At 37.0% G+C, this 134,465-nt stretch overlaps 4 protein-coding genes across 4 annotated transcripts; 2 read left to right on the top strand and 2 right to left on the bottom strand.

Moving 5' to 3' along the window:
* Positions 1-22,763: 22,763 nt before the first annotated feature.
* tyw1 (tRNA-yW synthesizing protein 1 homolog (S. cerevisiae)) lies at positions 22,764-87,179 on the bottom strand. Its single transcript, XM_059514668.1, has 16 exons — positions 86,944-87,179; positions 86,425-86,555; positions 86,186-86,320; positions 85,468-85,569; positions 82,920-83,114; positions 82,561-82,839; positions 81,428-81,547; positions 72,512-72,644; positions 65,552-65,604; positions 65,304-65,422; positions 61,523-61,632; positions 55,948-56,125; positions 53,001-53,136; positions 44,445-44,555; positions 30,581-30,748; positions 22,764-23,901 (listed from the first exon to the last, which is right to left on the bottom strand). Exons 1-16 carry the CDS (start codon positions 87,002-87,004, stop codon positions 23,680-23,682), a joined length of 2,253 nt encoding a protein of 750 aa, XP_059370651.1. The 5' UTR covers positions 87,005-87,179; the 3' UTR covers positions 22,764-23,679.
* Positions 87,180-87,344: 165 nt separating this feature from the next.
* Positions 87,345-90,984, bottom strand: tmem120ab (transmembrane protein 120Ab). The gene is made up of 12 exons (XM_059514666.1): positions 90,916-90,984; positions 90,720-90,838; positions 90,507-90,623; positions 90,355-90,414; positions 89,880-89,975; positions 89,710-89,799; positions 89,479-89,544; positions 88,466-88,527; positions 88,262-88,354; positions 88,114-88,178; positions 87,900-87,968; positions 87,345-87,693 (listed from the first exon to the last, which is right to left on the bottom strand). Exons 1-12 carry the CDS (start codon positions 90,982-90,984, stop codon positions 87,583-87,585), a joined length of 1,017 nt encoding a protein of 338 aa, XP_059370649.1. The 3' UTR covers positions 87,345-87,582.
* A 1,320-nt stretch (positions 90,985-92,304) lies between these two features.
* LOC132108113 (lysophospholipase D GDPD1-like) lies at positions 92,305-98,028 on the top strand. Its single transcript, XM_059514667.1, has 10 exons — positions 92,305-92,791; positions 93,338-93,380; positions 93,745-93,880; positions 94,028-94,073; positions 94,799-94,920; positions 95,246-95,335; positions 95,424-95,557; positions 97,173-97,232; positions 97,471-97,522; positions 97,666-98,028. The coding sequence occupies exons 1-10, from the start codon at positions 92,644-92,646 to the stop codon at positions 97,795-97,797; spliced, it is 963 nt and encodes a 320-aa protein (XP_059370650.1). The 5' UTR covers positions 92,305-92,643; the 3' UTR covers positions 97,798-98,028.
* Positions 98,029-101,563: 3,535 nt separating this feature from the next.
* Positions 101,564-115,320, top strand: ypel2b (yippee-like 2b). Its single transcript, XM_059515155.1, has 5 exons — positions 101,564-101,809; positions 110,977-111,206; positions 111,429-111,472; positions 112,349-112,457; positions 114,571-115,320. Exons 2-5 carry the CDS (start codon positions 111,090-111,092, stop codon positions 114,658-114,660), a joined length of 360 nt encoding a protein of 119 aa, XP_059371138.1. The 5' UTR covers positions 101,564-101,809; positions 110,977-111,089; the 3' UTR covers positions 114,661-115,320.
* Positions 115,321-134,465: the final 19,145 nt, after the last annotated feature.

Here is a 134,465-nt window from a genome sequence, read left to right as displayed (position 1 = left end):
TCTAGAGGAAGTAATTGTCACCGAATATTTTTATTTATTTTTATATTTGTGAACCTGGCTGACGAAAGTAAGACATTGAAGCTCTCCACAGTTTAGTTCTAATCTAGTTCTTCACAGATTAGTTTGCTTGCTAGTATGTAAATAAACTCGGTCTCATTGATAAGATTCAAACTTTTTTTTTCTTCGTCAAACTGATCACATTATAGCCTGTAATGCTACTGTCATGATTGTCACTAGAACATGCCTCACTCATACTGCTATCACCGCTTGCCTGAGGCTGAGAATGTCCAGCACTAGAGTTATCTTGGTATGGTTTTATTGTGAAGATGTTAACGCACGGATTTCCGAAGTGAAGTGAAACAATGTTGACTGGGCATAGCGCTATATTTTTTCTGATATGTTTTTCTCCCTTCCAGGTGCGTGATTTCACATAGAGCAGCTGTTACTACACGGAGCCGTTGTTAACTGAGAAGATGCGCAAATAAACGCTGAAAATGAAGTGGATTTGCGCATCTTCTCAGTTAACATTGGCTCCGTGTAGTAACAGCTGCTCTATGTGAAATCACGCACCTGAGGGAATTTACCGCTAATTAGAGAACCGGCTTTACTGACGAGGCACACACACACACACACACACACACACATATCCACATGCTAAGAAACCATGTAAGAAAAATGTGCATTTGTAGAACTTCATTTTTATTTTATTTTTATTTTAATCATATGAAGGTGCCATTGGTAATCGGGAAGGTCAAGGAAGAGGGCCAACCCAGACACTTGGAAGGGTAACATCCAGAAAAGGAAAAGAATGAGGGGCCAATCTTATCTTGGACGGAAAAAAAATGAATTTGTCATCAAAGAAGAAAGAAAAATGGGCGGCCGGTGCCAATCTGTGTCCTGCAAGAAATCAAGCAAACTACACTGCTCTGAAATTGATGAAGGGAAGAGGGAGGAAATTTTCAAGTATTTTGGGGGGAAATTGGAATGGAAAGAGAGGAGAATGTATGTGAAAACATCGGTGGAGGTGAGTGATGTCAAGCGGCGCCGGACATACATGCCAAAATCTCCCGGACCGACCTTTCTCCCGAATTTCTCCCGATTTCCACCCGGACAACAATATTGCTACACCATCCGTCACTGGGCTCCGTTTTAGACCAAGGCTGTGTCCAAATTCAGGGTCTGCATCCTTCGGAGTACTCATTTGAAGGACGTTACGTCACAGCGCCGCGACGAAGGCTGTCCAAATTCGTAGGATCCTTCAAATGCGGCCCACAAATGCGTCCTCCTTTTCCCCGAATTGGAAGGATGGGTGTGGTGGATCCTTTCCCGTCCTACCTATCCCATAATTCTTTTCGGCAGAGCGTAATGGCAGACGAAGCGAGCGGTAGCGGAGTGGGAGAGGAATACGTTTTTTAAAAACTGGCTTTTCAAAAAAATATATTTTTTCAGTGGTTGTCTAGTTAGGCATTTTGTTTTAAAACATAAATGAAAATAGGCTATAATGGCGCACCTGGATATGACTGTCTTGTAGTCTGATATAAAAAAAAACTCTCCGACAACGAGCAAAGAAAGTATTTGATTTATTTAATTGCTTTATTTCTTCCAAAAGAATTAAAATGAGGAGAATAACTTTGTTTGTCCATTTTCCCGCTTCTTGCTTAGCGCTGTCACGGTTGCTAGGCGACAGGATATGAGCAACGGTTAAGGGAGGGAACTGAAAGAAGGGTAGGCTGTCCAAATTCACAAACACCGACTTCCAGGTTTTGCGGTCGTCGGAGGACCCCTCCTCCTTCAACCTCCTCCTTCAATCACGCCGCGTATCTCCCGCCCTGTGGAAGCATCTCGCCGGTCTCGTGAAGTTTCATCGAAGCTCAGCACTGGATAGCCGAATAACACTGTGAGGTAAAGTATCAGCAAACGTTTGTTTTTGACAACTGTTCTCAAGTTTATTATATATTCACAACTATTATTTATCGGTAAATGGTCTAGACGAAGTAATTGTCACCGAATATTTTTATTTATTTTTATATTTGTGAACCTGGCTGACGAAAGTAAGACATTGAAGCTCTCCACAGTTTAGTTCTAATCTAGTTCTTCACAGATTAGTTTCCTTGCTAGTATGTAAATAAACTCGGTCTCATTGATAAGATTCAAACTTTTTTTTTCTTCGTCAAACTGATCAAATTATAGCCTGTAATGCTACTGTCATGATTGTCACTAGAACATGCCTCACTCATACTGCTATCACCGCTTGCCTGAGGCTGAGAATGTCCAGCACTAGAGTTATCTTGCTATGGTTTTATTGTGAAGATGTTAACGCACGGATTTCCGAAGTGAAGTGAAACAATGTTGACTGGGCATAGCGCTATATTTTTTCTGATATGTTTTTCTCCCTTCCAGGTGCGTGATTTCACATAGAGCAGCTGTTACTACACGGAGCCGTTGTTAACTGAGAAGATGCGCAAATAAACGCTGAAAATGAAGTGGATTTGCGCATCTTCTCAGTTAACAATGGCTCCGTGTAGTAACAGCTGCTCTATGTGAAATCACGCACCTGAGGGAATTTACCGCTAATTAGAGAACCGGCTTTACTGACGAGACACACACACACACACACACATATCCACATGCTAAGAAACCATGTAAGAAAAATGTGCATTTGTAGAACTTCATTTTTATTTTATTTTTATTTTAATCATATGAAGGTGCCATTGGTAATCGGGAAGGTCAAGGAAGAGGGCCAACCCAGACACTTGGAAGGGTAACATCCAGAAAAGGAAAAGAATGAGGGGCCAATCTTATCTTGGACGGAAAAAAAATGAATTTGTCATCAAAGAAGAAAGAAAAATGGGCGGCCGGTGCCAATCTGTGTCCTGCAAGAAATCAAGCAAACTACACTGCTCTGAAATTGATGAAGGGAAGAGGGAGGAAATTTTCAAGTATTTTTGGGGGAAATTGGAATGGAAAGAGAGGAGAATGTATGTGAAAACATCGGTGGAGGTGAGTGATGTCAAGCGGCGCCGGACATACATGCCAACCCTCCCTAATTTTCCGGGAGTCTCCCGAATTTCAAAGCCCCTCCCGAAAATCTCCCGGACCGACCTTTCTCCCGAATTTCTCCCGATTTCCACCCGGACAACAATATTGCTACACCATCCGTCACTGGGCTCCGTTTTAGACCAAGGCTGTGTCCAAATTCAGGGTCTGCATCCTTCGGAGTACTCATTTGAAGGACGTTACGTCACAGCGCCGCGACGAAGGCTGTCCAAATTCGTAGGATCCTTCAAATGCGGCCCACAAATACGTCCTCCTTTTCCCCGAATTGGAAGGATGGGTGTGGTGGATCCTTTCCCGTCCTACCTATCCCATAATTCTTTTCGGCAGAGCGTAATGGCGGACGAAGCGAGCGGTAGCTGAGTGGGAGAGGAATACGTTTTTTAAAAACTGGCTTTTCAAAAAAATATATTTTTTCAGTGGTTGTCTAGTTAGGCATTTTGTTTTAAAACATAAATGAAAATAGGCTATAATGGCGCACCTGGATATGACTGTCTTGTAGTCTGATATAAAAAAAAACTCTCCGACAACGAGCAAAGAAAGTATTTGATTTATTTAATTGCTTTATTTCTTCCAAAAGAATTAAAATGAGGAGAATAACTTTGTTTGTCCATTTTCCCGCTTCTTGCTTAGCGCTGTCACGGTTGCTAGGCGACAGGATATGAGCAACGGTTAAGGGAGGGAACTGAAAGAAGGGTAGGCTGTCCAAATTCACAAACACCGACTTCCAGGTTTTGCGGTCGTCGGAGGACCCCTCCTCCTTCAACCGGGTAGGAAGGATCCTAAGGAGGATGCAGACCCTGAATTTGGACACAGTGCAAACGCTTGCGCTCCCATGGCGTCTGTCGTTGCTATGCAACCAAACTGCGCTCTCCATGATGAGGACGAAGAAGTATCAGCAAAGGATTAATTGATTTCTAGCCTCACCTCGGCTCGCATTAGCTTTACTACTAGATATATTTATGGAGATGAGAAGGAAAAACCCGCCTGGAAAAAGTAGCGCACCACGTTGCTTCCATTATGAGCGTGCTCACCGCGGCCGCGCGCCTACGGTTGAAATAACGACCTTGAGCGCGAAAAAGATGCGATATGTGAACGGCCCCTAGAAGCAGACGTCTGAAATGAAAAGCAAGAACAGCTATCTATTTAGCTTTAGACTGTTAAATGAAAATTTAAAAATGAAATGTCATAATTATAATGTTTTGAGAGTTTACTTATGTAATTGTTGCATTAGGCTATGAATTAATAAATGTTTATTGATAAGATCTAGCTATTTCATATCACTTCATTTACAGCAGCTAACAAATTAGGGTCTAACCTCCTGAGGAGAGGCCTTAAGGAATTGAATTTGTCAAATAAATGAATTACATTTTTCTTTGCGTTTGTGTATGTGATATTATATATGACGACACATTGTTTGTGTATGTGATATATATGACGACACACAACCCCCCCCCCCCCCCCCCCCGGTCCTTTTTAATATCTCCCTAATTCTGAGGTCTCAAGGTTGGCAAGTATGGCGCCGGACAGAAGCGGTTCAATCTCGGAGGTTAGCATCTCTCTTGTTGTTTATATGTAGATGGTAAAAGGCTCAGAGTTTGTCAACGGATGTTCCTGTCTACACTTGGCATCAAGCAGTGGACTTTTTTAAAGTGGGTTGGGCAAAGAGGGGAAAGTCCTGAGAAGATGGCGAGAGTGAGTGTAAGGACAGAGGACCAGAACTTCCTAAGGACCTTCCTTCTGGATCTGCCAAAAGTTCCATCGCATTACTGCAGGTCCTCCTCATCAAAGATGTACCTGGAGCCTTTCTTCAAGTCCATCAGTCATCTCCACACACAGTATAAGCAATCATGTGCAGACCACAGCATCCAGCCTCTGTCACGGCAAGTATTCACTAACACCTTCAACGATTTAAATCTTTCTCTGTTCCATCCGAAGAAAGATCAGTGTGACACTTGCTGTGCCTTCAAAGCCGGGAACATCGAGGCTGCCGTGTGGGAGGAACACTGTGTTAAAAAGGACGATGCACGAGCAAAAAAGGTAAAGGACAAACAACTTGCAAACAACACCACCTTGGTTGAATGCATGGATCTGCAGGGCCTTCTCCTGTGCCCAAAGCTTCAAGCGTCTGCCCTGTACTACAAAATGAAGCTTGGTGTCCATAATTTTATCATCTACAATATGGCATCACATGAAGCAAAAAATTACCCTTGGCATGAGGGTGAAGTTGGGGTCTCTGCCAACGAGTTCGCCTCCTGAATTGTGGATTACCTTGAAGCACACCCCACTTACAATGAATTCATCCTTTGGAGTGACGGGTGTGGCTATCAAAACAGAAATCTGGTCCTGAGCAATGCCCTCTTAAAGTTTGCTACTGAGAAAAAGAAACGTGTGACACAGAAGTACCTTGAAAGAGGTCGCACACAAATGGAATGTGACTCTGTGCACAGTGTGATTGAGAGGAAGTTGAGAAACCGTGACATACATGTTCCAGCTGATTATGCTCCAGTTATTCGAGGAGCTCGTTCCAGTCCAAAACCATACGAGGTGAAGTATGTTGGTTACAGCTTTTTCCAAGACTTCAGCAAAGTCAACATCTGTAAGTCAGTCCGACCTGGTAGCAAAGTTGGAGATCCTACGGTGCATGACCTTCGAGCAGTCAGGTGTTTTGTTTTTTTTAACACTTTTTCACAAATACATGAAACATTAGCCATATCATATTAAAATATTTGGTTTCATAAATCTAAACATGCTTTTGGTTCCCTCTTATCTCTGTGACCTATGTCCCCCGACACCCTTCCCCCCTTCTTTTCTTTAATCTATATATTAGATACAATGTGGATGGGAGTATGGAGTTTAAATTACTACACTCTGACAACTGGCAACCCTTCACATCCCCATCCCTGAGGAAGATGTCTGTCATCGTGGCCCCACTCTATACATCCGAAGTTCAAGCACCTTCAAGAACTGAAACATGTTTTACCCAAGGACTTTCATCCATTTTACAATGCACTTGACCATGAATGATGCAATTTCACTACCTGGATGAATGGGCTATCCAGACTTACTGATTAATTTATTAATTAAATGTTCTATTTATTGTGTATTGTCATGTAATTGTTTATGTGCATGTTTTAAAATGACTTGGTCTTATTTATTGAAATTTTTGGAATTCCTATCAGCCAATTCTGACCGGAAAGATATGATTAAAATCTTGCATTAAAGGGATAGTTCACCCAAAAATGAAAATTCTGTCGTCATTTACTCACCCTCAAGTTGTTTCAAACCTGTATGTATTTCTTTTTTCTGAAAATAAAAGATATTTTAAAAATGTCTGTAACCAAACAGTTGACGGACCCCATTGACTTCCATAGTAATTTTTTTTCCTACTATGGAAGTTAGTGGGGTCCATCAACTGTTTGGTTACAGACATTTTTCAAAATATCATCTTTTGTGTTCAGCAGAAAAAAGAAATTCATACAGGTTTGAAACAACTTGAGGGTGAGTAAATTATGACAGAATTTTCATTTTTGGGTGAACTATCCCTTTAAGGCCTGTTGCTATTTTATAATTCCACCTGTAATGTCAGTATTGAGTCTGATTAGTTGGTATTGCTTGAATCACCTGAAGAATAAACATGAACTGGTAACTGGAGTTTACTGGAACTGCATTTTCATTTTCACTTTTCTTTTCTGCAATACATTGGCAAATAAACATAGCCGTGAGACAATGACTTTCCTTCATCGAGGTAAACGTTTCCCCCCTGACGCCAGACGTACGTCTAGGGGTGACAAAATTACGGTAGGACTGTGCAAACAAAGTATCTGTCTAGCATTACCATGTCAGTGTATTGATTCATTGTCCCTTCATAGTTTGCAAGAGACATTTAATAAATTTATAATTAATATTAAATAAACTAAGCGTATTTAATAAACTAAGACGTAGGCTATTTAATAAACTGAGCGTATTCATCTGTCAATATGAAACGCGACTTGGCCATTCTAATTAATGATCGGAAGAATGCGTATCGACCACCATTACTGTAAAATATGCACGTATGTCCATTTAAACTCAATTTTGGTCAAATGTGGATTATATCATTACACTGGCAAGAATATGGCTACATGTAAAGATGCCGTACCAAGTATGACAACGCTACATTCAACTGCTTTTGAAATACAGTGAAATTTCACTTCCTGAAAAGTAACCGTTTTGGACATACGTGAGTTTCATCGGGCAGCGACGTAATGCTTATCATTTGGTCCGCATCAGGAAGGGGGATGAATGGAAAACCGCTTTTAATACCCCTAGAGGGCACTTTGAATACTTGGTGATGCCGTTCGGGCTCTCCAGGTCGCCCGGGGTTTTCCAAGCACTCGTTAATGACGTGTTGAGAGATGTGGTAGATCAGTTTATATATGTTTACCTGGATGACATACTGATTTTTTCTTCATCTCTCCAGGAACACGTTCAACATGTCAGACGAGTACTCCAGAGGTTACTTGAGAATGGGCTTTTTGTCAAGGCGGAGAAATATGTATTCCATGCACGGTCTGTTCCTTTCCTAGGGTATATCGTCTCGTCCGAGGGAATACGTATGGACCCTGACAAAGTTAAGGCTGCGTTCGCTAACCTCAAGAACCGCTTCGTTTTCGGCTCCCATCCTTGTGGACCCTGATCCCACACGGCAGTTCGTGGTGGAGGTCGACTCATCAGAGGTGGGGGTAGGAGCAGTGTTGTCCCAACGTGCTGCTTCAAATGATAAGGTACATCCTTGCGCGTTTTTCTCTCATCGACTATCTCCTGCTGAACGTAATTATGACATTGGCAATAGAGAGTTGTTGGCCGTCAAATTAGCATTAGAAGAATGCCATCACTGGTTGGAAGGTTCAGGGGTTCATTTTATTGTTTGGACCGATCATAAGAATTTAGAGTACATTAGAACTGCCAAAAGACTCAATTCCAGGCAGGCTCGGTGGGCACTTTTTTTCGGTCGTTTTGAGTTTACTTTGTCGTACCACCCGGGTTCCAAAAATGTCAAACCCGACTCTTTATCATACCTTTTTGATCCCTCCGCCCGCCCGGTGACTCCTGAGTGTATTTTACCTGAGAGGTTAGTGGTCTCAGCACTTGTATGGGAGGTCGAGTTGAAGGTCAAGACGGCCTTTCAAGGGGTAACGCCTCCGTCCGGTTGTCCATCGAACCGTTTATTTGTGCCGGAGGAGTTAAGGTCCGAGGTTGTCCAGTGGGGTCATTGTTCTAATGTAGCTTGTCACCCAGGGATAAGTAGAACTAATGGGTTGGTTAGACAACAATTCTGGTGACGTATGGCTTGATCCATCTGAATATTTATGTAAGTAATAATAATTGATTAATAGACAGTGACAAGGGCAAGACACTTTAATTGTTTGAAATTTAAAAGAAATAAGGCATTGTTTGGCAATCCTGCAAACATTATGCGACTAATTATTCTGCTAACACATGAAAACTGTGATGACAATGCTGATTGGTGAATGACAACACAAGAACACACACAGTCTCAAGCCCTTCACTTGTGACATTCTGAGCTGTGACGTCAAAGAGAGCAGGAGAAATATAAGACCATTTCATGCTTTTAAGCATCGTACAAAAATATTTCACTGGTAAAAAATTCAACTCTAGTTTATAATAATATATGGGTTCATTTGGAATAGCCAATTAATGAGGAAAGATATTTTTAGAACGGAGAGTATATAGCAAATACATCTAAAAGCAGGGCCACTAAATATATTTGAACATTTATGGTGGTTACAGTCCTGTCTATATCTTAAATGTTATAAGCTATTAACTAATCATATTTATATGAATTGAATGATGATCAAACAAATATGAAATGCGCACCAGCCTCGTCACTCACAGCAATCAAAGAGTAATCAAAGACTTCAGTTCTGTACAGAGGCTTCAGGTTTCCAAGTCAAAGCCTGCTATATGAAGAAGTGTATCATTATTATTTTTATCAAATTTAGATTGAAACTATTGAAATTATTGTGGCTAAAGCAATCTTTCTTTTTCAAGGAGTAGTAAGCAGTGCCTGGACAGAACTGTAAAGGAGTGTGTGTGTGTGTGTGTGTGTGTGTGTGTGTGTGTGTGTGTGTGTGTGTGTGTGTATGTAATTTCAGTAAGAAGTAAAGCAATCAGCACAATATGCCCCCCCCCAGCCCTGTGAAAACTGACAAAGGAGCGAGCCTACTCATTCATCAAGGCACACAGGGATCATGTTTACCAGCGCGGATCATGATTCTGAGTCACAGACATGATAAAATGAATGGTCAGAATACGATGCTTTATAATGTTCATGCTCGAAAAACACTCTAATACAAAGTCAGATTTTTCATAAACCATAAAATCTGACTAGATTTAATAAATAACATCCAGTTTACAAGAAAAGATTAATTCACATTTTGCTTCGGGTTACGATATAACTGAAATAGCGACAGATATTTACTGTATTGTAAGCATCTGAATGACAACTTGTAGTTGATTATAAGAAAACGACAGGGTTTATGAGGACGAAATGATTGAAGAAGTCAGGCATACAGAGAGAAGTTTGTGATTTATTGACATCTTGATAAAAAATGATGGTTCGACAATTATGGTTATTAAGAAAAAAGTTTGCTAAACGTGTGAATGAATCATTCACAATATGACCAATAACATGCATTTAGAAAATAATTTTCTAAACAGTGTTCACAAGCGCTTATATAAATGTAAAAACAAATGAAAGAATAAAAAATATAACTAAAATAATACAATACAAAGAGGAACAATAAAAGAAAAGAAAACAACTATTAAGAAAATAAATGAAAACAAAAGATAATCAAATATAAGAATAAATATATAAAACATGGCACAATCTCTTAAATTATATATTATAAATTATATATAAATTATATATTTTTTCTCATGTTTATTTGTCCATTGTCTGTTGTTAAAAAAATATTTTAAAAAAGTTCTTATTTATTATTTAACTTTAAAAAAACAACATATATTATAATTTAGTTAGACTAATGGGTTTAAAGGAATATTTCACAAGCTAGGACCACGCCACAAACAGACTAAGAAACTGGGGAAGAGTAGAAAGAGGATGAAGGGGTCGAGGGAATGGGATGAAGGGTAATACCTATCCTTTGCCGTTGATGTCTTCAGCGTTCGAGAGGTTACAGGGAGCATCCGTCTTCACAAAATTGGATTTACGTAACGCTTATCATTTGGTCCGCATCAGGAAGGGGGATGAGTGGAAAACCGCCTTTAACACCCCTAGAAGGCACTTTGAATATTTGGTGATGCCATTCGGGCTCTCCAACTCACCAGGGGTTTTCCAAGCACTCGTGAATGACGTGTTGAGAGACATGGTAGATCAGTTTATGTTTACCTGGATGACATACTGATTTTTTCTTCATCTCTCCAGGAACATGTGCAACACGTGGTCTTTTTGTCAAGGCGGAGAAATGCATATTCCATGCACAGTCTGTTCCCTTCCTAGGATACATCGTCTCATCTGAGGGAATACGTATGGATCCAAGGTTAAGGCTGTGATAGATTCAAGAGGGTCTGGCTGCAGACTTGCACTTGCACTCTCAGACTTGCATTCTCAGACTTGCACTCTCAGACACTTGCACTTCCACTAGTGACATCACTTGCAGTCTTTATTTTTTTATTTTGTTGGATTTTTTATTAATTCTTGTTTGAATTTCCCAACATTTTATAACAGTAGCCAGGTGGCGAAGACAAGAAAAAATAAACTAAATTACAATGTCACTTGCAATCGCTACTTGCACTCACCACTACCTGTGATGTCACTTGCAATCAACACATATCATGCGTGTTGCCAATTAAGACAAGAAGCTGTGGTGGTGAATAAACGATTAAAATTAAATTAGTACTATAACATACAGGGTCCTGCAAGAGAAAGACAAGACCGGCAAATCCGTGGCCAAAACACCAGAATATGAACACTTGCGCATAGTCTCTCGCTAAGCATTTTCCTCCTGTAGAAAAACATAAACACTTAACACGGCTTAATGTATTAAGATGCTATTAAAATATCAAATTAAATATAAAGTTCATTATTTTAATGAATATGTATATAGTATTTTCCTCACATACCGCAAAATGTGGCATAATGGACTAAACTCAATATGCATCTCTACATTATAATACGTTAATACGTCAACTCGTTTATATCACTGTCTTTTTCCTTTAAGCTACATTATGTGTTTTATTTATAATGATTTTCTATAGGAGGAAAACATTTAATGTACAATTTAACGCACTGCGTTCTGTACTCGTCTGCTTGCCTGTACGGAGTTGATCCTTTTAAAATCACTTAATGCATTTCATAATGCACATTCATATTTGCTGGTCTTCAACAACAAGACATATAGGCTAGGCCTACTGAATTGTCTTTATCATCTTAGTCTGTTATTAGGTCACATTAAGCGTTTTGCTGTATGGGAGGACAAAGTTTGCACATTGTGACGCATGTGTCATTCCTATTTTGCACCCGCGCAAAGCGCGCTTTTCCCTCCACAGAAGCACGTCGCTAAACTAGTGAAGGAACTTGCGCTCCCTGGGCGGTTCAGCGCAAAAAAGGAGGCGTGTTCCGGCGCAAACAATCCCTGGTGCTATTTTGCTGTTCCATTAAACAATTGCGCCACTGACCAGAAAAAACCTAGTCTAAAGTCAGTGGCGCGTTGCGCGTTGTTCATTATGCTATTTTAAGGGCGCATGCTTGACCATAATGTATAGCGTGCACAACGCGCATACACTTTGCTCATGCAATCTACACAGATGCAACAGTTATTTTTGCAAATCATAAATTGTTACAATAAAAAAATATTAACACATGAGATGACGGAAATCATTGTGGTGTGCCACGAAGATGTGAAAAAATAGGCATAAATCTAGCTTACAAATTATTCAGGCTAATTGTAGTAATTAAGGATCAGACCTGTTTGCCCAATATTTGCAAGACATACATGTATATAAGGACATCTGACAAATTGGTTTGTCCGTCAAGAACCAGGAAAAAAAATCGACTGAAAAACTGAAAAAACTGAAAGACTGAAAAAAAAGACTGTGAAATCACCTTTACCATAATGTAAGTACATCAAAAACCTTAGACTTCAACTTACCAGTTAAGTTGAGCTTGCTCATATTTTTTTTCTTTTGCACAGTGAGATGGAGTATGTCTTGGGACAACGAATTAGACGCCGGAGAGAGAGGGTATACCGGCCCAGATAGACCTATCTCTCCCTCAGTGAGGAGGAATGCATAAGAAAGCTACGCCTGACCCGACAGGCTGTGACAGACACCTGCCATCTCCTGGCAGATGAGTTGGGGACTGATGCACAATGTCCCTATGCCTTCCCCGTGGCAGTAAAGGTTACAGCGGCATTGCATTTCTGTTTAACCGACGCTATTTTGGGTGGGTTTCTCCCATCCCCATACAACACAACTTCTCTGTCTTTCACTGCTCTTACAAGAACATCAGCGCCTGGTAAATACGCCATAATTATAGCAATCGCGCTTTGACACTCGCGTTTCAGATCGTTAAAATAGGGCCCAAAGTATCTTAATACATTATGCTATATTAAGCGTTTGTTTTTTCTACAGGAGGAAAACGCTTAACGAAAGACTTGTGGCCACGGATTTGCCGGTCTTGCTTTTTTTCTTGCAGGACCCTGTACGTTATAGCACTAATTTAGTTTTAGTAAGTGTTTAATTTAGTAAGTGTCTGAGAGTGCAAGTCTGAGAAAGCAAGTCTGAGAGTGCAAGTCTGCAGCCAGACCCTTCTCAATAGATTGGCCAAGTCCAGATTCCCGTAAGGCCCTACAGCAGTTTCTGGGGTTCGCCAATTTTTATCAACGTTTCATTCGTAATTTCAGCCAACTAGTCTCACCTCTGACCGCCTTGACCTCCCCCAGTACTACGTTCAGGTGTTCTAATACAGCCGAAACTGTATTTTCCAACCTCAAGAGCTGCTTCATTTTGGCTCCCATCTTAATAGCCCCTGATCCCACACGTCAGTTCATGGTGGAGGTCGACGCATCAGAGGTGGGAGTAGGTGCAGTTCTTTCCCAACATGCTGCCTCAGACGACAAGATGCATCCATGCGCGTTTTTTTCTCATCGTTTATCTCTTGCGGAACGTAATTATGACATTGGTAACAGAGAATTGTTGGCAGTCAAATTAGCATTGGAGGAGTGGCCTCACTGGTTGGAGGGGTCGGGGGTACCTTTCATCGTTTGGACCAATCATAAGAACTTATAATACATTAGAACTGCCAAAAGACTCAATTCCAGGTAGGCTCAGTGGGCACTTTTTTTTCGATCATTTAGATTTTTCTCTATCGTACCGCCCGGGTTCCAAAAACGTCAAACCCGGTTCTTTGTCACGTCTTTTTGATCCTACCGAAAGCCCGGTGACTCCCGAGTGCATTTTACCTGAGAGTATAGTCGTCTCAACACTCGTATGGGAGGTCGAATCGTATCGAAGGTCAAGACGGCCTTAGAAGGGTTAACTCCTCCGCCCAGGTGCCCACCGAATCAGTTGTTTGTGCCGGAGGAGTTACGGTCCGACGTTATTCAGTGGGGTCACTGCTCTAATGTAGCTTGTCATCCAGGGATAAGTTGCACTGAGGGCTTACTAAAGCAACGATTCTGCTGGCCACAACGTTCACGATTTTTTTTTGGCTTGCTCAGTTTGCGCCAGTGGCAAGTCATCTAACCGACCTCCGGATGGGCTTCTTCAACGCTGTCTGTCCCTTCGAGACCCTGGTCCCACATCGCACTAGATTTTGTTACCGCCCTCTAATGGCATGACAGTCGTTTTGACTGTAGTGGACCGATTCTCGAAGGTGTCACATTTCATTCCCTTGCCCAAATTACCTTCAGCCAAGGAGACAGCGGTCACTGTTATTGATCACGTCTTTTGGTTACATGGCCTCCCGGCAGACGTGGTTTCTTTTGGAAAGAGTTTTGTAAATTGTTAGGAGCGACGGTTAGTCTGTCTTCGGGTTATCACCCTCAGAGCAACGATCAGTCTGAGCGAGCCAACCAGGATTTAGAGAGAACGTTTTGATGTTTAGTCTCCAAGAATCCTTCTTCCTGGAGCCAACAACTCTCTATGGTTGAGTACGCTCATAACTCGTTACCAGTGTCAGCCATGGGCCTCTCTCCGTTTCAGTGTAGCATAGGTTACCATCCACCTGTTTTTCCTAGTCTGGAATCTGAAGTCGCGGTCCCCTCCGCTCACGCGTTTGTCCAGCGGTGCCACTGCACCTGGACCAGAGCCCGCGAGACTCTGCTCCAGGTGAGGGAGCGCACTAAGGCCAAGGCCAAATGCCACCGGTCGAAGCCTCCCATATACGTCGTGGGTCAAAAAGTGTGGCTTTCTACTAACAACATTCCGCTCCGTTCCGTTTCTAATAAGTTAGCTCCCAAATTTATTGGCCCGTTTCCTGTCACCAAGATCATTAATCCGGTGACAGTCCGCCTCAAACTACCTCCGGCGTACAGGAGGATTCATCCCGCCTTCCATGTATCCAAAATCAAGCCCGTGTTTTGTTCACGCATTAATCTGCCCACCCCGGTTCCCCCACCGCCGCGACTCATAGATGGGGAGCCCACCTATTTGGTTAATCGCATTCTGGACTCGAAACAGAGGGGACGAGGATTCCAGTACTTGGTGGACTGGGAGGGTTACGGTCTGGAGGAGAGGAGTTGGGTACCTGCTAGGGACATACTGGGTCACTCCCTGATTGATGAATACAATCGACAGGTAGGCCCGTCTGGGAACTCCAGGAGGCGTTCCTAGAGGCGAGGGTACTGTCACGGTTGGTAAACCATGATCTCGGGTTTTGCACTATGTGGGTGGAGTCGTGTATGTTTTGCGTCAGCACTGATTGTTTCATGTGGGCGTCTCCACTAATTGTTCATTTTCACCAGCTGCCACTCATTACCCTTCCCTATATATTGCCCTGTCTGGCGTCTTGTGTTTGTCAGAGCGTTGTTAGTCATTCTCAGTGTTTCTCATGTTCTACCGTTTTTGTGTTTGTTATTCTCGTGGTTGGATTGTCCTGTCTCTGGAACCCCGCCCACTCCATCTCATCCCCGGACCTCATCACTCACCTTCACACTCTTCCCCCGCAGTTCCTGTGTCACACTCTCCTGCTGCCAATGCACCATCGCACCTCGGATCACCTGTGAGCGCTGCCTCTTCCTGGACTTCGCACTTCCCGTCAAGATTCCCAGTATCACCTGTCTTCGTGCTTATTGTTTGTGTGTTTCATTAAATATTCAAAAACTCGCACTTGCTTCCTCCAACTTCTTACCCAATCGTTACAAGTCATTGACTTCCATATATGTTTTTACATTCTATGGATTTCAATGGCTACCGGCAACTGTTTGCTTCCAAACATTCTTCAAAATGTTTTCTTTTGTGCTCATCAGAAGAAAGAAACTCATACAGTTTATGAGTTTATCCCTTTAATATGTCACAAGCAAGCAGAGATTCTTCGTTTTTTCTGTTTTTTTTTTTTAGATGGAACCTTTATTTTGAAGCTCAAGAAACACCATATATGGTCATCTACAGAGAACTAACACAAATGGGCATGCAACAATCAATTAGTACAGATACATTTTCCTGTCCATTGATTGTTCAAAAGATTTCTAAACTCACACGCTCCTTTTCACATTGAACATCGTGAGCATGTTATGACCCATCACATCGGACCACATAACTAACAAAACTCAATCTCGCGCTCACGGCACACTCGGTGATATAATGATGTGATAATTAAAATCCCCCTCATTTCTCTGCCTGAGTGTCCTCTAAATTCTTCCACCAGCTGACTCACAAACACAGGGGCTGAATCAGACTCGCATACACTTTGTGGAGCATGCTGGGATTTTTCTCTAGACACCAGTCACAGGGGGACAGGATAAACTGACCTCAAAGTTAAGCTCAAAAGAAACCTGACAACCGGCTGATATTGATGACACTTTAAAAACGCACTTTCTCCAAAGTGAAGCTTAAACTTTAGCGATATCATAATCTTAAATGGAGAGAACATTTTTAATACCAGATTACCTGTCATATTACGCCGCTGAATCGGGAAACTGCAACTGAAGGAAGTTTATTGGTGGTGAAAAATGACTTCGGTTATGAAATAAGGAAATTATAATGTTATTCCTGTCATGCCGGCGGGGAAGATTTACTGAAGCATTAGTCGCTCCAAACACACTTCCTTTTTACCTGTCTCTGGAAATGTAGTAACTGCAGAGTGATGAGAAGCTTTTTATCCGGTTTAACGCTCTTCCCAATTTTGCTTCACAAAGTGAGTCTGTGTCAGAGTGTGTGAAAGAAACGAAAAGCGATTCATTCATTCTCATTAGCCTAAGTAGAGCAACCTGCTATGCTCCAGCAAGCGCCCAAACCCAGCCAAAAAAGTAGTTTGATTATAATTGTTTTAGACAGCAGTGACCAATCATTATTTTTTCCCCAAAAAATGTGAATGCCAGAGGAACATGAACGTGAAATTTTCTCATTATTATTGAATCACCTGATTTTCTTTTTAAGATCAAATAATTTTTTTGTATTGCGCTTTTCACCACATACATTGTTTCAGAGCAGCTTTATAGAAAATCATGACGTTACTGTTCATAATATCTTAATATCTCCATGCTTTAGTAGCATTTAGCAGAATGGGGCAATAATACAAATTAAGTAGTACTGCCAAATGATTACTCGTATCCAAAATAAAATCATGTAGTTTACATAGTATATGTGTGTGCTGTGTAGCCTATAATTAGGCTATGTATATATAAATACACACACATGCATGCATGTATTTAAGAAAAAAAGTTACATTTATATATTACATATATTTTTATATATAATATCATTTATATGAATATAAATATATACATGTTAATATTTTCAAAATATATGCTGTGTGTGTATTTACAGTATATACAATATACACACTACAAATATTATCTAAACAAAAGCTTATATTTTGGAAGCAATGAATCATTTGACAGCAATAAAAATTAAACGTAAAATAAATATTTTATGTGAGTATACTGTATGTATGTGGATAAAGCTGGAAATAGTTATGTATCCTTTAGAGCAGTCAATCAAGCAGTTGATATTTGCGAAATACTAAATATAGCTTTACGTGAGTATACTGTATGCAAAAGTTGTATATACTATATTATTTTTTTACTTTTTATATAGAACTGTGCCATAATATAGCAAGGAACACAATAGGAGATATTTTGAAGAGTGTTCATGCTGCTGTTTCCATACAATGAAATTGAATGGCAACCAAAAATCATAATTTTCATTTTTGAATGAGCTATCCCTTTAAATGTATCAGTACTGACCCAGTTCCTCATACTGTTCATGCACAACCACCCAAAACTCATGACAGCACAGCTGAATCCAACACTTGAAACGATGCAAAGTTAATACCTTGCAAAATTAAAGGCAACCAGGTGGAACATGCAGTGTTTTCACAAGTCAAGTCTGAAGTACGGATGGAATACGGCGTGTGTTGGGCTGAAGAGAAGATAAATGACACACCGGTGTGTCTCTGAGCTCTCCATTACACACTGGTTAATAGCTAGCGCTCTGCTCACTGGGGCTTTACTGTCTCTCACAGTGTGTGTCAACACGTGTTAAAGACACACTGCATCTTTGTTAAAACAAAGCCATCTTAACAGAATAACCCCAAAAACTGAGTAAGGGATGGGAGAAGCATCAAGGCCAATATTCCCTGACATTGATAGCAGTGGCATTGATACCTTTTTATTAAAAACAAAGGTTTTGATTTAAATAGGTAAATTGTTTATTATTTGAATTTAACAAATTCAACTACAAGATCATTAACAAAAATTCAGGCTGATATTGGTGCAAGAATTGGAAGATTTTATTCAGGACAGGCTGTGTGTGAGTCAGCTACACGGACAGAGACCCTGTGGTGCATGAGGACACATTTATGTGTGACACTGTGTCAGCTGGCATCAAGCTGTCCCTCTCTGCCCTAAGAGTAGCTACATTTCCAAATGCTAGCGTACTCAGAGGTTCCTAAAGAAATGCTTTTGTTATTATTTACTCACTTTTTCTGTCTTGTTCTTCTGTGGAGTACAAAAGGAGAAACACTGAAGTCTGGTCAATCTTTTAAGGGCCACAAAAGCACTATAAAAAGAGAAATATACTCCACATGACCCTATGAATCTATATTCCAAGTGCTCTCAAATCATACAATAGATCTGAGTGAATAACAGACCCAAGTTTCTTACTGATAATCCCCGCCTCAAGTGAGCAGTTAACTCGAGAATCGCTGTGACCGTAGTAAGGTGAACGGTTCCTTTTAAGGATTCCAAGGGCATGTGAAAAGACGCCAATCTTCACACAAGGTCTGTAATCAACATCAAACTTCACAATCTCTGTCTCGGCAAATCTTGAAAAAAGGAATGAAACCATAAGCAACTTCAAACATTAAGCACTGCTTCAGTTAACCAGAGGTTAGCAGGTTCATTCTGGATATTTTATTATATTCATGTATTTAAGCTGAAGTACTTCAAAGAATGTATTTTTTTTGTTTTTTTTTTTGTTTGTTTTTTTAACCCTGCATTGCTAAAGAACCATGTCTTAATATCCATGTCAAGTCAAAACAAACAAAAAAAAGTAAGTAAACAGAACAAAACAAAACAAAATAGAACAAAACAAAAACCAAACAAAACAAAATAGAACAAAACAAAAAAACAAACAGAACAGAACAAAACAAAACAAAAAAAACCAGAAAAGAATACTGCCGAACAAAACAATAAACTGTAGTACCAAAATAGTTTAGATTTAGTTATAAGACTGCTCCTGTTTATGCGGTTTCACGACTAAGCGCTGTGAGCTGGCCTTGTGCCTGCAGGCCATTTTTTACAGTGTGCACATGCAGTGATGTTTTATAAATCCTTAGTGATTCACATATATTATTAGCCAACTTTCACCAGTCAGGACCCCTGTGATGGCAAGAAGACCAGAAGTTGCCATATAATTAACCTACTGTACGGGCCAGTAATGGATCCCCGACACCCATTCACATATTCACTAGGCATTTAGTTTATGGGCATTAAGGTGGATTATGTGCAATATGTGGAATACATTGTGACTTACTTTGTGTGGTAAATATATTAAGTTGATTTTTAACTAAAATGCCAATCTTTCAGCAAAGAAACATTCATATGCCAGACAAAACTGTGTTTCTTGCAGCTGTGAAGTTAATTAACTCACATCAGTTTATAAGGGAATTAGTAGAGATGATCCTCCTATCATTATTGATGTTGCTCTTACGGGACAGTTCACTCACATATGAAAATTACCCCATGATTTACACACCCCCAAGCCATACTAGGTGTAACATGACTTTCTTCTTTCAGATGAATACAATCGGTCCTGGGTCTTTCCAAGCTTTAAGCAAGAGATTTTGAAGACCAAAAATGTTCATCCATCCATCATGAAGAATATTCCATACAGCTCCAGGAGGTTAATAAAGGCCTCCTTTGGATGCAGTTTTTTTGGGCTTCAAAATCTCAACCCCCATTGACTGCCATTATAAAGCTTGGCAGAGCCAGGACATTTTTTATATAACTAAGGTTGTATTCATCTGAAAGAAGAAAGCCATATGCACCTAGGATGGTTTAAAGGTGAGTAAATCATAATTTATATCTTTGGGCAAGCTGTCCCTTTAAAATCAGCACTTATGAAGATGACTTTAATATTCTGTAAGAAAGCGAACAGAAGTATATTCTTTTAGGGTCTCCACTTTGCATTGCAGAGCAAATCTGTAGTAGGTGAGAACTGTTGCTGTCATTTTAAGCAACTTCCTTTTTGGCAGAGGACAGCTCAGTTTGGCTCCAGCTCCAGCAAAATCTGTCTGTTTGACAAGAAGCCCAGAGAGCTTTGTGCATCTCAGCCACAAAACAGAGCTGCCATTGGCTCCTGACCACCTCTGTTGTTAAGGCAGTGGGTTAGTGTTGGAGGTAGAGAAGCAGCAGTGATGGCCGTGATTCTGCCAAGTAGGACATGTTCCTGGATCAGCATCTTTTGTTGGTCCTGGAACAACATACCTGTCAAACAGTCCAATCCCTAGACCCAACCATTAACTATCACTACTGCACACTACAAGACAAGCTTGTCTAGTCAACGAAATTAATGATGCCAATGGTGTGTAACCATGTTAAAAAATGTTTTCTTTTTTAGTTTGTTCAGGGTTTTCTTTTTTTTTTTTTTTTTAGATAATTTAACATGCTGTTGGAGAAAATATTATGACTGTTAAAAAAAATCAGGAATGCGCTAAACATTTAAAATGCTGTCAGAACAGACAAATGAAAGCATAGACTAAAGGACTTCACAACATCATAGTTGTGATATTACATAGTTAAATGATGAGCCAATTAGACAAAATTTCTTTCCCATATTCAAGGAAAAAGGCAAAGGACAAGGATTGACTAAAACAAGTAAAAAGCCTTTTTAAAAACACTACTTTGTATTATTTTATCTTTTAAATGTTGGACTATTCTTGGACCAAAAAGGTTTAGATTGTTGAAGTGCAAGACATTTAGTGTGCACGTCTGTGAGACAATCAAAGCTGTGGCACATCCTATGAAACAATGCTCCAATGCTAATGCAAAATGTTGAAATCTGATGAAAGTACCACAAAGCCCTTGAATTTGTGTCTCAGATCTTTCATGTGCCTTTGAGCTGTCAGTCAATCCACTTATGACAACACATCAAAACACAATGTCAGCTTAAGGCCATCGTCACTGCTCTTGCTAGTAAAAATAAGCCTACTGTCCATATATATATATATACAGTATATACAGTATATATATATATATATATGTATATATATAAATTTTCTACCCTTATGCAAAGAGATTCTTAAAAACGTTCAGTGGACAGCAGGACTGGAGGCTTAAAATAGAAGCGGAGACAGAGGTAATGGGACTGGAGGCTCATGCTGTTTCAGTACAGCTTGTCTCTTATCCCTCACTCTGTGAAACCCATTCAAGGGACTGAGGTTTAGGGTGGCATATCCGAGAGAACTCATGACGGGGAAATCCATTAGTAACTGAGGCTGAGATAGACACTGTGAGAAATTAAATGTATGTTTAGGCACATCAGAAAGAACATGTACTTGAATAATTCCAAATTCCACCATATACAATTTGACCATCTGCAAAGACCCAGCCCATACTTACTGTTGCTGTGCCTGTCAAGTCATGGTGCTCTCACGCCACACGTCCTCATGCAGTTTAAAATACATTGCGGATCAAAGAAGAATGTCATGACTTGTGACAGTTCACTGAAGCTCAAGCGGCATGCGAACCGATCGTTTTTTCATATTTAGAGTAAATAACTGGTAAAGTTACTTCCTAGTTAATCGTTTAGTGCATGTATGCAGTAGGCCTAGCCTGCATTTAAAAACTGAGGTGCCGCTAGTTGCAGTTTTGTTTTAACGGTTTATGTTTTATAACGCTAATAAAAAAATATACCCAATGTTTGGTGTGTGGTGCTTTGGTTTAGCATCGGTTACTTCATATTTAAATGCAATCATGTTTAAAATCTGTTATTCTGGATGTTAACGAACGAATATTTAGTCTGAGTGCCTATTTGTGTACATTTTTCATGAGCTCTGAGATAAAGTCTGTGGGAGTGGACAATCATTGCGGGTGCGGGCCGGAGTGGAACACACAGGTTGCGGGTGCGGGTTTAAGGAAACAGTCCCACGCAGGGCTCTAGTATACGGTACATGTATACTGAAAAGTATGTATACTAAACCTAAAAAGCACTTCCAACATAGGACAATATAAAACAAATTTAAACATGGGACATTACCTGATGTACAGTAAGAAGGGGTGACACTCCATGAACTTGACTTTTACACAAAAATTTACACATTTTCATGGCAGATCTCATGAACTACAAAAAGTGTATTTGGGTAGTGAATTCCATTCGGGTGGCTAAATTGACTGAAATGCACGAGCAAGACAGTGTGTCACATTAGCCTAGATCAGCACGGCACCTTTTCACAGCAGTGTCAAATTGCTTTTATGTCACTTGTCACAGACCATTACACATCTCTCTGTTTCTGTTATGTTAACAACAACTAGAAGACAAGGCACTTTAAAGGCTGTGGTTTAAACATTCCGATAAATCCAGTGAACTTACAGCTGTAAGTGCTCTCAGTGGACACCAACTTTTGCTAACTTCAACGTCAGAATCCAGAGACAGGAGAAGTCATTGTGAACTTAAAGAATAGGATTGCAGCTATTGTTAGCCATGCATTACATCAAAGTGTCATAAAAGTGTGGAGCTGAAAAAAAAAATACATGCACATTTATATAATGGAGCGATTTAATAAATGCAAATTAAGTAAGAATATCCCAATTTAACTTCAGATGAATGTAGCATTAACAGTTGACTCTTTACTTTTAACAGAGGGACAAAAAGCGGGAAACTCTGTCTGGTCTTAATATTACGCCTCTCATCCGTCACTCAAGACGGCTTCATTCAGTCACAGAGCTGTGAAACGGCTGTGACCTAGTTCACTCAGCATCAAGCACATTCCCATCTCATACAATGACATTCAAACTTCTGTAGAACACCATAAAGACAGCTTTAATAAGACGACGCCAAGAAAGCAGCTACAACAAAATTTCATTTAATTTCCAACGCACCTGCATGTGTATGAATAACAAATGCAGTTTGAAGATATCTTTTGGGGGTTTTCAAGGACAAATATCAGGTTCATAACTGCATTACAACATTTTGCAAAAAACTGAATTATAAAATAATACAAACAAAACCAAAAACCTGTAGTGACATTTGACTTGATGTAATCTGTCAACATTGTGAAGGGAGATAACCAAGACAAAAAACAAAAAGACAATGCAAAAGGTAAGAACTGCAATTTCACATTTCAATGTCTTGAGTGGTTGTTACAGAGATATTTACGGTGCAGTTCTGATTCCAAATAGCTTTCAGCTGTATCATGGGCCAATCCATTCAATGTCCCATCTGACTCAACTGCCCTCTAAACATCTAAAAGAAGGCACAAATCACAGTTTGAGGTGGCATGTTATTAACTTGGCTAACTATAGTGATATTTTTCTTTTGCAGTTCTTTCCTCTTGCGTGCTCTAAATTTAGGCCCTAAGGTGGTATGAGGAAATGAAGCCTTAAATTCAAGTCACTTGTTCTTCCGGTCTGTCCACTTTTCTTACCAGAGCTATTATATCCAGAGCTCAGAGTAAACAGGACTTGGGAATAAAATTATTTATTACTGTGATCGTAGCTAAAAACAGCAGCTAACATTTATTAGAACAACATGAGAGAATCTGCAAGTGTATGCTAACCAGAATTTCATCCCTAAGGTAAGTCTTGGATAGCAAACTGAGCATTGGCTAAAATAATAAAAAGAAAGGTCTTAATCTATGGGTGCAGTCAATCAGGTCATCTATTCCAGTCATTAAAAATACAAATTCCCCTACAGACTTAAACTAGGAAGGCAAAAGTAACATCAGCACCCTGAGATATCTTTAGTTTTATTCTTTCTCTGGAAGCGTGTGTCCGAGGGGTCAAATCCCCTCTCCCGGGCCCCAAAAATGGCCCAGCTTGGGGTCTTGGCCATATAGTCCATCGCTGAGAAGCTCTTGGTGCCCCCACTCTCCTCGTATTCCTGAACGAGCTCCTGGAAGCGTTCGTAATCAATCCACGTCCACCACTCCCCATCGACTTTAAACTGCAGACACACAGGAAAGAAAAGAGTTTAGAAAGATAGCAGGTGATAGACCACTGTGTTAAATAACACAAAAAACATACACACAGGTGAAGATTGGACTGAGGCTCCCTGCCTGACAGGTGTTCACTTTGACTAATGAGGTCTGATGGTGTTTTCCAAGCATGGAAATACACCGCTAATTGGGCAAAGCTCTGGTAATAGAGAACAATGCAGGTGCAAATCAGAGGACGAGGCCAAAGGAAATTGCTTTGGGAGAACAGAGTTCGTAGTCTTTAATGACACAGTCCCAAATGCCACCCTCAGTCCTTGAAGTCCTTTTTCAAGTTAATACTTGAAATGCCAGCACTCTTCCGAATCAAAATATCTCAAACGGGATACCCTACAATCTCCACAACAAGAGTAGAAGGGTGCAGGATCCACATTAGGAATGTCATTTTTGGTACAGCCAGTGATGTGCTAAAAGTATAACTCACAAAGTTACACATCGAGTTGAGATGCAGAACCTGTGTTCTCCATCCAGGCCTTTCGAGCAAACCTTGTGTTTCAATCAGTCTTACCCAATCTTGACTCTCAAAGCTTTGGTTCTGTGTCGGGGTGAAGGCACAGCTTAGTTCCGCTTGTTTTCCCACCCTATACGTTTAATCAATTTCCATCAGCACCTTTAAACCATTATCCGACACACAGGCGTAAAGAGTCCTAGTGGGGAGCTGCACTGATTACATTTCACACTGCACTGATGAGATGCTGTACTGTTATCCTTGTGCAGCATGGTGATGCAATCAGCTAAAGGTGTCAGGCTCCTGTTCCTCCTATCTCTCGACATGCTCTTTCTTTCCAAGACTTCCATGTTGCCACAAAATTGATTCAGCAGTAGTATATTTTGCTCTAAAGACATTGCTGAGGTGCCTGATTGTGTTGCTGGAGACTAGGGTCCAGGGAAGAGCACTGCAAAGTGAAAGTCAAGTCTTGAAAGTAAGAAAAACTTATGCTATTAAGTCAAGACTTGGAATAAGAAGTCTTAGCTGCTGCAAAGTTGTTGTTTGGACAGTTCCTGAAGAGCTCTGTCCAAGTTAACAAAGCTGTCAAGACTGGATCTGACCACCACTGGCTCTCTTGAAGACAACCACTGTCCAACTTGCTGAAAGCTGTCCGCTGCTTCAAAGACAATCTGGTCACGCCCACCACAGTTGAGAAGCAAACATACCTTCCCACTACTGAAAATGCCAAGACCACCACTTCTTCTTGGTGCAGTGCCAGGAATGTGATCTTTGTCCTTGTGTCATATTACCTCAGTTTAGCTTCTTACCTGAAGCTTCCTAGAGGTAGCCTCAAAAGCTTTCTCTGCAGTCAGTTTGTAAGGCCTTAAGCAGTTTGCACCCTCTGGGGAACCTTCTTACTCAGCTGCATGTTTTCATTACGGAGTAATTTGCTGAGGTGAATCACTCCATAGCCTCCTCACAGAAACTCAGCAGTCAGAAGATGAAGAATCCTATGGGTCCCAGCTCATCTCTCAGGGAAGGCCAAGCATACATCCCCAGGTGCTTTAAAGATCTCTTCCCCTCCTTGTCATTTTTACACACATGCAGTTTGGCTCAGTGTTCTCCTATAATACTCACATTAGGAAACAAGGTGTTTGGAAGTAACTAAAAATAGCATTGCTACTAGATTATTTACACCTGTAACAACTGAGCAATTCGACTGAGCAATAATCCAAATCACTCATCTCTCTTCCAAATTGTGTTGGGAAGTCCAGTTAATTTTCAAAAGCACTGTTCAATTTAATGAAAAAAAAAAAAAAAATTGGGTCATCCAGTGCCAAAGTCAATCGTTTTAAATGCTACACATTTATTTATGCATCACATTTATTAATGCAACAAAATCAATATTCGTTTAAGATTTGCTAAAAATTAATTACAAAATAAATAAAAAAAAGGTTGATAAGTGATATAATTAACAGAATAATCAATTTGCAGCTGTAACCTTAATCAATATCCAATTTGTTTGTGCCAGATAAATATCACAAAGGGTAGCTGAACTATAAATTATGAACTTCTAACTTGGCAAGCTTTAGTTTCAAACTAACTTCCTTAAGTAGAGTCCAAAATGGAGAAAGTAGACAGGAATACTAAACTTAAATGCCATGTAAGAGAGGTAAACTGGCAGCCCTTTTATTTTAGGAGTGCAAGACTATCCACATCTGCTATGCCAACAGATGACCATGCCATTGAGAAGAATGCACTTTAAGGCTTCATTCCTTTGTAAAATTGCTTCTGCACAGCTAACTGGGAGCACTAAACATAGGAAGTCACTATGCAAATGTGGGTTTTGGGACGCCACATCAACCCATACAGATTGCAGCCCCTCTTTCATTCCCTAAACACTATAAACATCCCCCAAAATTAATGATGGTCTTGTCTGTACGGTGTGCTGCGGGGCTTCTACAGTCTGGTGTATTTACTGAGAGACTATTGGGACTTTAAAGTTTAAATGGGTAATCTTGTTTACGAATTAATGAATGTTCATAGGGCCAGCTAAGGCTTTTTAAAAAATGCAATATGCTTCAAGGCTACATCTCTTCTTAGTGGTGCTGGCTAAGGCAAGCATGTCTATTACTATTGCTCATACTTGGGGCTGAAACTAAACTTGAAGTATTAAATTTAGGTGCACAACTTGCTCTGCACAGTTTGTTATGAACATGAATAACTAAACAGTTCTGCTTGCTGAATAGAAATGCGCTATTACTTTTCTAAATAAACAGGACGTTAGAAAGGGTGGAAAATATTTCAAAGACTTACATCGAAAGAGGGACCAGATTTATATATACTGACCAGAATATCACAGCACATTTAAGAAAATGAAGCTTCTTCTACTTATAAAACTCTTGATGGATTTAAATCCTTGTTTAACCCTGCTTTACATGCTTTAATTTCCTTCCTTCATCTAGCTCAGAACATGGAGAGATAGGGAGGGCTTTATGAGGATGCAGAGCTCTAACTTTATGAGAATATAAGCTGTCAGCTCCACACAGTGAAGAGCTATGAATTCATTCAGAGGGTCTTACCTTGTCAAGAACACCATGGATAAAGGGTGAACGTTTGCAACCCTGAAATAAGAAAAAAAGGAATGCGGCAGCTAAACAAAGTCAATGCTATGAAGTACTGTCGGTGGCCTTCCAAGGTCCTATGTGAAAAATGGCTTCTTATTACAGGAACAATGGGCCTTTTTAGCACCCTCGTGAGTCACAGCCGAGCCGAAAAGAAACTGAAAGTGAGTCCCTGTGCGGTTGGCGGCAATGTGGTGACGAATGAATTTTCATATCAAATTCAATGCCTTTTCATTTAGACGTCTGTCACAGGCAATGCAAAGAGAGCTCTTTAACATGCATAAAGCAGGGACAAAAACCTTGCAGAGGATGGCGAAGCAGCTCGATGTTTGTGTACTGGGGACTGGCTTCATCCATGTGTCATTTGAATTTCAGAAGCAAGACGGTATAACTGCTGAAGACTGCAAAGATGTCAGGGTCATCTGGATAAAATTGGGGTTTGCGTTTGAAGTTTTCACATTACACCCTAAAGCATATTCCTCAGTAAATCATGAGATGCAGCTCTGCCCATAAGGATTGACATCATGCATCTAACCATATATAATTGGTTCATAATAGCATGAGTAGCCTGAAGGGCTGTATAATCTGTGTCCAACAAACCACACCCCTGTGAAAAGTCCTTCATTAATATTTTGTTGCTGTTATTACTGTATTGGCACTCTTATCTTCAGAGGTCTCGCATCCAGCCTCCTAAGCTGCCCACCAACAAACCTCTTCGCCTTGTTTCCAAACACTTAAGGCAGTGGAGGACCGAGCACATTCTCATGCCTGTGTGGGTTTGAGTGGAGATTGCTCTGGGCACTCACAGTGACTACAACTCTCTAATACTGCAGCTCATTTACAGCCGTTGTGTTTATAGCTCTGCATGATGAGGCAAGAAATGAATGGAGGGGTTTTAAAGGATGCAAACCGGTGGACACATGCAGTTACAGTCCCTGCAGTCCCTTCCCTGTAAGGGAAGTCGTGGCCTAATGGTTAGAGAGTCGGACTCGCAATCGAGGGGTTGTGAGTTCGAGTCTCGGGCCGGCAGGAATTGTGGGTGGGGGGAGTGCATGTACAGTGCTCTCCCCACCTTCAATACCACGACTGAGGTGCCCTTGAGCAAGGCATCAAACCCCCAACTGCTCCCTGGGCGCCGCAGCATAAATGGCTGCCCACTGCTCCGGGTGTGTGTTCACAGTGTGTGTGTGTGTTCACTGCTCTGGGTGTGTGTATGTGCATTTTGGATGGGTTAAATGCAGAGCAAGAATTCTGAGTATGGGTCACCATACTTGGCTGAATGTCACATCATGTCACATCACTTATTGCATGTAAGAGTGCTCTCCATGTCTGAAGAGAATGGAATCTGAATGAATTAATGGTATATTTAGAAATCAAGTGAGGAACATGTTCAGCAAAAGGAAGTAAACAGCATGGAAATGTATTCCTGTGGCTCAGTGGTAGGGCACTGCATTAGCAGCGCAAAAGGTTGTGGGTTTATTTCCCAGGGAACACACATGCTGGTAAAAAAAAATTAAATTTATAGCCTGAATGCACTGTAAGTCGCTTTGGATAAAAGCGTCTGCTAAATATATAAATATAAATATATAAATGAGAGGACAAGAGAGATCTGCGGCAGTATTAGACATTTGTTACTGCAAGAAAAAAAAAAAGCTCAGGAGGGGTGTCAAAAATGATGTACAATTTGAATTGTTCCATAACAGGATTTCAAAGAACAATATGGAGTTAACTGGTTCAAATATGGAGTGAAAGATGTTTTCAGAGTCCAAAAAACAAAACAAAAAAGCTGATAAAATATGAAAAACATCTTAAAGCAATAGACCACCAGAAAATGAAAATTCTGTAATTTATTTATCCTCGTATAACACCAATGAAAGAAGATATTTTACCTTTTTATACCCTCAGAAAAGAAGATATTTTGATCAAATTTTTTGTTATTCTATATTATGAAAATCAATGGGGTCCAAAACTTTCAGACTCCAAAAAGGATTGTGTGACTCCTTGTATGAACGTCAAACCTCGCCTTAGTGGTCACACTTCATGACATTTGTTCACATGATCGCCGACGTTCACCTTGAGACTAAACAAAGGGCACCAATATGAGTGTGCACACCGACATGTTTGTTCATGTGCCTAGAGCTGCAGAAGTTACAGTAAAACACTACTTGGTAGCGCTCAAGCACAAAACAGTCTTGTGGAGGACACCTGATACCAAACAACGAAGAGGAAGTAAGTAGACCATGAAGATGCATAGAGGCAAGATGAATGTAGAGCTGCTGGTCTCTTTGGTGTCTGAACACAAAGGGCTATATGACAAATGTGACAGCAAGTACAAAAATCTCGATAAGAGAGTGTTATGGAGAGGAATTGTAGATCAAATAGAATTCGATGTGTACAGGGGTGTTTGTGTTTTTTTCATTAAGCGCCATCTAATGTAAGGGAGTGAATTTGCACATTTACTCGGCTCATCGGCAGTGAAAATTGCTTGGGTATGAACACAAAAGACGAGTCGAAAACCTTGGCGATAAGCATCCCGGTGTGTACGAGGCTTAAATCTATTAAACTAAAAAAACCATTTTCTATAAAAAAAAAAATAAAAATAAAAAATCTAAATCAACTTGGTTTAAAACATCGTCATGGGTATCAACAGAGTAAAAAAAAGACGAGTGTCCCATCCTGCATCATGAGTACATGACTCATTGGCAACGATTACTAAAAGAAAACGTACCCATATGTGATGAAGTCTGTAAATGAATGTGCATTTCGATCTGTCCATCATACAAAGTGGTTGTGTTGCTTCAAAAGTCAAACTGTACTGATTAATGTTTATACCATCTTAGCCATTTTATCGTTTAAAGATTTAGGACCCTATTGATTTTCATAATATGGACAAAAGCAACTAAAACATTATTCAGATTATCATACAGTTTGGAATGACATGAGAGTAAATGATGACGCTCTGCCAGTCTGATAAGGTTTAAGCTGGTCTCCCAGAACCGCAGAACCCCTCTAAAACCAGCAAACAACACCTCAAAGACTGCTTTCAGATGTTTTATACAGTGAAAGCACACAAGGCTTTATGTCTCTTAGTAAATGAAATACCCTATTATGTATTCACCATAGAATCACATGCAGAAATGTATGGTACTTGATTTCAGAATACAAACAGCAAATTATAAAAGGATATTGAAGCACCATATAACACATAAATATGGTTTTTTGTTTGTGAGAGAAGAGTGCTGGTAAGGGCTCACTGCCCACGCAAACCATTAGAGAAGCTGTCACAAGAAACGAATGTAAAACAAGAGTAGCTGTAAGAATGACTAGGGCGGTGTCAGGAGACACATAAAATGCAGGAAGGAAGGTTTAACCCTTCACCTGAATGGCAGTTTAATGCAAGTGCCCATATCAACACTTTTTCAATGACATTTAAAGAAATGGCAGCAGTATCTTTATTTGTAACAGCTTTAAGTGGTTTAAGTCAGAAAAAGGAAATTACAGTATGAGCTCCGTTTCTACAAAACGCAGTGCAGGAGTAAAACTGCAGCTATGAACAGCATGTCTGTTCAGGGTTACCTTGTGGTGCGCAAGTAACAGACAGTTGGAGTGCTCGTGTTCGCAGGCAATTTCATAGTCTGGGAGCAGGTTGGCAAGCTGCTGCACGAAGTAGATGACCTCCTCGTGCCAGGGTACGTTGGCCATTGTCAGGCTACTGGCTGAGCTCTCACCACAGTACGTCACTCCCTAGAGGACAAGAGGGACAAAACTGTAAAATGGGACATTTAAATTGTCTAAGTCACAAACACAGCATGATAAAATCTCATCATAAAAGTATCAACATAAAACAGACACAGTTCTAATTGGGTTCGTCTTATTGGATAGGTATGTAAGCCCGTCTCGGCCTCGGAATAAAAAATAAAAATAAAATTGCGACTATCTCACAATTCTGACTTTTCTCGCAATTGCGTGTTTACATCTATCAATTATTTTTTTCTCAGAATTGCATAATTAAGTTAGTATTGTGTGATATAAGCTTGCAATTAAAAAATTCGCAATTCTGACTCTTATTGCTTTTTTTTTTGCACGTTTATATCTCGCAAATCCGACTTTATAACACGCAAAAAAGTTAAGTTGTAATTGTGAGATATAAACTTGCAATTCTGAGAACACAGTCTCTTTCCCCCCTAGAATTGGACTTTATAATTCACAATTACGAGTTTATATCCCACAATTCTCACAAAACTCGCATTTGGTGAGCAAAAATCCATAATTTTTCTCTCAATTGTGAGTTTATATCACGCAATTCTGACTGTATAACTTGAAATTACAAGTTTATATCTCACACTTCTGAGAAAAGTCACAGTTGCAAGATGTAAACTCGCAATTGCGATAAAAACATCAGAATTGTGAGATAAAAACACAATTACCTTTTTTATTTTTATTCAGTGGGTGAAAACAGGCTTGCATAGATAGGCCACTTTCTTCTGTTGTAAAATATGAATACACATCCTGCCACCTCACAGTTTGTTAGTATCTTTAATTGTAGGGATTCACAATATATCTGTATGATAATGGTTTCTGAATAATAAATAAAAATAATTTAATAAATTTAATTTAAAAAAATTATATTTCAATAAATAATATTCATAAAGAACATATTGAAATTAGTGCTGTCAATCGATTAAAAACTTTGACTAGATTAATCACACATTTTTTCTGTGATTAATCGCAATTAATCGCAATAAAAAAAGAAATGTTTTTGTACGTTTTTTATATATTTTTTAATGTAATAATTTCACAGTTAAATTTAAATACTTGTTTAAATGGCATCTTTTTATGAATGAAGGCCAGTATTACTGATATTAATACAGCTACTGATTTTTTTTATTTATTTTTTTACATTTATTATTAGGCTTAAAAAATATAACAGTTTTTAATTTAAGTAAACTTAAAACAATGCTAACATAAACCCATAATAAATGTCATGTTTACTCCTGCCCTTCCCGTCTTAACAGTTAGGAAATATACAGAAATTTAATAAAGTTATCAAAGTTATATGCAGTCTGCACTGCATAAACTATAAATTAAATAGTTAATCCTTATTAAAGCTACAAAAGTTATTTAGTCAAGAGCAGCGAGTCATTTTCTCTGTTCCCTTTGTTCTTTAACTTTACTGACAGGAAGCTTTATTGGCTGCTGTCCCTTTAAGAGCAGACAGACACGCGGATCTCACCGTTTATATACTGTCTATGGATCTCGCCTCATTCTCTCACAACTCTTTTTGTTCATTTTAGACTTTATATAAATCATTTAAGATTGCTCTTATGAGGATAATCGACAAAACTGGCACTTTGAGATGTTTATTGTTAGTTCAAGCGCTTAAGAGAACTGGATTCTGGCGCCCTGTCTATGCATTGTGTGTGTGTGTGTGTGTGTACGTGTGTATGTGTCACATAAGGGCATTCACAGACAGCGCATTCTCTTTTGTCTTGCCGCGCTTGAAATGTTTAAAAGCATTTAAATGAATAAGAGCGTGATCATATAATGTAAAGCTATCCAACGGATGGCAGAAAATACGGATGCTGCGTTGATTGCGTTAAATATTTTGACACGTTAAACCAGACAAGAATTAATCGCATGCGTTAACGCGTTAACGTTGACAGCACTAATTGAAATAAATGATTTTTTTTTTTTTTTATATCAGCTAATAACCAATATTGTGCATATATACATAGCTGATTAATGATGCATGAAGACTGACTGTGAGATGCAGCTTATAAGAATGCAGTTATATGCCCCTAAAATTCTAGAGGGAAAAAGATGCCAATCTATGTGTTTGTGTCACAATGAGGTTTCTTTACTGAATAAATCTATGTTTTTAAAATAATCAAGTGAGCAAGTGATCCAGTGAGCCACCTTTGGCTCTGATGGTACTAATTTCCATTTAAAACCTAATAATCTCATAACACAATTCTAATTGCAGTGTAAATGCATTCATGTCACCTATGAATGGTATGTGTACACCCAATTGCCGCTTTAGTTTCTAAAAAATGTATGGCCACATTGTAGTCTAAAAAGTGTAATAAATTCTATATTGAATCAAAATACTTCTTTCTAAGCTACTTTCTTGTAATTTCAAATCAATACTTTTCTCATTTAACACAATAATGACTTTAAATGATCTTTTGGGTGGTCATTTCTCAGCTCAAATTGATGTGTGATTAATTTGCGATTTTGTGTAATAAGTAGTTTTAAGGATTACAATGCGTTCAGACAAAACAGTATAGAATTTTAACATTACCCAATTATCGGTTATTGGCCATAACATGGCAATATTGGACTTTTTTTATCATATTGGTGATGACGACATTTCATAAAAGCAATAAAATCATTGTAACACTCCCTCAAGCAGCTTTCATTTAAAATATTCACAATCACACTTTTCAGATAAAGCTTATACTGCCCTGACTATTTGAAAATTTTAGATTTAACTCTGCCTCACTGTACAAAAAGGGAGACAAAAACACTCAGAATCATATTGGCGAACACAGCCCAAAGACACGCTGGCACATGGAGGCTGATTTGGTTTTTCTATGGATGATGGAGACTGAGACAGCCAGATCATCTCATTCAACTCCTACACACATGCACATGACAGGACAGTGTTCACATCACACCTCACAGATGCTGCTGTGATCAGGACAATTCTAATTCAGTTTACATTAATGCAATTTCTGTCATCATGAACTCTGATGTCTGATTAGGTACTGAAACAAACTGGTGTCAAGTCAGGTTACATACTCCGTTTGAACCTTCACACATCACGAAAAGTAGTCATTAATAATTCTTGGCAACCGAGTAAGTGACACATCACCGCTGGATGAAAACCGGCCTCATTTGTGGTGTGGCCAGCATTAGTTCATGGGTCTGCTTGAGTGTAGGTGTAGCTGTGCTGCTGAAAAGGCATTACTCATCCTGTGATAGAGTAAAAACCCATTCGGTGAGGCTTTATCTTATTTCAGTCTTCATCACGCTGAGCTGTTATTACTCTATTACACCGGACAATCGATAGATGAACATCTTCATGCCACTGAGAGAATAAAAAATAAAAAAAAATGAAAGAGATATCAGATACATCATAACTGTAAACAGTGCACCAGTGGTTTAAATGGTCCCGAAACAAACACACGACGAGGTCAAATTAATGGAGATTAAAAGCAAATTAATTCTAAATAATGTGAATACTGAGTGCAAGAACTCATTAAATAATCACACAAGGCATCATAAGGGAATGATTAATACAGAATTTCCTGCAGCTCTCTTTTACCTGAAGCCAGTGGCTTACAATTATGAATAAATAAGTAATTGAAGATAGTCATATAACTGGAAATTTTTTAATAGTTTCTTTACTGATACAGATGATTTGTGCAACTGTCTGATAATTAATATCCAAAGCTGAATTTTAATTAGTTTAATTTCTGTATTTTGATATAATAATAATAATGCTAATAATAGTGGTAATAGTAATTATAAAATAATGTTTACTATTTTATTTCTTAATATTTATATACTTTTTCTTATTAGAATTACTATTAAATATATATATATATATAAATGTATATTATATATATAGAAATGTATATAATATATTGTAGTAATCATTAATATATAATTTTTTTTTTTGTATTATTTTGTAGTAATTATGTTATATATTATTATTACTATTTAAATTATATTTTGTAGTATTGTATTACATAGTTTATTTGCAATCAAGATGGTCAAAAATGTTTTCATATGTTTTGTCTAAATGTTAAGCTACACATTTCTCACTTTTAAAAAAAATATAAAAAGTTATTAAATATTTAAATAGAAATTATAAAGTTATAATTATCATAAAGAAAATTCATTAAATAAGTTACTTTGGTAATATTTTAAGTTAGTTTAATTCAATTTACAAAAAATTAAATAGGTTGTTCTTCATGTGTTTTAATGCACTATAGTCTTTTCAGGTATAAGGTATACAGGGATAAGCAGATAAGTATTATATTGCATTAAAGCCCCTTTCGCACTGCATGTTGGACCTGGAAAATTGCCGGAACATTGCCGGGTCGACTTCTGTGTGAACGCAAACTGATTCCGGGATGGGGAACTAGTAACATTGGCTCAGTCCTGGAACGAGCTCTGTGTGAACAAAAGCCAGAACTAATACCGTAAAGGGTGTCGTAGTGATTATGCATGTTATCGTGCTAATCTTTTACCGGGTGTTTTGAAGGCAGATCAGCGTTCGCGACAAAAAAATATGTGCAAACTGTAATGAAGCAGAGATCAGTTAGCTCCTCTCTATCTGCACTGAACCTGAGATCGTTCGCCAGTTTAAGTGAAAGTAAACGTGACTAGCATTTTCGACTCGTAAATTACACGTATAATCCTGATGTCACGTGTCATTACAGGACCTTTACGGATTGACCTTTACGCACATATTCCGGGTAATCACTGGCAGTGTGAACGCGCAAAATCTAGCGACCCAGAAATGATTGCTGGGACACATTACCCGTGTATTCTCCGGAATCGCAGTGTGAAAGGGGTTTAGGGCTCTATTACCGTCCCGACGTATCACATTCTTCTCGGATGATGGAAAGGACAGTGGAAATTAAAGGACGGGATTCTTGACTTCCTCATCTCAGTCTTGTGGGCCGTGGCTGATGTCCAAAGCTGATATTCCCAGTCTGGCACAGAATAAATGAGCCCAACTCTTATCTGGCTGCTCTGTAGCCATAGAGAATAATGATTACCTCCAGAAATGCCCTGATAAATCAATGGGGCGAGGAAAGTGAGGAGATTTCTCCGGCCTGTCTATGGCAACTAACAATGCTATAGATTTCCAGTCATAGACAAACAATCAGACTCTAATAAGCCAACCAAATGTTTAAACAAAGATAAAGGTGAATTGATAAAAGCACTGTGAAAAAGAACTTAATTGCATATGGGATTAAAGCAAAAGAAGTGGTACATAATAGAGCCATTAAAAAAAAAAAGAGTTAGGCAGTTTGATCTCATCGTGTCCTTAAACATCTAACATCTTGAGCAACTAAGGTGGAGATAATTTGGGAGCCCAGCTCAGGCTGTCCATCTTTGTCTCAGGTCTAACACCACTGAAATGCTCTAATTGTGCAGGAATAATGATTTGATCAATAACTCCCTAAAGAGGATGATTCCTCAGCACCGGATAGGAATATATATATATATATATACATATGACATATTTTCAGTTGTTTCACACTTTTTTGTTATGTATATACTTCCATATATAATTCCACATGTGTTAATTCATAGTTTTGATGCCTTCAGTGTGAATCTACAATTTTCATAGTCATGAAAATAAAGAAAACTCTTTGAATAAGAAGGTGTGTCCAAACCTTTGGTCTGTACTATATATCTATATATATATATATATATATTGCCATTTAAATGTAAATTTTTTTCACTTCTTTACACTTTTTCACTCCTATAACATTAATTTATATTGGAAATTCATGGAGCCCTGCACGACATGAAATAACATTACGCCACGTTAAGAATTCAAAAAAATTACTTCAATGTGGACACGATTTACTAAAACAAGAGAACAAATTAAGTTGTGGGAACAAATTCTTAATTTGCAAAAATTAACTAACTAAAACAAGGTAACAATTTATTAAAATGAGGGAATAAATGAATAAAACAAGGCAAATTATGAATAAAACAATGGAACAAAGTCTTAATACATTTTTGTCCACATGATGTACAGGGCTCTGTAAGTATTTAAAGGGACAATAAATAACTTTTTAGGTATTTTATTATCTAAAATCAATATTTTTATTCATAAATATGCCCTCAATGGTGTACAAATACCTATGCCAATGTTTAAACTAATCCTCGTAAATGAAGAATTTATTATCTTTATATACATGGGACGGGTAGGTCGACGGAGGCTTCCATGTAGTTCCGCCATCTTGCAAAACTATAATAGCAGAGAGGGACAAAAAGTACTAAGCCAACGCATTTCCACAACGCGTTTTCGGTCAGAGCCAGAAACGCAGGTGCAGAGCAGTGAGAGGCGCTTGAAACTGCACCGGCAAGTTTAAAAGTCTGGATTGCATTCTTATTATGGACCATACATATGCCGCGCCACAGGAGAAGAAAACATCGTCGCCAAAACAAAGTGCTATTAGAAGACATCCTGTCAAAGCTTTTTGGTACATATCGCCTACCGTAGATGCAACGCGCATTTGAAAAAGCGAGGCGCTGAAGAGCAAAATTAGTTTGAATGCAAAATACAATTTCACCACTAGATGGTAGTAATTCCTACTTACAGTACCTTTAATATTTATATATGTTTACATTTAGATTAGCTTTGCTGTAATATAACAAACAAAGTATTTTTGAACTCTAAAAACACTAATAATTTTATATATTACTGTTTTAATATATTACTGTTACATGCAATCTTTAGCAAATTTCTAAATTAATATTTTTTATACTGTATACTATAACATTGTGATACATAAATTTAGCACTTCAGCGTTTACAGTGGCTGATTTGAGTTTTATTATTTTATTTGTAATTTATTTATTTAGACAAAATATTTATTAATGAATTTTTAAAAAGTCATTGTGTTTTTGGTCTTATTGTGCATGATTTAATGCACATAGGGAAATAATAAAATTTAATAACTTTTTTTTTTTTTTTTAAACGCATGGTAATAGACAACAATGAAAAACATCTTTTGTCTGACAGAGTTAATCTCTCACATGGAGTGTGCAGCAGGTCTAGCAGATCCTGCAGGAATAAAATAAAGATGCACACACAAAGGTGTTGGTAAATGTGAAGAGGTAAGGGCAGATGTTGGACAATGTAATTACTGTGGGGCCAAACAGCTGGAGGGGGCTGAACACCTTCATAACTCACAGAAACATATCAAACTTGCTCGGCTACCACCAAACTTAATTATCCTCCGCATATATCACCACTCTGTTCCACGTCCATAAAAGTAGCCAAACGCACAAAACAATGCTGCCTCTGCTGGCGATTTGATGAATGGGTCACTGGTGTCCTTTAGAAGTAAATGAGATGTCAGGAAATTTGATGTCTAGCTACACATAAACCATGTCTCATTGCTAGGAGAAACGTTTTGTCTGGCTCTTGGCATGAATAAAGCATCATTTGTCTAATTAAAGGGACAAAAAAGTGCATTGTATAAAAAGGGTGACTTTTAAAAGCATGGCTAGTAAAAAGTCTTGTCTTTATGGTAGTTGGGTGAATGCTAATGTGTTAAATTCATGGGGCTCATGGGTTCAATTGCCAAGAAATACATGAACTGATAAAAGGTCTATTAATAATGCAATCCAGACGCATTATAAACAAAATCATCACTTTTAAAAAGAAAGCACTTTAACAGATTTATCTCAGCTTCACGCTTCCCATTTAGCAAAATGATTGACAAGCGGAAAAGTCTCGCATCAAAATCTTCTAATTTTACATGCATTATTTAATATATATTTTTTCAACTATTAAAATGTTTTACACAAATACAACCATTCAAAAGCTTGTGGTCGGTAAGAATTTCTTATGTTTTATACTCTTAATAGTGTACACACCAAAAGCTAATTTAATTATAGATCAGGTAGATTACATACAAAGTCAATGCAAAGATGCAAATACACACCAATTAGCAATTTGTCGGGGCGAACGCGAATTGGGCAACGTGACTGCTGCGAATACGATATATGCCTCAATCACGTCTTCCGCGCAAGCTAAATTTTTTTTACTTCAGTGGAAAATTTGCATGATGCATTAGAGCCCTGCACGGGCCTCAAATCTAGACCCGAGCCCGGCCCTGGCCCGAGACGCTCAGGCCCTAGCCCGACCCGTGTCCGACAGCTCATCAGAATTATCAGCCCGAGTCCGACACGAGCCTGTGTTTTTATTTATTTATTTATTTTATTACACAACAGAAGCCTGCCCTATTTGCAACAATTAAAAAAGGGTTCAGTTTTGTGTTATGTTTCTTTTCATTTCTTTATCAAGTTAATTTAGAAAAATGTTTGGAGCATTTTTTTAAAATGACGATTAACGTTAATCAGCCGAGCTGACAGCGAGTAGCCTAAAACATATTTAATCAATTAAGCCTCTCAAATTAACGCTAATACTTTACTTGGCTACAATAAAATCCATAGATATAAAACACTTCAAGCAGAACACACAGATAGTTAGTTTAATATATGTTTATTTATTAAACCACAGTGAGTAAAAAAAAAAAAAAAATTGAAATACTGAGGCAGGCTCGCAACAGCGCTCGCAAATGAAATGAGAAATAGCCTACAATCTAAACAAATTAAATTAATTAAAAACAAACTTGCAGGTTATCTTACCTCAAAAATGCACCACAGAACATGTCCATTCTTTTTTCCATTAGTTTCCAACAGTTAAACGAAAATAGAGTCCAGTCAAATGAAAAGTTAGAACAGTCTCTTACAGAGCATCGTGGAGAAAAAGAATAGCATCCAGAGGAAGGTTTTAACCCAGTCCTCCTCTATTCTATCACTCTTCCTGCTGCGCTGAAGACACGTTCGCTGCTGCTGCTGTCGGGACACTAAACACAGAGCGAGCCAGTCTTGACAGTCGCGGTAGCAGGGTCTCGTGCTGTTTCCACAATAGCAGCACATCTCGTCCATCACCTTCCATGTTGTGAATGCGGCGCATTTATTGCTGTACTTCATCGTCGTCATCCTCGTCCCGCTCCACAATGTTTTCAAACTCGGCCAGCGCTCTCTTCTTTCCTGCGTGGCCCGCAACGACAGGTGCAGACACAGAAATGCTCGCCGCTGCATGAATCATCATTTTATAATTATAGTTGGCCAACTAGGCTATGATTAATACATTAATTTAGAGGCCTATAATAGCTACTACTACAGTAAGTGGATATTAGTGAAGTATAATCGTGGGTCGCGCTGACGGAAAATAGTGCGTGCGTGCATGAGAGTGTCATGTCAGTATGTCAGTGTAATTATAACGGGTTGAATTATCAGATTATGAAAGTTATGAGGTTATGAAATGTCTAGGTTTGTTTTTCTATCGTCGACGTCAACTTCTCATTTTTTTTTATTCATATCTAAAAATATAAATGGAAGGATAACCCAAAAAAGGCCCGAGGCCCGGCCCGCATGTGAGCTATAACGTGAAAATTTGCCTGAAGCCCGGTCCTAGGGGCATAAATAAGTCGGGGCCCGTCGGGCTCGGGCTGAAATGCAGGGCTTTATGATGCATTGTCACGCAAGCCAATAAGCGAAGAGCTTCATTTTCAGAGTATCAGAAAATGGAGATGTTTTTATTCGCATGAGTGACAAAAAATATCCTGTGAGTAATCTAGAGCATTAACGCAATGCGAACATTCACTTCACTTTTGGTGCACACACAATGAGTCTCTGATAATCACCAAGACTGCATTTATTTATATGAAAAATTATATGATCAAATCACTGAAACTTGTTTTCACATTAATTTTACTGATAATAAGTTTTTTATATATATATATATATATATATATATATATATATATATATATATATATATATAATTCTTTTGCAATTTAACTTGCTTTTTTAAAAGTTGGTTTAATGTAATTTAGCTTGAAATGCCAAGTTCATTATACTTAATTTTAGACTTAAAAAAAGTTGACATTTTTTTTTTACAGTAAAGTAACATTCTAAAGTATTATTAGAATTTTTACATTTTAGTTTTATTTCTTAATGTTATCAATCTCAAAAAAAAAAGGGTATATTACTTAATATTTTTTGCTGAAACGTGATCATTCTGATGTAATGGATAAAAAGTTATTTAAAATACCATTTAGTTAAAAACTTTTGTAACTTTAAATGTCAAACTATTTTGCTTTAAAATCATGCAACACACATCACAAATTGGTCTGTAATTTAGAATCCATTACTGTTCCATTCTTAATTATTCTAGCTGTCAGCCAGCCAGACAATTTTACATAATAAAAATAACATTTTGCAGCCAAATGTTAAAGTTCGCAAAGCATAAAAATACATGTACATGTAATTAGGGATGTCCAGATCCGATCACGTGATCGGAAATCGGGCCCGATCGCGTGGTTTCAGACTCGATCGGAATCGGACGTTACCTCCCGATCAGGACTCGGATATATATATATATTCTCATTAATTTTTAACACATCTTTTGTTATGCGGTGGCACAGAGTTACACCCTTTTAACTGCACACAGAAACAGCGACGCGTGCGGCATGACATCACTTTGTTTTCAAGAGCTGGTGTGAATAAATATAGATTCAAACTCAAAGAAACATGATAGTTTGCGCATGACCTGATATTTCATTCGGACACAGGATACAGCGAGATGAACATCACAGAGCGCTAAACTCTCATGCAGTGTGTGTTTCATTCATACTCAAAGCCGGAGCGCGCTCTCGCGCTGATATCAGGAAATTCCTAATATGGACAAAAGCGTCCAGCTATGCTGTGGTGCTCACAGGAAAACAGAAACTTATGCAAACACGAAGACATTAATATACGATCACGACAATAAATTGTTCTTCAAGTCATCTCCAGCAGGTGATAAATAAAGTATGAACAATGCAGTGCTGATTGACATAGTATTTATTACAGTATAGAAACTATTCTGCATTATTATGTGATAAACAGTGTTTGTAGTATATAAACAAATCATTATTATTTGTAATTGTCCAGCATTTATAGATTTCTAAGCCAATTAAAAGCTAGAAATTAGAGAAAAAATAAAGTTGCCTATACTACCAGTCAGATGTTTTTGAACAGTAAGCTTGTTAAGGTATTTTTTTTTTTTTTTTTTTTTTTTTTTTTTTTTAGAAGTCCCTTCTATTCACCAAGCCTGCATTTATTTGATCCAAAGTACAGCAAAACATTAAGATTTTGAAATATTTTTACTAGTCTATTTAAAATAGCTGTTTTATATTTGAATATATTTCAAAATGTAATTTATTGAACATCGTGGATCTGTTTTTTCGCTCTTCTTTATTCTTTTTTTATGTATTATAGAAGTATCGGATCGGGACTCTGTATCGGCAGATACTCAAAATCAAATGACTCGGACTCGAGGACAAAAAAACCTGATCGGGACATCCCTACATGTAATATACAGTAATGATCTTATTTTAACACTTTCAATGGCTTCAGATCAGTTGACCATCCTTATTGTTGAGCCATTTTGCTGTTAAACCAGCAAAATGTTGTTTAAATTGGGCTGTCGAAAATAAGCAAATACTCTCAGACCTAGTATGTGAACAACCAGTTCAAGTTTGCATCAAACCACACCACAGCCATGAAGCTCAAATGTCAAAAAACACATTCGCCCCATTAACCCAAAACTGACGAACCATTAAAAGGTGAAAACAGGCTCAGAGATTCAGACAGCCTGCCTCTGTTTGGGTAAACTCAGCAATATTTTCCTCACGCTATTTCATGGCCTTCATTTTATCCCACAGAAGAAGGCGTAAATCCTTGCCTTCTGCGGTCTATCAAAGTGGGTGATTTTAGTTGCTAGGTAACAGCATGTCATAGTTGAAGTTGGCTTTACTCTGGAGTGGCTCTGCTTTGAATGTGAATGCGCTGAGGCGGGTTCCCTACGGGGCAGGTGCGCGCAGGTCACATGACTGGCTGTTGACTTGTAATGAGATTACGAGCAATTCTGCAAATCTCAATGCAGCAGACAACCCCCCCACCCCCACCTTCCATTAGAAAAGAAGCTGCTAATTTGAAGATAAGAGTCCAAGAGGGAAGAAATACATGAAAGAATTAATGCAAATTGCAGCTTTATGGAGAAAATGGGAGAAACAAAGATGAATACTTGAAAGATAGTTTTTCTACCTGGAGGAACAGGAAGAATGGCTTAGAGACTCACAAAACAATGTGTCTCTCATCAGAGAGGATTTCATGCCGTGGTGGTCTGTGATTCATCAGGTCACGAGTGAATCAGTTCAGATCAGTACAATTAAACCAGGACAGTGTAATTACACAGGTCAACAAACACCAGATGCATTAAGGCAAATAAAAGCTGGCTGAGATGAGGAGAGATTTAATCAGTTTAGTCAATTGTATTAATCTTGAAGACAGGTTGATTAAGTAGAATGAGGCTCTTATTTGCTGATTAAAAACTAGCATTTCATTAAAAAGCCATTAAAGTCACAAGTTGACTATTTAAATGCTACAGTCTTGGCATTTCACTGAGGACTGACTTGATCTTCATGGATCATTAGAGAAATGTAAACTGCATTCTGAACGCAATGACTTATGGCTCTTCATTTATTAAAATTAAAGAAGAAAGTTCAGCAGCAGACCTTCCTGACTGAAGTTTAAAAGAAAATACACAAAAACTTGTTTTATGTAAGTGATCCACATAAATTGTGCACTAAAAGAATTTGGTGGTGAAATGTTTTACTCAGAAATTGATAGTAAATTTCACAAACAAAAAAAATAATTTGAAAATTTGAAGAATCTCAGTTGCATACTCCAATAACTTTAGTTTTATTCAAAAACAAAAAATGTTTCGTGTATATTCAAAGTCAGTTCTTTTTTGCCTGAATAGCAGACTGAAATTTAAGGGACAATTACAGAACATATAACCGAAGTGTAAAAATAAATAAATAGATTTTAATACAAAAATACCTTTTTCTGAGTCAATGGGTCTAATTTTTATTACACAAAGCGGTCAAATGGAAGAACACTTAGGATCTAATGCACAAGTCATATTGATCACTTTTCTGATGCTTTAGTAATTGTATAGAAAAGAGAGACCAGCACATTTTTCAAAAATTCTCCTTTTGTCTTCTACAGAAAACAAAGGTTCAGAAACAACAAAAGTTAAGTAAATGACAATTTACATTTTTTAAATGAACCATTCATTTACCTGGCATAAAATAGTCTATTTAAGTGTCCAATTTTTTTTTTCTAAATTCAGTGAAAATAAACATTATGTAACCAATATTTCATAATAGAATGCAAATAAATTTTGAACGATACTTGATACAGCAATTCCAAAGGGATATTTTTAAAGTTTAATATCAGTTAATCCTTTTCCATTCAAACCGAAATTGTTGTGGCACAGGGCCTCAGTTACAGCATTTCATTAATAGCTCCCACTACAAGTTATCACATTTTATCTGAGCTCAAAATCAATCCTATCTTGAATCATTGGCTCTCAGTAAATGCATTAGGACGGAGAAAGAATTTAATGAGTCTGGTCATTATTGTTTTCCTGCGAAAAGGACTGGGTAGAAATTCTTGGGATTCCAGCAATAGCTTAATAAAGCTTCACCTGTTAAACCCAAAAAGGGTTCAGAGACCCTCATTAGAGGCTCATTCCTGAATCAGGCGGGTGAGAGGCATACCTTGACCTCGATGAAATCTGGCTGTCCAAGGGCGATGAGATCTGCGTAGGCCTTCAGCTCATCCACATTCCAGGCCTTCACCAGGGTCAGTCTGTACACTGTACGCTGTTGCTAGAGGAGGAAACACAAGGAGGGGCTGTCAAATTACTGCTTAATTAAACCAACGCACCCGAGCTTGAGAATATGAAATTATATCTGGAACTAGGGCTGGGCGATATATCGAATATTAGCGATAATATCGGAATAATTTTAACGACGATGTACAATTTGAATATATCGGGAATATAGTGAATAATTATTGAGAGAAATGTATTACCATAAACGTATGATATCCAAAAATTAATATTCAATATTAAAAACAATATCCAGCTGGGTTCCAACAAACATTGTGTGAATGTGAAGTAAACAGAATAAACCTCCGAAAGAATGGCATTTAGACATCTGTAAATAATAATCCTAATAAATATTATTATTATTAATGCATACTATTGACATACTATTAATTATTACTACTACAGTTTCTGTTAACAAAGGTACATTTTATATTTAATTTATTACTATTATTAAAATATTTATGTATATTATTGGCATTATTATTACTACTACTGTTTCTGTTAACAAGTAAAATATGTAATTTATTATTATTATTATAAAATCACTGAAATATTTATATTGAAATAATACATTATTATTATTATTATTATTATTATTATTATTATCAATAAATCCTTATAAAATGTTTTTATATATTATTGGCATTATTATTTTTATTACTTCTACTATTACATTGCATTTTTTGTACAATGACAACAAAGCCTTCTAATTCTAATTATTGTTAATAATAAAAGTATATTTTAATATTTAATACTTAATTTATTAATAATAATCATCATCATTATTTAAATTATATTACAATAATAAACATTTTAATAATAATAATTTTACCCATGCTTCTATACAAGTCTAAGTATGATGTGTTTAATGAAGCTCTTAAGATGTATAAGTGAATAAGTTAAAACTGAACATGAACATATAAACATTAATCCCACAAATCTGCCAACATTTAATGGTGACAGCCTAACGAAACCTGTAATGTACTGAAGGCATGAAGTAAACAGCACATCCCATGACTGACAAATAATTCAGAGACTAGAGTGGGATGTTCCATTTCCAGCTATTGCATCAATGTAACATCTTGCTGACGGTGCTTTATATGATTGACAAGAGAGTCAGGTGAACATGGAGAAAAGGAGCCAGACTTTTTAATAAGAGAGCTTCTTCAAACTTCAGCCCCCGGTGTCTGCCCTGGGGTCCCGGGTCCCACATCATTACCTCATGCGCCAATGTCCTGAGGAGAGGAAGCCCTCACAAAACACAGCAAGTGATAATGGACACTCATGCCTCCCATTCCTGTTATTGCACACTGTCAACCAAACTCTCCGGGTGTCAGTCTGACATTGCTCAGAATAACCATGTCTGTCTCTACAGGCCGAATGTCTTTGCACGGATGGTTGGTTTCTGTGGAAGTACAGATGTCAGCACTGTTCCTGATCCATGCTAACTAGGGGATTTGCAAGACAGGGAAGGACAAGGCCAATGAGAAAATTCCAACAGCTGGAGAGGATCTGGCCTTCACAAGTGCGCTCATGTATGGGACTGTGAACCAGAGAGAAGGAGAAGGATGAAAGAGACGGATAATTGGAGTGATGTGGCAGCAGGTTAAATCTGCCAAGAGAGCTTCATCTGCCCTACACCTGACGCAGAATCAGGCAGCAGGTCAACAGGGCCACATGCCGGACCAGAACAGTAGCATGCCAACATGCAAAGCTCTGTGCACTTCTTCACTTTACACTTTCACAATTAAGGCAAGCCACACTGTTATTATCTGCACTTCTGCGTTTGTCACTTCTCACCAGAGCTCACTAAACCTCATCCGTAGGAACCTAGAGTTGTCATGCCCATGTGCCCCCTTAGATTTTTGAGCCAAGTGGATTTTAAATGCAGCTTCCAAAAGTAAAATAAAAAAATAGCGGAATAATATTATTTATATTTCATACAATCATACTGGGATGATTAGAATGTGCAGTCACCAACTGCTAAATTCAAATCTGAGTTTGTGCTTTGGCTGGTGCTGAGCCAGAGATGCGTTTTTACAGTTTTTATTAAATTCACATTAAATACAAAGCCAGTCGTATTCAAAATATATTTAGAGCAGACTATTTTATATCACACATGATATAGTTAACATGTTTGGGAATATTTCTAATAAGAAGGGGGGGGGGGATTATAAAACATAAGCCTATAACAGTTATACTTATATATGGCTGCTGTGTGTAATGACAAGCATAATGACCAAAATCTTATATCACGATATACAGTAGTTATTTTTTGCTTCTAATAAGATTTTTAAGATATTAAAAACCTCAAAGTTTTTCATACTATATAATTTTCATCATTCTTGTTACTACTGTTAATGTCACAGAAAAACTAATATAAGCCTTTAAAAAAAAACTAATTAGCAAAAGGACAAAAAAAAAACTACATTAAGAAAAATAGGTTAAGAAATGCTACATATATTATTTTCATTAAATAACTAATGAAAAACTCTGCATAGTTTTCAGAGTGTAAATTAAATTTCTTCTTATTAAAGTTACAAAAGTGATTTAGCCAAGAGCAGTGATATTTCCAGTATCTCACCCACCCATCAACATGTGATGATGTGACTGAATAATTCACTCAGATTTGGACTACTAATCAAAGTGGCGCACTTTTTTAATATTCTGCTTAAATTAAATTCGCAACTTGTATGGAAACATCTAAAACCACTCAAAATACCCTAGCAACTATACAAAAATGCTGTGGCAACCATCCAAAAGACCATTGTATTTTCTTCCTTTTCTTCAAAAATAGTAATCTAGTTACACATTTGAAATTGCTGCACTTTATTAAACTAGGATCTATAAGAAAGAAAGTTCCTGTGACTTGGAAGCCAGAGCAGAGAATTTATTATAACCTTCTGAAGTTAGCAGAAGCAGGATGGAAATGCTAAGAAATGACAGCACAAAGTTATAAAATACATTGCAACTTTTCTGTCTGACCTCTGTTCGTCACTGTGCATGGTATTTTCAGCTTTGTAAAAGGTCCTAAAAGAGCAGGACTGTTTGCACACAAACAGTTCACTCCTGAAAAAAGAAGGTAGCAAATAATTATAGCATATCTTGTCATCTGTCATGTGCCAGATTTGTAAAATTTTCTAAAAAACAAGGGTCCTGAGCAATGCATTTCAACACGAACAGCACTTATCGAGCCTTAGAGCAAGAGATCCCAAGGACACACTTAATATGGAGGGATGGGTTCTGTCTGTGTGCACTTAACTAAACCCTACACCACTCAACCATACAGAAACCTCAGTCTCCAATTTGTAGAGACATAGAATACCTGAGCCGAAATCCAATGGATTATCTTCATTCTTAAATATTCATTCATTCATTCATTCTTAAATCTTAAATATTTAAATGCAGCAACTTGTTTGCATTTCAGTGTTGAGATGCCTGAACACAGTATAGCACCTTGAGTCAGATTTTAGTTACTATTCTCAAGCAAATTGATCCAGAAAGACTAACTTTTATTTATAAAAAATATTTTTAGACTTTTTATGAGCCCAATCAAGCCGAGGCCTACCCAAACAGACTGAAACAAAAAGACTGTTTTTGAGGTTTGTTTTAAGTCAATATGAAATCAAATTTGACTTCATTTACTATTTTAAAGGGTATGATGCTGGTAATTACCGTATTTTCCGGACTATAAGTCACACTTTTCTTCAAAGTTTAGCTGGTCCTGCGACTTATAGTCAGGTGCGACTTATTTATCAAAATTAATTTGACATGAACCGAGAGAAATTAACTAAGAGAAAACATTACCGTCTACAGCCACGAGAGGGCGCTCTATGCTGCTCGGTGCTCCTGTAGACTCTCACTGAAATCATAGAGCGCCCTCTCGCGGCTGTAGACGGTAATGTTTTCTCTTGGTTCTTGGTTCTAAAGAAATGCGACTTATAGTCCAGTGCGACTTATATATGTTTTTTTCCTCATCGTGACGCATTTTTGGACTGATGCGACTTGAAAGCCGATCCGGCGATCCCCATGTAAAGTTGATGTATTTCCTCAGCGACCAGCACGGATCAGCTCCAGGCATGACGAAGCGAATATCGTCCTCTTTTGGAAAGCCAAACAAAGTAGTTTTGCTTTCACAGTGAAACACACAGCGTCTATATGACATGTAGGCGGCAGCAACAACAATACTACAACGAGAATAAAAGGTACGCCTTCTTTCTTTGCGTGAACATCTGGACGCCGTTATTCAAATCTTCCCACATAATGACATAGATGTAGGGGCGTGTTAGAACGAGCCGTTTCAGGAGGTTGTGGACGAGTCTTAACTTTTATAAAGAATATCTCTTTGGATTTGAGACTTTAGTCTTTGCAACTTTATAGATCTTCTTTATGCACCAAGAGCGTGAAACACTTCAAAGTAGGGATGTCAATGATAAATCGATGACCGATTAATTGTTAATAAGAGATGCAATAGATTAAAGCTATCGATGGTTGGTTAACCGATTTAATGCTGGGATGCGTGTGGCTCATGCGCAAAACACGTGCGAGCGGCTGTGAGTGACGGTGACCTTATATAAATGCATCATCATTCATTCATAATGTACAAATTAGGCTTTTAATGCGATTTAAAATTTAAAAGTACATTAAAATAGAAACAACACAAAGTTCTTACATGGAAAGCAATAGATATGTAGTAACTAAGTCATTTAACCAGATAATTATTTCATATCGTGCACTTTACAGGGCTGCGGGACACAGGACAGATAGGTTATTCATTCCTACAACTTGTTAATTCGTTCCTAAGAATTATTAATTTGTGGCAACTGTTCCACATGTTTCATTATTTTTTTCCTTAAATAACCCATGATTTAACTGAATTGAGGGAACAAAATTATAAATCGAACAAATTCTTAATTCATGAAAAATGGGATTTAAAGAAAATGCATAGTCTATGTAAGTAATAGGCCTTAAATAAAAATAACAGTTTGTTTTCATAAAAAAAGCTAAATATATCTGACTTAAGATAACAAATTAAAAATAGAAGTGTGGCGCGGTGCTCCATAAACAAGTTAACGGAAAGGAAAGGATGACAACGCAAATTCTGTTTGTTTGCTTTATTTTACAAGATTTTACAAACTAAACCCCCTTTAATGCAGGTGAGAAAGGTTTTATTTTTATTTTTATTTTTTGAGTGGCATTTGCACATCCTGTCATACCATTGACAGCTTGCAGCTGCAATAGACGCATTTTTCAGCATTAAGGTTAACGGTTAATCGATGAATTGATCCTTAATTTAAACAACGAAAATTGACATCCCTACTCCAAAGAGAAAGGAAGAAATGAAATCGCATCATATGACCCCTTTAATAAATAATGTCTTACAGAACACATCGGGTATGTAATTCCAAACAAAAAAAGTTAAATCTTCAGTCCAATATATTCACAATACAATTTTGTGTTAACATATCTGGACACTAATGAGCCCATAAAGCCGGTTTTATTGACTCCCAGCATTCAGGGGTCCCATTCAGTACCTTTACAAGTCGAATAGCTTCTCTCTGAATCCTTGTTAAACGCTGCTGCCTTACACCTCTGTATGTGTGTTTCTGAGAGATGAAACAATTCCCATGTGCAATAATTTCATCTCTTTACTTTATGGTACACAATCTCTAATAAGGTACTTTGACACACTTTTGTACTAAAGCAATGGTTTATTCTCCCAACTTGGAGAAACATGAGGTCCTTTTTTATGAAAAAAAAAAAAAAGTAAAACCTGTGACGATGCCACCTGCTATTACACACTATCCACAGTTTATTAATGTATTGGAGAAAATGTCATCTGTGATCTACATAATGTGTCCAATAAACAATCACGCACAATAAAAGGCACCCATATTTTGAAAATAAAAACGTTCTTGTTTTTGCTCAAAAACATCATTACTATTCCCTGCTCTGCTGCAAAGCAGTACATTGAGATGAAACGGTACGAACTTCAAATAGAAAGGAAAAAACAAGAAAAGTGTCAGAGACCATATGCAAAAACGTTCAATCCAGTGTCTCCCTATGGATTCTACCTAAAACTTAATTACCCAGAGTCAGAGCCCTTCAACTGAAGCACAACAAGCATTTTTCTTCCCTACTCAAACTCTCCTCTTATTTCTTTTTTTAATTTTGTTTCTTCCTCATCAAGAATCCATTGGAATTTATATATATGTCACAAGAGGACATTAGAACACCTATAAATTGGTGAAGATTATCAGTAGATTTTTGAAATAAAAATTTTGATGTTGGTAGACTTGCACCGAACAACCTCATTTAAATTCAACACCCGATGGTGTATAAATGGATTCCTGCCCATTTTGTGAAAGTGTCTGAGACGGGTTATTGGTGTTATACGTTCCCTGCAACTGGTTTTATGGCAAAGCGCCTTTTCAATGTCATGAAGTCACACAGGAGAACATATATCTCAGGCAGTGCACTTTCAAGGTAACTGCTAATAAAAGTAAGAGATATTTAAAAGCTCCTATATTAAGTTCCTAAAGCTAGTTTATCAAGAACAGGTTTGAGTTTTGTACAGTGAACAGAAATGACATTAAAAATAAACAACTTAATGAATGTAAACACTAAACAGTGTATAATAAATACAGATTGTTGGCCAATATCTGAGAACCAATTAAGAAGAATGTGCACTAACAGCAAAATTAATGAGAAATTAAGGTTGTTGTTACAAGGGGAAAAAATGGAATAGAACTGCTATGGTGATGAATGTTGAGAATAAAACATCCATTAATGGTTTTGTATTTATACTTGCGTCTTATTTATCTCTGACAAATAGATGTCAGAAACAAATGCTTCACAATTAAATCTTTCAAATGCGAGAGTGATGAATAAGCCTCAGTACAGAAAATGGTAGACAAATTGCACAAGGAATCAGTGTCAGTCTAGACAGGTGAAGTTCAAGTGATGGAGGCACAGCAGGTGTCAGCCACATGAAATTCTCTCTTTTGTCTCACAAAGCCAGACTTTCACCATCTGTATAAAGTCTGGTAACACTGCAACTTATTCTGGTCACATAACGCCCACTGAAACAGGAATGGCCTGTTTGAATGACATACTTTTCGTCGCTTTGGATAAAAGCACTATACTGAATGCCTAAAAATCTTGCTGCCTACAGTGCCATCTTGCTCTATTCAGCTAGAAAACGACACTGCAGGTGATCTCAACTCATTAGAAAACAGAAGAGCACTTTTTATTCTTGTATCTTCCTTTTTATGACTCATATATGCACATATGTACAGCCAGACACACACACACACACACACACAGAGAGAGAGAGAGAGAGTGAGCAGTCTGTTCAATGGCAAATGCAGGGAAGTCATTACACAAGTTTAGCACACAGGCACAGTGAATCATCTCTGAATGATAGCACTTAAAATCATTAAGCAGTAATGCCAAGGCCTCCAGTGTAACAAACTGCCTTTGTCATCTCAGCATGCTGAACCCAGAGTAAGAGCCGTTGATGGACAGCACCTACGCATCTACCTCATCAAGCTAGCATTTTTAACAGAACTTGGCTGAAAAACGCATTAAAACTGAAGGCGTTTATTCAACACCTTCTTTTGATGTTAAAAAAAATTACATTGTTACAGGCCGACGCACACTATTATTCCAATAAATCAAAGGATTTGGGTTAAGATGAAATCAATCATGGAGCTTTGCAGTCATGATGTTTGGAATTAACATAATCGATAGCAGGGATTTCCAGAGTTTTTTGTACAGGCCTGATATGAATTACAGACAAAATAATGAGTGAAGAGAAGCGAGAAGAACAGCTTTCGGCAATTAAGTAATAATATTTAGGGCCAGCAACAATTTAATTTTACATGCAGTAACGCACAACAGAACTATTAACCTTGAAAAACACTTAATAAATGTTGACTTTAGCGATTGTGTATCACAGACTCTTTGGTCTTCATTTCACGGCCTGTGCAGAGACACAATGATTATTATTAAAGTAAATTATCAGGAAATTATTATTCTGGAAGTGAACTAATCCTTTAAGAGCAATGGTGTTGATGTCCAAGTTCAAGCTGATTCATTAGGATCCACTATTTAAAGCTCATAAGCAACATACAGGGTTACTCAGGGTCTTGTACTCTTGATAATTGTGGTTCTGTTTGCGTTTCTTGCTAAGCAAACTGTTGACAACAGTTGGTGCTAAAAAGGACTCAGCTTCTTTCAGAGTAATACTGCAAACGCAGCCTTATATGTCTAGAACAACAGTCTCACTACCAAGATCAGAAATTTAGTTTTTTCCCCATCTAAATGTGATTTTCATGTGTATCAATGTGTGACTATGAAGTCAGTGATATGACAGTATTACATGCTCTTCTACCAGAGTCAAAATTCTTGTTTTATCTGAATTAAGGCACATTGGACCTACCTTTTCACCAAGTGCTCTGAGACAGTCCAAGAAGCGCTGCCAGAAGTCTTTGAAGAGGGGACGGTCAATTTTCTTCAGACTGTCCTTGGTGCTGGCATCAACACTGACGTAAAGTTGTGTAACAGGCACAAGACTCCTTTAGACAGAGAAAAAGAGTTGGAGGGAGAATTAAATTATTATTGTATTAAAAAAGTCTTGCTTTTTAACATATTAACAAAACTTTGGAGTTTTGGAGCGAATATCGGAGTGCAGTTAAGCATCAGGATCTAAATCTTTTTCGGTCAGCCAAAACAAGAGGCTCTATTGTATTGTATTCTTTGTTGCACAACACAACACTTTGAGTACAACACAAAGCAGCACGCAACTGAGTTTTTGAGATGAAAACTGGAGTTAAGCCAGTAGTAGGAAATGTGTACTGTACATTCAGACAATGACAACAACTGCCAGAGCTACATTAGCCAAATAAGACTCAATTGCTCAGTACAACTCTGGAACTGCTACTGCCTACAGTACCTGTATCAGCCTATCATCATTTTAGTAAAGACATGGTATTACTAATCAAGGGATGTCAGTGCTGGCCACTATGCAGTAAAGTAAGGTATCTGAGTGATAAGTGATGTGCAGAATCTTCTTTGTGGTTTCCCTGTGGGCAAGTTGGACAAGTCGATACTGTCACTGGTTTTTAAAACAGACAAGATAACATGCTGACCCAGTGTTTCCTTCAAACATTGGAGTCATCTTTAAAACATCTTAAAAAGAGTGGATTTATAGTCATTCACAAAAATCACAACAGGCAGATGATAACATCCACGTATTCGGATTCTTAGCTATTTTTGTACTCCTAGATCTCAGCAAGGCTTTTGACAGTCTGCCACGATATTTTCCATATATTAGCATTTAGCATCACTGATACTGCTCTCCTCTGGTTAATATCCAACATCAATGAAAGGCATTAATTTCTACTGAACAAAATCAAGTCCTGCTTCCATTGCTTATGGTGTCCACCAGAGCTCAGTTCTGGGCCCTTTCCTTTTTTAATTTACATAAATAATTTGATGGCATGTATTAAAATACCATTGCTATGCCAATGAAATGCAAATCGGTATCCGCTGAAAGGTCTGGACAGGGTTTCCTCTTACAATATACTTGTATCCATGATGTTAAAAGTGTCCATGGCTAACTTTCCAAAACTCAATCTAGAAAAAGTCAAAGTTGTTTTATCTCACTCAAATCTGTTTAGATGTTTTATAAAAGCCCTCATCCATTAGACTGATTTTTGACTTCATCCTCAGCTTTAAGTCACACATTAATCTTGTCAAATGTCTTTTCTTCACCTCCTTGCATCACAATATCTTCATTATAATAATAGATTTTATTTGAAACACACTTTTCATTCACAGAATCTCAAAGTGCTAAAATAGACTAACAAAATCTAAAAACAACCACAGAATCTAAAATATCACAATCACTAAACATAATATCTCAGCAATTGTATGCTTTCATTACTCGTTTCAACTTCTTTCCTGCTCCTGCCAATTTATTAAAAGTTCCCAGGTTTAGACTGCCCTCCTTGGGTCCTTCACACCTTAAAACACAATTAAACTCATAAGTTTACTCAGGATTATTAAAATGTGACCAGTTTGTCCTATTTTTGTGGTACTTTTATCCAGATTTTTTTTTATTCTTACCTAGCATCTTTTTTCACATGATTTACAGTTGTTAAGCATTATTCATTATGAAGAATCCATAAATTAGAGAAAAGTGCTAAGCCAAAAAAAAAATATAACACAAAAATACTGTAAATAATTTTGCATAATTCTTCTCTAAAATCTAAGAGTGAATGTTTTTAGAACTTTTATTACTTTGCTGAAAATGAACAAATGGATGAAAATGGACGAATAGAAGTGCTCTCTTGCCCTGCACATTCATTTCTGTCTACACTATGTTAAACATTAATGCACATAAATAAAACTATAAAAGAAAATGCTATTTAAATAATATGCCATAACACAAGCTCTTTACATAAGGCAATCAAAAATGAAATAAGTCTCTGCATCATTGGTTATTTTGAGTTGTTAGTGTGAGGTTGTGCCAGTGTACCATTTCTTCTTTTCCTTCTGAAAAGAACGCAATAAAACATTAGCATACTGATATGAGTAAAGCAGCAGGTCCAGGATCTCATTATAACAGCATATAAGAAAGCAGGGAAGGCTCATTGCCGGGACACTCAGTGAATATAATTTTTTGCCTCGGTTGGTTTGCTTATCACGCAGAAAAGGCCTGCTTTAGCAGAGAAGCGTGACGAAGCTTGCAGCTACGAGATAAACAACGATTGGCAAGTGTTTCTCACTTCCTCAGCACACTGCCAACATGATATCCGAGCAGTTGAGGTGACGTCCACTCAACCTCAGATAACCTGCCTGATCTGTGAGAGGATTCATTGTGCAGCAGTCTGGAGAATGAGGTGAGGATGCATTTTGCATTAAGCTTGGGAACAGAAAGAGAGATAGCTAAAAGCTTTTTGGCTGCTCCTGAAAACTCATGAATTTAGCACATTCTGGTGGAATTGAAGGAGCTGGGAGTCGAAGGAGCTGTGATTTGCAATTCAGAGCCTGATTATGGCTTATCAGTCCAGTTACAGCCGGAGTGGGACTTCAAAGACTGAGGGAAAACTTCAAACTGGAGGATGTTCAGCAGTTAGAACTACTGCAGATATACAGAGAACAAATGCATGCAAAAAACGGTTTTGTCTGTAGGCACCAGATCAGAATCACTGTATGATACATGACAAGATACATAACAAAAGTTGAATTATCATAGACATTGATGGGAATGTGTGCCCATATTATTAGCATTAGTGGATGACCAACAAGTGTTTTTCAGTAGCTGATTCAGTATTTAGTCCCCAAGCTGGATAATTCCTATACCTAAAGGTTTTAAATCCCACCTGATCTCCTCAGGGAACTGGGCGTTAGTGACGAGGAAGCTGGATATGTTCTGCTGATGAAGGAGTCGAAGGAATGAGTTGATCTCAGGATACATGATAGGTTCACCCACCAGAGACAGAGCACAGTGCTTCACAGTGAGGCCCTCTTCAAAGCGCTCGGGACGCACTCCTGGAACACCTGTTATGTAATAACACACACCAAATGGATAAAAAGTGGTCAGTTGTCATTTAGTCATTTGTTAAAGCTAAAGAGTGTAGTTTCTTCACAACTAAGACCACAAGCAGAACTGCAAAGATACATTTTTCAAATCTGTCATTGGCCATACGAGCAGATAATAATTTAATAATAAGTTAAAACAAACACTTCTTCCAGTGAGACGCGCAGCGAGATGGTCGCTTTACACTGAGCTCCTGCCAAAAGCCCTTTGACTGGTGGCTTAACTGCTTGTTTCCTGCAATAAGGTCGTTCATATAATATATTGGATAGTTTTGAAACTAATATCGTGAAATGGCGTCAAAGAAAAGTGCAAAACAAGACGCGGGCAAGCGATTCAAAGCTAGCCTTAGCTCAGGAACCTCGCTAGCTAGTTTACTTCCTGAGGAAATCTCCTTGCTAATCAAGCAGACGGTAGAGGCGGAAAGGGAGACACTACGGGACCTTGTAACCGAAATGCCGAGTGAGACTTTGACTAAAGCACTAACTACGGTGGAAAGTCAAATAGCTGAAAACGGGATGCTATTGAGATCACTGAATAGCGACATCAACACGCACGCCAAAAATATGGAAAAGGTGTCCACTAAAGTCGATACAATGCAAGGAGTGCTTCGCCAGACTAAAAAAAGACACCAACCACTGTCTCACAGAGCTGGACACCCTCAGAAGGAAAGTCACTGAGATGGAAGATAGGTCAAGAAGGAACAATGTGAGATTAATAAACCTACCAACAGGTGCAGAAGGAGAAGATCCAGTCGGATTTCTTTGTAAAATGCTACCTCAGTGGATCCCGACACTGGCCGGAAAATCCATAGAAATTGACAGAGCCCACCGAATCTTCTCTGCTAACCTCTCCAGACTGCGTACAATGATCTTCAGAGTGCTCCGTTACCGCGATCGTCAAGCCATACTGCAGGGAGCTCATAATACTAAACCTAAACTTTCAGACAACACTCAGCTTGGTGTTCTTTTCCGCATGGGACTGATATGTTTTAGCACAGGCAAGTGTTTCATGACAGTAGATTCTCTTATCTCATTATACACTTCGGCAGTTTACTTTAACCTTATCACACACAGTTTGTTTTTGGCATACCTCAATAGGGACAATGGATAGATACAATGTTATGTCATTTAATGTGAGAGGGCTCAACTCTCCATTCAAAAGGTCCAAGGTCTTAGATTTCCTTCATGGTAAAAATGCTGATATAGCATTATTGCAAGATACTCACCTTAAACCTAATGATACTTTAAGACTACAAAACAGGAGATATAAAATGGTAGCTGCCTCATCAGATGGCAGTAGCACCAAGGAGGAAGCTGTGTTAATCTGACTATAAACATAAAGTAAGCTCAGATGCTTCAGGAAGGCTAGCATTCTGTTGTACCTCCATTGAAGGAAGGAAAGTAGCCTTTATTAGTATTTATGCCCCAGCCGTCTTTGACTATGCATTTTTTCAGAACATTACGAAAGAATTGTTAACTTTGGATGAGTATGAAACTTTGGAATGAAAAAAAAGTGTGACTTATAGTCCGGAAAATACGGTATCCCCCAAAAAACTGTAGTAACATAATTTGTTCAAACCACATCGGTTCATCAATATAGAATTATTTTTAATGACATCATGCAGGTGGTGGAATAATGAAGAACCAAATAATGTCAGATTATGTCAATTATAAACATGGCATGTGACAACTATTTTGCCATTTTTGTTTTCCATTTTCTCTTCATTTTCTCTTTATCAGTAGTATAAAGCTTATTCACACGTGTGCTGTGAAAAAAGTGCTTTTTTTCTTGATGAATGAAAAGGCGAATTTAATTTGTACACATATGAAATAACAGATACTGATTCTGTCTGCAAATGTTTTTTGGGACTATTTTTTCAGGAAACACCAAATCGTTTAATTATATTGGTAACAAAAGGGACTTAAGAATTATTTTGGGAAACGCCAATGTTCTTAAAGCACAAGAGACACACGGTTTACTCAATGAAATCAACCAATCCACAAATATCTTAAAGTTGTCGCAACTAATTACACTCAGAAAAACATTTTAACTTGTTTTAAACAGCCCATTTAAAGTCTAAGACCAAAGAGACGACTTGAAGACGGCAAAAATAGGGCACTGCAGGCAAACCCGAAATTGGTTAGCAATCTTGACAAAAAAGAAAAAGATGATTAACAAACTGTATTTTAATCAGACTGACAATAAAAAAAAAAAATGTATTTAATCTGTCAAAGAACTAACACTAGTGCAATTACTAGTAGCCACACATTTTGCTCCCTCTGGAGTCTGGCTCCATTTTTGTGCTCTGTACCCTCTGCACAGCATGCTTCCTGGCCTTTCATCTGCTCTGTGTTCACTTGTTAGTGCGTTTGTTTACTCAGCCCTGGGTCATCATGCCTTACTTCTGCTACATGGAGCAGTGATGTCACTGCTAAATGTCAACTGCACCACCAAGCCAGAGAGGATGGTGAGACCAAGACGAGGATTGCGGAGGTGGTGCAATGCACACAAACTTGTGCACACACACACACACACACACATCTGGCACTAAGTAGCAGTAGCCTCAATTTCTCTGGCTCAGATGCACCAAAAGTGCTAAACTTTGGACCAAAAGATATGTACGGCTTTAGAAAAACATTCCCGTCCATTTCTCGAAACCTTCTCGAAAGATTTCTGAAAAATAATTCAACCAGAACTTGAGTAATGTTCATTTTAGAAAATACTAATTTTTGACATCTGTACTGAAAACAGATGATCAAAGACAGCTGTCTTGAGTTTCGAACAGCAGAAACCTTCATTTGCGAATGATAAAATCGAATCAAATTGACTTTGGGACTATGCCACTCCATTTAATAACATTCCCAGCAGATATCACCAGAAAACTCCCTTTCTTAGCTGCAGATCTGTTTTGTAGCCATCTACGCTAGACATCTCTGATGATTTTTTCAGACTACTGCAGATGAAGAAAAGAAAAAAAAACATCAAAGTGTCTCCAAATCACCCCATATTCTGAAGTATGAAAGCAGTGCGGTAAAATAAAACCAGTGATGTTAAGGGAGACGCTTCAAACGCTAAAGGTCCTTGAAAACCCATCTGGTGTGCCCCCTCAACCCCAAGAAAGTCTGATCCAGATGTCCACCAAAGGACGTGAACTTTGGAATTGGCAGTGAAATCACAACCCATTATGAGTTGACGTCACCTGATTGTTGAGATGAGGAATGAGAGACAGGAATGTGTTACCTCCCAACGGGCACATTTTGGAGGGAAAAGGACATTTGCTGGCATTAGATTGTTTTATGACACAATATTGGTATGCCATTGCAAATTAGTCCTAAGAGTGCAGGACATCATTTTCTTCAATGATTGACCTAAATCAAAGAATTTGCCATCAAAACAGAGATGTTTACACATGGCAGTATCATTTTTCTTGATAAACGCAGCATTATTCATTTCACTATTTAATTTACTCATTTGTCATTGCACTGATGATTTTATCCAAAGCAACTTACAGTCAGTGGGGGTTTGGGAACTGGCTCACTATCAATTCATGATTGGTCACAGGATATTCTGCATTAATGCAATTAAAACTAAACTTACATCATATGATTTTTACAAATGTTTTTATTCTACCTACCTGAACAATTCCGAATTTTGTTAGCAGTTCAGGAACTGAATTAAAACATTTTAAAAGCATTTTCAATTCTGCATGGTATACAATCCTGCCTACTGTCCAAGATAAGTTTACCATTAAATTAAAGACATAGTTCACCCAAAAATTTACATTTTGTCATTAATTACGCAACTTCATGTGGTTCTAAACCCATAAGAACTTCGTTCATCTTCAGAAAACAAATTACATTTTTTTGCTGAATTCCGAGAGCTTTCTAACACTCCAAAGCCAGCAATGCAACTACTATGTTCAAGGCCCAGAATTTTTTTGTTGCGCAAAAAAAAGTATTCTAGTAGCTTCATAAAATTACTTTTAAACCACTGATGTTACACGGATTATTTTAATGATATCCTTACTACCTTTCTGGGCCTTGAATGTGTCAGTTGCATTGCTACCTATTTCTTATATAATATCATGGGACTGAACCTCAAAGCTTTCATTTAACAGCCCATTACCCACCACACAACCACAATACTCAAACTTCATGAAAGAACAAGAGTAAACTTTTGAGCAGTCTGGGGTTTTTTTTTTTTTTTACATAAGATTACAGCATTAACCATCAACTGTTATATAACCCAGAAAGTTTGCAAAATGTTTTAAATTAATGATGGAGATGCACAAGGCAATGCAATGAGAAATTTCACTTCGGTAGCTGACATAAATGAGTTGTGGGGAAAAAAATAAATAAATGCTGCAATCACAGATATTCCTATTCATATGGAATTAGATCTTTCAGAGGATGCCAGAGTTGTAAGAAAAACAGTATATTATGTGATTCGTTATATTTTTCAGGGGTTATCTGAGAAAAAACACAGACACGTTTGATTCAGACAGGATCTATGAAACACCAATTATCTAGAAAGAAACTCATTTCATTCAGATAGGGCTAAAGAAACATTTTCTTTACCAACCGTACTCTCTTCACCGACCAGAAGAAAAGGTATAAAACACTTAAAAAAAAGTTAAAAAACAAAACCAAAAATAAAATGCTGTGCCCTCAATACATCTATCTGTATGGTGTTATGAGAACAATCAGCAGAACTCTGTAGCACCTTAGAGGCAATATAACCAAATAACACTCTCAAATGATTCTTTACAAATGAAGTCTCAGCGAGATGCACTTTCCATCTGATCTCGGCCTGTCAAACTGATCCAGCAACAAACCTCATCCCCTTAATGCTGCTGAAAGCTGATGGATCCACTACTGATCTGATGCAGCAGAAGAAAGTGACAGGGTGCAAATGAATAAATTAATCCCAGTCGAACTGCACTTAGTCTGTCCTGTTACTACCTCCTGCAAACTGTAGTGACAGCTAAATATACCCCAGTGTCTGTTGGACAATCTCTGAAAGCGGGAGGGTGTTCAGAGTGTAGAGACGTCAACATAGTGTTATGTCACACAATGTCTGAATAGCTTCCAACTGGATTTGTGCCTCCGAGGAAAAATGGATTTAAATATATTCGGCTATATTTACATCCCACCAGACAAACAAAACAAGTTATTTCTGTACAATTACAGTGCAAAGGCCTATTAACAGTAGCTGTGAATATTCTGCTGTAAGTGAAGTTTGTGGCAAAACAAGATTTCCTAAGCATACTTTTATTTCACTTATACATCAAAATAAAAACAGAAGCACCCTAAAATTGACAGCAGAAGAGGTCAGCTGAAGGTACCGGGAGTCATTACCTCTGAACTGGCGAATCATGTTCCTGTGGTTCTCCACAGCCTCTTGAAGGATCTTCTCAGCTGGGTCCATTTTCCAGCGCCACTCGGTGCCCACCGGGTTGGTGTGGTGTCTGTACAGAGAGAATGAGAGAGGACAGGTCCTGTCAGCATGTCACCTTCACAACATTCCCCTGAGAACAACACCTGCTCCCCCACTGCCTGCAAATTAGCACCCTGTGACCCTTTCAACAGCTCTTACTTCACATGAAAGGCCAATAAATGCCAGGCAATGTGGCCTTACTTCCGTCCCCTGCCACAAATAGCAACAGGAGCGGAGATAACGTTGAATGAATTTTTTTCCAGTCAGTTTTTAGTTTGAAGTTTAAAGGGAAAGTACAACTAAAAATGAAAATTCTCTCATCATTTACTCACTCTATTGTTGCAAACATTTATACGTTTCTTCTGTCAGAAAAAAGAAGATATTTTGAAGAATGTGTGTATGCCAACAGTCCATAGTAGTTTTTGACATCCGGCAAATGTTTATTTCCCATTATTCTTTAAAATACATATTTTTTTTGTGTTCATCAGAAGAAAGAAACTCATACAGGTTTGGAACAACTTGAGGGAGAGTAAATGATAACAGAATCTTTACTATCCCTATCATTTATTTAGTTAAGATTTAGAAATTAGTTTTTAAAAGTTTAGAAAATAATGAAAATTAACTGTACAAATCAGGCCATTGTGATCCAATCCTATCCTGTGTGCATGCTTGGTAACCTAAACATTATTATTTACAAAAAAAATAATGAATGAAAGAACTAGAATTATAATATTCTGGCCATCGTGACCCATTAAAAAAATAACTATATAAAAAAAAAACATTTATAATTAAACTTCAGTAACTAAATAAATAAGATAATAATTTAAAAAAAAGTAAAAAAAAAATTAACTTGTGCCTTATTTAATTAAAGAAACAAACAAATAATACAAATATTTTTAAAAAGTAGAATAAATGAGAGTACGCTTGAGGAAGCAAGTACAAGTAAAAAAAAACATTTTTATCTAATATTAAAAATGATAAAACTACGTGGGTATGCTTGGGGAATCAAAACAAACAAAACACCATAAAAACATCAACTCTAATGACGTCACTAACAATAAAAAGGCTTGATCTTTTTGTCCTCCTGCCCGTCAAGACGGGCTTCTGGGCTGAAAAGCCCATGTTTCAGATGGGTTTAAGAGCTTTTCCTCTAACGCCTTTGCTCAGTTTCATGAGATACCACCTAAAATATCCAGCCCATCCACATGAAGAGGCCTCTTCAGACTCATAATTTCGAGTGCCACTTTTAACCAAATTACTCCCCTTACACAGAGTTCAATATTTCCATCACATTCCCTGAAAGCGGAGGATTAAACGACTTTCGCATTTCGAAACTTCTTCAGCACATTTATTTGCATTATGTCATTAACTGTGTGGCATTTGAGGATACGCGCAGCATGTGGCAATGAAACGGATGAAAAATTGGAGTCACAGCGGCAAGACACAAAACACAACCCACGACGCGATCCGATACACGCTTATACACAATGGCATAGATATAGAGTTCACTGACAGTCTAAAGACGATGATTTGCCACAAAATCAGCTGATTTAATGAGAAAATTGGATCCGAAATGACAGATTTACTCAACAGCAGGATCAAAGCCCTTTCTGAGACTCCTTCAATCTGCTGTGTTAATCTGACAGCGAAGCTCAAACTACAAACACAGAAGTTGGATTTTGTGCACTGGAGGCTGTCCCAGAATGTCCTTTCCCAGAGCTGGAGGGCAGGAGACTGTGTCCTGTTAGTTTATGGGTGGATGTATGTGTCACAGTTAAATCAAGTCCATCTCAGTCAGCGAGCAGCTTTCAGCTGTGCTGCAGCGTAAGGGTCACTCATGGTGGAAATCATCCCAGATCCACTCTTCAGAGGAAGTGCGCTGATGCTCTTTGACGGCTCTTTTTTTCCCCTCAACATAAAACCTCACCATCAACTTCTTTCCACAAGTGTCACTGTGAATCATCACTGCTGCATCTACCTTTGCACTTCCAGTTCATTCAGGTGGACATCACAGCTGTGTGCTCAAATCATATAGGCTGATATTCTGAAGTACAGTACTGAAACATTTTTATTATTATGGATGAGTTTGTTTAAAATCTGAATATGAGCAATGCACCAACTACTTCATATCGGAGATCTTCATGTAAATTTCCTGCCATAAATATATCAAAACTTAATATTAGATTAGTAAAATACATTGCTAAGGACAACTTTAAATGCTGTTTTCTCGATATTTGGATTTTTTGCACCCTCAGATTCCAGATTTACAAATAGTTGTATCTCGGACAAATATTGTTCCATGTTAACCATATATCAATGCAAAGCTTATTTATTTCAGCTTTCAGATGATGTATGAATCTGAATTTTGAAAAATTGACACTTATGACTGGTTTTGTGGTCCAGCGTCACAAATGTTAGTTAACAAGCTTTTTCAATGACGATGACAGTAAGGTCAATAAACGATAACGGTGACTATATCAACATGTTATATCACTGACGATAAAAGACGAGACTAAAATTTATTTAAAAAAATAAATACTATACACCAAAAATATGTTTTTGCGCCTGTGGTTGCCAGATATATAGTTCAAATCCCCAAATCAGAGATTCTCTTTTAATAGGAGACCTTTTCAGCCCGGTGTTTTGGATCTTTTTTGCAATTTGTCAACCATGCGCACGCTCTCACTCTTCATTACAGAAGCGCCAATGATGATCTAAAAAAACACATAAACCAGTAAGCTGGAGTTTAGCGATCTCCATGTGAGATGTTTGGTTTAAATGAAAGTTATTCAGCCAATCTGTGTTCTGTTATGAGATCTCAATTATTTTGTTTGTGACTTGCACTTCCTCAACCACTGTCGTTTTAAAAGTGAAGCATTATCGCAATTTGCAATTATTGAAATTACCATTAGGAATTTTTAGGTTATAATATTTCTTGTTTACAGGGGTTAAAGCAAAAAAAAAATCCTGAGCCTGAACTTTTTTCTGGGGGCAGACAGCACATGCAAAGCATGCATTGACAGTGGAAACTTTAACATTTGAAAGGATACTATGGCAAAGTTATTGCATTCTTTATTCAAACTGATTTTCATTTTCATGAATATATGGTTGCCCTGAAGAATAAAAGCTGTATCATACACTTGTTAAATTATGAGCTATATCACTGCTTATCGACACTAGAGGTGTGACAATACACTTAGCTCATGAAATTAGACAAAATACAGATACTTGGTTTACAGGACAAGGTTGACTAAATATGATAACAAAAAACTACATTTGACACAGAACTAACACTAATTTAAAAGACTTAAGACTAAATTAAAAATGTCTGACAAAATTATCATTATTTGTGAACTTGTGTTTATGTAAAGTTCTATGGCATTAAATTGAGCATTTTTATATTTTTTTCACCCCTTTGCAGACTGTTAAATTATTTTGAATACTTTGTCATTAAAAATTTTCAAAACTTTTGTCATTTGACTGCTTTTATTTCAATGATTGCACTGAAGCTGATGTACTGTATATACATTGAAAAGTCATCATTATTATTCTCTGAAATATTTTTACAAGATGGAGTTGTAGTTGTTTTTTTTAACTCCGCATCATCAAATTAGGTATTATTAGGTCAAAATTAGGTTTGCAAGTTATTATTTATTAAGAGAATATCAGAATAAAATAATGAATAAAAAGGACTTTCTCTACCTCCAGCAGAAAACACATTTGTTGGCACAGGCCAGGCTCGGCGTGGTCTCCATACAGCGGTGTGATTCAATCCCATAGAAGGTGTGTTTATAGCAGCCTCCTCTTCCTCTCAGCATCGACTAACAAAAGAAATGCAACATTTGTATCATTTATACAAAGACAAACTGTTCCTGCCTGGAAACATTGAGCTGCTATAAAAAAAAAAGAAACATGCTAAAGAGCCTTGACAACAATCAATTTGAACTTACCTTGGTCCAACGACACAGTTTTACCCCAGAGTGACTTCCTATTAGTTTGTACCCTACAGACCACAAAGAAAAAAGCAATGAAGATGGAAACAAGGCATTTATATAGAGATTAGCAAGTTATCAGTATACTAATCAAGCAACATAACCTCAAAAGACAAACAGAATCATACCCTGCCTCTAGGTAAAGAAATACTTTTTTAAAACATGCTTGCTGAATGCTAAAATCATGGTTAAACTTTTAGCCAGCAGCCCTATCACCCTGTAACCCAAGACTGGTTTCCCACTGAAGCTAAGCAGGGTTGATCCTGGTCAGCACCTGGATGGGAGACCTCCTGAGAAAACTAGGTTGCTGCTGGAAGAGGTGTTGCCACGGAACAATTGTACCAGGAACTATTTTCCCCAGGAACTATTTTCCACCCATACCTGCTGCTTTCTGCGTTACCACCTCGGTCTAAATTACAGTGAAGATTAGGCAAATAGACTGGTGATGTCTGCGCGCATTTCTCAATTAAAAGTACGCAAATTTCGGACATGCATCCTTGGTAGTTCAGACTTTGCGCAATGCGCATTCGACTCGGGAGTGTGATGTCTGCAACGACGCAAACCGGTAATCCTAGGATGTCCTTAAATAAAATAGTAGAGGTGTGACCTTGGCCCATTGGCCTCTTACCATCATGGCCTTCTAATCAGCCCCTTACACTGACTGGCTTCACCACTCTGTCTCTTCTCCACCAGTAAGCTGGTGTGTGGTAGGTGTTCTGGCGCACTATGGCTGCCGTCGCATCATCCAGGTGGATGCTGCTCACTGGTGGAGGTTGAGGAGATTCCCTCCCCGCTTTCATGTAAAGTGCTTTGAGTACCCAGAAAAGCGATATTTAAATGTAACAAATTATTATTAATGGATTAGTCAAACATGTTTGAGTTTGCAAGAGGAAAATTCCACTAATATGTTGACCTATTGTCAGGAAAAATAATAATTATATTGCTTTAAATTGTTTATTTTAATTGTCTAAAAAATTATAAATTATAATTTATTTTCATTTCATGGTCAAAAACAGATAAAGGACCAATAATATGCATTTTTATTTAGGCATTACAATGTAATCATAAATAGTAAGAAAATGTAAAAATCACTGTTTAAATGATATATATATATATATTTATATATATTAAAAGAAATAATTATATATATACAATAAGATATAATAACTATCAAAAGTGACAGTAAATACATTTATAAATGTTATAAAAGTTATAATATCAGTCACAAATTATAATAATTAATGTTTATTAAGCAACCAAATCAGCATATTACAATGATTTCTGAAGGATCGTGTGACACTGAAGACTGATGTGCTGAAAATCCAGCTTTGCATCACAGATATAAATTAAATTTTTTAAATATATTAAATAGAAACCAGTTATTCTCAAAATATAACTTTTAAATTAAAAAAATTTTTTTAACTGTATTCTTAATCAAACAAATGCAGCCTTGGTGACCAGAAAAGACGACTTCTCTCAAAAGCAAAAAACAAAACCAAAACAAATACTTTTTTTTTTTTTTGCATAATTTGCACTTTGTGAACATTACAGCATTATTGCAATGGCAGTCCACCGCTTCAACCTAAACAGTTAGATAATAATGTTACTGAAGTCACAACCACAAGCACATTAATAAATAACCAATTATCATAACAGAAGTCATTTACTGTACTCCAATGAAATAAATTGCCTAAAAGCGGTGCTGTAATGTACGCCCATGTACTAGCAGAAACAGACCTGTATTAATCCATTTTACAGTCTGCTCCGGATCTAGCAGGAGAAATGAAGGAAATTTTCCTACAAAGCACCTCAATACATCTAAGTAGACTGGAAGGCCAAATGTGCCCAAGTCTGAGCATTTCCTGTTAAGCACTTAAAGTCTGCCACTTTCTAAGGTCCACAGCCTGGTTCTCCCATGACTGTGCCTCGTCCCCTTGGGGAATCCGACTCAATTTAGACTTTAATCCACGTGTTATGGCCATCACTGAGGCAACCATCACTCCTAAAGCACTCTTAATAAAACCGTTATAACTCTCCATCCACCTCTAAAATATTAAGTAGTTTGTGTTTAAATGAAAGAAAGAAAACAATGAGCCATGGGGGTTAGTAAACTTTCATTTTTTGGTGAATTATTTGATCATACTGTTTTTTCCTTTTACACAGTTTCTCTCCTCATGCATGAAGTAGTGCAAGCGATAAGAAAACCAGTAGGAGTGAAGCTCCATACTAATGATCCCAAATTAGAGTCTCTCTCCCATGTTCATTAGCTAATCTCCACATCAAAAACATGTTCTTGTCTTTTACGTCTGCAAATAGCTTGCTGGGGCTGAGGAGGTAGGGGAGGTGTTCTCGTCTCTGTCTGAAGGACAGCATCTGTTTGGACAAAGCCGGGTTCAGAGAGCAGGTCTGGTTTGTGAAGGCTCAATATTTGGGCAGTTGAAAGCTGAGACAGAGGATTCCCTGCAGTGATCCATATTGAATGTTCACATCATGGGGATTCATGTGCATGAAAGAAGAACTCAACATGTCAGTGTGCTTTAAAAATTGATGTGGCCAGGTGACATAGTTAAAATCATTATACTTTGAGATTTTCACCCTTTTGATCATAATTTAATCTCTTTCGGTTAAATAAAGATTACTCACACTATTAGAAAAAAAAAAGATTATATTTAATATTTTTACATTAACAATGTAATCAATTATCTACTTTAGTGGTCAACCGATATATCGGCAGATATTTGGCATTTTTCAAATATCGGCTGATAAGTTTTTCTGCTAGGCCGATGTGTTCGAGGCACACAGTGCTCACACTCTCCCTCTTGTTTACTGTCGTTGTATCAGTTCTGTATAATAAGAACAGAAGTCTATAATAAGTCTTTAATAATCAGATAAAACGGTTAAACAAAACAATTAATGTATACAAAAAGTATTTTAATGATTGCTCAAATACGCATTTATATAATTTAAACAAACCTTTAAATTAAACATTGAATTTCACAAACCTTGCAAACTTGGTTGAATACAGCTGTGAAATCTTGTTAAATGTGCATTTTTATCCAGCATGATCACGTGTTCTCTGTGTGACGGTTGGTCCGTGTGAATTTAATGCTTTAAAGTTTAAACCTGTGATTTCAAATTATGAATTCTACCTGCTTTCTAAGATATCGGCATCGGCTGTCAAAACAAGCAATATCGGTCGATCACTAATCCATTTATCAAAGCCAAGCATGAATCTCATCAAGTTAGTGTTTTAAGCATTTAACATTTATTCCAAAATAATTATTCAAGGCACTTTTTTAATTGTCTTCCCATTAATGGCATTATAATGTTCATTCAAACTGATTCATGAACGCATGAGGCAGGACTTATAACAACCAATCACATCGTGTTGGAGTCATTGCCTCCTCACACGTTTTATATATAACTGGTTTAAAACATGCATTTTTTACATTTGTAAATAATTCATTTAGATTAGACAAAGTGATTAATTACAAAAGAAAGTAAAATGCTGCATGAAATAGTTACAAATAATCAAGGCATATTTGTCAAACAGTTTTTCCCTGCTAAGGAAGAATTATATTTAATTTTCACTTTAAGAGGTCATGAACTGAAAAAACAAAATTCCCTTGATCTTTTGACATATAAGAGGTCAACATGGTATTATAAAAACATCCAGTAAGATCTCAGAACTCAAGACTTTCTCCACCACACAAAAGTGAATAACTGTCTTCATTACGTGGTCGGTTTTGGCTTTGTCGCTTATTACAGATTGTTTGATATGTATAGAGTTATTTATGCGTTTTTGACCTAAATCGCAGCAGCGTCCATCTATGAGAAATGAATGTACGCTGTTAAACATACACAAGTGTTAGCCAATCATATCAGTGTGTGCCACGTCTATTCAAACAGAGGATTCTGATGAGAGGGGTCAAAACAGGACAGAAAATAGCCTATTTCTTCTAAATGATGAGTTTTTTTGATGCAAAATGGGTTCAGTCCATTCTGAATAAGGTTAATCTACCAAGGTTAACCAGACATAAACAAGGGCACAGTGCACAGAGAGTCTGCCAGTGACTGGATATGCAGCTTTTCCTCTCAGTTTAGTTCTCTCAGGAGTCAGGACCGTAGGAAGCTGACGGGAACAAAAATTGCCATCATGCTGATGATGAACAGCACCAAAACAGAACTTCACAAGATCAATGACGCACTGCTATGGGATGACTTTAGTTTTGTTACTTCAGTTTTCATTTCAAGCTGTTATTTCTGGTATGAGGTAGGTGACTGAAGAGGAATTTGAAGGCTTAAAAAAAAGAAAGAAAGAAAAGAAAAAACCTTTCTCCAGACTCAATCCACTCTGACCAAACACCTCTTTTTCTGCTCTGACTGCGGTATTTCCTCTGCTGTTATTTAAAGGAAATTACTTATTTTAGAGGTCTTCAGCTCCTTCCTTCATTCATCTTTAAATCATTGCTAATAATGCCAGAGGGAATCATTTCAGTTTACCATTAATAGAGCAAAAATACCATTACCAGTCGGCCCCTCAGGAAATGAGTGTTATATAATTTCACATCAGATTTTTCTCTGGACTTCAGGCGAGATCCGCTTAATTACACACATATGCATCCTGCAAACAAACCACCGGGAGGACACTCCAGTTAGGAAAAATATTTGTTTCTATTCTCCTGTATCTTTATCCTTGTATTATTATAAAAGTTCAATAAACATTAGGCAAAAAAATATATATCTTAATAAAAACAAAAGAAAAAAAAGAATATATATATATATATATAGAAAAAATTACTTTAAGAAAAAATTTTTAAAAAATAACTACAAAGACATGCTGAATTAAATGTGAAATTGACAAAAAAAACATAATCCACTTACCTTTGTTTTATTTACAACTGTGGAAAATATATTTTAACGTAATATATAAACATAATAATATAATATGATTCAAGGCCCGTCCTCTTCACGTTAGTATTTTAAGCATCCAGAGTCCTGACAGGGCTTATTTTACAAGCAAATTATTCATTATTTATTTTCTTCTGGTAAAGAAACCATAATCCAATAATTATGTTTATGCTCTAGGGGATAACTGATAAATAGCCTATATCAAAATTATGGCATTTTTTCTAAAATATAACGATAACTACAATACATTTTAAAACTGCTAGTGAATTTATAAACCACAAAACAATATGAAAATTAGATATTCATTTTGTGATTTTAAAATGTTAGATTTATTATGTTATTGGTGTTTTTAAACTAAGTGAGCATTACATTTGCCACCATATAAACGTAAAAATAAAAGAAATTAGAATCTCATATTGCCTGAGACCAATCATTAAAAAATAAATGTACAGATATAAAACCATCCCAAATTGAAAATATAACTTTGACACATTCAAGATCCTGATCCCAGGACAAACAGGATAATATTTGCTCAACGCACACCTAACTGCGGAGATCTCTACTGACCGAGTTTGCTTGATCAAGCCTGTTAAACTAACAACATCCTCTAAGGTGCTGCCCCATTGCCACAAGCACAGTGGACACTGACTGGTAGTACACATAACCTCGGTGTAAATGTTGTGCAGGGTGTGTATGCGGCTGGAGGCAGGCTGTGCTAATAAAAGGTGTGGAGTTAGAAACTCAAAGGGACTCCAGCAGCAGGAGAGGAGTAATTGGGCTTTGCTGCATCATTAAGCTCTGTTAGGCACAGTCACACCATCGGAGGCTCCATCAGAAACCAGACGACGAGGGTGAAATTTGTAGCGTGCAATAGGAGAAGAGTTGCAGCTCTGCAGCCGGTTTATTAATAATAAACGTGAAATACTGCTTACGGAAAGGAAAAACTGTCAAAAGTGTGAGAAATAAACATAATTGAAAAATAGGTTTACTATAACGGAAGTGACACTCTGCCAGCACTGGGGACCTAATTACCATCAGGGCCTTGGTATCCATTTTTTGAGAGATGAAAAACACTGAGACGTATTCAATTAAAGCAGCCAGGAAAGCAGGAAACAACGGTCCATCATCAGGGAAATGGAACATAACAGTAATCAGTGAAAGGCTTGTAGCTAGTGTGCTTATTTAAAGCTAGCTGTCGAACTTTGCAAAGCTATTTTGACTTTAAATACAAAGAGATGGGGCTTCATGAGGTCATACTTAAGATTAAGGATGAAAAGTTTGGGGTTGGTAAGAACAAAAATGCATCAATATTGAGGAATATTATTACCATTTAAAATTACTATTTTTTTTCAATATATTTTAAAATGTCATTTATTCCTGTAAACAAAGCTGAATTTTCAGCATAATTTCTGCAGTCTTCAGTGTCACATGATCCTTCAGAAATCATTCTAATATGCTGATTTGGTGCCCAAGAAACAATTCTTGTTATTTTGTTTATCATCATCAATGCTGAAAACAGTTGTGCTGCTTTATATTTTCACAATACATTTTTTCAGGATTTTATGAATAAAATGTTCAAAGGGACGATTGATCTGAAATAGATAGCTTTTGTATCATTATAAATGACTTCTCTTTTGATCAATTTAATGATTTTTTTGATGATTAAAATGACTAAAAACAAAAACAAAAGTAAAACATCAGGAATGCTTAAATATGTGGTTTAAATTATTTTAAATTGTGTTGAGGCTCACAACGAAAAAAGTTTTGCAAGCTAAAAGCTACAAACAAAAACAAACAGGAACAGGAAATTATGGTACAGCAACTACCCACAACAGGCTAACATTATAGAGGTGAGTATTGCATGAAAACCACTCATATTTTCTATAGAAAAATTAGTGAAGCAGACTGATTAAAAATGAAAAACTGTGTACAGCATCTTTCATTTCTGTCACAGACATTTTTCTTTGCGTGAGTGAAAAACACAGGTGGGTGAAGGCCGTGCTGTACCTTGTTTAGTCAGAGCATCTCTCAAGGCTGGAGTGATCATCTCTCTCCGCTCCTCCTCTGACTCGCTCTTCCTCACTCCATTCTGCTTTGATAGCTTCACCCTTTGGGAGTCCTCTTCATCTCCCTCTATCCTCTGCAGCACATACAACCACAAAGAAAAAAGACACAAAACCAGTCACAAAAAAAAAAAGAAAACTCATTCATTCATACAACCTAGTCACAGTTACACAACCAGCCATTGTGCGTCAGAGGAACCAACAGAGGCTGAACCCTTTAACATATTATTCAAAAAGAACATAACTAAAGTGATAAAATTAACTTTTTTAATCAATTGACTTACTAATGTGCATAACTCAGAAGCATATAATGTTTTACTGTCATTCGAAGTAGCACAGGTGAGTTTTAATTATTGTACAAAACCTTGGAGTCGATTGTTCAGCTGACATTGAAAATACGTCTAACTAAAACATTTCCAGTTGGGAAAATCTTACACATGTGAAGCATAATGAACAGACTCTCCTTATATCCCTCACAACTACTTTCTCATAAGTAAATATTACGCCTAACTTGACTAAAGTCTAGACATAGCACCACACATCTTTCCTTTATTAAAGATGCCATTTTTTAGGAAATTAAAGAGGTTTACTATTTATCAGATATCGCATCACATATTTAAAAACTCCACAGAGCTTAATTTCATACTGAACTGTAATTATGTAATTGATTTCATAAATCAAAGACTTGGAAACAGATGCTGCTTTGAAAATGATGGCACTAATGGGATGGTTTAAACAGAAATGACACATATGGTTCAGCCATACATATGGTTCTGAGGAAACACACTGATGAAGGTCTTGGACAACCATCACTGACCTTCAGCACTCAACTGCTCTCATGCGAACAGACTGCATTAAACTATTGCGATTCCAGACTGCACAGGTTCCAGAATATACAAGCTGCTGGAAATCAAGTCTGACTTATGGTTCCTGCTCGTTTTCCTTAAATGTTTTTTTCCATATTTCTTCCCAAGTACAGTACATACGGCAGCATTAGCAATTTTTTCCACACTAAAAGGTCAGAGACATTCTTGATTTCAATACAGCGCTGTATTCGGCAGATGAAGGGAATTATCAGGCAAACTGGATGCCATAATTCACATTAGATGCTCAACGCAGGATATTCAAAGGTTATGTTCTTACTACACCCTAGATTAAATAATAGACTTCAAAATGTACAAATATATATATATATGTTTTAATACAAAAAAAAAAAAAAAACAGAAACCACTTTTGCTTGTTTAGGTTTAAAAAATAAATAAATAAATAAATAAGATTAAAAAGCCCCCCCTGCCATCCAAAATATCCTAACAACAAAACAAAATCAAGAAAAATACAAAACCTCACACAAAACAACCCCCTCCCAACCCCCAACAAAAAAACCATCAAAAACAAAAAAATTAAATTCCAACCAACAAACTCTATAAAAACACAAAACCCCCATACATAACAAAAACACATAACATAAAAACATAAATCCAAACAACAAAATCAAGAAAAACCCAAAAATAACAACCCACCCATAAACACAAAACAATAAATAAAAAAAGGTAAAACAAGCAAATAAAACAGACTTTTAAGGCTGCTCTAGCTGATCTGCATGCATGCAAACTGGAGTTTATTCAATCTTTCTATCTATCAAAAAAAAAAAGTCTCTGTAGGGCTTCTATTCCTACAGCTATTTTCTACATTTATTTAAAAAAAAAAAAAAAATTTTATCTTACGAGTGGCACATGTCTACCCCATCATACTGTCTCTGCTTTGGTTTGCATTCCAGGACAAAACTTTGAGGTCCCTCAACATCTGGGCTGAGAAAAAGGTGCTGAAGCAGTCGCTGTTTCAGTGTTTGTGTTTCTGTGACTCTGTTCATTTGTTCCAGAGTACACAATGTCCCTTGACCAAAATCCAGCAACAAGAGCGGGTGGAAGGCACCAAGTGGGGTTGGACTGGTAAGCGGACATTATGCCCTTTCACAGCGAGATCTGTAGTGCAACTGCCACACACAACGTAGAGTTGACTATAGGCTGCAATCTGTCACCCAAGATACATCTCTATGTCTCTGTGCTTTCGTCTCTACTGCAGCGCGGTGGCTCTCCGCACCCCTCCTCCTTCAGACTGACAGAATCGGAGCAGCTCTCTTCAGCTGGAAATGCTCCATTTCCCACAAACCACCCATGCAAGTGACAGTGGTGATGCAGGCAGTGGCCCTGCAGAGTTCAGGCTGAGCAGATGACACATTGAGACTGACAGCCAGCCACAATGACGACAAGCCTCTCCAGCTGCCACCCGTTCCACACGGGCCGATGTGGCCACGGGACAATGCCTGTTATCTCAATTCCCACCTTGCTAATACTAAGCAGTGAAAACATAGCCTCGATCCACACCTGCACTAAATCTATGCATGACATCAAAGCGGGTGCACTAAGGTGGTATGGGTTTGCATATTATAATTTTTTGTTTAATTCGCACAGATTTAGCAGACTATCAGGATAATGTCTCACATAGGAGCTTAAAAGAAACCTAAAAATTCACAAACTATCATTATCTACTAACTCTGTTCCAAAACCGAATGCAGCTATGCTCTGGAACACAAAAAGGAATACTTCTGGGAGAATCTACAAAACTTTAAAAGCAGCATGACCTGTGTGTGAAGACTCTTTAGTCTTTACACATTAGTTAAATAAATAAATACTAGTGGTGGGCCGTTATCCGCGTTAACGTGCTGCATTAACGCGAGACTCTTATCGGGCGATAAAAAAATATCGATGTTAATCTATTCTCAAAGTTGGGTTGGGAGCTGGGTCTATACTAAGCAAGCTATGATGACTTTCACCTTGATATTTTATATAACCGACTGGCTGAGGCCAGTCTAAAAAGATGCTCAGGACAGTTGACGGGTCACTGCTGCGCATCGTCATGAAAGCTTATGTTTTCCACGTGTTTTAAGCCTTACCGCTTGTCGATTTAAACATTAAAGCATCCAAAAACAAGAAAAAAGCTGAAGAGAGTAGCTGGTTACTCGCGCACTGTGTTCGGTGCGCACGAGAGAGATCGAGAAAGAATGGGATGTGTATTATATTGGATGCGTTTGTCGTCTCTTAAAGGGGCTGTTTACACCTGGCCACTTCATGCGTTTTCTCAGATCAGATCGCTATCTGATTTATCAAAACGGTTCCATTTACACCTGGTCACATGAATGTGTTTTTGCGAAACGGATTTAAATCCGATCTTCAATTCCCGCGCTATATGCAGATTTAATTGAGTGCACGTCACCGAAAGCAACAGATATGAGCTGCATTTTATTGATCATCAGCTAAAATTTAAAAATCAAAGACCGCAATAAGAGAGAGCGGCAACAGCACTGGTAAGATCATTTCGTTTCTCTACTATTAATGATGATGATTGTGTGTTAAGCGTTCGCGACTTACTTTCACTTTGATTTGCGATAGTTTGCACGTTGGTTTAATGAATATATGCTCAGCTTCTCATCTGGTGGTGCGTGTTCCAGTAGCGTCGTCATATCTGGCTATAACATTACATATAGCCTATAACACGCCCTTACACGTTTATTTTTTTAGCATTTTGGGGAGGAGTACAATTTACATATGTGGTTTTAACAACCAGATGCATTTACACTTGTTGAGTTTTGTCTGGAATCCGGCCCAGACCACCTCCTGAAGTGGTTTGAGCGATCAGATTCAAATCAGTCTCAAATGCGTTTCGGAGGGCATTTACACCTGGTCTTTTCACGATCGGACAGCTATCCGATCTGAGAAAACGCATGAAGTGGTCAGGTGTAAACGGCCCCAAAGTGACCGCGCCTAATTTAGCTACTGGCTGCTGTAATGTTAATCCAAGAAAATTAAAATGAAAATCACTCACTGCTCTTGACTGAATTACTTTGTAGTTTTAACAGTCAAACCAAAAAGTATTTAGACACCAGATATAATTTTTGATATATATAGCAAAACTGTAATAATGTGAGAAATGTTGAAGGTGTCTGAATAAATGTAGGTTTGACTGCATTTCATTTTTTACATTGAAGACTATCCAGTGCTATTTTACATTTAATTATTTGGTTTCTGTACCTTGACACCTACAAACTTGAAAAAAACTTAAAAATTGTTTAAATAGCACAAATAAATAAAAATAAACAAACATACAAATTAAACAATTTCAAACAGGGCCCACTGGTACAACCTTCACCGGGTCCCCGCACTGCAGACGGAGTATGTGTGAAACAGGCGTAAGGTTGTTTGCACCTTGTGCAATGTGGAATTATTTTTCAAGCACTTTGTGATGCATTTTAGAAACAGGAGATGAGTCCCTTTTCTAATGCACCACCTAGCTTGATAAATCCCTTCTCAAAGACTTACTGTTTGACAATTTTATTTGGGTAAAAAAAAGTATTCTCGTGACTTCATCAAATGATGGTTGAATCACTGATGTCACATGGACTATTTTAAATGGCTAGCTCAACACAAAATTAAAATCTTACCCTTACATCGACACAAATTAAGTTATTTTTGATGGAATGTAAGAGCTTTCTGACCCTGCATAGACAGCAAAGCAACTGTCATGTTCCCAGGTCCAGAAACGTAGTAAGGACATCGGTAAAACAGATCATGTGACATCTCTCGATCCTACGAGAATACTTTTTGTGCGCAAAGGGCCTCTCTGGGCCTTGAACGTGTCAGTTGCGTCGCTGTCTATGGAGGGTCAGAGAGCTCCGGGATTTCATCAAAAATATCTTCATTTGTGTTCCTTAGATGAACGAAGGTCTTACGGTTTTTGGAACAACATGAGGGTGAGTAATTAATGACAGAATTTTCATGATGCTGAAAATCCAGCTTTGTGTTAAAGGAATAATTCTTTTTTTTTTTTTACATTAACAAAGAAAACATTTATTTTAACTTTTTTATATTTATTTTAATATTTCATAATATTAGTGTTTTTACTTTATTTTTGATCCAATAAATGCAGCCTCAGTGAGAAAATTATTTCAACAAATTAAAAAAATCCAACCCCATACTTTTGAATATTAACAAAAAATGTATTTGTGCCAATACTTATGAGTACACTAACATATAGATGGTCTTTCAGGGGGGGTTTAAAGGAAAATGCCACCGTTTTTCCATATTCCACTATGTTCTTCCCTAAACTTAGATGAGTTGATACGTACCTCTCCCATCTCAGTGCATGCACTCAATCGCTGTAACGCGCGGTTCCACTATGCTAGCATTTAGCTTAGCAACATTCATTCCACGCACTACAGCGATTGAGACGGGAGAGGTACGTATCAACTCATCTAAGTTGAGGGGAAAACATAGTGAAATATGGAAAGACAGTGACGTTTTCCTTTAATGGAGAAGTGTGCACATTTTACACCACCAGTGGCACCATATGAAACTGCAAAAAAATTATGCTTTCAAAAATGTTTTTGCCATTTGTAGAACAAATCTTCTCCAAACTCACACCAACGGTCAACACAATGTAACAAACGTAGGGACACTCCAACAATGCAGAAACTGCCACAGAGCCACACATATATCAAAAGAACATATGAATGGCATAGGCATTGTATCTGCACATCAAGCTGAGAAAGGACCAATTATTTTAAATTACACTCATTATCTTTAAGGTCAGAAACACATAGGGGTATGAATCATTATTGAGTTCAAAAATAAGAAATCCACATCTATTTATAAATCACAACTAAAGCAGTGCAGATAATACAGTAATACAATGCAAGGTCTGCATCAGTAAAGCCAAGATACAATATGTCTCTGATGCCATCTGGAGCCAAAGCGGAGTAATTCTACATACAATAGACCCAGATCTACACAAACTTGACACTCTGCATTTTACAACAGTTTCAGTGGGATTAATCAATTATTATACTCCACTAAGACTATTAATTAGGCAATGCATTTAATAATGTCTAAATAATACATATAAATAAATAATATGCTGATAAATTCAAAATAAACTCTTTAAAAATGTATTCACTAATACATATAGGAAAATCGAACAGAGAAGAGCAACTGAAGATGTGAGTGACTGAGAGACGTAACATGTCAATACAGAATATAGTGATGGTGTGGTTTCCTCCTCTGTGTTAAAGGTGAGATCTCCTCCTTGCTCCTGAACTCAGTGAATGTTAAACAAATTCAGAGCCAGATGATTAAGTTTAGCTAAATCAACATAAATGCAACAACAGCCTTTGCTGGCATGTTTCTTACATGTTTGTCATTTTGGTTGGGTGTTGAGAAGCGACTTGAGCATACATTAAAAGTCTACAGCTAATTGTGCGGAAACAAATGTAAGTGGCACACTGGCATTTAAAAAAATGATTGTTTGTTTGAGAATCACAACCAGCTGAAACAACAACACTGGCTCAACCAATGGTGCGAGTTTGGGGTGGGACTGTCTGATTGGCTGACCAATGGCAGATGGGGTAAGTGTTCAAGCAACCTGTCTGGATATTCTTTGAATCTGTTTGATGACGTTAATGGCTGCACATTCATAAAAGGCATGAAATTCAGAACACATTTAATTTCTAAAACATGAAGGTTCGAGTAAAAATATGGAGGATGGACATTTTATCCATCCTTATTTGACTAGATCCGAGATGTTTAACTATAATATTACTAGTTATAATTTTAGCCTGGCCACTCAGACATGGTTATGTCAATAGGGGAGAAAATAAATATTACAATTAATAAAATTCTTGGTTTTTAAGAAATATTTTTTTGAAACAATAATGAATTTGTACGATTTTGATTAAATGTTGTCTTTAAATGTAAATATTAGGGTAAATATTTTGCCAATCAATTAAAAGAGTTTCATCAAATCAATTACACTACCCTAATAATCAATTTAACTCAATATTTGCTGAGAAAAGCGATTCAATGTTTAAATAAAAATATTTAGATTAGCCACTTTCCTACATCTACATTCATCAGATGGTGCTGATGTTTGACCACTGTATCCCAACTTGTTGATTCATGCTTAGTGTATTTAAATGAGTTTTCACATATAACACACTTTTATTAACCAAACCCAGTTCAGTTGGAGTGAACCAGAAAGGGAACCAGCTACAAGTGACTTTTTATGGAATTCACAATCCAAGTGGACTTAAAAGGGAACAAATGAACCATATATTGTATGATGAAAGCTACAGTTCGTTTGATCATTTGGGGTATGTTCACATATGCATGTTATTTTGGCCCGAGACCGCTTTGAGTGCTCAGATGAACTAATGCATAAAAAGTTCAAAGTAACATCTTTCTAAAAGGGATCTCAAGATCCCTGCAATCATCTGTAGCCTCACTGATTCTGATCTATTCCTGTGGAAGATGCAGGACCAAGAAATGTTCGTTCAATCAAAATACTGCCTGTTAAATTTTTGTACTTGCACGACTTGCACAGACAGGATACATCATCAGCGCGATCACATATATGCTGTGCAGACAGAGCGAGAACGGCAGGCAAACATCAACAATGAGGCTTTGGACGGTGATTGTTAGGGAGGGAGGGACGTTCGCTTTCAGTGCTATCAGGCTAAAGTTTCCAAGATCTTTTACTGCACCTTTAATGCATCAAAGTCCATCATGTTTTTTCAAAACCCCATGTGCTCTCTCCTGTTATTATCTCCCAGCTGACACACATTCATAGCTTATGGGATATCATTTGATCTGCGTACCGGGAACAACACAATCAACTGATTGCTTGAGCTGCAATCCACATTTCTAAAGTCATCTTCTGAAGCCGTTTAAACATGCATCGAATCATGAAGGCATCCATAAAGGGCCCTTACTGGATTAAAGGGGGCTGGTATTCTCTCTGGTGCAAATAGGATGTGAGAGAGTGCGTGTGCGCATGTATGGGGAGATTTGTCTGTGCTTCTGTCTCATGAATCACTCCTGCGCACAGGCCTGTAGAGTGGGCGTCAGTGATCACAGTTCACGGTTACGTAAGTCCTCCCAGCGCCTGCTGGAGATGCTGTCTGCTGTAGCAAACCATCTGCCTCTCAGTCTCCTTCAATGGAGCCATTGCTGGTGTGTCTCCAGCACTCTGTCCCTTTAAAGGAATAGTTTGCCTAACTCTGTCATTATTTACTCACCCTTGTGTCAGTACTAAACCGTTCGCTGTCATTTCTGCTGTTTTCATGCCACATTATGACAGTTTAGAGATCACATCATGCTCTAAAATAGCAAAATGACCCATACCATGCATATGCTACAGTCCTCTGAAGTCAAACGATAGCTCAGATTTAAAGGGACAGTTTAACCAAAAATACAAAAAAGTTTGTCATTATTTACTCACACTCATGTTATTTCAAACCTATAAGACTTACGGTTTTGGAACTATATTGGGGGAGTAAATGATGACAACTTTACTTTTTGAGTGCTCTGTCGTTTTAAGATGTTTTCCCTTATGATCTTTACCTTTGCCAAAGCTTATGTCTAGATTCAAAAATACTGTGTTGACACTAAAGGGATAGTTTACACAGCAGTTTGCGGTACCCAATGACTTCCATAGTATTTCTTCCGTACTATGGGAGGCAATGGTTCTTCTTTTGTAGTCAGCAGAAGGAAACTCATATGGGTTTGGATTGGAACAACATGAAGGTAAGCAAACAATGACAGAATTTACATTTCTGGCTGAACTATAGCTTTAATTGTTATTTTATGGAGTTAATTAGTTCCTACTTTGTGTTCCACAGAAGAAGAAAAAAAACAGTATACAGGTTTAGAGTGTGAGGTAAATACCCATCCATTTAAATCCCCACTAAATGGGTTCTGAAAGAGCACAAACTGTAAGTTAACACAGTGGAGCTGCATGCTTTTGTTTTCACCTTGGCTTTCTTCATACTATTCATCACATTCCCAAGGTCCTCCATGTCGATGACGGAGCCATGAGCCTTCTCTTCCTCAGCAGAGGACTCTGCATCACTGCTGGACTCCATCAGCTCCTCCTGAAATCCAAACACAGCTGTAAGTTTTGAGGGGCACATCTACATTATACCCCAACCCATGAAAACCTCTATGTGGAAAAATAACCAGAGGAATGTCTTCCATTCAGACATTTCAGCAATTATGCATGTCCCATATTTTTTTCAACTGAACCAGAGATGGCAATAATTTGTGATTTAATGATTCTTTTGAGTCAGTTCTTTCTCTCTATTGAATTGACTAACTGAAAACTAAATGATTTTGTTTTTTCACTCCAGATATTGAAATTATCTATTATTTTTAAAATCTAACATAAACATGATAGTTATTTAAAGTCTTAAATCCTTAAATAAAATTTTTCCAAATTCTCCTCAAATAAAAATATAAAGCGTAACATAAATATGCAACATGTAAATAATAATAATGTAAATGGAAAGTTTTTCCTAGCAGCATATAATTTATCCTAGTCGACTAGTCTCCTTTTTCCACAAAACAGGTGCTGGTTGCAAAGTCAGACCCCAAGAGAAACCGAGCACTTTCACTGTCAAAAATATGGTTCTGGCACAGATAAATGAAGCTTATGATGGCTTACTGTATATAGATGCTAAATTAAATTATCCAGGATGTAAAAATATACTAATCAACATTTGAAGTTAAAACCAAAATGCGTTCTTGTCTTAGAACAAGATTTTTGATCCACTTCATATGTTGACTACTGTACAGTATATTGTTCTAATCTTTTGTGACTACATCAGTGTATAATAAATTATTAAACGTTATTATCTAAACCACTCAAAGGAGCTTAACTTCATTGGAACGATGTTCCCTATACGTGTTTGAGTAAAGGATATGAGAGGGACATCTAAGAGAAGAACATTTCCTCCGAAGTCAGTAATGTCACCCCCGCTGTTCAGATCCCATTTCCATGAGTGCAGCACAGACTGCAGAGGAACAATCTGCTCTCGGGGTGTGCAGCTCGAGAGCTGTTACCATGACTACATGTGTTCACAGACATCAGAGAGGAGGGCTGGCTTGCCTCAGAGTTGGTCTTCTCAGCATGCGACTGGCTGTCCTCTGCCTCCTCCTTATGTTTCTTCTTATTCTTGCAGCTGCTGCTCTTGCACTTGCCAGAGCAGGCTTTCTTCTCACCCTTGGCCAGGGCCTGCAGCCGGTTCAAGAACTTCGTTTTCCAGGCCTGGAAGTCGGCCTGCACGCTGCCGTGTCGGCTCTTCACAACATTACAATCGCCTTCTCCTCTGGTCATGATCCGGGCAGCGCTCAGCATCCACAGCCACTTATCAATGTTCTTACTGACCTGAATACAGAGAATATATTTAGTGTAAGATTCAACACAGTCCCATCAAAAATGGAGTGAAAAATGAAGGCGTGTCTCACAGTGTTGTAATGGCCGACATAAACGGAGTTCCCCAGCCCAAAGACGGCATATCTCATTCCCTTCAGGAAGGTTTTCCCATACCGGAAGTCCGTGGAGGCTTCCTCAAGCCATTTACAGAACCATTCGGCGCTCTCAGTGGGCTGCCCGTCTGTGTATGTGGCCACCAGGAACACACAGAGCATCTTGCTTGTGCACTAGAGAACAAATTATATGTGAGCATTAAGAAATATTTAACATGGTACTCATGGAAGCAGCTCTTTACTAAGAGCACTAAATGTGTGAAATGTCTGGATTTTTTTTTTCATAAAAAATAAAAAGATTTTGGGGTAAAAACCTAAAAACCAAACTGTTATTAATATTTAAAACAGAGCAAACATCATGAATAAACCATGCTATAGAATTTATTTAAAAAAGGGTTGTTATTGTTTACTATAAACATTAAAAAAAACTTAAAATGAAGAAATACATAAATTCTAAAAAAGTACACTTTTTTGCAAAAAAATAAATAAACCTAATAAATACAAATTAAAAACTATAGAAAATACTAAACATTAATACATTAAAGGGAGACAACCTTATTCAAACATTATCAAAAACTAGATAGATAGATTTGTCTCAGCTTTGCTCTGATTGAAAATTGTTAGAACAGACAAATTAAAATTCTATCAAAACAATATTCATAGAAAACATTTTTTCAGTTTTGGTGTTTATGTAGTTTTGCTTTCTGCCTTTACTAGTATTATAGAAGTCATTTAAGATTTTTTTTTTTTTTTTTTTTTTTTATTATGTTAATTTGCTCTTAATACTCTTGGGCCCGGTTTCACAGACAGGGTTTATCTTAAACCAGGACTAGGGCTTATCTTAAACCAGGACTAGGCCTTAGTTAAATTAAGATATTTAAGCAGCTTTTATAAAAATGTCTTGGAAGAAAACATTGCAGGTGTACATCGAAAAATGACACTGACATATTTTAAGATTTGTCAGAGCAAGATATTTTCAGTTGAAACAGCTCAAACATGCATTTTAGTCTGGGACTAGCTTAAGCCTTGTCTGTGAAACCGGGGGTTGGAGTTTTAATATTTAAGCTCTGGTGAAATAAAAGGCTGGTAAATCATTTTACATCCTGCTCAGGTAGAAGTACTGTGATCAACTGCCAGCCACAGGATCTATAGTCGCTGTAAATATTACTGTGGTAAGTGATAACTGAAAGATATGAAGCTCATAGCAATTCCTGTGATATTCTTAAGGGTCACATATTGTACACGTTTCTGGAGTTTTCTTTTAGGTTTTGATGTTCTTAAGAATATATATTTGCAGTATAATTACCAATATATTTTTACAGCTCCTTTCTCAGGAGGTCTGCTAAGAACAGGTCGATTTTAGCCTGTCTAATTAATATTCATGAGCCTCTCTTCTGATTGGCCTGTTGTTTTCTGAGTGACACATGGCCAGGCCAACCACAGGTAACTAGGGTCAGCCGACGTCACAGCGCTAGCTGGAGGCAGCAAAACAGAGGGGAAACTGGACACGGCCCACTCAAACCAGCGCAGATTCGGCTAGTGCTTAAAATATCATCTTGTCTCAATCAACGTAATACAGCCTCAAATTAGAAATTTGACTGCATATCTGCTGCCACTGCCAGACAAAAAAAAAAACATTGACAGAAAAGTCAGCCAAAAATGTTAGTGTGTGCAGCGCACACTAATTAGAAAAGGTTCAATAAAGTACTGTCTTTTGTTGTTATGGACGGGTCTACAGATTTCTTGCATCTCACGACTATGTCAAGCATGAAATAATGTCAGTGTGCATGTGTGTAAAACAACAAACTGATGATTTATATATAATCATTTGTAATTGTATATACTGTGATTTATTGTGGCTGGAACAAAAATGTAGCTGTAAAAATAGTTGCCTGCTGAAATTGAAATGTATATACATTATCATGACTAGACAGACACGATGAGTTTGTCTTTACTTTACAAAAACAATGTGATCCACCTCATAGTAACAATCCTGTCAGATCGTCCATCCTTTAAGAGAGGGTATAAAGTTACAGGTCGGCCGATCTGGTTTCGTAGATAAAGTTAACCTTTTGGACATGTCTCAGTGCTGTTGTTGCTCAATGCTCAGTAATGGCACGGATGTGATGTTGTCTGGGGGTTTGACAGAAGGAGAGTGGGACGGTGGACGGTGCTCGGGTGGTGACTGAAGGAGGAGACTGTGGTTCAGAGATCAACTTTTTACGGAAGTCACAATGGTTCGTGAAAAATCACAGCTCCTTTATGCAGGCTTTGAGCATTTTACTGTACACTGACCATTTTGAAACTTAGTTAAATAGCCCCCTAGACCTCAGTTATCAGGAAAAAAGCCAGGAAATGTCAGTTTTGACAATATGGTACCTTTAAAAGCTGAAAGTGAATTACTTATGCATGACATACCCTGAAGTTTAAACAATCTATTTCTAATTCCTTGAATACAGGCTACTGCAACATAAAAAATGAAATTGATCAGCCTCTATGGGGCCAGAGAAGCACATGCCATGCTCACCTCCTCAGCCAGTCTATCCTCCGGGTCGTACTCTTTCATATCTATAACCTCACACTGGATCCCCTGAGCACTGATGTCTCCAGCGAGCTCTTCTGCAAAACCCTAGGCAGAGTTAAAATAGTAGTTTACAAACACTTCACAAATCAGTTGCATATAATTCTTTAAATTAGAGAAACAATTAGAACAATTACACAGGCAGTCAATACTTAGAGCTAAAATTTTTATGATTAACATTTAGTTAAACATTTGTAAATGTAAAAAAAATTTCAGGATTATAAAATTAATAAAAGGTTCAAAAGACAAGCATTTATTTGAAATATAAATCTCTTAACATTATAACATTATTAATTGAATGCATCCTTACTAAATAAATTTAAAAAAAATCTTACTCCACACTTGTGAATGGCAGCATATTATGGTTTTTCACAAAAAGATATTAAGCAGCATGGCTGCTTTCAACATTGATAATAATAAATATTGCTTGAGCATCAAACCAGTAATGATGCTGAAAATTCAGCATTTTATATCACAGGAAAAATTACTTCTAAAAGTATACTGAAATAGATTATACCTGTTATTTTTAATTGTAAAAATATTTCACACTATAAAAATTTTTACTGTATTTTTAATCAAGTAAACGCAGAATTGGTGGGCACTAGAAATTTATTTCTAAAAATCCCTTATTATTCTAAACTTTTGAACACCAGTGTATACAGACCTTCGCAGTTCCTGTCTGTGATCCATAGAACACTTTAACCCCAGAAACATTAATGACTTTTTCTGTTTCAGGTGAAAGTTTCTGATTTTTCACAGATTTATCAAGCAGGGGACTTATAGGGTCGACCATTTTTTTCTACAAAAGAAAAAAAACAATCTATTAAGCCATGTTTATTAGCAACCAAGAGGGGAAAAAAACTAAGTAGCAGAGAGGCTTTAAGAGTAAACACACTTTATTACCTTTTTGAGAAGCATGTTCACAGTAAACCAGACTCCTATGAGAACAGCACCAGTAGTGTACACATATAACCTGTTCTGCCACACAGTCAGCAGGCAGCTCTCAGTGAACTCCCAAACATCGTGCAAAGCACCTGTGAACGCACGGGAATATATATTTTTGCACACTGACTTGTCGGGAAATATGTAAACAAATAAGCGACATTTTTGATGAGACAATGTTTCAAAACTTAGTGATCTGCCTATCTAGTCATGTTTACTATTTTAGCAGCGTTTAAAAACAATGAAACTGGCAAGGCGCCTGGGATGTCTAACAATGTTGTCTAAGTAGAAAGCTCACTAGATTTTGAAACACGGCCTAACCGCAAAACTCATACGATCCAGAATATTGAGAGTGTCGTGCAAAAATGAGTGCCTGTGCATTTAAAGCACCGCCGTACTGTTGATTTATAATCTGATTAGCAGTTCTTTTTAACTCGTTTTCATGCTGCTTGTCAGCCATGAGTTGCAATATAAACCAACCTGACTTCTCAGCGCCGACTGTACAATACAGCAAACACGATACCAGCGCTAAAAATAACATCTTCTGTGGTCTATCAGAAAGACGGCACTTTTATAAATCTATAGCAATAGCCAGACAAACATCTAACTTCATACGTCGGATATAAATAACTGGCTAACTTTACAGCTCCATGTCGAAGGACGCCGCCATATTGTTATGACAGGAATGCTGGGAAAATGAGGTCATATCACGTGAGTCTTCACTGCTCGAATAACTAATACGTGTATAATTTATTGAAATCATGTCATAAACAATATGAAGGAAAACTACATAAGTAACATTATTATTATGGAATGGTGTTTGGCTAATATTTTAATATATAATTATATTACAAAATTTATTTCACATAAAACAAATAATACTTTTCATTTTTATAGTTTATTCAGGTTTAAAAAAATAAAAAAAAAACACTTCTACAAACACATTTATTACAGATTGTTCCACATCCCACTTTATAATAATAAAATGCATTCTGCATGTTTTTTGAAAGATAATAACACAATTAAAAATGGATTATTGTGCAAGACTCATTATTAACATCAATCTGCATGTTTTGTACAAATATGTCTGAGACATTTCTTCATGAAAGCTCTTAAAAATCACAGACTCTTGGTCTTTTGCTGGTTTTTACGCTTGTGACGGACGACTGCAAGTGTAGTGAAAAAGTTTCCCGCAAACAGAACCAGAAAGCAGAAGCCACACATGGACACCTGCAACAAAAAATAATAATAATAATAATTTAAAATTTAAAATAAAAATAAAAAAGAGGTCAGGAGGTTATTGCAACTTCAAGATCACTGTCTTAATTTATTCATAATCTTTAGCTAGCACTATGTAACTTTTGGCACTCAAGTTACAAAGTGCTGCTTTATTATTCATTCTGATGTTGTGGAAAGTTCTACAGAACAACACTGACCTGCCATTCTTTACTTTCAGGCATCTGTGCCATTCTGAAGAGAGAAATACTGTTCCATAGCTGCCAGAACTGTGGATCATTGACCAAGATATACAGTAAATTATAACTTTATATCAGGCAATTCATATGCTGTTCCATTTTCAAAGCTTTATTCTTTATATATGACAAATTATGCTTTGAATATCTATATTCTATAGGATAGACAGACGCTTACATGGCCCAGGAAGAGAAAGGGAAGAAGAAATGTCAGTCCCCGCCACATCCACGACTGAAAGCCCTCTGTGTAAACAAAAAGCTATTTGATAAAAAGCTTTCCACCATCAGATTTTCTTTATAGGCTACTGTAACCCAGAAATCCTTACCAACAGTCAAATCCAAGTTGTGTCTTTCTCCCAGTGCTTTTAGCCTGTAGAGACACCCACTTTGATAGTAGTACTGAAGATACTGCACAAAGCCTGCAAGAGAAGGTGACACGTTTGCCTTCAGACTCGCTCAGTATTGCAGTGTTGGTATTTATCCCGCAGATGTTTACGAAGTGGTGTCTTCATGAAGAGTTTGTAACTTACTTTGATACAAACAATAGGCCAGAAATTGGTTCCTGAAAGACTGGTATGTTTCACCATCTGGCCTACATATACAACAAAATTGTTGTTTGAGGGAAAACCAATAATAGCTGTGATTCACTGATTCAAAACAAATGTATTATTTTAATGCTGATCAGGGTTATTTTAGTATTATTTTTATATTTTGTGTTTTCATTTTTATTTCAGTATTAGTTTTAGTTGTTCAGTGCGTCAAGATACTGTAAACTAAATTTACAGTTAACTAAATGTAAATGTTTTTTTTTGTTTTAATAACTTGTGCTGATACATTTAAAATCACCATAAAAATGTGCCTGTTTAAAATTTAAAATGCACATTCCTGCACTCCTAAATAATTTACATGTTAACAATATTCCAAGATTAAAGTTATTTTAGTATTACTTTTATACTATTATTTTATTGAATTAGGTAATTTTAATTTAAGTTCATTATGTGCTTTTGTCAATTTTAGACGTTTTTGTTTTTTAATATATCTGTTTAGCTTTGATTTTCATTTAATTATTCAGTATTTCAACTTAAAAACATATAATTTATATAACATATTATTTTATTTTATAATTATTTATTTTAGTTTGTTGCTATTTTATCTAATATTGACATTGTATTGTATTCCAACTTTACTATTGTTTTTTTATTATTTTTTAATGATCTTTAAATTATATTCATTATTTTAAATAGTTTTAGGTTGGGTTATAGTTCAGTTAAGAACTATATTTGTCTTTCTAATATTTAATAAAGATGTAATAACTTGCAATATCTGTCTTTTTCCACTGATATCACTTTGGTTGTATGGGCTACTGGAAGGTATGGGACATACTTTACATGATCCAATTGATACACACTTTACAATTTACAATTCAGTTTCATACAAATGTACACAAAAATATACAAAAAAAATATACATACAAAAAAATAAAAAAAACAGCATTGGAATGACAATTAATGACAATTTAAGTAAATAGTTTGAAATGATTTACCAGGTTAGCATGACTCCAGACAGAAAGGTGGAAATGTAGTGGTGGAAAACCCACCAGCCTTTAATCCTAAAAAAAAGAAAAATCTAAATCAAAGGTACAAGCCAAAAAGAGAAGGGCCTTGGGACAGCTTATTAAACCCATTACTGATCAAACATGTATTGTGTGACAGCAGCAATGTCACATCTTCAAACCTGAAAGTCTCTTAGATAGTTTCATCTGACAGTTTCTGACCTGGATCCATTGCTGATGAGGATGCTTTCACGAATCGTCAGTGTGCAATAGTACCAAACCAACAGGAAGTTAAGAAGGGCATCCACAACTCTACAGACACACAACAAAGACAGGCATGAAATGTGATGTGAGGGAAAGTGTGTCAGTCAGACCTGTGATCTCAGTCTTACCTGTAGCTGATGAAGAAGCGACAAGCGAAGGTCAGCAGGAAAAAAGTCACAGTCACATACAGCTTGAACCTTTCATACTCATCCTTGTATTCAGCTCTACAATAAGATGATGTATAAGATGATACATTCAAGATTGTATTCTACAAAAGCTGAAATAAATTAATGTATGTATTTATTTAATTTTTAAATCTGAATGAGTTATTATTCTATTTTGTTGTAATTCTTTAAATAAATATAATTTCATTTTTGAATTATACATGTATTCAATTGTAAACACAAAACCTATTTGCAAAATGCAAATGGTGCAGGAAAACTAAAGATATATTCTCTGAAAACAAGCCTTAATGTCTTCTAAAAAATAAAAACTGTATTGTGCATGCATAAAGTTAACATAAAGTTACAAATCTATTGATATTCAGTATTTAAGTATATTTGAAATATCTCTCTCTTTTTTTTTTTTTTTTTTGGTGCTTACTTGGCTTCTTTGCTCGGAAGGTTGACATTTATACTCCCAAGAACAAGACTGAGATAAATCCTTGAAAAGATAAGCAAAAATAACAAATAATATGCAGCTTCTGATTAAAAGCTTAGATGAAACAACCTTTCATTTGAACAATCTTTCAGTACCCATTTTTCTTAGGAAGAAATGCTTCCATTTGAAAGATTAGGCTAGGCATATTTTGGATGTGATCTTTGGCTTCCTTAACCTCATTCTTCTCCTCTTCAGTCAGTCCTTTATTAAACCTAAACAGAAAAATGCACAGTAACAGGCAACAATCATATTCAACAAAAGTTTCAGCACAACAAAAAAGACAAAAAAAATAAACACTTTTTGTGTACTTAATCAAAGCCTTTAGATTCTCATTTAAATTCTTCTTCTGTCGAGCAATGGAGGCAGTAAAGCTCTTCTGAAGTTTGGAGACTTCCTCTAACTTCTGCAGGTACAGCCGATGCGTCTCCTGGACACAGAAATGTTTTATTTAGTAGAGGTCTAATATTATATGGACATTCAAAACAAATTCAGAAAACCATTTACCTGAAGCTGCTGCAGTTCTTTCTCCTGAAACTTGCATTCTTGAAGGGCTTTTGCAAGTGCTGTCGACATGTAGAACTTTATCAGTTACAGCTATTCTAACAAGGTTCCTCTTTCTTAGATTACAAGGCAAATACATAAAAAAAAAACAATCTGATGGAAACACAGCGATGTCTGAAAAGCTGATTTCTGTGCTGTATTTAAAGAGAGCTTTAGTTTAGAAGCATTTCAATTGACAATCTTTGTCGTATATCTGATTTCGTAGCGATTGCAATATAGGCTTGAACTTTGTAGTGAACTTTGACGGACCAAATTGACTGACCTTTGACATACTTGGTTCAGTTGCTTGCAATATATAGGAAGGGCTACGTACTTAGAGCCATATAGAGAATTCTGATCTATGGAAGGAAAAAAGTTGTATTGTGTTGGTTACAGATATTATGTTGCATATCTACATAGGTTATTACTTTAGAGAACAGAGTCAAGTCATTCATACTGAAGTCTCATGTCTTGTTTGCATAATCCAATAATCCCTCATGCATTCCATTGACGTTAAAGAACACTTGAACGGCTGAAACAGTGAGATCTTGAACTTTAGTCAAGAGATAACACCTGTCACCTTACATCATACCAGCATTCAAATGAAATATAGACAATTTTGTTTTAACATCTTTAACTGAGTATCATTTCCATTTCACTGTCATTTCAATTCATTTGGTGTCCCATTCATTTCGCTTTTAAAACATTAGAGACTTATGAGATACCTATTAGATGTCGCATAAAATGTTAAATTATATCAGAAAAACTAATAATAGTTTTAAACATCTTTTATTACATTTACTGACAAAGTTTTATATTTAATGCTAGAAAATTACCAAATCACACAAATTAGGGTATTTTATTTAGACATGAAAGATTAAACAACATTTTTTGAATTCACAAATTGTCATCATTTACTCTCCCTCAAAGATGTTATGAGTTTCCTGTTGAACACAAAATATATATTTTTTTGAAGATTGTTTGCAAGCAAACAGTTTACACTAGCCATTGACTTTCATAGTATTTTTTTTCATACATCTATAATACTTTTCATGGCTACCATCAACTGTTTGTTTGCTTTACAAACAATCTTCAAAATATCTTCTTTTGAGTTCAACTGAATAAAGAACATCTTGAGTGTCAGTAGGCCTAAATAATGACATAATTTTCATTTTTTGGTGAACTATCCCTTTAATTTTCTTTCGCTGGCGGTTTTTTGTAAAGGAAAACAGTTTTAATTTTTAGTTTAAAGCGGACTGGAGCTGACACGAAGGACTTTATTTGTCCATGAGCATTCTCTTGCGTTCACTCGCGTCATCAGATGCTTGTGGTGCGCATGCGCGTTACTGCGACTGTAGTAGTATTATTATTATTACTGACCCAAGCAATATGTAAACTGCGCATGGGGGTGGCCTGTTAAGAAACATTGGACTGCAAGCCCATAGGTGGGTTAACATAGAAATGCATGGCGGTGCAAATAAACAAGGATCAAATCTGACTGACACTAAATGCTCTGCCCTAAAGCTTCACTCGTCTTTCTTCTGATTACTATTCCAGTGCAGCTGGCCAGCAGTGTTGGATGATACCGGCCTGTGCGTTGACTTCTGCACAGACTGTCGCGTTTCACGTCACTTTTTTATTGAATTGTACTTATGCACGTGGCTTTTGAAGACTGACTTGATTGTCCGACTGATGAAAGTAAATATGAGCGCCGCGGTTTATGTTATATCCACGGTTAGCGGATACGTGCTCACCTCGGCGTTACTGCTCAAGTGTCCGTCTCTGCTGCATCGGCGAAAGAAAGAAGCCTTCCGGAGCAGACACATCTCACACCGCGGCGGTGAGCGACTGAAAGTTGTTTTCATCGTTTATCCAATCCAATCCTTGTACACTGGGGGCATTCGTGGCCTAATGCATAGAGGGTCGAAGCCCACTTCTGCCACTGCTCTGGGTGCACTTGGATGGGTTGAATGCAGAGCACAAATTCCGAGTATGGGACAACATAAAGTACATGCCACATATCAATTCACTTTAACTTTTAATAAGACCTAGTAGTGAGCTGTGATGTACAAAATACTGACTAGGTAGAAATCATACCATTGCTAACTTTAGCCTTATAGTCATGCACTTAAAACATTTTTGTCTGCTATGTAATGTGAAGCCTGTTTTTATCTTTAAGTCATATTTCATAATACCTTCATGTTGGGCCGGTGTTGGTTCAGAGGTTCATCATTGACTTTATTGACTACACACTGGAGTGTGGACTGAACCTTGGAAGACTGCAGAAACTACATGCAGTCTGAACATAAACACCACTTGAACTAATTCAGTTGAATAAAAAAAGCAAATACCAAGCACTGCTATTGTTGTTTTTCTTTATCTCCAGGAGCTGGTGAGAACTTGGAGAACACAATGGCAGCCTTCAGGCAGTGAGTTTCTCAGTTGGCGGCGATTAATTGCTTGGATTTGCACTGATGAGTATGACTGTACTAAAACCTAACATGTTAAGTTAACTTTGTATACTTGATCTTGAAGAATTCAGAAGCATATGAAGTGTTTCTTCATCATTCATCCAAGTGGCATGAGTTGATGACAAAATTTTGTTTTTTTTACAAGGATCAGGGCTGTGTTTCCAAAAAGCTGATCGTAGAACCATTGGTTTCAAATGGTCTACAATGTACTTACGCTTAAGATGCTTTTGTGAAACACTACCCTGGATGAAAATCTTCATGTTCGTGAGTTATAAACATATGTTTCCTTAACCCATCTGTTGTACATTTTCTTCTTCCTCAGTGCTGTTCAACTGGGCACTGACATGTTGGAGCTGGACTGTCATTTAACCAAGGATGAGCAAGTCGTGGTGTTGCACGATTCCAACCTGAAGCGGTCGACTGGAATTAATGCATACATTTCAGATGTGGCTTATGCTGTGAGTAGAGCAACTTTAAAAATCCTGTATTCACAGTCGCAGTCCAAATGATTCAAGGCTTGACTAATTTGTAGTAGGTCTTAAACTCTAATGTCATAAATGTAAATATATGCTGTATTCTGAAAGTGCGTGTGTTTGTCTTCTTAGGATCTTCCACCTTACCTTTGTAAGCTTAGGGTGTCTTTCAAACGAGGTGAGTCTTCAGTCCAGGTAATGTTCAACAAATCTGAAGGCATAATTAAGCAGATTCCAGATGTGTCTGTAGTGTTACTAATATGCTACAGTGATATACAAAACTAAAACCACCTTAAAAATCTAGGATTGAAAATATAAACTGGAAAAAAATGGCTTTGCTTAGAAATAGCTAGTAAATTTGATGAATAATTACAAAGAAATAAACAAATTGAATTAATCATTAAATTTGAAGGGAAAAGACTGAAATAGTATTTTCTTGTAAAATGTACTCCAATAATTTTTACTTAATTTGTTTAAATAAATAAAAAATATTATTATTAGTTTTTTGAATTCTGGAAACAAAGTTGTATTATTAAAATAAATACAGTAAATAAGTTACATGAAAATGTCATGATGCAAAATGAATACGAAATTTTTTTTTTCTGAACCATGTCTTTGTCACAAATCAAATGAAAGTAAATTTGTAATGTTGATCATGTCAACTTTCTACAGATGGCCCCATTATAGCACTTCTATTAGGAATTTCATTTTTTTTCTAATTTTTGGTTATTATTCTCACTCAAATTTCAGTTCATATTTTTACTCAATTGAAATCCAAAACAAACGCACTTGTGGTCTCGGTTTTTCAGACACTTTATAAACTCTTCAGATATGTTTTGTATGCATTTAATGGTAACTAAGACATGTATGTCCAACTATTCCATTATTCCTGATGTGTTTCAGAGTGCTACTGTGAAGGAGGAGAGGACAAACGCATCCCTCTGCTGAGAGACGTGTTTGAAGCTTTCCCAAACACCCCTGTAAACATCGACATCAAGGTCAACAATGACACTCTCGTCAAGAAGGTTTGTGGGCCCCTTGGACTTTGGTGTGCATATGCTACGCGATGGGTAGGTTTAGGGTTGTAGGATAAATGCATATCATATGTACGTTAAACCTGCGTATCATATGCACGCCAAAGTCCATTTTTCATATCAATACCACGAGTTTTCGTTTTTATTTGGTGTACTATTTATTTGCATTTTCATGAGAATGGGCCCTCTGTCCCGCTCATATTTAATTTCCTCGAATCCTCTGTCTGTGCAGCTACTTGTCACCACTAAAATCAATCAGGTTGGTGAGATGAGTTCACCAGAAAGAAAAATAAGAGTTTAACTTTTTTTCTGTCAGGTGTCCGAGCTGGTTGTCCGATACAACAGGGAGCATCTGACCGTCTGGGGAAACTCCAGAAACGAAATCGTAAAGAAATGTTACACAGAGGTGATACACTGGTTATTAGTAAACAACATAACTGAACAATAAAGTATGCAAAATGTCAATATCTGATGTTTTTCTATTTGTTTTGTAGAACCCACAAATCCCAGTCTTTTTCAGTTTGCCCAGAGTGCTGCTGTTACTCGGTCTTTTCTACACAGGCCTCCTGCCCTTCGTCCCGCTTAAGGAACAATTCCTGGAGATTCCCATGCCTTCAATCATTTCCAAGTGAGGAACATATGCATTTTTGTCATGCATACACTATATTCTAATGCTTCTATACTTCTAATGAACAGGTTTAACTTCTTTACTAATATCCATGAGTACAAATCTTAATGTAAAGAATATAATGATATTCTAGGGAATTGTGTGCTTCTAAATTATAGCAACAGTTTGGACAGGACCCTTTTCTATTCTAACATGACAATGCCTTTGTGGATAAGGCATTGTTAAAAAGAAATGATTGACTGAGTCATTGTGGAAGAACTTCTGAACACCTCTGGTGTAACTTTAAATACAGACCTTTAGCTAAAAACTCATCACAAAACACTAACGATTCACTCAACTCACGATTCGATTCACGATTTTGATTTCACGATTCGATTTGATTAACCATTTCGTTTTTTTACAAAACGAGATTTAAGACAAATTATAAATTAAATGTGTCCTTTTATTATTGATTGGATAAAATGCTACACGTTTCTTTGTTAAATTGAAATATAACAATGTAATAATATACTAATATAGCACTTGCGTATTATTGCCTTTTGTTGGTTTTGATTGCTTCTGTTGTCCTCATTTGTACATCGCTTTGGATAATAGGATCTGCTAAATGATCAAATTTAAATATAATGTAAATGTAAATAACAAAACTAAATTGAATTTTTAAAACAAGCCCCAAATCAAATAAACAAGTAACACAAATAAAATAAATCTCTTCATATAAACAAAATAAGGCTTTGTCGGTGCTCTTTCCATTTAAAATGAAAGGCAATCGCTGCATTTTAATCATGATCCAAACAAAGATGCTGCATACATGCAACATGAGCAGTTTTTAATCTAAATTATATAGTATGATTTTTAAACCTGAGGCAAAAACAGAACGGTTTGACTTCAGTTTTGTGAAACTATGCATCTCCATGAAACACACAGTAGACGAGCTGAACGAGATGCAGATTCACTCTCTGCCAGCAGATGGCGTATAAAGCGTTTCCTCTGTAAAAAAAAAAAAATACCATCTAAACTTTTCTAAAGACAGTAAGACCCCTCAGACATAAATTCATATCGTATTCTACCCCTAATTGAATCGTGATTTGTTTAGCATCTCAACCGATTTGAATCGATTTTCAACTGGCTGGTGGTTAATCGTTACATCCCTACCAAACACAGAGGACTTGTCCATACACTATATGGACAAAAGTACTGGGACACCCCCTTCTTTAGAACAGAAACAGGCATTTACAAAACTGTGGCAACAGAGATGGAAACATAATTAATCTATTTAAAATTTGTATTTCCATCTTTTTTCCATTTCAACAGTTTTGGAAGTGTCTAAATAAATGTACCCATATGTACAAGTGTTAGGTGATGGGTTTTTGGCTCAAGGTCTGCATTTAAAGTCACACCAGAGGTGTTCAGCAGGGTTTCTGCAGACCAGTCAAGTTCTTCCACACTGACCAAGAATATCATTATATGCTTTAACATTAAGATTAAAAAAAACTTTAGATTTGTTCCTGCGTACAGTCAGGCTCAGCAGATTAACTTTGTATGCTCACAAACCTAGTGCTATGCTAGACATTTTTGTTGGAAATCTGAGAAGTGATAAAGATTTGGTTTCTTGCAGACTCAAAGACCCTGAGTGTCAGACACAGAGTCAGCGTTTTATAACATGGCTGGCAGACACGTAAGTTTATGTGCACTCTGGCCTCAATAAACCTTTTACCTAAATATTTACTTAACACGGTTTATGTGTTTCTTTTGGGGAAGTAGTTAACTACCGCCTTTAATGTTTTTGCACATTCTGCCCTTAGTGATGAAAGTAATTACAAGCATAAATAAAAGCTTAAGCTTGGCCATGTTATTCTAATACTTGCTAGAGTCGCAAACATGCTAGAATTACACTTATATGAATGTGTTTTCAGGCTGCTCATGAGAAAAGCATTATTCGATCATCTGACGAGCAGAGGAATACAGGTGAGTGCTGATCTCCAAATGAGATTTAGGTCATGCACCACTTGTTCTTTATGCTTAAGCATTGCTTTGAGTGCTGTGATGTGCATGAGCATCATGGGGCTTTTTAACTGTTCTTTGTTTTTTCTAACTTTTTTCAACCGCAGGTGTACGTCTGGGTGTTGAACGACGAGGAGGACTTTAAACGTGCCTTTGACCTTGGGGCTACAGGGATTATGACAGACTACCCCTCCAAACTAAAGGAGTTTATAGAGAAAAACAACTACACTTTTAAATAAGACTTGTCAGCTAAAGTAAACAATCAATATGCTTTTCCACTGATCTTTGGCTTCTAAATTGGTCTTTTAATTACCCAACATCCTTTGCTGTTTATGTCTTTAAGTGTAGAGAGGCAGCTATCAGTTCTTTATTCATCTGAAATCAGCGTCAGAGCCATTTTAAACCAAACAGGTTGACATGAAATACTTCTGATGCTTTAAGTTCATAGCAATACATGTTATCCATAAAAAGCAGGAGTGTTCATAAGAGGCTGAGGTTATGATGAGTTATCAATCATATTGGGATGGTGTCATGATCATCATGACATTTCTGTTAAGTTTGCTCTACAGGCACTTTCAATGTATTGTTAGTACAATTTGAGGATGTAAATTGCACCGTTACTTGCTGTGCTTCAGTTTCTGCAATAACACTGAACTCACTAAAGAGTCAACTGTCTACATTTTGAGACCGAAGCTACTGAAGTTTTTCCAGACCACTAAAAATAAATACTAGTTTCGGGGGTGTACTATGGGATTGCTGATCAGAGGGCATTAGATATTTTCATGTTCGCTCTGTGGTTTGATTTGACGTGTATATTTGGTTTTTGTGAATTTGTTTCTGTTGACAATAAGAGATTGTCAATTTTGAGATAAATTGGGGCTGAAAAAACGCCTCACTATTGCTTGAAGTAGTTTAATATATGACCAGTCAGAAGTTTAGACACACCAACTTAGTCTTCAGTCTTACTAGGTCAGCATTACTATGTATAATATTAAAGAAAGGATGGTAATTATGTACCATTAAAAACATTTTATATAAGAGAAAGCTTACATTTGAGCTGCTTCGCATCTTGTTTCTGCTTTCATTTAAAATCTACTCCAACTCATAATGATAGTAATAATACAATAAATATTAATTAAAATTAGTAAACAATTTCATGTATAGGGAAACTTAATATTTGTCTTTAAAAGCAATTTCATGTATTCAAGCATTAGCCTTCAGGTCAAATGTTTTTGTTATCGTTGAAAAACAATGTTAAGTGTGTCCGAGCTTTTGACTGGTTATGTATATTATACACTGATGAAATAAGTTGTGTTGGAGTATAACAAGGGTCACAATACAGGGTATTTTATAGTGTTCATGTGACATTTGAATGTACTTTTGCTAGGACAGGAAAAGCTTTTACCTTTAAAATGCTGGTGGTTTTGCTGTATTGAAAGGGAAACAGTAAATAAATATCTTCCACACTCTTTTAAGGAAAAATAGGATGCATTCAAAACTGACATGACAGTAACTCACTCCTAAACAGAAATGAATCTGAAGTCTTTTAGATAATTAAGCCTTTGTGGAGTTCAAATGTTTCCCTCTTTTGTGAAGTGTATACAGATACAGTAACTCTTAGCTTTGTGCTGTGTTTAAGTTTCTGGTTCATATTATGTCCAGGCCACTTTCATTGGTTGTGTATAAATTTATATGTAAATTATAGTACTGTAATACAAAGATTGGTTATTATAGAGAATTTTTGGTATCAGAAGCACAGTTCTGTTAGGATTTGTGAATACACTGCCATTAAATATATTTTATAAATGAATTTAGACAGACTATGTCTTGCTTCTCAAATGACATACTCCCATAAAACTCTTTTGGACTTTTAAAGTATCTCTTAAAGCACACTTTCCAAATTGTCATTAATTTAATGTTTCCACGAAGTTCAACACTGGATACCAAAGTGTTACTTTAAAAACAGACCACAACTTGAGAAAAAAAAAAAAAACAATTGTGACCAGAAGGCGGCGCTCTATGATAATAATTAAAACTTCCAACCAAACACGTATGAAATATAAGCACTGTTTGTGAAAGTATATCACTTTACACATACACTATGACATACCATAATCTAAATAATGAATGCAACATGAAAACGTCTTCAACTGTACATTTAACTACTTGTCATATATTATACTGTATGCCTTCCAGCTATTTCCTAATGAGTTTAGTGCTGAAGTAGTACTTTAAGGTGCAGTTTAAAAAGTTTAAGATTAAGAATATACTGACATAGTTGTACCCTTCAAGTTAAATATACAGTCGTGGCCAAAAGTTTTGAGAATTACATAAATATTAGTTTTCAAAAAGTTTGCTGCTAAACTGCTTTTAGATCTTTGTTTCAGTTGTTTCTGTGATGTACTGAAATATAATTACAAGCACTTCATACGTTTCAAAGGCTTTTATCGACAATTACATGACATTTATGCAAAGAGTCAGTATTTTCAGTGTTGGCCCTTCTTTTTCAGGACCTCTGCAATTCGACTGGGCATGCTCTCAATCAACTTCTGGGCCAAATCCTGACTGATAGCAACCCATTCTTTCATAACCATTTCTAGGAGTTTGTCAGAATTAGTGGGTTTTTGTTTGTCCACCCGCCTCTTGAGGATTGACAACAAGTTCTCAATGGGATTAAGATCTGGGGAGTTTCTAGGCTATGGACCCAAAATTTCAACATTCTGGTCCCCGAGCCACTTAGTTATCACTTTTGCCTTATGGCACGGTGCTCCATCGTGCTGGAAAATGCATTGTTCTTCACCAAACTGTTGTTGGATTGTTGGAAGAAGTTGCTGTTGGAGGGTGTTTTGGTACCATTCTTTATTCATGGCTGTGTTTTTGGGCAGAATTGTGAGTGAGCTCACTCCCTTGGATGAGAAGCAACCCCACACATGAATGGTGTCAGGATGCTTTACTGTTGGCATGACACAGGACTGATGGTAGCACTCACCTTTTCTTCTCCGGACAAGCCTTTTTCCAGATGCCCCAAACAATCGGAAAGGGGCTTCATCGGAGAATATGACTTTGCCCCAGTCCTCAGCAGTCCATTCACTATACTTTCTGCAGAAGATCAATCTGTCCCTGATGTTTTTTTGGAGAGAAGTGGCTTCTTTGCTGCCCTTCTTGACACCAGGCCATCTTCCAAAAGTCTTCGCCTCACTGTGTGTGCAGATGCGCTCACACCTGCCTGCTGCCATTCCTGAGCAAGCTCTGCACTGGTGGCACTCCGATCCCGCAGCTGAATCCTCTTCAGGAGACGATCCTGGCGCTTGCTGGACTTTCTTGGACGCCCTGAAGCCTTCTTTACAAGAATTGAACCTCTTTCCTTGATGTTCTTGATGATCCTATAAATTGTTGATTTAGGTGCAATCTTAGTAGCCACAATATCCTTGCCTGTGAACATGTGAAGCCATTTTTATGCAACGCAATGATGGCTGCACGCGTTTCTTTGCAGGTCACCATGGTTAACAACGGAAGAACAATGATTTCAAGCATCACCCTCCTTTTAACATGTCAAGTCTGCCATTCTAACCCAATCAGCCTGACATAATGATCTCCAGCCTTGTGCTCGTCAACATTCTCACCTGAGTTAACAAGACGATTACTGAAATGATCTCAGCAGGTCCTTTAATGACAGCAATGAAATGCAGTGGAAAGGTTTTTTTGGGATTAAGTTAATTTTCATGGCAATGAAGGACTATGCAATTTATCTGATCACTCTTCATAACATTCTGGATTATATGCAAATTGCTATTATAAAAACTTAAGCAGCAACTTTTTCAATTTCCAATATTTATGTAATTCTCCAAACTTTTGGCCACGACTGTATACTAAACGAACAAATTAGATTTTGACGACAACTTCTGCCTAAACTCAGTTATCGCTGCAGGTAGATACCAGCCTTAATAATGATTGGTTGATTTTTTCACGTTCTGTCCAATCAGCGTAGTGTTGCTATGCCTCTGCGCCTCAGTGATTGGTGGAAGCAGTTGTCATTCGCGTTGTAGGTAATGTACAGTGTGATTGTGCCCCGACTCAACTTGATTTACATGCACCACGTCCACACTCCACGCTGACCGCGAGAGAAGCGGGAGACGAGGGCGTCTGTTGTGATAGGAATCCACAGTCAAAGTTTACTGTGAATCCTGATTTACTTTCACGGAAGAGGAGCACGTGCCACTTTCTCACCACTTCAATTTCTTCTTTTCAAAGGTAAATGCTTGACATTTTAACGAGTTGTTAAATATGAAAGTTTGGTATAGTCATCTACTTTATGTAAGTCATGTCAACTGATCTTGACAGTGAGCTGTGTAAGAGCATCAGGTTATGATGACAGTTTTGCATTAAAGTAGTGCTGGAGATGCTGGATGGTGTGATGTACTGCAGGTCCGCAGTGGTACTGCTGATGCTTGTTTATCTAATACCTCCACCATCACATCCAGCATCAGCATCACTGCAGCAACACTATCATCTCTGACACTGATCTCCTTAATCGTTGTGTCATGTGCATGACATGTAAGTGCTATCAAACATAAATGAAGACTTTTTTTAATTTAGGGCTGCATTACTCTGCACTTTTTATCCAATCTGCGTCATGTCTGAGCTCTCCTGGAGATAAACATTGCAGACCTACTTTCAACTTTATATATATATATTAAGAACTAAAACTAATTTCTATGTGTGTGTGTGTGTGTGTGTGTGTGTGTGTGTGTGTGTGTGTGTGTGAAATATTTATATAAAAAAAACAATATTCAGCATAAAAAACATAATATTTAATAGACTATTTAACACACATTTAACATTCAATACTTGGAATATTAGAATATGTAATAATATTCAGCATGAATAAAATTGATAATTTAAATGAACTGAATACAATTTAATATATTTAGAACACTTTTAAATAAAATTGCAATATAATATTTAGCATGCACAGAATTGATTATTTAATGGAGAAGAACAACCAAATGATCTGGTATTTAACATTTTTAATTGAATGTTATCTAATATTTAATACTCAGAAAACAAAATTCTGTAGAATATTTATTACCACCGACCCACATCACTATAACACTACAATTCATGACCACACAAACACAGATTTAGCACTTTTCATGGACTTTTTGACTTGTATTATATTGGCTGTGATTCAAAACCTTGAAAGCTCTCTAACTAGACAGCATTGATGGGTTTGAATTCATATTACTTTAAAGACCGCTATACTGCAGCATTGAGCAGTAGGTTGAGTTATCAACCTGTGAAGTGAAGTGATATTGTGATGTGATGATCACATTTCAACAAGTCTCATATTTTACTGCCTTTTTTAGTGTGAACTCGCTCTGGTATGTTGTATCAGGTTCAAGAATTCATATTAAATGTTTTTTATGGCTCTGTTGTCAGGGGTCCAATTTGAAAGCATGGTTGGGCTGCTGTCCATGGTTGGACAGTGCCAGTAGTGCAGCGTGGCTGAAATCCAGCCCCACATACTGTCTGCTGTCAGTACATGAGGTTTAGTACAGCGCAGCACTCAAACAGAGAGTTATTACATAAACAATAATAAGAATTGATTACTGTTTTATATTCAACAAGCTCTCTCGTTCTTACACGATCGAGTTCGGAGAGCTTAAATGCTGACAAGTAATTTCGGAAATACTGTCAAATTCAATCCGGTCTGCAGAGATTACGTTTTTCAGTAGTATTTCCTACAGGGGGGGGTTTGCAAAAATCATGTTCAAAATGCAGATTAGAAATCCTGTGTCAAAGTAATTACAGTTAATGCATCGCCAAAAACACAGTTAAACAAGATGCTAGGGTCTGGACAGCCAGGGAAAGATGGGACGCAGCACAAGGACATAGCACATTTCCCCCTCTTTTCTGTTTCTGCTGTTATCTCCATCAGAGCTGCTTCGGTTACATAAGGAAGGTCCTTGTGTTGCACAGGTTTTGAAGTGATGAGTGCTACAGCCCCTCTGTTACAACAAATGCATGGGAGCACTGAGCAGCAGACATTAAGGGGCAAATTAACAAAATTAAAGGTACTGCTCACAAAAAAAAAAAAAATTGGAATATAGCGCACACGTCATTGGGACTACTTTTATAGAGCTTTTTGTCATTTTTGAAGCATTGCAGACTACCGGTTAATCCTGTCTACAGGTATATCGCCCACTCCTTATTACAAACCTTTAACCAGATGCATAAACATAGCCATTATGTTAGGACTGTTGCTGCATCTAAATATACCAACTATGTACTATGCAAAAAGAGTGAAATGAGTATGTCCAATTTAAAAAGTACCTGGATGACTTACTACTTCTGTCGAGATTCTGGAGTTTGCATTTGACAAACACTTTACTTTTGCAGGAAGCCACAGGAGAGGAGTCGTGAATGGTAGCTGGTACAGTAGCTCATGTGACAAAATGGTGGAAAATGTATGTCTGGATTTCATTCATGCTGCTCATATTTATACTATATAGAACGTTTTTTTTTTATGGTTGTAAAGTAAGTTTTAAACCTAATGTACTACCTGTTAGCTAGACAACATGTGACTTTGGACACAACTTGTGTCTTAAGAGATAGTTTGACCCAGGGTTGCCAGGTCTGTGAAACAAAATCAGCATAATTGCTATCCAAAACCAGCCCAAAACTAGCCCAATCGCGTTTTTTTCTCTGGTTTTCCCCTCCGTCAGGGGTCTTCTCCATCGAAAATCACATTCCGAGTGGTATCCTCATTCGAAATAGCTTTCAGGGTGCTGTGTGTCCCAGCACGATGAGACAAAACCAATAAAACCCATTACAAACGAGGCATTTGTAGCATCCAGTGGGTACATAATTACTGATTAAAATGACTTAGACTTATACTGTCTTTTTACGCATTGCGTTGCGTATCGCGCAGCATAAACATAAAACCATGTCCGCATTTGTGATCCGAGAAACGACAAACAAGCTCTAACAGTTACTCTACACTGCTCGAAACTCACGTTTGAATCATCAGTGGCAAATTCTTTAAATATGAAAACATAAAGGCTTAGAAAATCTGACTGAATCTTTTGTTTAAATGAGTTATGTCATAATTTGCTTGCCCTTATGTTGTTCGTTCTAAACTTGTATGACTTTCTTTATTCAGTGGAAGTGATTTAACTTGAAAATTTCTTAATTTATGTTCCATAGAAGAAATAAAGTACAAGTTGGAATGACATGATTACAGCATTTCCATTTTGGTGTGAACGATCCCTAAAAACACTTGATAAAATGACTATAAAGGCCCGTTCACACCAAGCACGATAACTATAAAGATAACGATATAGTTCTAAAAATCGTTCTCAATATTAAAGTATAGCAGAGTCCACACATTAACTATAACGATAAAGGCATAGAGAAACGACATAGTTGTAATCACTTTCAGAACGATTTTTTTCTGATGAACGATAAAATCATTGACAGCCAATGAGAATAAATCCTGCTGTAATGCGCTCGAGAATTTAAAGAGGCAGATGCACGTGCGTTTAAAATAAATGGACAATATCGTTCGCTGGTGTGGACGCTAATATCGTTATCTTTTATAGTTATCGTTCTCAGTGTGAACATGCCTTAATGCATCTTATAAGCTATATTGTTTCCATCCAGCTTGTGTCCAGGTTTGTGATCTGTGTCACAGTTTATGTATAGATTCAGTGATCAGTATTTGAACTGGTTGTGCCTGAAGGTTCATCAGCATTCATGGATTGGATCAGAGCTCATCTGATGTGTTTTTGTTTGCATGATAAATCCATACTAAGACTCTCTCGCTCAACTTTTATCGCTCTGCCTGTTATGGCAAAACAAAACCTGGATTCAATTTGCAGCTGCAGAATAAGGAGGAACACAAACAAAAAATCCCAATCAAAGACATGAATAGGTTGGAAAAATCATTGGAGGGCACTAAAAGGTGGATTTGTTCATTGTTTCCTTCAGTGTGGAGTCTCAGAGGATAGTTTACATCTTCCTGAAATACTGATAACCTGATTGAACTTTTACTATAATTTATTGATGTTTTCAAACAAAACAGCTTACATTTCAGTTTAAATAATATTGAGATGGAACAGTATTAACTTTGAACAAATAAAAGTCACTTAGTCTCTCCCAAAGCTTCTGTGAGAGAAAGAGAAATCCATTATCTCATCTATTATGCATTTATCAGTAGGGTCACAAAATGCATCTTTTGGTTGACAGTAAACTGTAAGAAAACACCACAAGGTCTTTCAGCATTGTGTCCTGAGCAAACTCGCAGAGTCCTTAAATACCAGCACGGGTCAGGGTGTGGAACTGGGGCGAGAGCAGGTCAGCAGAATGCTAGAGGGTTTATTTGTGGATGTGTTGCAGTATGAGTATGCATTTGCCCCAGCCGAAGGTTGTGTGTTTGTGTGGGAAAGCACTTCGATCTATCAGTAGACTCTTTATTCTCCAACCCCACGCTTTGGCGGGGAAACAATGGACAGAACATAAGAGCCGCTTTTTGTTCCAGACTCTTAAGACGTGCTCACCCGGCCTCAACAAAGCCTTCTGACTGAAGGAGTCAAAAAAAAAAAAACTGGTGCATGCAAACACACTTGCTAACCTTGTTCCTGTAGCTCAATTGGTAGAGCATTGTGTTATCAAGCGCAAGGTTGGGGGTTCGATTCCCCGGGAACACATGATAGGTAAAAATTGATAGCCTGAATGCACTGTAAGTCGCTTTTGATAAAAGCATCTGCTAAATGCATAAATGTAAATGTAATGTAATGCTAACCGATGGACATTCTTAAAGGTGAAGTGTGCAGTATCTGCACCACTACTGAACAAAATAGAAAGAGGCTTTGATTGTGTGGAAATGGCCACTATGATGTTGGGGTGTTGTGGGTGGTTGCAAAGGCATTAAAGCTTAAAGAGACCAAAGTATCTAGTAGATATCTATATTAAATATTATTCTATATCTATAGCACACCTTTCAGCAAGTCACATGATTAAGCAGTATTATTTATGTACTACTATAGTATTTATTAAAGGGGTCATATGATGCTATTTAAATTTCTCCTTTCTCTTTGGAGTGTTATAATCTCTTGGCTGATCTGCACAAAGATCTGCATTAAGAAGATCTGTAAAGTTATATAAAAAAAGACTCCAATCCAAAGAGATATTCTTTATAGAAGTTAAGAGCCAACCATGCCTACCTAAAATGGCTCATTCTCATACAGCCCAACATATCTACGTAATGATGTGGGAATATTTGCATAACACTGCCCAAATGTTCAGGGGAAGAAAGAAGGCGTAACTTTTATTCTCACTGTTGTTGCAGGCATCATGTTGTGGAGACGCTGTGTGTTTCATTGTGAAAGTGAAGCTATTTTGTTTGGCCTTCCCAAAGAGGACACAACTAGAAATCAGTGGTTAAGTTGTATTTACAACACTGTTCTGGAATAGTTCAACCCAAATATTCTGATGTGTGCAGGGGAGGCACTGCAAGTACATGACTGTCTCTGCGCTCGCTTGACTAGCGCCTGGCACTGAAGTGAAATGGAGCATGTGTCTGAAATGTCTCCCGTTCTCAGTTGTTCTGCGACTGAATAAATTCAGTTCTAGTCAAGAGAAAAAGTTACAGGTGGCCAATCCTAGCCCCGCCCCTGCGTTAATTGCATTAAATATTTTTAACGCGTTAAACTGAGAAAAATTAATCGCCTGCTTTAACGTGCTAATTTTGACACTACTAATATATTTATACATAAATGTTATATATATACATCAACACCGTGCCACTGGCAGTTGTTGATCCATTTCCACCGCGGTGGTAAAAATCTGCCACCGTCATATAACTAGTCTAGCGTTTCTGACTCACAGCCTGTAAGTACATTTTCATATGTAAAGTATTTGCCACTGATGAATCAAACACGAGTTTTGAGCAGTGTAGAGTAGCGCTTGTTGTTTGTTGTTTCTTCAATCACAAATGCAGACATGGTTTTTAAGTTTTTTGTCTTTTAGTATTTTTGATGAAGAAAAGAGTTGGGAATAAATTACAATTATGTTGCAAAATGATGAGATAATTTCAATAGTGAATAAAACATTAAAAACAATTATTATAAAAAGTGGCTTACCGATACTTTGAAACATTTGATAATTATTAAATTATTATTATTTTTATTTCTTAATTTTTTTTGAGGCAACATTAATTAAATTGAATAAAGGGTATAGCAAACAGAACTGGGAATAAGGAGGATTGAAAAGTTTATTAACAAATTGCGAAATCAAGTAACTAAATGAATAGGAAAATGAAAAGGATGTTTTATAAAGTAAAATAATTGAATATAAATATGATGGCAAAAAGATTGTGGAATATTCTTAAAATAATGGGTAGAAAATCAGGTCAAACTCCTTTTTTTAAATGAGATTACTTTGTGTAATTAATTTGCTGTTTATTTTAATGACTTTTTCATAAATTACATAAATTAAGAGTAGAAATGTTCGGATCTTCCATCAAGTGAAAGTCAAAGAAGCAAAGGTAACTCCTCTACAGAAAATGTTCTAAGTAAAGTGTTTGAAACGAAAATTTGTTGTGAACAAATTAAATTCTTCTTTAAGAAGAAGAATTTATTCTCTGATTTTCAGCATGCATATATCAAGAAGGACATTCAACAGGAACAGCATTAACACAGATGACAGATGATTGTTTAGTACAGATTGATGATAATTTATTAGGAGAATTACTGTTAGATATTAGCTCTGCTTTTGATGTATTGGATCATAAATGATTGCTGGAAAATGTAAATGTTATAAATTTACTTGTCAGAAAGTTGTCTAACTTATAGGAGGCAATGTGTATTTTATAATGGAAGTTATTCAGAAATGAAACCAATTTGGTGTGCCTCAAGGAAGTTGTTTAGGACCATTGTTATTTTCTATTTTTACCAATGATCTTCCTTTGGTTTTAAAGTGTGCAAAGAATAGTTATGTACCCAGATGATACAACATTCAATCAACCAGCAACTTCAATTGAAAACTATCTGTGGATTTAGATGAGGAGTTATGGAATAATAAGATGGTTCAGAATTTGACAAAAAAGTATTGTGTTTGGATCAAATTCAAAACTTAAACTCAAACCACAATAAATTTGTTTGTAAAGAGTGTGCTTTTTGAACAGGTAGAGGAAATCAGACTTCTTGGATTTATGCTAGACAGTAGGCTGAAGTGGTTAAAAGAGATAGAAAATGGGAATAACAGTTATGGGAAGAGGTCTATCAGTTATTAAGAGATGTGCAAAATTGTTACCACAGTATTGCATCTCTCAAATTTTGCAAACAATGGTTCTTACTTATTTAGTGGTATGGTCGAGTGCATCAAGTAAACATTTAGAAAAATTACAGTTAGTCCAGAATAAAGATGCACGACATACTCTGAACTGTTCTAGAAGGGTTAATATTATGAGAATGCACAAAATTCTAGGTTGGCTACTTTTGAAAGATAAGATAATTGTTTCTTTGTTTCTTTTTTTTTTTTTAAGAAATATTTCAGTGTCTAGAGTTCCAAGTGCACTGTACTGTCAACTTTTGTTTAGTAGTGCTAGTCATAATTTTAACACCAGGCATGCATCAAAAAGATATTATAGAGAGGAATAAAAACATGGAATGATTTGCTATAGGACATTACATGGTTTTTTTATAAGTAAAATGACAAATAACAAATCATTAAAGAAATATTTAATGGCACAGTTTATACAGTAAATTGTTGATTTTGATGTTTTGAATGAATTTTGGGTTTGTATGTTTTAATGTATTAGTTTTTATTGTTATGGATAAATGTAATTTTGTTTGTTGTTGTTTTTTTTTGCTTGTTGGACCCCAGGGGGGTATTCCAGAAAGCAGGGTTAACTTACTGTGAACTAAAACCTGAACTCTCGGTTGATTAACCCCAAACCTTGCTTACTCGAGGTATGTGGTTCCAAAAACTCGTCCGGGAGTAAGTTAATTCAACTCAGAGTATGTTCCTGGTTAAGACTCAAGACATTCTCAACAGAGCGACGAATCGACGAGTCACTATAGAAACGGGCGCTAAGAAAACACGCGCCATGCTGTTTCTTTCTTCTTCTTTTGTTAATTAGTTGTTTACATGCTTAGAGCATATCTCCACCTAATTGATGGCGGTGCAATCATTTTTATTTTTTTCCATTTAATCTTTAATACTTGAGAATGTGAATTATATTGTTTGTTTTATGCTAATTATACATTAAGTCATATCAGATATGTATTTTGATTTAGAATTTAGACATTATAGAAAAATGCCACTCCATGCAGTGAGATATAACATATAATAAATAAAATATATAAATATATATAAGTTAAACCTTACCTTGTCATAGTGTTTTATAATTTATACATACCTCTTAATACATAATTTACAGATAACTCTTATATATGCCAATAAAAGAAATAATCATATTAGAATAATATATTACCTTATTTATTACTTATATTAGCGCTTCCTCATTAACATATATATATATATATATATATAATAGGCTATATTTCATATTCTAATATTATATAATGTTGTGCGGTATCTGTCACGCCCACTGAAGGCTCGCTGAAGTGAACTAATCGTGGATCATAACCTGCTCTGGAGCAGGTTATGTTCAGAGAGTGAGTTGCTATGACAACTAACATAACCTGAAAGTTACCTCTGTTTTTGGAACCGAAAGTTGAGGTTATCCATTTACTTACTCTTAAACATACCCGGGTATGTCACATAACCTGCTTTCTGGAATACCCCCCAGGAAGAATAGTGGCTAATGGGGATCCAAATAAACAAATAATTAACTATATTTTAAACCAAAACCTAAAAAAATAAAAAATAAATATATATATATATATTTCATTCATTCATTTATTTGTATAAAATACTACTAACAAAACTCTGTATATATATGTATGTATTTGTATTGTATGTATTTGTATGTAAAAATTTTATATAATTTATATTATTTATAAGTATACATAAAAAATTCTTAATATATACATATATGTGTGTGTGTGTGTGTGTGTGTGTGCATATATGTACGTATACATAATAATTATACACAGTACACAAACATACTGTAGTATGTAAAAATAAACCTTTATTTTGAATCGATTAAACGTGATTAATCATTTTGCAGCCCTACTTCTTATAAGATTAATTCTTTCAGGAATTGTTAGTTTCACACTGAAGATTCAGTAGCGTGTTCGATTCTGAATAAGAACTGGTTCTTGATTCCTAATCTTCCTAAAATACTACATCTGAGCAATAATAATGTAACCTTGTAGATAGTCCTGTCCCAAACTGACGGCACCAGTTGACTCCGAGGTCATTCACCCCAGGACATCCCTGTGTGTGTGCAGGTGTATACCTCCCACCCCGCCCCACCACGGCCCTCACCTGTGTGTTGCGGTGCTTCCCTTGTGAGCCGACCTGGGCCGGCAGCCCCTTCTTGCACCGCCCACCGACCCGGCCCATGGTCACCATGACACGCTCCAAAACTTTCCAGGCGTACCTGCCCAGCTGCCACCGTACCTACAGCTGCATCCACTGCAGAGCACACCTCGCCAACCACGACGAGCTCATCTCCAAGGTGATCAACGAGACGAGAATTAACGACCTGACAACAGCTGCAGGAACCGGATGTGAACAAACATGTTTGTTAAGCATATGAAGCTCACAGATTAGAAGATCAACACATGCTGTTTAATATCACATCAGATAACAAAACAGATACTGTAGTTTCAGATTAACTTTGGTTATGATATTATATGCAGCTCTCTAAAGCATGTGTCTCTTTTTCTTTTTCTTTTAGTCATTTCAAGGAAGTCAGGGCAGAGCATATCTGTTCAACTCTGTGTAAGTTGTTTCTTAGTTTTTACCTGGGTATTTGAGTGTACAGTTATGGTATTCGAAGAAATTGCATGTTTTTTTGTTTTTTGATTAAAAATACAGAGAAAACCGTAATATATATATAAAAAAAGGTATTTAGTCCTGTGATGGCAAAGCTGCATTCAGCATCATTACACCAGTCTTTAGTGTCACATGATCCTTCAGGAACCATTCTAATATGCTGATTTACTGCTCAAGCGACATTTATTATTATTATCAATGTTGAAAACAGACATTCTGCTTAAATGTTTTTGGAAACCTTGATACACATGATTGTTTTTGTGATTCTTTTTTTAGCTATTTTCACTTTTGTTGGATGTTTCCATCCACCTATTTTTATGCACATTTTAGAACACAGCATAAAAAAACACTGAATGGAAATGCCAAAATGTTCATAAATTCGAAAACAATTTATTTCAGAGAAAATAGCAAATAACCTACAATGGAAACATTTACCAAATTAATTCCTTGAAACCTGTGATGTGATTGGATTATTTGAATCACTTTTAAATGCCTGAGCCAAAGTCTGTCATCAAAATGATTTGGTATAATCAAAACTGTCACACGATTACGTTAATAAACATCAGGCATCCGAACACAAGATGACAATGTTTGTTATTGCAAGTAATTTAATATGTAGGCAAAAACAGCCACAGGATTGCAGCAACTTGAATTTTTGGGTGGAAACACAGCTAATGCTAAAGTCTTGATCAATTGAATACATTATTCGTAAATAAAAGTATTTTTTTCTTTACAAAAAATAAAAGAAAATCTTGTCTACTATGTTTCCATAAACCTAACTGTAGCTTCCTGTGCATGACTGTGTCTCACTTGTCTCGTCAGGGTGAACGTGGGATGTGGTCCTGCAGAGGAGAGGGTTCTGCTCACCGGCCTTCACGCTGTGGCAGACATCTACTGTGAAAACTGCAAAACCACACTGGGGTGGAAATATGTAAGAAAACACTCACAACACATAAAAAGTTCAAGGACATTTATATAAAACTGACATCACATCATAACACAGGTCAAAGCAGGACAGATTCCTTGCATGGTGTCCATTTTTAATCAGCAGCTGTGCCACATGCCGATTGTTTTTTCCCAGCACTGGTGGATTTCCGGTCGCCCTTGACATGGAGTCTTAACCGATGCAAACACCAGTAAGCACATAAACAAGTATACCTTCCCATAGTGGCCTGTTTATTTATAAGCACGTCAGATATTTATGGCAATGTGAATGCAGACTTTTGAGAGTAGCAGGGAGGTTTGACCCAGTGCCCTTCTCCAGAAATCTGATGAGTGCTCCCTGCTGCCTGCATCCATCAGCTATAAAAAGAAAAGACAAACAGGATATTAAATGCATTAGTGAAACTTTTTTGTCCTACCTATTTATTAAAGAATAAATTTCATGTCAGGGATAAAACTGCCACAATACAATAATAAAGAAATAATAGATCAATTCATTGATTCAATTCTTAAGTTGTTTATGACATCATCTTTTATTATTATTTCCAAAATGCAGGGGGGAAAAATGCTTTGAAATAAGGTTCCATTTGTTAACACTGCTTAACGACATTAGTTAACATAAACTTACAATGAAAAATACTCCTGAAGCATTTATAATCATACATTATTAAAATAAAAAATCATATCAATTAATGCTATTTAATGGACCTGAGCTAACATGGACTAACAATGAACAGCTGAATTTTTCATAACTAATGTTAAAAAAAGCTTATCATAAGATATCATAATAAATGTATTTCCCACTGTTAATGTTAGTTATGCATTAAATAAAGTTACAAATGGAACCTTATTGTAAAGTATTATCAAATAGGATAAATAAAAATGGAAATAATATCATAGGACACCTGCAGACATAACTGACAAAGTTTGACCTTTTTATAATAGGGCAAGACAAGTTCAGGTTGTAAAAATGTCATTTGGTGCAACTCTCCATAAAACATAATATTTTTATTTAATAATTCATAATATTTGGGAAAAAAAGCCTTGAAATGATTAACATGTATAATTTCAAATGTATGAATGAATAAAATATATTTTATTACTTTTATTTGATGGTTACACAACATGTCCTTTTTAGTGTCATTATAGAAATAGTTCACCAAAAAAATACAATTCAGTCATCAATTACTCAACCTCACGTCGTTCCAAACCCGTAAGACCTTCAGTGATCTTCAGAACACAAAGATATTTTTTATGAAATCCGAGAGCTTTCTGACCCTGCATAGACAGCCAGTGTAACTAAAACGTTCAAGGCCCAGAAAGGTATTAAGGACATCATTAAAATAGTCCATGTGACATCAGTGGTTCAACTTAATTTTATGAAGCTACCTTTTGTGTACAAAAAAACTAAAGTAACACATTTATTCACCAATTTCTTCTTTTCCATGTCAGTCTCCGCCACGTTTTCATGAAAGTATGATGCATGAGTGCATTCTTCTACTGAAAACAAATCGCAGCACATCCAGGTTCTACGTCATGCATCATGGTGCTATCGTGAGTGCGTGTCGAAGACTGTCACAGAAGAGAAGACATTGTTAAATAACGTAATTATTATTATTTTTATTTTTTTGCACATAAAAAGTATGCTCTTAGCTTCATAAAATTATGGTTGAACCCCTGATGTCACATGGATTCATTTAACAATGTCCTTATTAGCTTTCTGGACCTGGAATATGGTAGTTGTGTTGATGTCTGGGTCAGAAAGCTCTTGGATTTCATCAAAAAATATCTTGGTTTGTGTTCTGAAGATGAATGAAGGTCTTACGGGTTTGGACCGACATGAGGGTGAGAAATTAATGACAGAATTTTCATTTTTGTAAACAGCCTTTGCAAATACAAATACCTTTACAAACCTTGACCTACACCTTTGAATTGTAACTTTACTTGAAAATGGCATTGAAAAAAGACCAAACTATATTTAAGCTTTGTTAAAGAGTTTTCTTATCATGGACAGTCTATTGCTGACCTATAAATGATAAGAGGTTTCATATCCAAGTTAGTCCTGCGGTCAATATCGTTTCTCACTTTCCTCCTGCCCCCAGGAACATGCCTTTGAGAGCAGTCAGAAGTACAAGGAAGGCAAGTTCATTATCGAGCTCGCCCACATGATCAAGGACAACGGCTGGGACTGAGCGAGCGTCCTGGAGAGAGCAACGGGTGGATGGTGAATGTGTGGGTGAATGACTGACTTTGGTTTGCCATTACCCTCTTAAACCCTCTTCTACCCTCCATCTTCTGCTGACACACAGACACCCCTCAACAGACCAGAATCTGGAGAGCAGGCCACCCCAGGGGGCTTTGTGTGTCTTGAGGAGAGCGCGCATGTGTGTGTGTGTGTGTGTGTGTGTGTGTTTGTGTGTCGGGCCCGGCACATGGAAGCACACTGAGATACATGAATGCATACACAAGGTGTACAGACAAACGTGTGTAAAAGCAACAGCATTCCGCATGTCACACTCATCTCAGCCTGATGGTTTATACTACAAGTGGCTCTATTCATACGCGCATATGACATAAGGCAGGGCTCGGGAGGCGCGTTGTGCTTGGCAGGATCAGGGTCACGAGTTCGCCGAGCTGATGGGGCTTTCTCCACTTTGAGTCAGTGAGAAACTACCAGGCTGACCTTTCTGAATTCAGCTGAGGTCTGCACCATCTGCGCCAGTGAGGACTGGCATGAAGAAATCTCTGAATGGAGCTCCGACAGAGCAACAAACAGGGCTTAAAGGAATAGTTCACACAGAAATGAAGATTCATTTCTTTGCAAGAATTTTTTTTTATCAGAACAGATTTGGAGAAATTTAGCATTGCATCTCGTGCTTACCAACATCCTCTGCACTGAATGGGTGCCGTCAGCATGAGAGTCCAAACAGCTGATAAAAACTTCACAATAATTCACAAGTAACTCCAGGGCATGAATTACTGTTTTGTGAAGTGAAAAGCTGTGTGTTTGTGAGAAACTAATTAATTATTAAGACATTTTAACTTTAAAATGTTGCTTCTAGCTAAAATATGAGTCGTCTATCCATAAAAATGCTTTCTCTATAGTGAAAAAGTTGTCTCGTCTGAATCAGGAGAGAGATATGCACAGATCGAGCACTGTTTACGATTGAAAGCAGTCCAAAATGTTTCTTGACAAATTTTGATTGTGATGCGAGAGGACAACTGGGGATGGATTTTTTTTAACTGGAAGAAGTGTTATTACGCATTATGGACTATAGTTTGGAATAAAGCCATGGTTTAAAGTTAAAATGCCTTGATGCCTTGACGCACAGCTTTTCACAAGTCATTAACTGATGGACTGGAGCCGTATGGATTACTTGTGGATTATTGTGATGTTTTTATCAGCTGTTTGGACTCTCATTCTGACGGCACCCATTCACTGCAGAAGATCCATTGGTAAGCAAGTGATGTAATGTTAAATTTCTCCAAAATCTGTTTAGATGAAGAAACAAATTCAAAAACATCTCGGGTGGTCTGAGTTTGAGTAAATTCAGCAAACTTTCATTTTTGAGTGGAGAATTCCATTAAAGGAATACAATTTTAGTTTGCCACTTTATGAAGAATCGCTTTTTATTCCCAAAAAGTTAGTTGCTTTGTATAAAAGCATCTGCAAAATTACTAAATGTAAAGGAATGAGAAGTCACAATGAGAACTATTTCTTTTAACCATCTAAAAAATGTACAGTGAAGTTTACTGTCATGCTTTCAGCATAAAATTACCATTTTTCGATTCTGGATGAAACATGGGCATAATTAAGTGAATGTAAACCTTTGCGTATAGCAGTTTACAGGTCTTGTATCTGGACATCTTTGTGTCGGTATTCCATGTTCCAACAGTTTGTGGTGTTCCCAGTCTCACAGTGTTCATTTGTACTGACTGCTCTTGCTTGTTAGTGGACCTTTGGGGAATAAGGACATAAGATGAGACTGTACACCGCCTATCTGTTAGGTTCTTTACATGAAAAACATAATTCATCATAGTTCCTCTGTACCCAAGACAACTAAAAGACACTTAAGTGTCTCCCAAAATCATCACCAAAGACCCAACTGCAAATTAGTTGACTTGACAAAAAAAAAAAAATATATTTTTTCTTGTTTCTGTTTTTTTTTTTTTTTTTTTTGGGTGCAGGGAATGTTGGGATGTGGGTTTGTGTATAATGGAAAAACAAGCTTCTTGATTTGTTTTACTGACACATAATTTAAATGACTTGGTAATATACATGAGCATAAACATATTGATTCACATATTGATAACTGATTTTCATGTGTCAGGGATTAAATTGTTGCATTTGTTATCTGAGCATTATCACGCTTTATGTCTGGACTCCAAACTTTAATACTTTTGTATTCCAGTAAGTTTCAACTGTAGTGTATTTTATAAATGGATGAGGAGAGGATAATGTTATTGGAACTCCCATCAACATTGATATGAAATGTCAATAAAACAATAAAACTTGTTTTACTTACTTAAAATGTGATCCTTTTCTTTTGAGGAGTAAGGAGATATGTAAAAGTTGGCAGAGTTGCTCTTTTCCATACAATGAAAGAGGAGCAGGGCCAAAATATACAGTACACCAACATTTTAGTTATTTATTTTTGTTTGTTTTTTTCTATTCACAGTAGCTTTTTCTCAAAATACTTTCTTTTATGTTCCACAGAAGAAAGTCGTACAGGTTTGGAACAACATGAGGGTGAGTAAATGATGGCAAAATTTCCTTTTTGGGATGAAGAAGTTTATAAATGGTATATGTTTACATTTAAGTCCACTTAAATGTTTTATTTATGTATTTATTTTATTTAATTTATTCATTTATGGAGCTTGACGTCCCAGGTTTCATTCATTATTCTTTTATGGAAAAGAGCAGCTTGGACATTCTGCTAAACATCTCATTTTATGTTCCACAGAAGAATGACTTTTTGGAATGAGATTAAACATTTTGTCTGAAAAATAACTTCTCTGTTTTGTCTTTAAACTAAAGTGTAACACTTCAAATCAAACTCAGCTTGTTTTGCAGATACACTTCAGTCCCACCTTCAACGCTGCAAGTGAACCAAAAATCCAGATGGGGTCTCACCCTAACAAACAGACTATTATTTCAATATGGACAAGCTTAAAATACAAGATGGTTGCTGCTCTCACTCCTCTGTTGTTCCAGGGAGTGTGCCAGTCTTTCCATTTGCCCTGCATCTCCTCTTTACACAAACAGATGGCTCTGTGTTTGCACTGGGGGCCGTGTCTCCTAGCAACTGGCTCTCTCTCGCTCCTCAAGTTGTGGAGGAGGCAGTGCAAATCTATGTCTGTGAAGGGCTGGTGTCATTCAGTGTCTGGGCCCGCGTTTATCTCACACACAGCTGGCTGCCTGAGGTTGTTTAAGGTCTGTCAGGGGTTGGGTAGTGCTCTACTGACTGTGTGGGTGAATGATATCACCTAGTGTTAATTACTCAGCTCTCCAGTGGTGGTCGATGGATGAACATGTAGACAGGAAATACAAAGAAGAGCACATAGAGTGTGTATATACTCTGGTTTATGACTGTACCCTCTGTTCTGAGTCCTCCGATGAACTTTCGCTTGTTCAGGAGTAGCCTTCATGCCTTACGTCTTGTCTAGCATGGTGATTAAACAGAACAGGGAAGTTATACCGTCGCAAATAATGTCAGAGTTAGTCAGAGAGCTGCAAGCAAGCCACAACATTTCTAGGTAATTGTGAAACACTATAAAAGAAACAGTTTTATCATCATCATGTCATTCTGTTGCATTATTTGAGAGGTAATTGTCTCTCAGACATAAAACATGGTTTGGATGACAAATATTATTTGGCAAATTGAGGGGTTGTTACACAGAACATGAGGTCTAGATGCATTTCTTTTGAGTACTGCATTGATTTTTTTGATCCGATGAGTTGGGGATGCATTGAAATATTTGAATTTTTGTGGATAGACTGTATATGCCCCATGTCTATGGTATTTGTGGCCTAAAGCAAAACGCACCTTATATGTGATGCATTCAAACCAAAACCTATAGGTATGTACAGAAGCTACATTCAACTGCTCCAGACATGTCAACCCGTTCACCATCTTGGAGCGGTCAATAAGAACATTATTTTGTGTATTTGGTGTAATGAAATGTGTTTATGTGGTTTAAGTTTAAAAAAACACATTATTTTCCACATACTGTACATTATCTGTTTCTCCTCTATTTCTCGTCTTTCTGAAATGCATCGTTTTTTACAAAGCTCATCGTTCTGAAAAGCAAGGTGTGCTCTGATTGGCCAGCTATCCTGTGCATTTTGATTGGCCGAATACCTCAAGCGTGCGACGGAAGTGTTACGCCCCTCACCATACTGTGATGCCGTGTGTCCCGGTGCGTTGAGACAAAACCAATAAAACCCATTAGAAACAAGGCATTTGTTGCAACCAGTTGGTGACATAATTACTGATTATAATGGGTTATACTGTTTTTTTTATGCGTTGCATTATAAAACAATATATACATTTGTGAACTGTAAAACGACAAACAACAAGTGCTACTCTACACTGCTTAAAATTTGCTTTTCAATCATCAGCTGCAAATCCTTTAAATATGAAAACAGACTGTGAGTCAAAACAGACGGCATTGTAGTCTACTCTCCCAGGATCAGGAAACAGTCATCTGTAAAATGACCTGCACACATCTGAATACTTGAGTTGAATTGTTCTGGAACAGTGTTGTAGATACAACTTAACCACTGATGTCTAGCTGTGTCCTCTTTTGGAAGGCCAAACAAAGTAGTTCCGCTTTTACAACGAAACACACAGGATTCAACAACATGGCGGCAGCAACAATACAACAGCGAGATAAAAGTTAGGCCTTCTTTCTTTGGGTGAACATTTGGCCGGTGTTGTGCAAATGTTCCCACACATTGACGTAGACGTGTGGGCGTGTTTAAACGAGGTGTTTTAGGAGGGCGTTGACGAGACTTAACTTTTATAAAGAATATCACTTTGGATTTGAGACCTTAGTCTTTGCAAGTTTAGGGATCTTATCTATGCACAAACAGCTTGTAACACTCCAAAGAGAAAGGAAAACTTCAACCATATTACTTTAACTAAGTGGCAGGATTGCTTTCTAATTACTGATAGATTTCTGCTGGTGTCTTAGCTTTCCATCATGTGTTTTTGCACCTCCTTTTCTTAATGTGTTCAATACTTTTTCCCTGGGTCATTCCACTTTATTACACAGAACCTAATTATTGAACTTATTTGTTTTGTTTTCTTTGTATGTATGGATTACTTGGGTTGTTACCGACGTCTGGTGAAAATTTCATGTCAACAGCAACTTTAGAAATATAAATACACACACACACACACACACATACACACACATATATATAGTAGTGTGTCAGCATAGGAAATATCAGTTTACATTTCCAAACATTATTTGTGCCATTAATTATAATAATCCAGTGAGATTTTTGTTTGCACAAGGAGTCTGACAGCAGCCAGTGCTCCACACAGAGATCTCCAAGACACTTCAAGAAACCTGCAAAGCTACCTGAAAAACAATGCGCAAGTGCACCTAGGACAAAAGCTTTTTTTTACGCATTATTTGGTCACACCAGTTAATAGAAGTTCATTAATACAATCTATTTATGGCATTATTTTTTTACAGCATCCTCACTTTACAGCATTTTTACAAAAGTGCCTAAAACTTTGCAAAGTACTGTAGCTTTGCAGGTTTCTTGAAGTGTCTTGGAGACATTGCCTCAGTTCTTCTGGATTGAGTCTGTCTCAGTTTGTTCTGTTTCTTCATGTTATTCCAGAAAGACTGGATGATGATGAGATCAGATCTCTGTGTGGAGCACTGGCTGCTGTCAGACTCCTTGTGCAAACCAAAATATCAAATATAATGTTTGGATATGTAAACTGATATTTACTACTGACACACTTCAGCAAAACATAGAAATAACTGACTTAAAACCATTTCTTGTTGGTGAAAATACTAGTGACATAAGACTTTTGCACAGTACTGATATATACATATATATATATACATACATACATATATATATATATATATTTCTATAAAATGGTTTGTTATGAAAAATTGTCTGAACTATCTTAGAAATAAGTAGTTATATTAATTACTCCTAGAAATATTGGTGTTCATTTGTTTTCATAGCGATATTCATACATTCATTGTCAATGTTTTTAACAGTGAATAAGCAGATGGCAATGGCTGTTTCATTTTAAAGTTCTGTGCAGCTGCAAAATGCAACAATCGTATGCAAATGTGTTATGAGTGAAAAATCCTAAAAGGTCAGGTTCAATTTCACACACCAAGATACTGTACAACAGAGGACCTGAAAGACCTACTCATGTAATTTCAATGCTGAATGTTTTGTTTGTTTTTACTGATGTTCATTGCATGGAAAAGAGCAATTCAGACATACTGTTAAATATCTCCTTTGGTGTTCCACAGAAGAACACAAAAGGAGTCACAGGTATGGAACAACATGAGATGAATAAATGATGTGAATAAATGCAGGAATATGAGCAGCACACAGAAGCAGATGTGTTGTATCCATCCCTAGGATTAAGTATCTCGGGAAGTAATGACTCGGCAGAAAATCAAACAAAGAACATCAAGAGCTCATGTTCCTGAAACAGCAGACTGCAGTAAGGAATGATGGCGCTCCGAGCAGATCGGGTTCTGTTTATTGGCTGGTGAAAGTGAAGTCCTCAGGGAGAACCATCTTTTTTTTGGCCAGTGACCTCACATCTGCATCTGCCTCTTTGTCCAGCAGCAGCGCTTTTATGTAACGTTTACTCTGAACATAAGACTGTGGGCAAAGGCAAAGCAAACCCTTAAAGAGATAGTTCACCCAAAAATATGAATACCTTTCTTCAGTGGAACACAAAAGGAGGAGTTCACACTTTTCCAAACATGAAAGTGAATAGTGACCAGTGCCTGTCAAACAAAGATTTCCAGTGAATACAAACTTAAATTTCAGCGTGTTTTTCTTAAAAGCTATTATATTAGGAAGACATATGAGTCATATGGATTACAGTTGTTATTATTATCCCTTATGGTGTTCTTTTTAGAGTTTGTCATTATATGGAACTGAGCAGCATGAACATTCTTCAAAACGTATCATTTTGCCTTTTTTGTGTTGATCATTATGATGGCGCAAAAATAATTACAAAATTGGCTTTTGGGGTGAACTATCCCTTTAAAATGCCAAAGCTTGTCGTAGTCTGATATTTTTACGGTAGGCTGATTGTTTTCAGTGTCCACCCGTCCCCACCCTTCCTATTTAACAGAGACGACATTCACAAAAATCTTTCCATTAGCAATCCTTTCTTCTCAGTGTAGCGTTCAGCCTTCATGGTTAAGGCAAGGCTCGCTGTAACCTGATGGAGTGTGAGCTGCAGAGGCTAAAAATAGCAGAGCCGTTCAGTGAGTCAAAACTCTGCAGCAAACTGACTCAGACAGACTGGTGCATTGACACAGTGAACAGAGAAAGCTCAAGAGATTCAAGAGTGACATCAGACAAGCATGTGGCATACTGGAGATATACTAATGCACTGTGATCTGATTGTGGCCATTCAAAAGGATTTTATCTTGAATTTAAGAGATACGATAGTCTTATGTTTCATTTCAATAACATAGTGAATCTCAAATTACACTTAATGTAAAATCTGGGTCCTGGAGCAAAACCAGTGTCCACTACACCATATAGGCTACTTCAGTGAAGTCTGTTGTAAACAAGCTCACTTGGAGGCACAGAATTAAACCAGGCCAAACTATATTTTCCCTGAGGATTAGGGATTGTGGTAATCTCTGCATTTGTTTAAGATTATACAGATTGATTTATTCCTGTGGTCTAGATTGAGGGCCGTTGAGAGAGTATGTATAGTGCACTGTGATATAATAGAGTCAGAACCCTTTATATCTCACATTTAAACATTTATATATAAGTTTATTAAACACTATTCAAGTATTTACTAAAAATTCTGTTTGTTGTACTATAGATGTAATCATTATATATTATATGTCTGTCAGATAGATATATAGATAGATAGATAGACTTAAACACTTAGTAAGATGAAAGATTTTAAACACTTTGTTTGTTTTTTTTACTCGTTAAATATTTTCCCTTTCTCAAATCAAGCCGATCTCAGATGCCTGTCTGAAGTCACACAGACCGGTCAGGTGTCTTACCTTAGACCTGCCCTGAGTGAGCTGTCATCAATCCACCATTGTTTCACCACCAGAGCAGGTTGAGGTGTTCTGTTGTTGGATGTTTTAAAGGGGTCATATGATGCGATTTCTCTTTGGAGTGTTACAAGCTCTGGGTGCATAAAGAAGATCTGTAAAGATGCAAAGACTAAAGTCTCAAACCCAAAGAGATATTCTTTTAATCAAAGTTAAGAGTCAACCACGCCCTCTTAAAATGTCTAGTTCTAATGCTGCTTACAACATCAAAAGATTTTATTAAGATCTTACAAGATTTTCAAAATGTGATAGACCACAAACATGAGGATAAAAAATCCTAGATTTAACCGTTTTGCCATGATGTGACAAAGGCACACCAAACATGAACAGATTTTAAACCAGATTCTCGACTGTGAACACAGGAAATCTCACAAAATCTCACAAAAAAAGACGATATGCAGGAAGAAATTGCAATGATAGTGTTTGGAATGATTTTCACAGAAAATTCACGGTAATAAAAAGAAAAGGGTTTGGGTCGTGGAGTCGTAATTTCAGATGGAAATTTCCCTTTGTGCTGCACCATGACTGCTTCGGTCTTCCATCATCCTGCTTTCTGATTGGATATTGTTTCATTTCACGTGATAATCTCCAGAGCGTGCACGCCTTTGTCCTCGGGTTCTCCCCACACATCAGGATTTCTGATCATAAATATTAAACATGATGATAAGATAATCTGTAGAACCAGCAAGATAATCGGGACATAGCTAGGATTGTCGGAAGGGGGGAAATCGGCCCAGAATATCAGCCCGATAATCTTTTGGTGTGTAACCAGCATAACACACCCCTACATGTCTACATCACGATCTGGGAAGATTTGCATAACGCCAACCAAATGTTCAAGCAAAGAAAGAAGGCGTAACTTTTATTCTCGCTGCTGCAGCCGCTGTCATGTTGTGGAGACACTATGTGTTTTATTGTGAAAGCAAACTACTTTGTTTGGCCTTCTAAAAGAGGACACAACTTGAAATCAGTGGTTAAGTAGTATTTAGTAGAACAATTCAACCCAAATATACAGATGTGTGCAGTGCATTTTACTGAGGACTGTTTCCTGCGAGAATAGACTATAATGGCGTTGTTTGTTTCTATAAAGTGGGGCAGTTCCAACTTTGCAGGGACAGTCTGGTGCTTCTGACTCACAGCCTGTTAGTATGTTTTCATATGTAAAGGATTTGCCACTGATGATTCAAACGCGAGTTTTGAGCATAGAGAGTAGTCTTTGTATTTTGTAGTTTTTCCGATAACAAATGCAGACATGGTTTGTTTATGCAGCACGATACGATACGCAACGCAACGCGTAAAAAGACAGTATAAGTCATTATAATCAGTAATAATGTTCCCACTGGAGCCAACACATTTTTTATTGGTTTTATTGGTTTTGTCTCATCGTGTCAGTGTCCTGACATTTTATCCTACCCATCGGGCACACACGGCATCACAGTATGTTAAGGGACGTAACATAACGCTTACGTAACGCTTGAGGCATTCGGCCAATCACAACGCACTGGATAGCTGGCCAATCAGAGCATACCTCGCTTTTCAGAACGATGAGCTTTGTAAAAAATCAACACGTTTCAGAAAGATGGGGCATAGAGGAGAAACAATAATGTACAATATGTGGAAAATTATGTTTTTTTTAACCTTAAACCACCAAATACATAAAATAATGTTCTTTTTAGCAACATCATATGGTCCCTTTAAAGGTGCTGTATATAGGATTGACACAGAGTGGTTGAACTAGGTATTGCAGTCCAGATTCAAAATATTGGAGAGGGTTTTTTTCACCTGGCCCCTCCTCCTCAGACTGCACACGCAGATTGCCAGATTGACGACACCAACAAGAACGGGTGAACTTGATGATAAATGTAATTAAATATGGATGTTTTCCGCTAACTGGCAACCCGGGGTGCTTAAATACAATTGGGTAAACTGGCAGTGGGCGGGTTTCACAAACCAAAACAGAGGCAGACATTCCGGCCCTGAACTCATATTTTCAAAGGAGAATAACTGACTGTAGCATTGTTTTTCAGATAAACAAGTATGTTTACTTTAGCATGTGGATTATGTTTGTTTCTGAAGGGAATGTGCTAATTAGCAAGTTTCACCATGAATGCAGCTAAAGGGAACAGTCTCTCAGAGAGGGGCAGGGTCAGCAGAGCTCATTAACATTTACAACCCGAATTCCGGAAAAGTTGGGACGTTTTTTAAATTTTAATAAAATGAAAACTAAAAGACTTTCAAATCACATGAGCCAATATTTTATTCACAATAGAACATAGATAACATAGCAAATGTTTAATCTCAGAAAGTTTACAATTTTATGCACAAAATGAGCTCATTTCAATTTTGATTTCTGCTACAGGTCTCAAAATAGTTGGGACGGGGCATGTTTACCATGGTGTAGCATCTCCTTTTCTTTTCAAAACAGTTTGAAGACGTCTGTGCATTGAGGCTATGAGTTGCTGGAGTTTTGCTGTTGGAATTTGGTCCCATTCTTGCCTTATATAGATTTCCAGCTGCTGAAGAGTTCGTGGTCGTCTTTGACGTATTTTTCGTTTAAGGATGCGCCAAATGTTCTCTATAGGTGAAAGATCTGGACTGCAGGCAGGCCAGGTTAGCACCCGGACTCTTCTACGACGAAGCCATGCTGTTGTTATAGCTGCAGTATGTGGTTTTGCATTGTCCTGCTGAAATAAACAAGGCCTTCCCTGAAATAGACGTTGTTTGGAGGGAAGCATATGTTGCTCTAAAACCTTTATATACCTTTCAGCATTCACAGAGCCTTCCAAAACATGCAAGCTGCCCATACCGTATGCACTTATGCACCCCCATACCATCAGAGATGCTGGCTTTTGAACTTAACGCTGATAACATGCTGGAAGGTCTCCCTCCTCTTTAGCCCGGAGGACACGGCGTCCGTGATTTCCAACAAGAATGTCAAATTTGGACTCGTCTGACCATAAAACACTATTCCACTTTGAAATAGTCCATTTTAAATGAGCCTTGGCCCACAGGACACGACGGCGCTTCTGGACCATGTTCACATATGGCTTCCTTTTTGCATGATAGAGCTTTAGTTGGCATCTGCTGATGGCACGGCGGATTGTGTTTACCGACAGTGGTTTCTGAAAGTATTCCTGGGCCCATTTAGTAATGTCATTGACACAATCATGCCGATGAGTGATGCAGTGTCGTCTGAGAGCCCGAAGACCACGGGCATCCAATAAAGGTCTCCGGCCTTGTCCCTTACGCACAGAGATTTCTCCAGTTTCTCTGAATCTTTTGATGATGTTATGCACTGTAGATGATGAGATTTGCAAAGCCTTTGCAATTTGACGTTGAGGAACATTGTTTTTAAAGTTTTCCACAATTTTTTTACGCAGTCTTTCACAGATTGGAGAGCCTCTGCCCATCTTTACTTCTGAGAGACTCTGCTTCTCTAAGACAAAGCTTTTATAGCTAATCATGTTACAGACCTGATATCAATTAACTTAATTAATCACTAGATGTTCTCCCAGCTGAATCTTTTCAAAACTGCTTGCTTTTTTAGCCATTTGTTGCCCCCGTGCCAACTTTTTTGAGACCTGTAGCAGGTATTAAATTTTAAATGAGCTAATTAAGTGGATAAAAGTGTAAAATTTCTCAGTTTAAACATTTGCTACGTTATCTATGTTCTATTATGAATAAAATATTGGCTCATGTGATTTGAAATTCCTTTAGTTTTCATTTTATTAAAATTTAAAAACGTCCCAACTTTTCCGGAATTCGGTTTGTAAAGGAAAATGCTACAAAAACAGCTTGATCTGTAAAGAGCTGTTTTTGACAAGGTAAAATAGGTGTTTTTTTACACTATCATTGAGAAATTTTAACAAAACTATGTTACAGACTTTTCACTAATGAATAATATTAACTTGTGCAAATTTGGGCATCCTATGATCCTAATGAAAATGATGTAATTAATAACTCACCCTCATGTCGTTCCAAACCCGTAAGACCTCCAATATCGCGGAGTAAAGAGAGTTCATCTTCAGTTCTCTTTTCACATCAGTTCAGTCAGTGTACTGTTTGAGTACATGCATTACTCCGGGATATTGGTTTGTTTTAACTCAGAGGGAGTATCAGCGACATTAAAAAAGTTAACAGCTTAAGTCATTTGTGGATTAATGCGTATTGGAGAAGTGAACCGTTTAAAACGATTCAGTTCGATTTGGTGAACTGTTTCAAACAGATCCGGTTACATCGAATGATTCGTTCACGAACCGGATATCACTAAACTGCAGTGTTTTGAACTTTCTCACAACAGACACGGAAGAGAAGACAATGCTGAATAAAGTCGTAGTTTGGCTACTTTTGGACCAAAATGTATTTTCGATGATTCAAAAAATTCTAACTGACCCTCTGATGTCACATGGACTACTTTGATGATGTTTTTTCTTACCTTTCTGGACATGGACAGTAGACCATACACACGTTTTCAATGGAGGGACAGAAAGCTCTCGGACTAAATCTAAAATATCTTAAACTGTGTTCCGAAGATAAACGGAGGTCTTACTGGTTTGGAACAACATGAGGGTAAGTTATTAATTACATAATTTTCATTTTTCGGGGAACTAACCCTTTAAGAAGTATTACTGTTAAGGATTTATTACAATACTTAATAAAGCACTACCAATACTGTAGTGCGTTACAATTCCTTACAATGTCTCCATTATGTCTATGATTTTTCCAAGCAAGACATGTCCTGAATCAACATTACTGTCCAAAAATACAGACTTAACCTAATCCCTACCCCTAAACCTAACCCTATTCATAATTTATTCCTAAAATCAGTGGGAAAGGATAGCAAATTAACAAGGGTGTAGAAGCACCTAATCCCAATATTAAGCCTAAAACTGAAATTTCCTGAAAAGTTATCCCTCAATTCTTATTGGTTGCTTGGAATGTTGATCCAGGAACATGTTGGGTCATCAGTATATGCACAATAAATGTATATATTGTACCTGAGAGAAAATGTATTGTTTTGAAAGAGATCAAATGATTTTTTCCTGCATTTATTTAAAAAGTTTATCCAAAGGCAGTGGTTATTTAGGAGAGACTGGATATGTTAGTTATTTTGTAGACAGCAACTTGAATAAACCATGCAAGACAAAAATCTACAGTCTGTAGCTGTCTGACAGACAGACCATTAGGACAGCAAACTACTGCAGTCATTATAAGCTACTTTGTTGGGATGCAGCAGCATAAATTCATTTTACTTTTAGGAGCATCTATCTGCCAAATGTCTTGAATGCAAAGACCATTGTGTTGCATGCTATATAGCCTACTGTAAACAAGAACAGGAAATAATTTATCACAAAAACATCGTTATAGGAGAGACCAGGCCTAGTTGTCACAATTTTTCCTCCAATGGTTATTTAGTGTCACACCATGCCCCATATTATGACATAAAATCTGTATTCAACTTTTCAGTAAACAATCTTGCATTCAAATACAACTATTAAATAAAGATTAACTGGTTACATTTTAAGACAGTGTTCCAAGATGCCTCATGATAAAATTTTGGGATTTGGATTACATGTTTGTAATCTTTGCTAGTTAAGATAATAGGAATTGTTTCAGATTCTTTGAGCTATCAATCAAATAATCATATTTTTTTTCAGTGTGTTAATACATAATTATTCTAATTTGAGCACACAGCCAATAAGGAAAGCAGAATCATCAGTAGAGATGCAGTCTATCATTGATGACTCTTTTCATTCAATTTATATTGATCTGTCATCCCACCTCCATCACTATGCTCGTTTGACCTATCATATTCAAATTAATTAATAATCAAAATCCTGTGCATAAATTGGCGATTTAACACCTAATTTTGTGTGTGTGTGTGTGTGTGTGTGTGTATATATATTACAGAAATACATCACCTTCGAGACTGGCATAGTTAAATGAACATGAATCCATGAAATGGATGTCACAAATGAATATCATATACATTCTTTTATTAGACATTTAAACAAACACCATGGACATGAACTAGAAGCATCTGGGTCTTTTGACATCTTCAGAGTATCATATGTATCCATTCCCTTTTAAAAAGAACACAAACAGTGATTCAATGGATTAGATAGATAGATAGATAGATAGATAGATAAATAAATAAATAAATAAATAAATAAATAAATAAATAAATGTATGCATTTAGCAGACGCTTTTATCCAAAGCGACTTACAGTGCATTCAGGCTAACATTTTTGACCTAACAGATAATTAGATAGAACCTTGATTAGATAGAACACTATATCTAAAATGTATACTTTAATGCTAGTTATGATCAGGACTGTGGCTTAACTGTACCTACCAGTCTGTATAAGGCAGTAGCAGCGCGCTTGCGGGAGCAGTTCGTGACAGTCAAACTTATTCTCTGGAAGGCTGCAGTCAGTTTATCTATGGAGGATGATGGTTGGCCAGTATAAGTACCCACTGGGGTCCGACCGTGCCCATGGGTCTTCCCAAAAGCTGGGGTCCAAACGTGAGCAGGGGTCTGTACAAAAGCTAGGACTTGAATGGAAGCAGGGGTAATCCAGAAATTTGGGCTTCTATAATGAACAGGGGTCTGTCCGAAAGCTGGGGTTTGACCCTGGCATTTTAAATATGAAAGTGATGCTGCTACAAATTCTTGAGTCCCATTACTGAAACTCATCTTTTGGAAGGTTGTGATCAGTTCATCAAAGTAAAATGTGTTAGTATATCCACAGTGCACAGTTAATTCTGACCATTCTGACCAAAAGCAGCAATAAGGCCAAAGAAAACTTGCCCTGAGAGCTGGCTTAAGGCAAGCTGACTGAAGTCAGGTAGTCTTCTGAAATGTACACACTGCATTCCACGACTAGAAGCAGCTCTAATTATTGCACTTTGCGATTTTTAAATAGCTACATTTAGTCAATAGTTGCTTATAGTAGGCTTCTCAACTCTCTTGTCCTCCTAATCGACACTGTGTAACACAACCCGTCCTTTTTACTTTAATCTGGATCAGCGAAGATTCTATTTTAGAACGACATATTTAGTGTGGTGCCCCCAGAAAATATTAACAGGGGTGGCCAAATGAGGCCACAGTAAATTTTGGGGGTGGCACATTAAAATAAAGAAAAAAATTAAGGGTTTATAGACAAAAAGTTATATCTCTGTGAGTTCTAGGATTTTATCGATAACGATAATTACACTATTTTGCTGAGTGTTATTGTGCTGATATCTTATTTTTAATTGAGCTGACACCTGATTTTTTTTTTTTTTTTTACCTTTACACCATTGTTTCTAAAAGTGTGCACCATATTTTAGGTCAAATACTTGCATTTGGGCTGTTACCAAGCAAATGCAATCAGTATCAACAAAATTGATCTTGCAATGCAGATAAAACAGAAGCTGCATCTGAAGTGCCATTTAGATGTTTTTACACACTGTTTAAAGCAGCTCCGTGGAACATGGAATACTTTAACCTGCAGTTACAAATGAATAAATAATGTTTTGATATTTTAAAGATAAAACATTGAAAACTGATGTTTGAAATTATTTAAAAAATGAAAACGTTCCATTAAATGTGAAATTAAAAGCGACAATAGGTGGCAGCGAGTCACTGTTACTAAGTGAGTCATTGCGATTGAACCGAATCATTTAAACGGTTGATTCATTCAGGAACGAAACACTTTAATGTTGCTCAGAGACGCAAAACTGTGGCTGCAGCAGGTGCTGCACTTTTTTTCACTTCTTAAACTATTGTGAATTTACATTCTGCATTTAAATTAATAGTACCCACTGCAAATAATCCTAGGGGTGGCCGCAGGGGTGGCCAGAGTTTATAAAGGGGTGGCCGTGGCCAACCCTGGCCACCCCTTAGGGGCGCCCCTGCATATTTAGTGCTCTCGTGGCTTCATGTTAATACGTCATAGTAACGCCACTGCCGCGATTCCCACACATTCTGTTTAGAAATCGGATTTTTTTTATCTGAAGTTTCCTTGTTCATACGTGCAACGCAAACGCAAACGTCCTTAGCATGTGAAGGGTTAACGTTGTTTAAAGTCGGGTGTTTTCCTCTCTTAAAAGTGAGAGCGAGTAAAATTAATTTTTATTACAGTAGCGGACATAAACAAATGAACACTTCAATGTCAAAGTTTCATTTAAAGAAGACCTAATTCCTATGCAAACTTTCACGCTAGTAAAAAGCCACGTGTGCCTTCCTTGGTCAATTAAAACATCAGCAAATTCATTTTACGCACTTTACAACTTAAAAATAACTGACTGAATTTAATTTCCAAGCATGTCACTCCGGGCAAGATTGCGTTTTACATCTTGAATATTAATTATAATGCAATATAGAGACTTGTAGGCTATTGTGATATTCAATGTATTGAAATCAATTTCAGCAAATTATCCTAGATATAGATTCATGTTCATTTTGGTTAGTGTACGCAGTAGACATCACATCCACAATTTCTAAATATCGCTTATCCTGGGCAAAAAGACCAAACAGTATACAAATAGCGTCCGTAGTAAATGCTACGAACGAGGTCATGAGGTCTAGGTTTAGGCTTTCAGTCAATGGTTGGAAATCTAAATATTTTATGGACTATAATTTAGGGACATTTTAGGTTTTAAACTACACAATATACTATGTACAACTAAAAATATGTTTGTACTCTATCTAGTTCTCTCAAACTCAGTGAAACAAGTCTGAAGTTCATGTAATGTACAACTCCCTTCGACTTGATCTGGTGTGTCTTTGGTAACTGCAAAGATTTTCTTCCTCGGTTTATGCATTCACCTGAACGTGCTGATATATTCTCGAAATGTACTGAAATGGTCCAAAATAAATGTAATGGACTAAATGATATATTATATATGTGATTTATTCTAAATTTAGTTAGCCTGGTTAGGGACAAAATATGAAATATATGGCTCATTTCTGTTGAATAACGAGAGCAAAGTACAAAACTGTAATGGAGGTGGTTCCCTTTCAAAAATACATACAAAAAACAACAACAACAAAAAACTAATATGTACCATTTACGGTTAAGGAACAAAGATGTACTTTTAAAAAAATGCCTACATATAACCAATTGTACTTGTGCTTTTATGTAGCTAGAAATAAAACAAACTACATTTGCATCTATTTTATTTTATTTTTTCATAACCTGCTGTGTATTTTGCTGCTTCTCTGTTTATTCCCATATGAGAGAGGAAACTGTAAATCTGGTGTCAAAGAGAGTGTTATAATGTTGCTTCAGACTAGACAAACACAAGATGAGCTTCTCTGACCTGCATGAACTCATGCTGTAATATTTAGTGACACCTGGTGGGATAATCTTGAGCATGTCATCAGATTCAGTCATTGTTTTTATGGCTGAACAAATCATTTTACATAACTGAATAACTCCCTGTTTGCTTCATCTGAATAATTACACAAGCTTGTGTTGAGATGTTTCCCTCTGGCCTCCAAAACCTCAACAATGCAGACTGTAATATCAGTTATCATGATGCAACACAAAAGTCTACACAAGCGGAATCAAGACAAAACAGTGATTATATCAATGAGTGAAATATTTATTTAAAAACTGAAAAATAAAACAAACTCACACACATAGTTTTAGTATATATAATACAAAGATATTCTTCAAAATGTTACTGAGCGGTCTTGTTTATTTCTCCATTAACGAAAGTGAGAGGCAGTTTAGAGGCTGGCTGAGCTGGTAAGACTAGACAACCGAATCTAAACGGTGAAATAAACCATTATTACCGGAGGTGATGATGACACTCCAAAAAACGGAAATTAAATACCCAGTGTCGCAACTTAACATAACGGCCAAAGCAGTGCAATGAGTGAAACAATATGAGGATATTAAGACATAACAACATAAGTGATATACAGTATATATATATCATATCTCAGTCAAACAGCATCCACCCAAGCACACACACACACGTTATATTAGTATTAAAGAACACACACGTACGCATGCACGCACGCACGCATGGTTTAGTCAACGCATGTTCATATGGAGTCTACAGGACCCTTGAACTCAATCACTTTCTCTTTTGTAGTTACTGACTGGTAGTTTGTGGAGAAGTTGAGGTAACCCTGGTTTGTAGATGACTACAAGACTGCAAGTCCCTGTGAGCCCTGGTGAGAGCTGTGCTGCTGGCAGACAGTGGTGGTCTACAAGGCTATGTGGTCTACATTGCTTTGACGGAAGTGGACAGACATCTTGAACCAAATGCATTTAACGTAACATTCTTCATGCATCTCCATTTTGTGTCTATTTTGCATAAAGAAAATTAAGCCCATTATATATATATATATCCCTTAAATTCATGTGAATTACTATAAATAAACCAATAGAATTTAAATTGTAAAGAACACTTGTAAGTAGCTATACATCATAGTAATATTTGTACTGCATATAACGAGAAATATATACAATTCTAAGAGACTTAATTTTTTTTAAAGCAAAATATTTTTTAAATGATTTTTGACCCATTTTACAGAGCTCCTAAAAAGAGATGGTGATGGAAAAAAAGATGGGAGGATATTTTTTGTTTGTTTTTACAATATATTTGCTCTCAAAACTTCTGCATTCCCTAATAAAGTATTTGCTCGCAAAACATTTGCATTTTTCTCAAGAAACTCTTTGCATTTAATAGAAAAACCTGTGTTCCCAAAAACTGTGTGTTAGCTTGCAAAAGTTTTCTTGGTTTTTTAGAGAAATACTTTTGCGTTCATTCAAAATATTAGCTATCAATTGGAAATCCTGCGTTCCTCAAAAACTTTGTGTTCACTTGCAAAACTCCTTGCTAAATTTTTGCATTTCCTAGAGAAACTTTGCAGATTCTCTTGAGAAGCTTTGCATTCTCTCGCAAAACTTTTGCATTTCCCTCGCAAAACTTTAGCATTTCCTAAAGAAAAGTTGTATTTGTGTTGTGATGGAAATAATATAAGGTAGAAGGAGAAACGACATTTCTGTGCTTTTCTTAGTGAAAACAAAAGATTAGCGAGCGAAGGCAGTTTCCCAGGAGAATTCAACCCGTTTACATCCAATCTCATTTTTATTTCCATCACCATGTCGTCCCCTTAGGGGCTCCATTTTTTCCTTTTATATATCCAGTATAAAAAGGGAAGAGTTGAACACAGGGATGGCTACATCTGTTCTCATCTACATCTGTTCTCACACCACACTCCACTGATTTCATGATCTCAGTTTTCAACACCAAACTACAAATTTAAAACACTGTCCTAATGCTACTCAGATCAAGATTTTAAAGGTCTGGGTGAAGGAATGTGATCCTTTTTTATGGCGTTATTTTTTAGTCAAAAGTTATGAGCGTGTAAGACATGCTCACGAGCACATTATGTTATTTCACACGTGCAAAAATGAACCTTCAGCTGGCATGATAAAAGTACTCACGCACAAATTCAACAACCGAGAGGTGTACAGGTAGCTGCTGTATATATTTGCGAACGATGAAGCCTACGTTTTTTTAAGTAAGTTAACATTAACGTTACATATTTTTGAGCAACAAGTAACGTAACTAGCTAGCCTATTCGTTCTGTAGCTAACGCCTTAGCCAACACTTGTAATGCTGATCACCCGACACTCATTTTAAAACTTTTAATCTTTAAAAACTGCATCTTAGACAAA

This window comes from Carassius carassius, chromosome 28 (assembly GCF_963082965.1).
Source record: "Carassius carassius chromosome 28, fCarCar2.1, whole genome shotgun sequence".
Classification (NCBI taxonomy): Eukaryota; Metazoa; Chordata; class Actinopteri; order Cypriniformes; family Cyprinidae; genus Carassius; species Carassius carassius.
The sequence above is the reverse complement of the archived record's forward strand: the minus strand, read 5'-3'. Positions and strand labels throughout refer to the sequence as shown.

What these genes read in the sequence shown, in the direction of transcription:
- tyw1 (XM_059514668.1), bottom strand. Translation starts at nt 87,004, where the DNA reads ATGTTATTTTTAGCGCTGGTATCGTGTTTGCTGTATTGTACAGTCGGC. An exon ending in AGTCGGCGCTGAGAAGTCAG is followed by an intron (nt 86,556 to 86,943) that starts GTTGGTTTATAT and finishes GTGCGTTCACAG; the next exon opens with GTGCTTTGCACGATGTTTGG. An exon ending in AAATGTGTTTTCTGCTGGAG is followed by an intron (nt 61,633 to 65,303) that starts GTAGAGAAAGTC and finishes CTCTCTGTACAG; the next exon opens with ACACCACACCAACCCGGTGG.
- tmem120ab (XM_059514666.1), bottom strand. Translation starts at nt 90,984, where the DNA reads ATGTCGACAGCACTTGCAAAAGCCCTTCAAGAATGCAAGTTTCAGGAG. An exon ending in CTTCCGAGCAAAGAAGCCAA is followed by an intron (nt 89,976 to 90,354) that starts GTAAGCACCAAA and finishes ATCTTATTGTAG; the next exon opens with AGCTGAATACAAGGATGAGT. An exon ending in TCTGGAGTCATGCTAACCTG is followed by an intron (nt 88,528 to 89,478) that starts GTAAATCATTTC and finishes TTGTATATGTAG; the next exon opens with GCCAGATGGTGAAACATACC.
- LOC132108113 (XM_059514667.1), top strand. Translation starts at nt 92,644, where the DNA reads ATGAAAGTAAATATGAGCGCCGCGGTTTATGTTATATCCACGGTTAGC. An exon ending in ATGACACTCTCGTCAAGAAG is followed by an intron (nt 94,921 to 95,245) that starts GTTTGTGGGCCC and finishes TTTTTCTGTCAG; the next exon opens with GTGTCCGAGCTGGTTGTCCG. An exon ending in TGACGAGCAGAGGAATACAG is followed by an intron (nt 97,523 to 97,665) that starts GTGAGTGCTGAT and finishes TTTCAACCGCAG; the next exon opens with GTGTACGTCTGGGTGTTGAA.
- ypel2b (XM_059515155.1), top strand. Translation starts at nt 111,090, where the DNA reads ATGGTCACCATGACACGCTCCAAAACTTTCCAGGCGTACCTGCCCAGC. An exon ending in ACGACGAGCTCATCTCCAAG is followed by an intron (nt 111,207 to 111,428) that starts GTGATCAACGAG and finishes TTTTTCTTTTAG; the next exon opens with TCATTTCAAGGAAGTCAGGG. An exon ending in GCATATCTGTTCAACTCTGT is followed by an intron (nt 111,473 to 112,348) that starts GTAAGTTGTTTC and finishes TTGTCTCGTCAG; the next exon opens with GGTGAACGTGGGATGTGGTC.